The sequence below is a fragment of the Mya arenaria genome, chromosome 16 (assembly GCF_026914265.1).
Source record: "Mya arenaria isolate MELC-2E11 chromosome 16, ASM2691426v1".
Classification (NCBI taxonomy): Eukaryota; Metazoa; Mollusca; class Bivalvia; order Myida; family Myidae; genus Mya; species Mya arenaria.
This window is the reverse complement of record NC_069137.1, coordinates 26,210,225-26,354,403: the sequence shown is the minus strand read 5'-3', so window position 1 is coordinate 26,354,403 and position 144,179 is coordinate 26,210,225. Positions and strand designations below refer to the sequence as shown.

Genomic DNA, 144,179 nt, shown 5'->3' with positions numbered 1-144,179 from the left:
CGTTTGGAAGCATTCTGTGTTCCTCCTTTTTTATTATTTGAAATGAACAGGGCAATGAATGACGACGTTCAACACAGAAAAGGTACTCAACGTACATGGATGGACATGGCCGTTGTAGACTCTAAGTCATACCTTTTCTATCTGCAGTATCTTACCTATGGTGGCATGGGAATCCGCCTGAGACAGTTAAATGCATTACGAAACTTAGAGAAATGTAGTAGCTTGGAAGAATTAAGAAACCTGTACCACTATGAGACTTATTTCAACCTGGTGGGCCACTGCTGGGAGATGGAGGGAGACCCGGCAAAGGCGCTAATATTTTACACATTGTCAATTTTTGTCCATCCGAGAAACAACGCAGCCAACTGGCATTTCAGAAGACTGACAGGCAATGTTTAGGAAGTGTGATGAATTGATATTGGCACAATTATGCAAGTTATTTCATGTTTTTGACTAGTTAACTATACCGTTTTGCATATTGATGCATGTTCTATGTTTTTTAATTGTCAGTTTAATAAATATATGTGCGATAAATGAATATAAAGAGAACGGCTAGTTGTTGTAATTATAACACTGGAAACAAATAACTATGCAGTCAATGTTTAGAAATTGTGATGGTTTGATTTTGGCATACGTATGCAAGTTATTTCAAGTGGTCGACCAGTTAACTATACCCAACTGTGCTAATTGATGCATGTTCATACTTTCCGGAACATTATCATATAAAATCTATCTTATAGCGTCGTATATTATTCAATGTAATGATGGCCAATTTGACGGTCGCATATTGCTATGTGTACTGATGTTTGGTTAACTTGTTTATGTATTGACAATATCGCACGAAACTTGTAGTATTTTAAATACAAATCCGGTCTACATATTACTTAATGACTTATATGTTCACCATTCCTCGAATGACATGTGAAGGTGTTCCATTTCATGTGTAAATGAAAGATAGAAATACTCTCCAGAAAGACAAACATATTGAACAGATGATAAGTATTAAATATGGCAACGCCTGATTCAAAATCAAACATTTTAGCAGAGCTGATATTAGTACTTTTGAGTTTATATTTACAATGTTCGACTCACAGATGGGCAGGGTCCCACAAATGGGTGTGATTCCACAAGCTGCCAGGTTTTAGTATATGTTTAGCTTGATCCCCACAGACGTGCATGTTTTGAAAATAAATTCAAACAAACGGGCAGGTTTTGTTTTATTTTAGTCCAATTGCCATTAGCGAGAAGAGACTTGGTTTTCACATTATCTAAATATAGAATATTTCTATGATATTCATTGCAGCTGTTATACACAATTGTCGTACAGAGCCGTACATTTATACTGACGTCATTTCCGATTTATTCTTTTTTGGCGTCAAACCGGAAATCATAACAATCAGAAATGACGTCAGTTGATTTGACGTTCATGGGGGCATTAAACGATGACAATAAACGCCTTCATGTACTCGTGAACAGGTCTAATTGCTCATGCTTGTTAATAAGAGGATACATTCAAATACAAAATGAAGGTATAACTATTCTAATCGTTTCTACTATAATAACCTGGATATATTATAAAGGTTTTTTTATGATGAATATACAAGCGAAACAAAAGATGCGCAAAATTGAGTTTATTGTAGGGAACCTGTCTAATTTTCGTAGTGTTGCCGGTCCCACTTTGGAAATGTATCAATCATTTCAATAATAAAAATAAAATTTTCTGAATAAATATAACCCTTTAAGTAATTGCGATACTGTTCTCAACAGACACGGTTTTAAATTTTGCCACCAGAGGAGCGCTCTTAGGGGCGCATAAAAATGTGGATTGAGGGGCGCCTCGCCCCCTCCCCTGAAACCGCAGTGATCTTAAAACTGATTTATCTTTCATTGTTCTCATATTATTACAATACCAAAACCCAATCGGGCAGGACGGGCATGAACGTAAACCTCATTTGCTTTTCTTTCTGAAATAAATAAGGTCCTACCTACAGGAGAACGACAACATTAATTTTGTTAAGGTATCCGATGTCAAATTACGCTTCTCATTGTATCGAGCCATTTGTAATAAGGTTGAAGTATGATGCCTGGGGAGCCCATACAATGTTAGTAGCATTTAAAATATATTGCATACTGATAACATATACATGTATGTGAAATGTCAGGAAAAAACATTAACATTATTAACAAAGCTATTGTAGTATGAACTTTTGTTCTTAGTTTCAACTGATATCAGACGTAAACTGACCTGTTTTGCAATCTCCTAAGGCCAGAAGGTCGCGTTTCCAATAATTGTTTCGGTTTTATTTTTATATGTTATTTTGCTGCTTCACAAGGCATTCAAAATTCACATTACTGTACACGGGATACCTTAATTGACATTCTTTACAAGGGAAACCTTAATTCACATTATTGTACACGGGATACCTTAATTCACATAATTGTACACGGAATACCTTAATTCACATTATTGTACACGGGATACCTTAATTCACAATATTGTACACGGGATACCTTAATTCACATTATTGTACACGGGATACCTTAATTCACATAATTGTACACGGGATACCTTAATTCACATTATTGTACACGGGATCCCTTAATTCACATAAGTGTACACGGGATCCCTTAATTCACATTCTTGTACACGGGATACCTTAATTCACATAATTGTACACGAGATCCCTTAATTCACATTATTGTACACGGGATACCTTAATTCACATTATTGTACACGGGATACCTTAATTCACATTGTTGTGTACGGGATACCTTAATTCACATTCTTGTACACGGGATCCCTTAATTCAGATTATTGTACACGGGATACCTTAATTCACATTCTTGTACACGGGATACCTTAATTCACATTATTGTAATGGGATACCTTAATTCACAACATTGTATACGGGATACCAAAATTCACATAATTGTACACGGGATACCTTAATTCACAATATTGTATACGGGATACCTTAATTTGCATAATTGTACACGGAATACCTTACTAGCAACCGTATTGGGCAGTATCAGCCAGGGAAGTATTCGGTGTGGAATTAAGGCATTTAACAGTGTTTATTACAAATACGATTGGAATGTTCATCATGAAATCAAGAGTCAATCCCAAGTTTTCCTCTGATGAAAATTGAATCACTTTATTCAAATAAATCTTTATCATAAAAAACAAATAAATAAGAAATAAATGAATGCCTTGCAGTAATATAACCATTAAGCATTTTTTGTTTCCCGTTTCAACAAACATGCGCAGTGATAGTGTTGATAATAGAAATATATGTGATGGTTATATTAAACCAGAAACAAGCTATAGCATAGCGTGAGATAACTATAAATACCAAACACTATGACTGATACTGCCTGTGGCGGATCCGTGGTCTTGAGGTAACACACTTGACTATCAATCCAGGGGTCGCAGGTTTGATCCCCCGTCGCATCACTGAAAAAATCTAATCGTCTTCCGGGAGGGACGTAAAATGGGGGTCCCGTGTGACAGTGCTATACGCTGGTGCATGTTAAAGAACCAGGGTAGCTCTAATCAGGGTTACAATCTGTCTGTGCACTATGCTCCAAAACCTAAAATGACTAACAATCTTAACGGAGCACTCGCCAAATGGGCAAGGCCCGAGTGAGAGTATAAATAAGCTTACACACCCAATCTGTGATAGCAACGATAAACAATCAATACAAGTTTGTACCACCTTAAAATAGTATGTAATTACGACTGATTCCAGTCGTACCGTGAGACTTTTTGACTTATCATTGACAACATCGTGTGTTTTAATTATGACTGATGAAAAGTAGTTTGCTTATGAATAACAATCTATATTATGTGAAAATATGATAGAAATGCTTATTTTATAAATCGATATACTCACCAAATACGAATAAATATATATCATGTAAACGCAATTCAAATTGTTTTTGTCTTTTTCTTTCACATCGAAATTATAATCTGAAAAACTTATATTTATCATAAAAGTTAAATCATCATTCATGTATATAAAATTTAAGGTTAAAAGCGCCTGCATCTTTAGTGTAAATAAACTGTCAGTCTAATTCCCTCCTGGTACGGTAGTTGACTAATCATGTGAAGACCTTTTATGACGCCTGCGCACTAAGTGACGTAAGAAACCCGCGAGAGCTTTCACGTGCATAACAATAACGTCTGGTACATATACTAATCCTTACTGTTAACATCGACCAATACGATATGTTATTGTATACATCGATCTATACGATGTGTTATTGTATACATCGACCTATATGATGTGTTATTGTTTACATAGACCTATACGATGTGTAATTGTATACATCGACCTATACGATGTGTTATTGTATACATCGACCTAGACGATGTGTTATTGTATACATCGACCTATACGATGTGTTATTGTATACATAGACCTATATGATGTGTTATTGTTTACATAGACCTATACGATATGTTATTGTATACATCGACCTATACGATATGTTATTGTATACATCGACCTTTACGATATGTTAATGTATACATCGACCTATAGCTAGACGATGTGTTATTGCATACATCGACGTAAACGATGTGTTATTGTATACATCGACCAATGCGATGTGTTATTGCATACATCGACCTATACGATGTGTTATTGCATACATCGACGTATAGGATGTGTTATTGTTTACATAGACCTATACGACGTGTAATTGTATACATCGACCTATACGATGTGTTATTGTATACATCGACCTATATGATGTGTTATTGTTTACATCGACCTATACGATGTGTAATTGTATACATCGACCTATACGATGTGTTATTGTATACATCGACCTAGACGATGTGTTATTGTATACATCGACCTAGACGATGTGTTATTGTATACATCGACTTATACGCTAAGTTATTGCATACATCGACTTATACGATATGCTGTTGCTTACACCGAACTATACGATGTGTTATTGTATACATCGACCTAGACGATGTGTTATTGTATACATCGACCTAGACGATGTGTTATTGTATACATCGACTTATACGCTAAGTTATTGCATACATCGACTTATACGATATGTTATTGCTTACACCGAACTATACGCTGTGTTATTGTATACATTGATCTATACGATGTGTTATTGTATACATTGATCCATACGATGTGTTATTGTATACATTGATCTATACGATGTGTTATTGTATACATTGATCTATACGATGTGTTATTGTATACATTGATCTATACGATGTGTTATTGTATACATTGATCCATACGATGTGTTATTGTATACATTGATCTATACGATGTGTTATTGTATACATTGATCTATACGATGTGTTATTGTATACATTGATCTATACGATGTGTTATTGTATACATTGATCTATACGATGTGTTATTGTATACATTGATCTATACGATGTGTTATTGTATACATTGATCCATACGATGTGTTATTGTATACATTGATCTATACGATGTGTTATTGTATACATTGATCTATACGATGTGTTATTGTATACATTGATCTATACGATGTGTTATTGTATACATTGATCTATACGATGTGTTATTGTATACATTGATCTATACGATGTGTTATTGTATACATTGATCTATACGATGTGTTATTGTATACATTGATCTATACGATGTGTTATTGTATACATTGATCTATACGATGTGTTATTGTATACATTGATCTATACGATGTGTTATTGTATACATTGATCTATACGATGTGTTATTGTATACATTGATCTATACGATGTGTTATTGTATACATTGATCTATACGATGTGTTATTGTATACATTGATCTATACGATGTGTTATTGTATACATTGATCTATACGATGTGTTATTGTATACATTGATCTATACGCTGTGTTATTGTATACATTGAACTATACGATGTGTTATTGTATACATTGATCTATACGCTGTGTTATTGTATACATTGATCTATACGATGTGTTATTGTATACATTGATCTATACGATGTGTTATTGTGTCTACTCTATACAGAATTGTTCTTTAAATGCATTAATTGATTATTATGTTTAACTGTTATACACTTACATACTTTGTATCAAATTGTTTAACAATATTATCAGCTTAAAGCGAACGGGTTATAATGAAAATACTGAAAACACACGCGTATTCACAGCCTTACAACACAAGTGAGTATGCATTTGAATGTACGGCCGGTATTCCGTGTACATGTTTTCCGAATCCGTAGACCGCATCGGTTCTAGACATCTGCATTTCAAATCGGAAACCCTTGTAAATGTGTCGGCGTATAATAATTTAAACGATAATTTACGCTTCCGGACATAACATTTATAAATTATATGAAATTTCAAGTAAATGACCGATCCAATGTAAAAGTCAATATTTAGAAAAAAACGACTTCAAAGTGTCGCTGCCGAGGATTAAACCCGTGCCATTAGGAATGTATTACACTCTTAATACAACAAATAGTATATATGCAAGAAGTGATTGAGTAAACATGAGTAATTATGGCGATATCGAAAGTAAATTAATGCGAGCTAAGTTTTTCGTTTCTGTAAAAAACCTGACAGATATAGGGTCACTGTAGCGTTGGTGACACAAAAGGGGGACTTATACGGTGTATTATTGTATTGATATAACTATATGATGGACTATTGTTAAGGTCGGTGTTCCGTCTGCACGCTTTGCGCATCCGTAGTCAAAATTTGTTTCATGCACCTGTAGTCCACATATGTTTAACGCATCCGTAGTCCACATCCGTTCCACACATCCGTATTTCACATCTATTCTTCATATCTGTAGTCCACTGTTCCATGCATCTGTAGTCCATATATGAACTACGCACCTGTAGTTCACATTTGTTTCATGCATCGGTAGTCCAAATATGTTCTACGCCTCCGTAGTCCACATCCGTTGCAAGCATCCGTTCCACACATTCGTATTTCACATCTATTCTTCACATCTGTAGTCCTCATCTGTTCCATGCATCTGTAGTCCACATCTGTTCCATGCATCTGTAGTCCACACCTGTTCCATGCATCGGTAGTCCACATCTGTTCCATGCATCGGTAGTCCACATCTGTTCCATGCATCGGTAGTCCACCTCTGTTCCATGCATCCGTAGTCCTCATCTGTTCCATGCATCCGTAGTCCACATCTGTTCCATGCATCGGTAGTCCACATCTGTTCCATGCATCGGTAGTCCACATCTGTTCCATGCATCCGTAGTCCACAACTGTTCCATGCATCGGTAGTCCACATCTGTTCCATGCATCGGTAGTCCACATCTGTTCCATGCATCTGTAGTCCTCATCTGTTCCATGCATCGGTAGTCCACATCTGCTCCATGCATCGGTAGTCCTCATCTGTTCCATGCATCCGTAGTCTACATCTGTTCCATGCATCGGTAGTCCACATCTGTTCCATGCATCCGTAGTCCACATCTGTTCCATGCATCCGTAGTCCTCATCTGTTCCATGCATATGTAGTCCTCATCTGTTCCATGCATCCGTAGTCCACATCTGTTCCATGCATCCGTAGTCCTCATCTGTTCCATGCATCGGTAGTCCACATATGTTCCATGCATCCGTAGTCCTCATCTGTTCCATGCATCTGTAGTCCTCAGCTGTTCCATGCATCCGTAGTCCACATCTGTTCCATGCATCCGTAGTCCACATCTGTTCCATGCATCTGTAGTCCTCATCTGTTCCATGCATCTGTAGTCCACATCTGTTCCATGCATCTGTAGTCCACATCTGCTACATGTATCTGTAGTCAACATCTGTTCCATACATCTGTAGTCCAAATATGTTCTACGCATCCGTAGTCCACATCCGTTGCACGCATCCGTAGTCCACATCCGTTACACGCATTCGTAGTCCACATCCGTTGCACGCATCCGTAGTCCACATCCGTTCCACGCATCCGTATTTAAAATCTGCTTTTTGCATTTGTAGTCCACAAGTGGTCTATTCCACGCATCCGCCGTCCGCATCCGTTCCACGCATCCGTAGTTCCCATATTTCCTACGCAAATGAAGTCCACATCTGCTCCATACATCAGTGGTCCACATATGTTTTACGCATGATAGTCCACATCTGTTCAACGCATCCACAGGCCACATCTGTTCTACGCATCCGTAGTCCACATCTGTTCAACGCATCCTTAGTCCACATCTGTTCGAAGCATCCGTTGTCCACACATGTTCTACGCATCCGTAGTCTACTTTTGCTTTACGCATGAGCAGTCCATTTCGTTCCATACATCAATGGTCCACATATGTTTTACACATCCGTAGTCCACATCTGTTCAACGCATCCTTAGGCCATATCTTTTCTACGCATCCGTAGCACACATCTGTTTTACGCATGAGTAGTCCACATCTATTCCATACATCAGTGGTCCACATATGTTTTATGCATAAGTAGTCCATATCCGTTCCATACATCAGTAGTTCACATCTGTTCTACGCATCTGTACTTCAACTCGGAAACCTTATTCCATGTGTCCTCGATGGTTTACGACGCAGATATAGTGCACATTAATGTCGGCCTTTATGGTTATACATTTCAATTTCAGTCAAAGGAAATATATCTTTTCGCTAAGAGTTCATTCTCTTCGTTCAAGCAAATGGATTTCAGTGAAATATTGAGTACATATCACAATCACTTGCTACTGATACTTAGTTAATCGGATAAAAAGTAACCTTGATTGGTAAGATACATTGAAAACATTTTGATAAAAACCTTTTTTGTGGACCGATTCTGAAGATATTCGTTTTAAAAAATCCTCATGAAATTCATATTTTGAAAATAAAATATATTTTTAAACGCTGGGCGCAAAAAAGTAAAACATTTTTTACGGTCCTTTTTTCACCGACATATAAGCTATCAAACACCCTTTAAAGTATAACCTACATAAAATATAAATTAAATGACCGATACAATTTTTTAAACTATAAACGAAGCAAATAAAATGACTTCAGTGCGGTACGCCCGGGGATTAAACCCGTGCCCTTTCGAACCCGAAGAGAAAGCTCAACCACTTGGAAAACAGGGAGGGCTTCACTATTCTCCAATTATAACAACATGTATAGGTGCTAGACGAGGTAGAATAAAAAGGGCGACGTTAATAAGTCAACGCTATTTTTTCTATTTTTATTAGTACCAAAGCACACACAGTAATATAACAAGGTCTCGGACGTAATAAATGCTAAGTCTGTTTTGTATTAGCATAACTTTAATGATGATACTACTTGTAGTGTTACATTAAGTTGTTTGGCTTGTAAGAAACAACGGAACAGCTCTCGAAATGTATCATGTCTTAAAATCGAACACATTTGCTATAATATTATATAATACCCTTACTACATATACATTTTTGAAATAAGAAAGGATACAAATAGTATATCTCCTACCACAAAGGCGTGCTTGGATCACAGATGTTGTTTGTACTTGCACGAGGAAGTTGTTACTTAAAGCACATCAGATTCACATGTACACGTAAAAGTTCTTAGAAATACATATATGTTACTGTTTTAGGCCTGGAATAAGTGGTAACACATTGTTTATACCATTAATAGAATGAATATGTTATGTTTTTAGGTTATATTTGTTTATTATTTCCTCCTTCTTCTGTACTTATAGAACATTTATCTGAGTTCGGTGTATCTCCTGTCTCGTGTGACCACTCGTGTCGTCATAAATTCAGGTTCCAGGATAGAGTGTTTAATTTATAGTTTACTCAAATTGTCAATTGTATAGGCACTGGTCATCACTTATATATCCTCCAATAGTTCACTTTCACACTTGATTCAGTGTTAATTATAAGGCAAAATGTCACATTTAGGAAACGTTTTATTACAAACATGCACACGCGCTAATTCAATAGCTGTGTAAATAAAGTCATGTGACACTGAAGTTGAAAATCGGTATCCGGGACCCGAGAATAAGTGACCCTAGTGATGGTCATAATGTATGTTTATATGTGAAATATATCAAAAGCTTAGTATACAAGGTAATATTTCGAGGAGTCCTGTTACTTGCCTAACGTTTTCCGCCTTTCGTCTTTAGTCAAGTGAAAAGGACAAAGTCTAAATAACTTATAAAAAACGTTTTAAAAGAGAGCTTTTATGTTATCTTGTTGCTGTATCATTCTTGCCGAAGTATTTATATATTGTTAGGTTAACTGTACAATGAATTCATAAATCAATTTGTGTTTATACTTAATATACGTGTAGATTGATTTAATACATCATGATATCTACAAACTAAATTGACATGAAATGATACTTTTGTTTTAATACCATATCTTACTGAACCTAAATATATTGTCAAGGACATACGTTTATTTGTGATATTATAAACAAGTTTTGCATCAGTTATATTACGGTATTAGATGGTACAATTATAATTAGAACAGAACATGATAACTGTATATTAAAAAGTATAGGTCCTTTCAAATTGTAATAATTATTTGTTTGTAAGTTTTGAAATGTTTAAATCACGGGTCATTTTGGCATAATTTGAACAAATAATTGTATGATATAATGATCTGAATAAATAAAATCAATTTGTCTGTTTTACATTAGTATGGAAGGAAACTACACTTCATGCATGTAACGCGGGAAATGGCATTGGTTTGTCAGTTTGAGGTATTCGGCTCATCATTAGTGCTGATGTTAGGGTGCAGTTACACTATAGCGTATGGCATCAACGTATGTGAGCGTACGATAAAAATTGCTCATTCGCTCTCATACACAGATATACGTTAGGGGTATGTTAGGCATCAGTCGTTTACGTTCAAAGCACGCTGATATACGTTAGGGGTATGTTAGGCATCAGTCGTTTACGTTCCAAGCACGCTGATAGTTTACGTTCCAAGCACGCTGATATACGTTAGGGGTATGTTTGGCATCAGTCGTTTACGTTCCAAGCACGCTGATATACGTTAGGGGTATGTTAGGCATCAGTCGTTTACGTTCCAAGCACGCTGATATACGTTAGGGGTATGTTAGGCATCAGTCGTTTACGTTCCAAGCAGGCCGATATACGATAGGGGTATGTTAGGCATCAGTCGTTTACGTTCCAAGCACGCTGATATACGTTAGGGGTATGTTAGGCATCAGTCGTTTACGTTCCAAGCACGCTGACATACGTTAGGGGTATGTTAGGCATCAGTCGTTTACGTTCCAAGCACGCTGACATACGTTAGGGGTATGTTAGGCATCAGTCGTTTACGTTCCAATCACGCTGATATACGTTAGGGGTATGTTAGGCATCAGTCGTTTACGTTCCAAGCACGCTGATATACGTTAGGGGTATGTTAGGCATCAGTTGTTTACGTTCCAAGCACGCTGATATACGTTAGGGGTATGTTAGGCATCAGTCGTTTACGTTCCAAGCACGCTGACATACGTTAGGGGTATGTTAGGCATCAGTCGTATACGTTCCAAGCACGCTGATATACGTTAGGGGTATGTTAGGCATCAGTCGTTTACGTTCCAAGCACGCTGACATACGGCAGTGTGCGTTCTTATACGCAGAGGCCAAATTATTTTTTAACATTTTCAAAAATGTTTAGCGTATGCGAGCGTAAAGCATATATGTTACGCATATGCTCATCATACGCTAGACATAAACTTGATGTGCTAGAGTGACGCTGAAAGTACGTTACTCATATTTCATTAATAAGGTAGGCCTTTTTATTTATTACCAGGAAAAGCATGTGATAAAAGGATCTGACATTCGTCATAATATAATACATACATGCATTCACCTTATTAAGGACATACGTAAGTAAGCTCGCCAACACATTTCTTGATCTCGTTAAATACGTATGTGTATTAAATGACTTCTCGAGACAAATCCTCTGTATACACACTACATTTTCAACACACGTTGTAATGAAAGTTTGTTCAAATATATGTGGTCTTCATTTTCGAGTTTGTAGAATAAAATGTCAAGTATGCATGTTCATGTATTTATTATGTTCAGAATCAAATGAACCTTTTATTAATTTTCTACTACGATATTTTTAAGAAATTTACTTATTTAATTAAGTAGCAAATGCGCTGGACAAATGATGGAAACTCAATTAGCTACATCTAAATGTTCAGTCAGGTTAAACATTGTTCAATTCAGACAAAATGTCTACAGAAATATCCAACTTAATACTCACATATTTGCTCACAGTTATACCAATACAAATACCACATAAATACCCACATGAATACCCACATAAATGCCCACATGAATACCCACATAAATGCCCACATGAATATCCACATAAATACCCACATGAATACCCACATAAATGCCCACATGAATATCCACATAAATACCCACATGAATATCCACATAAAAGCCCATATGAATATCCACATAAATTCCCACATAATTTATCATGTTAACATATGTTAACAAGTAACATATTTTAATATTAATTATTTTAAATGATTGGATTCTCGTTCAAAAATTAAAGTGTTTAACAATCAGTAATCAATTACCTATCTTAATTTTAATTATCTAAAACGATTGTGTTTTAGAAAATTGAAAGTACTTTAATTTATGGGATGTATCCTGTGTGTGTATCTTCCTAGTATGTATATGCTCGCATTGATCGACAATTTTAGTAGTGCTGGTAGTTGACGTGCTAATGGTCAATGTTAGAGCTTGTGATACTGGTATTGTTGGTAAAGTTGCCGCTGGTCATGTTGGTGGCTCATGTCAGTGTTGGTGATGTTGCTCTAGGCCGTTCGCTGTTGATTTTAGTGGTTTTGGTAATATACGTGCTAATGGTCAATGTTAGAGCTTGTGATACTGGTATTGTTGGTAAAGTTGCTGCTGGTCATGTTGGTGGCTCATGTCAGTGTTGGTGATGTTGCTCTAGGCCGTTCGCTGTTGATTTTAGTGGTTTTGGTAATATACGTGCTAATGGTCAATGTTAGAGCTTGTGATACTGGTATTGTTGGTAAAGTTGCCGCTGGTCATGTTGGTGGCTCATGTCAGTGTTGGTGATGTTGTGCTTGTGGTGTTTGTTGTGTTGGTATAGTTGCAGCTTGTCGTGTTGTTGGTTCATGTAAGTGTTGATGGTTAGCGAGAAGTCATTTAGCTAAAGATACATGCCGTTAAAGTATGTTATAGGTTAAAACATATTTAGATATCGTCTATAACCTGTATTAACAAATTACAGATTTTACTTTGAATTCTTTAAAATGAGTGTTTTCTCGTTCAAAAATTAAAGCATTTAAAGGCTGTTAAACAAATACGATCAAGTGAAAAGCAAATGTTGAAAAAGAAGCACATTCATTTCTGTAAACCTAAATTATATAAATATCATATTTTATTATACCTCACGTGACCTGCCCATGTTAATTTCTCATATACCCGTAATGGCAATTTCGTACTGTCACACACTGACAGTACCGTTTTGATCGATTGACATGATACTGTCACATAGCACGCGCGTCTAAAAATAGGCATTTTTTGGTTTCCCAAGTCTGAGGTGGTAAGCGCTTTTTAAAATGTGATGTAAATCTGGTAACTTCCGGTGTTTGCATTATTTCTTAACGACATTTGCAACTAATGACAACTAATGAAAACAAACAATAATACAAAATAAATTGATTAAACGTGAATGTTGTGTAATGGTAAATCATCTGTATATATGTATATAAATGTAACTGTGTTCGGTATAATAAAATAAATATTGCATGGCTTTCAGTGTGACATTATTACATATTGTCAACATTCGGGTAAATACTGTTACCCTCGGCCCCTCCTGGGAAAACAGTATTTCCCTCATGTTGACAATATGTACTGTCACACTGGAAGCCATGCAATATTTATATAATATTTACCTTGTTTTGACGGTCATATAAGCTCTGTGTACTTAGTGCGTATTAAATTTCTATGTCACACGGCACTCTTTAAAGTTGAACTCTCACAGATTCACAATTTGTACAACTGTTTTATTCTTTGTCTTGGAAAGAGCATTTGTTTGCGTAAATATATGCAAACAATGATATAAGATTGATGATAAAATATCAGATCGTAGATTTTCATATTTCGTATCGAAAATGAATGTTTTATATACTAACGGTTAATGAAAAATGCATAAAACATCAATTTGTGAACTTAAATATAAATAATCTGCAATCGATTTTTTTTATCAGCAATATTATTTAGTTTGATTCCATGGAAATTCGCAAAAATTGGCTCGTTTCACGACAAAAAAATATAAAAAAGCTGTCAAAACGTTCAATCTGTGAGAGTGCAGCTTTAAAGTAAAAGTTATAATCCAGTTCGAGTTCAGGATATATATACCCCTAGACTATTATGGCTGTATTAACACCATTCAGCGATTAATGTCAATTCAATGTGTAAATAATTAATTTTCAAAACGATCAAAACAGAAAAATGTACAAAAAAATGAATGTTGCAACGTATGATTCTAAAAGAAAGCAATACGACGTCGAAACAGAGCTGATATAAGTCATTGTCATTATTCTTATATAATGTGAGACTCACAAAATGGCAGAGTCCGACAAACGGACTTGAATCTACTAACTGGCTGGTTTTTATTGTATTTTAATCATAATATCATGAACGAGCAAGGGTTTGATTTTCATATGATATAAATATTGTATACCTCCATAATATTCATTGCGTCTGTTCAAAACGAAGTTAGATAGTGCCGGTGGATATATTTTGATGTCATTTCCAGTTAATTCAATTTTCGGCTTCATACCGGAAATCATAACAATATAAGTTGACGTCAACGAATTTGAAGTCAATGATGCCATATTTAGAAAATGATAATGAGCGTTTTGCTTATGCTTTTCATGATTTAATTCGAAAAAAATCACTGTTCTTTGTTTCTGCTATTGTTCTTTAACTCATACGAAAATATCAATCTCTGGTATCCGGTGTACAATTACGTTTGTCAATGTATTGAGCCATTGGTGGTAAGGTTAAATTGTGAAACCAAGAGGCCCCATATACTGTTGGTATCATTTTAAAAGGAATTGCATACTGATTACATATTTGTGAAATAAATGTCCAAAAGAAAACCTTATTTACAAGGCTATTGCAGTTAGGACCTTTGTTCTTTATTTCAATTGAAATCAGACGTGAAACTCCGGCCTGTTTTTCAATCATCTCAGGTCATAACATCGCTCTTGCAAAGCTGCGTCGGTGTAACGTAGAAATTTTATCATGTGACCTCAGCGATATTTTAAATATCATATAAGAGCAAATAACTGCTTCGATATTTTAGATAAATCATGACGTGATTGTCTCCATTATACAAGTACAGCAGTGACGTCACTATTCAATGTGTACACAAAACATTATATGACAGGAATTGTCAGCAAGTAAACATGTCTGCACTATGTCTGGAAAATGAACAAATACAGTAAAACAGGTTTTGAGGGAATTTTATCATAATTAACGGTGGAATTTTGTCTTTGATATGATTATTTTATTATGTTATATTTTGTTTACATTGGTGAAGTTGTTTAATTAAATGAATAATACACGTTTAACAACCATTTTATAATTTTGTTCGGTATAATAAAATAAATATAAATATGGCAGCATTTGTGACACGGATATTGTCAACCCTCGAAACAGACACACACTATGCCATAATATATTTATATAATGTATAAAACAATCTCCGACCGATACCTTCAGTATTGATACAGTCAATATTATATTACGACTGATTCCAGTCGTACGGTAAGACTGAGGAGACCTTTAGAATGATTATTAACAAAAGAGTGCGCTTGAATAACGTCTGTTTCCTGTCGTAAGGTGAGACTGAGGAGACCTTTTGAATGATCATTAACACAAGAGTGCGCTTGAATAACGACTGATTCCAGTCGTACGGTGAGACTGAGGAGACCTTTTGAATGATCATTAACACAAGAGTGCGCTTGAATAACGACTGATTCCAGTCGTACGGTGAGACTGAGGAGACCTTTTGAATGATCATTAACACAAGAGTGCGCTTGAATAATGTCTGTTTCCTGTCGTACGGTGAGACTGAGGAGACCTTTTGAATGATCATTAACACAATAGTGCACTTGAATAACGACTGATTCCAGTCGTACGGTGAGATTGAGGAGACCTTTTGAATGATCATTAACACAAGAGTGCGCTTGAATAACGACTGATTCCAGTCGTACGGTGAGACTGAGGAGACCTTTTGAATGATCATTAACACAAGAGTGCGCTTGAATAATGTCTGTTTCCTGTCGTACGGTGAGACTGAGGAGACCTTTTGAATGATCATTAACACAAGAGTGCGCTTGAATAACGACTGATTCCAGTCGTACGGTGAGACTGAGGAGACCTTTTGAATGATCATTAACACAAGAGTGCGCTTGAATAACGTCTGTTTCCTGTCGTACGGTGAGACTGAGGAGACCTTTTGAATGATCATTAACACAACAGTGCACTTGAATAACGACTGATTCCAGTCGTACGGTGAGACTGAGGAGACCCTGTGAATGACCATAAACACAAGAGTGTGCTTGAATAGCGACTGATTCAAGTCGTACTGTGAGACTGAGGAGACCCTTTGAATGACCATAAACACAAGAGTGCGCTTGGATAACGACTGATTCCAGTCGTACGGTGAGACTGAGGAGACCCTTTGAATGATCATTAACACAAGAATGCGCTTGAATACCGACTGATTCCTGTCGTACGGTGAGACTGAGGAGACCCTTTGAATGATCATTAACACAAGAGTGCGCTTGAATACCGACTGATTCCTGTCGTACGGTGAGACTGAGGAGACCCTTTGAATGATCATTAACACAAGAGTGCGCTTGAATAACGACTGATTCCAGTCGTACGGTGAGACTGAGGAGACCCTTTGAATGATCATTAACACAAGAGTGCGCTTGAATAACGACTGATTCCAGTCGTACGGTGAGACTGAGGAGACCTTTTGAATGATCATTAACACAAGAGTGCGCTTGAATAACGACTGATTCCTGTCGTACGGTGAGACTGAGGAGACCTTTTGAATGATCATTAACACAAGAGTGCGCTTGAATAACGACTGATTCCTGTCGTAAGGTGAGACTGAGGAGACCCTTTGAATGATCATTAAACAAGAGTGCGCTTGAATAACGACTGAATCCTGTCGTACGGTGAGACTGAGGAGACCTTTTGAATGATCATAAACACAAGAGTGCGCTTGAATAAAGACTGAATCCTGTCGTACGGTGAGACTGAGGAGACCCTTTGAATGATCATTAATTCAAGAGTGCGCTTGAATAACGACTGTTTCCAGTCGTACGGTGAGACTGAGGAGACCCTTTGAATGATCATTAATTCAAGAGTGCGCTTGAATAACGACTGTTTCCAGTCGTACGGTGAGACTGAGGAGACCCTTTGAATGATCATTAATTCAAGAGTGCGCTTGAATAACAACTGTTTCCAGTCGTACGGTGAGACTGAGGAGACCTTTTGAATGAAAATTAACACAAGAGTGCGCTTGAATAACGACTGATTCCAGTTGTACGGTGACTCTGAGGAGACCCTTTGAATGATCATAAACACAAGTGTTCGCTTGAATAACGACTGATTCCAGTCGTACGGTGAGACTGAGGAGACCCTTTGAATGATCATAAACACAAGAGTGCGCTTGAATAACGACTGATTCCAGTCGTACGGTGAGACTGAGGAGACCTTTTGAATGATCATAAACACAAGTGTGCGCTTGATTAACGACTGATTCCAGTCGTACGGTGAGACTAAGGAGACCTTTTGAATGATCATTAACACAAGAGTGCGCTTGAATAACGACTGATTCCTGTCGTACGGTGAGACTGAGGAGACCCTTTGAATGATCATTAACACAAAAGTGCGCTTGAATAACGACTGATTCCTGCCGTACGTTGAGACTGAGGAGACCCTTTGAATGATCATTAACACAAGAGTGCGCTTGAATAACGACTGATTCCAGTCGTACGGTGAGACTGAGGAGACCTTTTGAATGATCATTAACACAAGAGTGCGCTTGAATAACGTCTGTTTCCTGTCGTACGGTGAGACTGAGGAGACCTTTTGAATGATCATTAACACAAGAGTGCGCTTGAATAACGTCTGTTTCCTGTCGTACGGTGAGACTGAGGAGACCTTTTGAATGATCATTAACACAAGAGTGCGCTTGAATAACGACTGATTCATGTCGTACGGTGAGACTGAGGAGACCCTTTGAATGATCATTAACACAAGAGTGCGCTTGAATAACGACTGATTCCAGTCGTACGGTGAGACTAAGGAGACCTTTTGAATGATCATAAACACAAGAGTGCGCTTGAATAACGACTGATTCCAGTCGTACGGTGAGACTGAGGAGACCTTTTGAATGATCATTAACACAAGAGTGCGCTTGAATAACGACTGATTCCTGTCGTACGGTGAGACTGAGGAGACCCTTTGAATGATCATTAACACAAGAGTGCGCTTGAATAACGATTGATTAAATGACTAGTATGCCTCCATTCTCTTTCATGGGGTGAAGCTTATTAGTTTTAAAATGCAAATTTAATACGAAAGTAAGTTTTATAACTTAACATGTCATTAAATAAACAGAAGACTGATCAAAATATTTATATATTTGATATGAGTTTAAATATTTTGCAAAAGAAACAATTGTTTTGAAACTAAGATCGGTAAAAATGGCGCCAACGGCATAATATAGAACACATGGGTTACACAAATGCTCGTATACAATTTGAGCAAATATATATGGCAACACGCTTAATGCCAAGTGTCGGGATGGTGTCCATGATATTTAAGATTGAGATTGCTAATTTAGACTGATATTTTGTCTGTGTTATACTAAGGAGTTGTTATACTATCAACTAATGAGTATGTCCAGTATCTACAATCAGGGATCAAATTCATGAACATCCCAGAGGTTAAATCTTTACTAGGTTGATGCAAAAAGTGCCTTATTATGTTTTACTTTGATAATAAAAAACATCATATGATAACAAATAAACATAATTATTTAAGCGATATTTTGGCGTTTAATAGCTACATAATTTATGGCCACGTAGGTATTTATTAAAATATTAAAAAGTTTTATGGACAATGTCTTGCCAGCTCCAAATGAATTCATTAATGCTAAACCGGTCATAGCTTACCACGCTGTGTGTGTGTGTGTGTGTGTGCGCGCGCGCGTGTGTGTGTGTGTGTGCTCGTTTGCGCGTGTGCGCGTGTGTGCGTTTGCGCGTTTGTGCGTTAATTGCGTGTGTGCGTGTGAGTGTGTGTGCGTTTGCGCTTGTGTGTGAAAGGATATTTAAAGGTCGAGACCCCCCACCCACTGAAGTTATGAAGTGAAAGTACAATAAATGTTTGGAACTATAATACTGCCGCACGTACAGTTGAAATCAGTGTAAGGTTGTGAATGTGCTCGTGAACGTGTGCGCGTGCGCGCAAGTGTGAGTGTGGTTTGCGCGTTTGCGCGTGTGCACGTGTGCTCGTTTGCGCGTGTGCGTGTGCGCGTGTGTGCGTGTGCTCAGTTGTGAGTGAATTGCGTGTGTGTGTGTTTGTGTGTGTGTGTGTGTGTGTGTGTGTGTGTGTGTGTGTGTGCGCGCGCGTTAACACTTGTGTTTGCTAGGATATATAAAGGTGAAGACCCCCACCCACTGAAGTTATGAAGTGAAAGTACAATAAATGTTTGGAACTATAATACTGCCGCACGTACAGTTGAAATCAGTGTTAGGTTTACTCGTTTCGAAGCTCTCTGTGTACCGCCAATTTTGTTATATGAAATGAGCAGGGCAATAAATGACAACTTTCTGCATAGAAGAAAGACAATTGTGTTTTGGTTGGACATGGCAGTATTAGACGCTCGACCATACCTCTTCTACCTGTAGTAATTCACGAACGGGAAACTGGACCTTCGCCTCAGACAGTTGCAGGCACATCGGAATTTAGGAAACTGTTTTACAAACGAAGACTACCGGCCAATGCATCATGCTGCTGAGACGGCTGTGAGTTGGAGGGAAGCCTGCTCAAAGCGCTAAGATTCTACAGCTTACCAGTTAGGTATACATCGAGAAATAATGTTGCCAACTTGCATATCAGGAGACTGAGCACAATGTTTAGAAATTGAAGTTACAACACGACTGTGACTGTGAAATATAGTTGTCGAGTTATATTGCTTGTTTCCGTATCAAATGTAATAATTGAAATCTTATTTTAAAATTATGAAGAACCAAAACGGTTATTGATAGTAGGGCATATTCGTTATTGATGCAGTTCATCATATGTACACCTCAGATATTTTCGACTCATAATATTTTAATATATTAATATATATAACTTATAATGAAAAAATAGTTTTGAAACTGAAATCAGTTTGTGGTATTGACATGTACATTAATATGTTATATATGACATGCGGAAAGCGTCTAGTGTTGTTTGTAATCTAATTGAACAAATAATCGCGTAAGAAAATTATTATCTTTCTTGCGATTTATTTAATACGTGAAAATTAACAATTTAGAATAATACATGGGGTCTTCCGTGAAATGGATATGTGGCTTCGGCTTGCGTGGTTAAAGAGATGAACAAATGTGTATGTCAGAATACATTTTAGGCGAAGCTTAAGAAATGCTGACAATAGTGTTGATACAATGATGTTTATCAAAGGAGACGTGCGAGGCGGTTACTTTTGAGGAACGAATAGTTTCATTCAGGCTAACAACTTTAATACGAAAACACAAAGCCTGCATTCTAAGTTTGGTACGAAGACGCTTACAACCTGGACAGATTGGGTTATTAGCAATAATTCCCCTGATCTAATATGTGATTGTTGAATTAACGTAAAATGTAAACCTTGATATTTCGTACACAAACACAAACATTTGCGATATCTTAAAGTAGTATAACTCGAGTGCCCCGTAACACTACATAATCTTACACAGACTACCCGCCTTAGCAATGGACAATGCATGTGGAGGACACAGACTGATATCCCTACTGGCTGAGTACCTAAATCGAAACAGTACCTAAATATGGAACACCCGTTATAAAAGCGTTTTTCCAATAGTGATCTGTTTATTTACGATTTTAATCAATATAGACGCTTGCCTTAAATACACGTTCCAAATAACGCGATACTCCGGTTAATATTTAAAATGCTGCTATCATTCAAAGTTGTTCATGTTCAAATGTCAATACATGGCACGTGGGAGAATGACTTTAGCTTGCCAAAATTACAGCATACTGGCACAGTCTGTATTTTTTTACTTAAATCATCTAATTTTACTGACAAAAATGGCAAAAAGACAAGCTGGGAATACAATAAATTATTAGTTTACTTAAACAAACATGTAGCAATAATTTTAAAAGGAAACACAAAAATAAATAACGAATTAAAACTGTTCCATATTTAGGTACTCCAGGGACAAAAATGGCAATCCTTGACTGTGCGGTTAATAAAGTACTTTTCATGCAGATTGGAAGTATCTTGAAAAACACCATTTATATCAACCAATGGGTCTTGAATCCTAGTATGCTGATGAAAATTTTTGTAGCTGTGGTGCAAATCTAACTCAAAATATTTGAAAAAAAGTGCCGAAAGTGTTCCGATTTAGGTACTCAGCCAGTATGCCAAATATACGTCAGACGGTACAGAAAATTATTCTTCTACCCAAAACTTGTAAAAGCGAGGACATAAGTATTACGTTTGAAATACAAGGACAATTATACGGTTCTTTAAACTATACAACAGCATTACCTCCAATTGAAAATGAACATAAAACAACTTCCAACAGCAAAGCTACTTGAAGCCGTTTATCTAAGTTACACAAGAATGCAAAATACATGCCAGAACATAATTTGAAAAAGGCTCTGCAAGAAACTCAGTTGTTACATACTTGGTGAGTATAAAGGTATCATACTAATGATATAACGTATTGATAAACGATTTATCTCAAGAACGTATTATAAAAAAGATAACTAGTAACTTTACTAAAGATAACAATATAACGAGTTCTTCTCTTTACTTTCATTACTTCTAAGAAAGACGAACTTTCTTATATTAAAAAGAGTCTTTGTATATCTTTGTCTAGTCGTTTCCTTCCCTTAATCAATACACTATTTAATTTTATTCAGGTAAAACACAACAACATTTTCAAAAATAAGTCGATATGAAACTTGCGTACACAGAAACAAAATTTTCAGATGCAAACCCTACCTTTCAACGCATCAACATTTTCAACAAGGACCAAGTGTCAATCGGATGGAACAATACCAGGGAATCAGATAACAGACTTCGACAGAAGAGAGACTAACGAGAAGCAAATTGCTTACTTCTTAATTTTGCACATCTATTAATCTAAATCTGAAGTGTTTGTCTTAATTTGTTTGATCATATCAATGATTAATATTCTTCGTTTTATCACGTTATTCCTAATTGTTGTGGTGCATGCAATTACATTGCGTACAATTAGTTAATATTCTATAAATATTTGACACAGCATAGTTTGCACCATACGATTATAAGATTATAGTTATTGGAATCACTGCAACTTGCGCACCAGCCTAGCAGCGTGAATGACTTACAGAAAAGAAACATAGTATAAGCCTCAATTCTGTGTACACTATGTTTTTGTGCATAATTTGCATGTTTTTCTGTTTCAATGCATTACGTATTTGGTCTTAGTATGCTCAATTTTGTAGAACTAAACTAATTGTAAATATTATATCGAAAAAAAATAATTGTTTAAACCAAATATTCATAAATTTAATTTCCTTCAAAAGTGTTATCTGTACATGTTGTGTTACTTAGAATGATAAACAAAAATATGTTTTCTTTAAATGCATGTTTCATTGTTGATTGTATTGTTTTCAGATAATGTGTCATACCCGTTGAATAATATGTTGATGAGTGTCTGTCAAATGGATTTCATAAATGCACACAACTTTAACCGTAATGTTGCCTTTCACCAGGAATGAATAAAACGTACAAATAATAAACGTTAAACATTTTGTCTGATTTTCTTTTTTTGCGCATCAGACTCTACGCTGCTTTTTCGATGTGTAATTTAGTTTAAAAAGGGTATTTACTTTGGATCAAAGCGTCAATTATAATTGGAGAGGCTAAGTAGACCGAGTAAATCTAAAAATGTGTTCCAACGTTTTAAATATTTCTGTAGAATTTTCATTTTGGTGGTATTAAAAATTAAAAGTTCACATTGAAGATGTAAAGCGTTTGCTTAAATTCTTCCAATAGTTGTTTTAACTTAAAGAAGTAAGGTTTATCTTCAAATAACTATTAAATTACAAATTTATTTCGATTGTATTTGATGTGCATCCTTTTCTTTTTTCAATGATTTAGAAAGTATAATGAAACGGGGTCTTTGCTTTCGCTAGGTTGCTGCTACAATAATGACGTTGTAAAAATTGGAGGTTATCTCATCGATCGTTGATCGGTTAAAGTTTGTTGTGAGTTATTCGGGCTGGTTAATGTAATTACAGTATCACTATCCCCGATCATCTTTAACCATAGGCTTAATGCGTAGCAAAAGCGAGAATATATTTATAATATATTTAAAAGTAAAATTACTTTAAAATCATGTTGGAAGGTATGATCAGATACTGTATAAAACGTCCATTTTGATACTTTTTGGTGGCCATCGAGGACGCCATGTTAAACACGATATTGACCAAACTGCTATAAAGCTAAACAAAAAAAGTTGAATGTAAACAATTGGTTTATTTCTGACAAAAAACGTAAGCCAATGCATCTTTACCACACTCAATGACTGGCAGCCGTCTTTGAAACCATTTTTAACGTGTTTTTGTCCTAAATTATTTAAGAGTGCTTTAAGGTATGTGTATTAAATGAAATAAGTAACATTAAGAATATTTCTGGCAAGGCATCAAAACAAATGTTTAGTCGTGTTCCTTTCTCATATATTCGGCCTAAAAATTTCTTTGTCAAAATGACTGCAAAAGTGCACTTTTTAATATGTTTACAGGTCTGTCGTAACATGATGTTGCTGTGACAAAATAACGTCTACATGTGTACATTTGAACGTGCTGTCCGCAATATTGACCTCTATCTTGAATATGTCTTTTCATTATAGGTTGCGTAATCAGAATTAGGCTCGAAAGAGAGAGAAGATTGTCTCTTTCGAGCCTATATTTGAAGAGATCCCCACAGAGATTTGCAGAAGTCTACCTTTAGACAAAACTAATACCATTTAAAGCTTAAATCAACATATATTTTGCCTTTCGAAATATATTCATCCCGACAGAGCACTCGACCGTTAGATTGGGCAAACAAAACTATCCCCAAAGTTATAAAAGAGCTGTGTGTAACAAATCTGTCGTACTAAAGTCGTATAAAACAGGAGATCAAAAGGCTATTGTGTGCTTTTTGAAATTAGGACAGCACAAGATTGTCAAAACTAGGGGAAGAAATTACCATTGGGTATTGTTAAAATATTTATGCTTAATTCTTAGAAATTCCCTTCTAAACAGAATTATGATCACCGGCTTCAAATTATATGCGGGCCAGTTTCCATTGTGTGTGTGAGCGTGCGTTGATTCTTTTGATATTCTCTTCTCTTTACAGCGTTATTATTTCCCGTTTCCCTTTATTCGTTGGGGTATTCAATTCGTTACATTTGACTTATTTTGTTCATAATATCGAAGGGAACTTCAGTCAGTGACGACTCCGGCACCATTGGGAATTTGGCCATTTGTTCAATTCTGATGGAAAAAAGACACATATTTCACTATAATGCGCATATACATCGTTCGAGAAAAACATATATGTTTGCTTTACAATGAAATTTTATCCTCCCGTTTTTTTCAGTACAACGTGACTGTATTCCTCTACATCTGTATAAAAAAATACCATTGATGCAAAGCATCAAAGGGCGACGTTTAATAGTTTATGCCTTTGTTATTTGTTGAAAAACAAGAAATAGTCAAGGCCAACAAGCATATTATGGTGCATTGAACCGCATCCATGAAATTCTCAAAATATTTGTAGTATTCTGCTTAACAACATAAGCAAACTCATTAAAGTTGAAGAGTTTCAAGTTGAAGATTTCATTAGGGGTGGTACATTAATGAACATGCCATAATTAGGGTGCTTGTGCACTGTACTTTTTGTCATTGCCACCTTTCTATATACAAGTTTTATTGCAATACCATAAGTAGTTTTAAAAAAATGCTCTGGTCAAGAAAAAGCGGCAAGGCCACACCAAATTGATAACTTGTTCAACGGAATTTTTCCAAAAAATAATGGGGCGAGCGAAGTAATAATAAAAATATTTGTTTTGCATTTAGCGAAAAAGAGGAGCGAGCGAAGAGCGAACAAATATATATAGTCATTTAACTCACTTTTGCTCACATTTTATTCACTTATTGACTAAACAATGATGTTGTAAACAGAACAAGGATAACATCCAGTGAAAGAATGATAACACTAGAGCTAATTCTATACCAATATTTATTTTTAGATCAAACAAATGCTATTGAGATCAAGCAAATGTATTTCTTTAAATTATTTCATAAATGAGAGATCTCAAAACCACAGTTTTCCAGTTTTTAAAAAAGTTATTTTCAAAATACCCTATGCATGGCTAAGTTAAAGCCTGGACACACGCGCCAATGGTCACAGCCACCTGCCTGCCCAATGGCATATCCAAATCTATTAACTAGGTTTTCCACTTTTCCTTAGGAAAACTTGGTTAAAAATAATTCTCTATTAAGATACATTGTCATATCTCTTGCCATGGAAATGACTAGACAAGGTTACTTGAAAAATAACTCACAAAATGATTATAGGCATTTGCAATCAAATATAAACTACAGCTATCACTCTTGCTTTGACTACACGATTGGCCTTGGTAGCCATCTAAGTTCTAAAAGAGAATTTACAAAAAACCTTCACAGTATTGTAAACCATTTCAGACGAAAATATGTCACAGAAAATTTTAGCCAACGGCAGATTGATTTCAGGCTTTCTCAGAATTTAACGCCTATCTTTTTTAAACTTGCAGATTTTCCTTAATTTTGTTAGATATCTTGTTCAAATAAAGACAAGTATTAGAAAACATAAACATATATACAACAGACACTTTTACTTCTGTTGTACTGCAAATACTGATTGTGTCAATTTTCATATATAGCAAAAAAAAAAGGATATACAAGAATATGCAATATTTTTTCATACACAAAAACCAATCAGCATAATTATTTAACACTTGAATGATTCCCATTTCCACACATTTTACATTTCCGGCACATTATTTCAGGTAACCAATAGGAAAACGTAAACGGATCGGGAACAGTTATTATACTTATTTGTCGTTCTTCCGAAATAATGTTTTAAAGATAAATTAAAGACAATCTAGTTAACCATAAATAGCATTTTAACACCCATACAATCGCCATGTATTTGTATTTTTTAATCATAATAAAATAACAATAGAACTCAACTTTCAATAAAATTAAAAACCGCTCCCACCACTAACTCATATAAATTCCCATTCCATAATAGGCGCGCACTGAAGTGCGGCGCCATCCAACAAACAATGGACAAATGAACCAGGAACGTATTTTATGCTTGTGCAAAGTTTAAACGTTAAGGTTTCCATGCTAATTCAGTATATTGATTAATTATCGTATACTATTTGCTATTATAAATTATCGTATATTCTTTGCTACGATAAATTATCGTATATTCTCTGCTAAAAGTGACAGCAACATGAAAGTGTTACAAGTTCTATCCTTTAAACTCGGGTTGTGGGAGTACTTGCCCTTGGGTATGTAACATAGAACCTATCTAATTGGTCATTGTTTGAGTAATGCTAGCGTTGGTTATCTTTAAAACCCATTACTATGAGCAAAGATGGATTAACTTCTATATAAAACGCTGTAATTTGTTGGGGACTTCTGATTGCATCATTATATATGTTGAAGACTTGTTGATGTTATTTATTTGGACTTGTATTGACAATATAGTAAAAACAAGTTCCTGACATCAACGCCTCGTGATTTGAATGACAGATTTATGACATTTATCTTAGAGGATACATTGTTTGAAAATATTTGAATTTATAGCTGCGCACACTCCTTGTTATATTTTGCTACATCATATAGATATATTTATTACTGTTTCTCAAGCCTACTTTTATAGAGAAGGGAATGTACCGAAATGTCACAAGCGTAGACGTGAATACTTCAGACATATACAATAGTATAATAAATATCATAAGAATACTGTATTCCTTTCAATTTCACCCAACCCCCCTCCCCAATTGCAAACTAAAAAAAAAATGATAGAAAACTTGATTGGAAAGTATACAAAATCACTGTCCTATAAACATTTATATACTTTCTGAAGTTTATAACAACTTTAAGCTTGCATATTTATGAAGTCTTTTCAATGTATGGTAAATGATTTCATCCATAAAGCTGAATCAGAACATGTTTGTGATATAATCATTTCGGCATGAACACTTATCGCTTGTTTGTTCAGATATAAATGATGCAAGTCATTAGTGTAACTTTACTATGTTCAATTGATCCATTAAAGGATCACACTTTATACGCACTCAATCCGATAAGCGCATTGCTTAACGCATTGTCAACACAGTTGTTTGGTGGTCACTAAGCGTGACCAGTCCGTTTCCTTAGGCTTCTTCGGTATCATTCTAATCATTAACAAACACTTATCCGTATTATCTTGCCAAAACATGCCAACAATAATGCCGTTAATTTTTTCGAGTAATTCTACGTACGTTGATAAATCAGGTCAACAGACACTAAAAAGAATCCCAACGATCATTCAACAGCATTCCATTTTCAATTTTCGAAAGAATAGAGCATTTGGAATTGTCAAATGAGGCCGTAGAAGTAAAGTAAATGAGTTCAAATCATTGTTTGCTGGCAACAGTGGCGGCTCCAGGACTTTCTAAAAGGGGGGAACAACTAATTATAAACATGTCAAACTTTTTTGGAACGCATTATTTTAATCTTGTTTTTTATAATGACATGGAATTAACATTTGTATTCACTGTAAATGATGTTTGGGAAATCAATTGAATTAAAAAGATAGCATTTACTGATCTAAGATCATTCAAAAAACAACAACGATATCTTGCCGGTTTGAGGAATCGAACCACGGTCGAGAGATTAACAGGCTAAGACGTTAACCACTCGTCCACCTGAGACACACATATAAATGCCGTAGAATAAATGCTATATAAACCTACAGTATATTGATTGCACTCAACAATACTGTAGGTACTTCGGATGTCATTGTCATTTAAGTTAACTGAAGTAAAAACAACTTGACAACAAATTCCAAAAAGGGTTTCAAATAAATTATTATGTATTATGTATTTGTAAGGCTTTAGCATAATTCAGAGAACTAGAAAATAATAAAGGCCTAAATGGAATGTTTCAAGGCGGCAACGTTGCACACACATATCTTGTTGACACACAATGACATTATTAAAAGAAATGACGAACATATAATGTGCACATGTTAACAGTTTAAAACAAATTATATTTCATTTACTGGTAAATGATATATTCTGAAAACAGTAAACTTACGTGTATAACTGCAGCTATATTTGTCTACATTTGATCAGCTGTCTATGTACAATGCGGCGCCGATTTTTCATTTTCGAATAATCATACAGATACAGCATACAAATGACAACAAGAAAAATAAAAAGGGGAAAGATAAAAAAATCAAAGGAAAGTGAAAATGTCAAGAAAGATAATATTCATGGTAATCAAGCTCATGTACCGTTCAGACAAGCCTTGTACAATATTTGCAAGTGTTTACTGTGTCTGTGCTGATGAGTAGGTGGTACATAGTGTACAATCTTATGTACCGTTTAGACAAGCCCTGTATTGGCGAGTGTTTTCTGTGTTTGTGCTGATGAGTAGGTAGTTCATAATATACAAGCTTATGTACCGTTCTGACAAGCCTTGCTCATTATTGGCGAGTGTTTGCTGTGTTTGTTTTGAAGAGTAGGACATTCAAATCATACAAGGTATGTACCATTCAGACAAACATTGTACAATATTGGCAAGTGTAGTCTGTGTTTGTGCTGATAAGTAAGTGGTACATAGTAAACAAGCTAATAAGTCGTTCAGATGTGCCTTGTACAATATTGGTGAGTGCTTTCTGTGTTGTTGCTCATGAGTATGGTACATAGCATACAAGCTCATGTACCGTTCAGACAAGCCTGGTACAATATTGGCGAGTGTTTTCTGTGTATGAGCTGATGAGAATGTTGTACAAAGTATACCAGCACATGCACCGTTCAGACAAGCCTTGTACGATATTGGTGTGTGTTTGCTGTGTTTGTGCTGATGAGTAGGTAATACATAGTTTACAAGCTCATATACCATTCAGAGAAGCCTAGCTCAATATTGGCGAGTGTTTGCTGTTTTTGTGCCGATGAGAAGGTGATACACAGCATACACGCGCACGTACCATTTAGACAAGCCTTTTACAATTTTGGCGAGTGATTTCCGTGTTTTGGTGGCATGAGTAGGTGGTACATAGTATACAAGCTCATGAACCGTTCAGACAAGCCTTTTACAATTTTGGCGAGTGATTTCTGTGTTTTTGGGTAAGAGTAGGTGGTACACAGTATACAAACTCATGTACCAGTCAGACAAGCCTTTTACAATATTGGCGAGTGATTTCTGTGTTTTTGGGCATGAGTAGGTGGTACATAGTATACAAGGTCATGTACCATTCAGACAAGCATTGTACAATATTGGCAAGTGTAGTCTGTGTTTGTGCTGATAAGTAAGTGGTACATAGTAAACAAGCTAATAAGTCGTTCAGATGTGCCTTGTACAATATTGGTGAGTGCTTTCTGTGTTGTTGCTCATGAGTATGGTACATAGCATACAAGCTCATGTACCGTTCAGACAAGCCTGGTACAATATTGGCGAGTGTTTTCTGTGTTTGAGCTGATGAGTATGATGTACAAGTATACAAGCACATGCACCGTTCAGACAAGCCTTGTACGATATTGGTGTGTGTTTGCTGTGTTTGTGCTGATGAGTAAGTGGTACATAGTATACAAGCTCATGTACCGCTTGGACAAGTCTTGTACATTATTGGCGAGTGTTTGCTGTGTTTGGGTTGATAAGTAGATTGTACATAGTATACAAAATCATGTATCTTTCAGACAAGCCTTGTACAATATTGGCGAGTGTTTGCTTTGTTTATGCTCATGGGTAAGTGCTACATAGTATACAAGCTCATGTACCTTCTCGATAATACTTGCTCAATATTGGTTTCATAGGCATTACAATTTCCAGAGACATAAGGTAATGGACTTAAAATACTGCTTATCTTACCTTACGGACTTACATGTTACTTGACCTTTAGTCTCGCTTATAGACCCTACCTATTAGGTCAATATTTGGTTCACGTTACCGTTGGTTTTCCCTAAATTCATAAATACAACGCAAAATTCAGAGAAGTAGTAGTAGTAGTAGAAGTAGTAGTAGTAGAAGTAGTAGTAGTAGTAGTAGTAGTAGTAGTAGTAGTAGTAGTAGTAGCAGTAGTAGTAGTAGTGGTAGTAGTAGTAGTAGTATTTGTAATAGTAGTAGTAGTAGTAGTAGTAGTAGTAGTAGTAGTAGTAGTAGTAGTAGTAGTAGTAGTAGTAGTAGTAAATTATGTTTTATGCATTTTCCTTAAACCGTAAGTAACGGTTTAAGCAATAAAACAATATTTTCGAACCGAAATGTGAAAATCTACGATCGGATTTTTTGTCAGCATTCTTATATCATTGGTTTGCAGATATTTACGCCAAGACAAAAAAATAAAAAAGTTGTAAAAATGGTATATCTGTGAGATTGCAGATTAAAGTGTTGTATGAACCTGGATATTATAAATAAAATTCGATAAAATGAGGTATTTTAACAATATTGAATGAATTAATGAAATATTGGTGTGTATACACTACCAACTACACGTTGACACCGCAGAAGAGATTGCATCATCGCGGAAATCGTTCATCTGTTGCTATCGCGTACGACTTCCAAAACATGCACGCGGCGGATCCCCGCGATGGGATCAGTAACTGAATATGGAACACATAGCTCTTTTTTAACAATCAGTTTATTTTTACGATTTTAATTAATAAAGACGCTTGCCTTTACATACAAACTCCAAAGAACATGCTTCTCTTATAAGCATTTCAAGTACTGCTATCAGTCAAAGCTCTTTATGTTCAAATGTCAATTCATGGCGTGCGGGTAATAACTCCAAACTAACGACAATCTCAACATACTGGTACAGCCTATATTTGTTTTACTTAAATCGTCAAATTTTACAGACAAAAATGACACAAACCAAGCTGGAAATAACATAAATAATTAATTTACTAAAACAAAACATATATCAATAATTTTAAAAGAATGCATAAAAAATAAATAACAAATAAAACTGTTCCATATTAAAGTACTCCGAAGACAAAAATGGCAGTCATTGACTGTGCGGTTAATAACGAACTTTTTATGCAGATAAGTAGTATCTTGAACAATGACATTTATATCAACCAATTGGTCTTAGTTTAATAATCGGATTTCAACAGGGGATATACTATGCCCCGTACATGATTAGACTTATAACAGACCCTTTTAAGCACCCGTTATAATATTTTTATAGATTTAAATAAATCAATTTGCATCTGTTTGATTTAGACACCGACAGCACTTCTCCTATGGATGAACAAAACCAAAACTAAGTGTTTCCTTATTTGGATTATATCTAACATACTTATACAGATTTATGACTATTATCTTAAAGAGGGAAACATATTTGATTAGATAGCTGTACACATTCCTTAGCTATTTATTGCTTCATCATATAACGATATGTATTACTGTGTTTAAACATACTTGAAAAGATAAGGGAATATATCACTAAACGTAGACGTAAATACTTTAGAAATAGACAATAGTGTAATAAAAAGTATTAAGTAAAATTTGATTCACTCATTTACATTCCTACCACTTCCAATCTCCCAAGAACTTATAATCAACTTGATAAAATATGCAAAATCACCATCCTCTATAAATTTATAAACCTTTTGAACTTTATAACCACTTCGAGATAACATGATTTAAGTTTCTCCAATTCTTTAAACGGTTTTTACCCATAAAGTTTTATCAGAACATGTTTGTGAAATAAACATTGTAGCATGAACACTTATGGCCGGTTGCCCAGATGTCTGTCATGCAAGTCAATAATGTCTCCCATATGAAGAACAAAATATTTATACTGTTTCTGGATTTAAAGCTTACTTTAAGTTGGATAACTCAAAACCAAATATTCTGTTGTATTCTGGATGTAACCACACCAAAGTAAACCTTCACCTACTGATAATTTTAACATGTAAGCAAGTTGTCCAAGCTATAGTTAGTTCAAATTATTGTTTGGTATAAACATGTAAACACCTAATTAATGCAGAAGGTAATCTACTAAATCACACACTCATAGACGGTTATTTCTAGAAAATATTATTTATTGTTGGATATGTATCCAACAATATATTTATAAAACGTTGCATAGACGTTTTGAAATAATTCGTCAATATTTGTCGTATGGTTCCATTACCCATGCCCAACCGCTCAATCAGCTCCCTGACCATCAATGGTCTGACGACATCAAGCGCGTCACGGGATGACGTCCTGGTCGTCGCGACATGCTTTTAACCAGTGTTTTCTTCTAAACGGTTTTGCAATAGCAATATTCTACGTTACACCCTCGTTCATGAGAATATTATAAACCAATCCCATTCCAATTGTCACTACGTTGCCATGCTGTGTTTTTTTAAATATTTTTGTCAACTTTATTCCTTAAATAATATCATTTGTACATTTCGTTATAAATAATGTAAACAAAAAGTAGGTCTGAAAGTGCATGTTTTTTATATGTTGTGTATTGTTTTAAGACGACGCTTACATGCAAGATTTGTAATATGCTGATGGTGGTCTATAACGTGAAACTATTTAGCGAATTTTATTGTGCATTATTTCAGAAACTGCATTTCTACCCTATCAGGTTATTTACAATCATGTTTAATACATCGAGATGACAAGGGCTCGGGCTCAGACAGTTTTTTTCATTATTTTACAGGGCTAATTGTGGCTCATCTTCGTGTAATTAGACTGTATAAGATTGTGGTGAGGCGAAATTAATAGCAGAATTCTGTACAAACTGCAAAGTAAAACTGCGCCTCAATAAACTTGAAAGCTTCCAAGAAAATGTCTGTTGACTCGAAATCTAATTCTACAGACACGTGGCGGGACACAAGAGTTATGTATATGTATATGTGTAAAGTTGCATATAGCATTTTACTACACTTTAACATTGTTTATAAAACATTTGTTTAACAAGCTATGTGCATTTACGACAACTTTTCTTTGGAAAAATCTGCGAGGGGTGTGCGTATGTATACTGCAGTATGCCTTGGCATGCAAATCAATTTTGGTTACACGTAAATGACTTAAAGCAGTATTTCTAATTGGAGTCTAAGTGGGGTGTGTATCAACTAGCGGATAAGATTACTTTAATATGTCAATATCCGAGAAACAATATGAATGAAAAGCACTTAAATGGACTATTTCAGACTAAAATAGCTACATTTTTCCTATGGAAAGACACCAAGCCCCATATATAGTCATTAAATCCTGAGTTTCACCATAGGAGTGATTTGTACCGATTTGTGTGACACAGATGAATCACACACACACACACACACACACACACACACACACACACGCACGCAAGCACGCACATACATACACGCACGCACGCACACACGCACCCCCCCCACACACACACGCACGCAAGCACACACACACATACACGCACGCACGCACACACACACACACTCACACACACACACACACACGCGCGCGCAAGCAAGCACGCACACATATACACGCACGCACGCACGCACGCACACACGCACACACCCACATCCACACTCACTCACACACTGCCTTGAGCGTGACAGAAAATTATTGATGCACCGGCTTTGGAATCAGGATAAGCAACAGCTTATCGTATAACCAAAAGCGTTTAAGTCAAAACCACCCGGTATGCATACGCATCAGTTCGAAACGATCACTAAGAACGTTTAAAATGATCCGTGACAAACATGTTTTCTCAGTAAGGTTTTGTGTGAGGAGACTAACGATTCCATATTCTTTTCATATATTTGAAATTTAGACTGTTGAAAGTTGTTTTGTATTTTATTTTAAACGACTTTTTTCATAAAAATTGTATGGGTGGGTTAACGTCCCCTTGCGTACCGAAAACGCCTTAATTCTCTACTAGAATCCTGCTTAACAGGTACGTTATAATGCAAATTTAAGTACCGCATACAGTCCATTTGAGTCCAGAGTACTCAATCAAAATGCCGCTAATTTAAAAACAGGTATTGTGGTTTTTCATAACATGTTCTTCGACATCGATACTAAATTAAGATAATCATTATAGTTTAGAATATTGGTATCTGATTGGAATTGCACAGTTTCAATCTATTTATTTTCCTGTTTTCACATAAGGAAGTCAATCCTGTAAATCTTCTTACAAAACAAACAATCGTCTGTCTCATCGTTTACCGACAACAAATCATACAAAACAAAAATGTTTTCCTTTTGATGTACTATATCTGGCTATTTCATCTAGTTTCTAAATACCTGAAGCGGTGTTTATATGGCAGGCCTATGATCGTAATTGTTCTCAGTAGGTCAATTTCCTTAAACAAATATGCAATTCCGCATATGTATATCCATTGTTTTTGTTTTTAATTTTGCACTTATCCGCCAAAATTTGAAAGGTTTTAGGTAAAAATTCATGTCAGAGTACATAGCCTACATTACATACACCATAACAGCAATGTCTTGTTCCATCAGAATGATGTTTAAAGACGTAGGCTCGAATACCAATATCCATAAACGTCCCATTACTTGATTAATGTTGTTAACAGGTTGTCGACGCTTTGCTTTCACTCGATATGGTTTCCTTGGCCCCGTATACCCCATATCGGGTCACCTACTAATTCCGTATCTTATAATATCACATAAGCGCTTATGTCTACAACTAGTGATTCAATATATGATTTCAGTAACCATAATTTTACAAGAGCCAAGTGGTATATCCTATATGGTACTCATGGTAGCTTACGTTATGTCAAACAGTCGAAGAAAAAGATTCTCGCGGATTTGAAATATATTGTTACATTTTATACATAAAAAAGTGATTAACAACTGGTTAAATGTTATTTTAACTTGTTTTACTTATTCTTATTCAAGAAAGATGTTAAGCATTTGGTTGCCACTTAGGTATTTTAAAAGTTCCTTTTTCTTAAATACTTTACTGACTTTCTTTAAAAGTTCGTAAGTTTTTATAAAATTTTGATATGTTTTTCATATTTTTAAATTTTTCAATTCTTTGTTAGTACATGTGAGACTTCACTAAAACGCAAATATGCGCTTAAACAATAAGGCTATACTGTTTTGTCATGGCCTCAATGGAATGCTGTGTGTTAGACAATGCGGTTATTTTGTATGAGTGATTATGTGATTACATGGCGTTATGGAATGTTTTAAAGTAATACAATATCAAAAAATCGTACAGCCTTTGAAAAATAAATCAGAAAACTGTAAGACATTCCTGTTTTGTAAATGAAAATAAGTGGATGGTAAAAAACATAATATCTAGTTTTGTTTTTTCAAGTGCTACTGCTGTCAAACTACACGCCCTCATTTGTTTAGTTCATCCTTTTTAAACCTTTAAAGATAAATGGCAATGTTACAAATATCATGATATTTGATACGTATTAAGTTTATTTTATTGCCCCAAATTCTAAATCAGCTAAACCAAGTTATTGTCTTTAAAAGTTTCAGAATAATATAATATATCATGTGTTTCTGGTCCTGAGGGAACAATCCGATATCGGTAACAAGGTTTGCCGAGTTACCGGCCGCGCATCGCACCCGATTTTCGGATTTAGAAGAATCAGCGTATTTCTGCTTGGTGTCATTAGCAGTATTATCAAAACATTGGTGTTTTTCAATTCCAACACAATACATAGTAGTCCTACAGTTCGTATTTTTAGCGTATTATTGAAAATGAGATCTTAGTTCATAAACTTAGTTTAACAGTTCCAAAATTCTTGAACTCCTTTTCCGATTAAAGCACTATGCAAATTTACGTCCTAATTTGGAACTACGAAATACTAATTACTATTATGAAAAGGTTTTTACCCAGAAATAGAGGTATTTGATTCAATAGTGTGTGTTGTTCATGAACAATAACGCCTTTGCCTAATTTTGAAAAAAAAAATCAGCTCTAAAATAAAAGAGTTGTTGCATGCCCCCGTAACACATATCAAGCTCTTCATTTAATTGTGTAACATGTGAATGAGTTGAAACCTCGTGACCTTGGCCACCCTTGACATATTTGAGTAAGGTTGGTGGCCACCACGCCGTACAAGAGGGTTTCCTCCGAGTACTCCATTGGCCCCAAGGGTATAGACAATACTCTCGGGAATAAAAAGTAAAAAAAATAAGACAAGTCTGTGTACGCCTTTAACATACGGCATTTTCTGAAATACTACAGCTCGACCCCTTTGTGCTAAGTTTGTGTTTTGCACTGCTATCACATTTTTTAAGGAGTGGCGAAAATGTATAACCAGATGTTATGTAAAAGTAAATGAAACTCTCAAATAACAAAGCTGAACTCTTATTTCAGAATAAGAGGATTATAATCTAAACATTCTTATATGTTAAATAGATTCAAATCTACCTATACTGATTTATTTCGTTTAAGGAAAACAGAGTTAAACAACACTGTTTTCATGAATTAATATTTGAAATAAACTACTTTACGTCACTTTTTGTAAACAATTAAGTCGAGATCTTAATCATAATTTATGGGTGTGTAGTAAATGTAAGTATGAGGCTCTTCCTCATTGTTAAAAGCACGTTGTATTGTTCCTTAATTAACCTAATCAGATTTAGAATACAATACTAAATACAAAACTAACTCGAACTACGGTGGTTTATTTTAGCTATTTACCGACATAGTTTTACTTCGTTTATAAACTCTTTTATAGTTAAAACTTTGAAGCTAACAGTTGACACTTCCCTTTTCAGATAGCGTGATTAACGTCTGTTATTTGTTCGAAGTATCATCATCCTTTAAGAAAATAAAAACTATTATTTGGAATAAAACTTACAACAAATGATAAAATCAGAATGCTTTTTTGCTGAAGATTTATTAAAGTATCCTAGCGTGTGTTTATTATAACCGCCCCAAAACACATCATAACTGGTATGTGATGCTATTACAGTGTATGTATTGTATTTTACATAATCTTATTGCATACTCAATATCAGTATTGCGAATGTATACAACCTTGTTTACGTTTTTTGCTTAAACATAGACATTGACGATAACATCTCGCATGGGAAGCAGTGAAACTATTGTTGTTATAACTAGCTACCCACACAATTTGTTGGTTTTGTTTAATTGGTTTGTATTTGAATGTATAGTTTGTATGTCATGGTGTTTACAAAAAAAACCCCATATTATTAAACTTAAATTCAAACTTGAAAACTAAATAAGTTCTATCCAATTCATTTCATCCGATATTAAGCAAAAGCATTCATATAACTGTTCATTAGACTTTATAAAGTTTCATTTGAGTTAGCATCGAACGAAAGTTTCCTACCAAAAACCTTTATTTTAGAATGTGTAGTCAGAGGACAAAGAATATCCTTTATCTTATAAAAATAGTTGCAATGAGTTTATATTAACGTTTTTTGTAATATCGCTTTATAAATGATAATTTATGATTTTGAGTCAGGAACCTTACTGTTATTATAGCAATCAGGGTCTTCATCTGTGTCGAGGACACACTGCGCCTGTTTGCACTCATGTCCTTCATAGAAAAAATGCTTTTCTGAAAACCAGACAAGGAAAACTATTTAGTTTCTTAAGATCTTCAACGAGCCATGCAGATTGACGCCTTTATATTGAACATGCCCGGGTTTATTCATTAATGCCATGCGGAAAAGACGACCATAGCTGGTTAGTATCTTAGACAAACGGAGAGTTAAGGTGGCGCATGCTAGATTACTTGTTTATGTTAAGCGGAAACATCTATAAAGTAAGTTAATTGTTTATTTTGTGTTATTTCAATGGTAGTGCTAAAATAGGAATCACAAACATTGAATATCTGTTTGCATAAATCTACTACTGTTTAGATTTTTTTTAAAAACTTCACATTAGGTGTTTGCAAACTAAACCTTGGATTTATAAATGCTTTAAGTGGAACTTAACTATGCTGGCAGTTTAATAACGCGCTTTATGGAATTGCGAAATCGCGCTAGAGCATTTTTACTACATGAACGCACAAAACATTTATTAAATAATACATTGTATGAGGCTAAAGTGATGGGAATGTTCTGGTAAGATTTTACAGAAACCATGTTTGGTTCTCGTGACTAATGGACTCGTATGTTTTAAAATAATTTGATAGGGAACCCCATAGCTTTCACAACCAATGCAGCGGTTTCGTAATGAAGTTAAATGTAATGAATATGTGTTTTAAAAAAATGGTACATTTGAGTAATAGTACATTGAGCTATTGCGTCTGAGGATATTCAAATGATAATGAAAACAGGAGCTCAATTTATAACTGTTCATAGACTCATTTCATAACGTTTTCTATTAAATAACTTTTTACTTTACAGCGGCTAAAATTGTTTGCAAAGGTTTGACGCCTACATTCGTATTTTTTCTTTTATATAGGTGGTAAAAAGTTTAATACACATATTACTACTTTAAACCAAAAGTGTCACCACATGAAAACATTACAATGGAAAAAAAGTATTACAAACGACTACCAAACAAACAGTTATTAATTCTTAATAATCCCTTTTTATTAATCAAACGTAATATTGATAATGTTCACTTCCATTTTTTATAAAATGTTTTCTGGACGCATTCGCGTGCAGGAATCGCCCGTGTGATCACCATGATGACGAAGTCGCTATATTTAGGAACTAAACACATTATTGATCGTGAGGGTAAACCATTGTCTCTAATCTATTATTCAAAGAGCGTTCTGCACTTTTTAAAAGTTTTGAATTTGTAAAATACTAAAGATCGTGTGTGCTTTTATGGATTTACGCTATCAGTTGCCTTACCGGTGTGCTATAAGCAGTTTTCATTATTCTTTACACTGACAGTGGCAAATGCGTTGATTCTCATTTTAAACGATGGTATGTAATCACGTCTGCACGGGGAACGTAAACATCTCTTGTTATAAAACGTAACTAATCATTTGATGCTATAACCTTAGAAAAGTTTTAACTTTCAAGTATGTGGATACATTGTCGATGAATCATAATATATCACTGAATTGTGTCTTATAGGGTGTTAAACATTCAAATAAATGTCTATTTTCAATTCATTTTCAGGGTCAAGGTCGATTCTTTCCAAAGGAGCTTGACTTTACCCAGCAGAGGCCACTGACAACTATTTAAGGTGAGCTAGGGGCAGCTGGTGGTTTAGAAGGGCGAATTTACGTCAACGCCAGTTTATATTACACTTGTAAAATATAAGTAAATATGGTTGTATTATACTCGAAATGAGGGACTTCATGTGATCCTTTATTACAATCTACTCAACTAATTTAATTTGTAAAGATACAATTTATTGATTGACTTAAAATCTCGCTACGACAAAGCTTTCACTCGATTTTTTCAACATTGTGAATGAAAAGGTTAATTAAAAATAAGGAAACATTCTTCCTGAAATCGAGGGATGTAGAAGAAGTAAGTAATAACAACATTGGTTAGGTTTCACGTTTTATTCGTGGCCTAAATGCGAATGAGAGGTAACAAACAGTGACCGGTGATCATTTATGCGCATGTGGTTACTGTCACGTGTTTGAATGGCCTCAATGCGCATGAGAGATAACAAACAGTGACCGGTGATCATTTATGCACATTTGGTTACTGTCACGTGTTATACGTGGCCTCAATGTGCATGAGAGATAACAAACAGTGGAGAGTGATCATTTATGCGAATGTGGTTACTGTCACGTGTTATACGTGGCCTCAATGCGCATGATAGATAACAAACAGTGGCCGGTGATCATTTATGCGCATGTGGTTACTGTCACGTGTTATACGTGGCCTCAATGCGCATGAGAGATAACAAACAGTGGAGAATGGTCATTTATGCGCATGTAGTTACTGTCACGTGTTATACGTGGCCTCAATGCGCAAGAGAGGTAACAAACAGTGGCCGGTGATCATTTATGCGCATGTGGTTACTGTCACGTGTTATACGTGGCCTCAATGCGCATGAGAGGTAACAAACAGTGACCGGTGATCATTTATGGGCATGTGGTTACTGTCACGTGTTATACGTGGCCTCAATGCGCATGAGAGATAACATCATTTATGCGCATGTGGTTACTGTCACGTGTTATACGTGGCCTCAATGCGCATGAGAGGTAACAAACAGTGACCGGTGATCATTTATGGGCATGTGGTTACTGTCACGTGTTATACGTGGCCTCAATGCGCATGAGAGATAACAAACAGTGGAGAATGGTCATTTATGCGCATGTGGTTACTGTCACGTGTTATACGTGGCCTCAATGCGCAAGAGAGGTAACAAACAGTGGCCGGTGATCATTTATGCGCATGTGGTTACTGTCACGTGATATACGTGGCCTCAATGCGCATGATAGGTAACAAACAGTGGCCGGTGATCATTTATGGGCATGTGGTTACTGTCACGTGTTATACGTGGCCTCAATGCGCAAGAGAGGTAACAAACAGTGGCCGGTGATCATTTATGCGCATGTGGTTACTGTCACGTGTTATACGTGGCCTCAATGCGCATGAGAGGTAACAAACAGTGGCCGGTGATCATTTATGGGCATGTGGTTACTGTCACGTGTTATACGTGGCCTAAATGCGCATGGGAGATAACAAACAGTGACCGGTGATCATTTATGGGCATGTGGTTACTGTCACGTGTTATACGTGGCCTCAATGCGCATGAGAGGTAACAAACAGTGACCGGTGATCATTTATGCGCATGTGGTTACTGTCACGTGTTATACGTGGCCTCAATGCGCATGAGAGATAACAAACAGTGGCCGGCGATCATTTATGCGCATGTGGTTACTGTCACGTGTTATATGTGGCCTCAATGCGCATGAGAGATAACAAACAGTGACCGGTGATCATTTATGCGCATGTGGTTACTGTCACGTGTTATACGTGGCCTCAATGCGCATGAGAGATAACAAACAGTGACCGGTGATCATTTATGCGCATGTGGTTACTGTCACGTGTTATACGTGGCCTCAATGCGCATGAGAGATAACAAACAGTGGCCGGTGATCATTTATGCGCATGTGGCTACTGTCACGTGTTATACGTGGCCTCAATGCGCATGAGCGATCACAAACTTTGGAGAGTGAACAAAAATGCGCATTTGGTTACGTTTCACGTGTAATTGGTGGCCTAAATGCGCATGAGAGGAAACATTTATAAAAAATATATTAAAATGTCTTAATTAGGTGATTTCAAATAGGCCCAGTTATTTGTCCGAGGTCAGCCTTATGAGCCTGAGACGGAATTAATAATTGTAAAACAATTTTTTTTTTTTTATTAATCCTCATATATGGCTTGGTCAATACTTTCTATATTCGCCGAAGGTTTTATAAAAAGGCTGTCTCTGTTACATTTCAGACTAAACTGCATTAACAATATAAACATGAACTAGCATTAGGTGTAATATTATATTAGTGTTCGTATCAAATGTATTTGTTTTACGTTGTAAATAAGGTAAAAAAATAGTTCAGTGTGCATGCATCGATGACATTACCATTCATTAACAATGTGCATATCAAATACTCCTAATCAACAGTGTAACATGAACTCCTTATAGCCTTGAACAAATAACGGCCTCCTCGAGTGAGATCATGGTCGCATATTTCTGTTTGTTATTGTTAAAATAACTTTCGTAAAATTATATGAATTAGCTAAAAAAACAACTTATTAACTTTCTACAAATATTTTTATGCATTGTCTTTCTCAGAAAAAAAACAAGCAACCGATTGTATAAGTGCTAGAAGCCTCAGGGAAAGCATACACTATTAAAACAACTTTTCTTCCCATGATAAATATCAGTAAGACAGCCCCCCCCCCCCTCAAAAAAAAAAGAAAGAAAAAATATAAAAGAATAAAAACAACAACAAAAAACAAACAGCAAACAAAAGAAACACCTGTTTAAGTGTATTTGGTTTAGGACATTATTGACTTCATTCTTTTTTTGGCACTTTAGACTACACATTGAATGAATGACTTTTCTTCCTCCTTCCACGTTTGTGAAACATGCACCAGACGACACTTCCTTGTACTCTGTTAAGGCAAACTTCCATTGTTTAGACAGGGACTCGATACAAGTTGAACAAAAACAACCAATATCACATCTTGATAAGACCTTAATCGAATACTGAATATAAGTTCTGACGTGAGCCTACTATTGGATAAACATTGATAAAATAATTACAATGGATATAATTAAGATATAATAACTGTTCGTTCAACCATCTGAAAATGTTCAGGTGAAAGTGTTTTATTTTCAATATAGTAACAAACATACAAAAGGCATCAGTTTGCTGGCAATATTAATAGGAGCTTACTTGTGCATACTCCAGTAAGTCTGAGCTTACTATTTAAAGTCCATTTATAGGGGCATATCTAGCCATAATTAAATGGGCTTATAACCGTAAGATCCTTATCAGGGGCGTACTCAAGTGCGACGGGCATACTCCAGTGGGTCCGGGCTTAAAACCTATTATCAGGGGCGTACTCAGGAATGACCCAGTGCGCCTGGGCTTACAATCTTAACCCTTAAAAGGGGCTTACTCAGGCATACTAAATTGCGTCCGGGCTTTTAACCTTAACTGCTTATCAGGGGTGTACTCAGGCAACCTCTAGTGCGTTCGGACTTATAACATTAACAACTAAACAGGTGCGTGCTCAGGCAGATTCTAGTTCGCCCGGGCTTATAACCTTTATCGCTAATCAGGGGCGTACTCAGGCATACCCAAGTGCGCCCGGGCTCACAACCTTAACCCCTTAACAGGGGCTTACTCAGGCATGCTTAAGTGATCCCGTGCTAACAATCTTAAGTCCATTATCAGGGGCGTACTCAAGCATACTCAAGTGCGTCCGGGCTTACAAACTTAACCCCTTAATAAAATGGGGTGTACTTAGGCATACTTTAGTGCGTCCGGGCTTTCGACCTTAACCAATTATGAGGGGCTTACTCAGGCATACTCATGCACGTTCGGGCGTACAAATATATCTCCTTAATAATCAGGGGCGTACTAAGGCATACTCAAGTGCGCCCGGGCTTACAACCTTAACCCCTTAACATGGGCTTACTTAGGCATACTCAAGTGAGTCCGGGCTTGCAATATTAACCCCTTAGCAGGGGCATATTCAAGCATACTCTAGTGCGTCCGGGCTAACATTCTTAACCCATTATCAGGAGCTTAATTAGGCATACCCATGTGCGTCCAGGCTTACAACCTTAAGTCTACAATCAGGGCTTACTCGGGCATACTCAAGTGCGTCCGGGCTTGCAATCTTAACTCGTCAACAGAGGCGTACTCAGGCATACTCTAGTGCGTCCGGGCTTGCAGCCTTAAACCCTTAAAAGGGGCGTACTCATGCATACTCTAGTAGGCCAGGGCTTATAACCTTTATCCCTAATTAGGGGCGTCCTCAGGCATACTCTAGTGCGCCAAGGCATACATCATTAACCCCTTTACTTGGGCGCACTAAGGCTTACTCAAGTGCATCCGGGCTTACAACCTTTAGTCCATTATCAGGGGCTTACTCAAGCATACTAAAGTGCGTCCGGGCTTAGGAACTTAACACCTTAATAAACAGGGGCGTATTTAGGCATACTCAAGTGCGTCCGGACTTAAGACCTAAACCCATTATCAGGGGCTTTATCAGGCATACTAAAGTGTGTTCGGGCTTACAAATCTAACCCCTAAATAAACAGATGCTTACTTAGGCATACTCAAGTGCGTCCGGGCTTACAACCTTAACCCATTATCAGTGGCTTACTCAGGCATACTCAAGTGCACACGAGCTTACAACTTTAAGTCCATTAACATGGGCATACTCCGGCATACTCAAGTGCGTCCAGACTAACAAACCTAACCCATTAATACACAGGGGCGAACTTAGGCGTCCGTGCTTACGACCTTAACCAATTATGAGGGGCTTACTCACGCATACTCATGAACGTTCGGGCGTACAAACCTATCCCCGTAATAATCAGGGGCGTTCTTAGGCATACTCAAGTGCGCCCGGGCTTACAACCTTAACCCCTTAACATGGGCTTACTGAGGCATACTCAAGTGCGTCCGGGCTTGCAATATGAACCCTTATCAGGGGAATACTCAAGCATACTCTAATGCGTCAGGGCTTACAATTTTAACCCATTATCAGGGGCTTACTCAGGCATACTCATGTACGTCCGGGCGTACAAACCTATCCCCTTAATATTCAGGGGCGTACTTAGGCATACTCAAGTGCGCCCGTGCTTACAACCTTAACCCCTTAACATGGGCTTACTGAGGCATACTCAAGTGCGTCCGGGCTTGCAATATTAACCCCTTAACTGGGGCATACTCAAGCAAACTCTAGAGCGTCAGGGCTTACAATCTTAACCAATTATCAGGGACTTACTTAGGCATACTCAAGTGCGTCCGGGTTTGCAATCCTAACCCCTTAAAAGGGGCATACTCAAGCATTCTCTAGTGCGTCCGGGCTAACAATCTTTACCCATTATCAGGGGCTTACTCAGGCATACTCAAGTGCACCCGGGCTTACAACCCTAAATTCCTTATCAGGGGCTAACTCGGGCATACTCAAGTGCGTCCGGGCTTTCAATCTTAACACCTTTACAGGTGCTCACTCAGGCATATTCTAGTGCGTCCGGGCTTACAACCTTAAACCCTTAACAGGGGCGTACTCAGGCATACTCTAGTGCGTCCGGGCTTATAACCTTAATCCCTAATTAGGAGCGTCCTCAGGCATACTCTAGTGCGCCAAGGCATACACCATTAACCCATTGCTTGGGGCGCACTCAGGCATACTATAGTGCGTCCGGGCTTCGTCCGGGATTACAAACTTAACACCTTCATAAACAGGGGCGTATGTATGCATATTCAAGTGCGTCCGGGCTTAAGACCTATTATCAGGGGCTTACCCAGGCATACTGAAGTGTGTCCGGGCTTACAAATCTAACCCCTTAATAAACAGATGCTTACTTAGGCATACTCAAGTGCGTCCGGGCTTATAACCGTAACCCATTATCAGTGGCTTACTCAGGCATTTTCAATTGCAGCCGGTCTCACAACTTTAAGTCCATTAACATGGGAGTACTATGGCATACTCAAGTGCGTCCAGGCTTACAAACTTAACACTTTAATAAACAGGGGCGTACTTAGGCATACTCAAGTGCGTCCGGGCTTATATACCTAACCCCTTAATAATCAGGGGCATACTTTTCCATACTTAAGAGCATCCGGGCTTACAACCTCAACCCATTATAAGGGACTTACTCAGGCATACGCAAGTGCGCCCGGGCTTGCAACCTTAAAATCCTTAACAGGGGCGTACTTAAGCATTCTCAAGAGCGCCCGGGCAAACAACCTTAACCCATTATCAGGGGCTTACTCAGGCACACTCAAGTGCGTCCGGGATTACAAACCTAACCCATTAATAATCAGGGACGTACTTTAGCATACTCAAGTGCACTTGGGCATACAACCTTAATCACTTAACAGGGGCGTACTCATATCATACTCTAGTACGTCCGATCTTGCAACCATCCCCCTTATCGGGGGCGTACTCATGCATGTTCCATTCCGCCCGTGCTTACAAACATAATCCCTTAACAGCGGCGTACTCATGCACACTCTAGTGCGTTCGAGATTGCAACCTTAACCCCTTTTTGGGGGCGTACTCATGCATGTTCCATCGCGCCCGTGCTTACAACCACAACCCTTTATTAGGGGCTTACTCATGCATACATTAGTGCGTCCGGGCTTGCAACCTTAACCCCTTAACAGGGGCGTACTCAGGCATACTCAAGTGCGTCCGGGCTTGCAACCTTAACCCCTTAACAGGGGCGTACTCAGGCATACTCAAGTGCGTCCGGGCTTGCAACCTTAACCCCTTAACTGAAGCGTACTCATGCATTCTCTAGTGCGGCCGGGCTTATAACCATAATCCCTTATTAGGAGCGTCCTCAGGCATACTCTAGTGCGCCAAGGCATACACCATTAACCCCTTGCTTGGGGCGCACTCAGACATACTATAGTGCGTCCGGGCTTCGTCCGGGCTAACAAGCTTAACACCTTCATTAACAGGGGCGTATTTATGCATATTCAAGTGCGTCCGGGCTTAAGACCTATTATCAGGGGCTTACCCAGGCATACTGAAGTGTGTCCGGGCTTACAAATCTAACCCCTTAATAAACAGATGCTTACTTAGGCATAATCAAGTGCGTCCGGGCTTACAACCTTAACCCATTATCAGTGGCTTACATAGGCATTTTCAATTGCAGCCGGTCTCACAACTTTAAGTCCATTAACATGGGAGTACTATGGCATACTCAAGTGCGTCCAGGCTTACAAACTTAACACTTTAATAAACAGGGGCGTACTTAGGCATACTCAAGTGCGTCCGGGCTTATATACATAACCCATTAATAATCTGGGGCATACTTTTCCATACTTAAGAGCATCCGGGCTTACAACCTCAACCCATTATAAGGGACTTACTCAGGCATACGCAAGTGCGCCCTGGCTTGCAACCTTAAGTCCCTTAACAGGGGCGTACTTAAGCATTCTCAAGAGCGCCCGGGCAAACAACCTTAACCCATTATCAGGGGCTTACTCAGGCATACTCAAGTGCGTCCGGGCTTACAAACCTAACCCCTTAATAATCAGGGACGTACTTTAGCATACTCAAGTGCACCTGGGCGTACACCCTTAATCACTTAACAGGACCGTACTCATATCATACTCTAGAACGTCCGATCTTGCAACCATCCCCCTTATCGGGGGCGTACTCATGCATGTTCCATTGCGCCCGTGCTTACAACCACAACCCTTTATTAGGGGCTTACTCATGCATACATTAGTGCGTCCGAGCTTGCAACCTTAACCCCTTAACAGGGGCGTACTCAGGCATACTCAAGTGCGTCCGGGTTTTAACCTTGACTCATTAACATGGGCGTGCTCAGGCATACTCAAGTGCGTCCGGGCTTTCAACCTTAACTCCTTAACATGGGCGTACTCATGCATACTCAAGTGCGTCCGGGCTTTCAACCTTAACTCCTTAACATGGGCGTACTCAGGCATACTCAAGTGCGTCCGGTCTTGCTACCTCATGTCCCTTATCATATGCTCAGGCATACTCCATTATCACGTGACTGATAAGGCATACTCCTATATACCCGTGTAATCTTAAGTTCCTTATCAGGGGCGTTTTTTTGCATTCTCCAGTACACCTAGGCGTTTATTACGTGTTATTTGTGGTGTTGAATAATGTGATCATTTTAGGTAAACACTTTCATTGATATAACTAATTAGCTGGGTCAGACTTGAACGAAATATTTCAATATATACCTCCGAAAAGTACCTTTACTTATTTGTTCGTTATTAAGAAACCATTTTTAAAATTCGAAATAGTAATTGAGATTATATTGAGAAAATATAAAACGTTACAAAAAACATTTCCCAAAAACGCACAATAGTTATATCTATTGTTGAGTTGAGCACTTTCGGTCTACCATATTACAAATCACAGCCTTTTAAAAGCTGAATATAGATACTCATCTGTTAGGGATTGTTTGAACTATTCATAAGATATCGCGTCATGTTTGTGTCTTTTGTCATATTATGGTCAGATTAAAAGATAGGCACACTGACTAATCGTCGTAATAATTGTAATGAATGTACACTTAGTATTTTGTGTCCAAATGTCTGGTTTATATTTGCAACTGCGAACAAATAGTCTTACGAAGAAACACAATCGTCTTTACTAATTATCTACCAATCACTGGTCTGCGCTATTTTATCTGTTTGTCTATCTTATTCAATTTTAAATATTGTCATGCCAATTATTGACGCCCGGACCAACGTAGCGATGTTATTACAGTGCACTTGGTGTAAGCACATATTTGTGGGCCAATGACAATCGATGATTAACCCTATTTACTTCTGCTTCGCTGCGCTTGATCAATTGTCTATGGATCGCTAAAAAGAACTTTAACATAAACTTATATTACGTCAGACTATACAATTACATTTGATTACAGAGACTCGTTCAAAAATGTTATTTTTATATCTTATCTAAATCTTCTTTAAAGGCACTATGATAAATGCCAATTCAGGAAACTCATAAAATGACAAGACACACGTTTAAAATATCTTCATTGGTTATTGTAAGATAAAACGCCTTGATCAATGCAAACTAAAATTTTCAGTGGGTTTATATGCTATTAAACATTCACCCTTACATACGAGGATTATTTCTTCGAATACTACTGACAAAGTAAACTAAACGACTTAACATGCTACCTTTTCTCATAAACTTTATATTTAAATGTATGTTTTGCGCTGTCCGCTAGTCAGTCTGTCAGTCAGAAAATTCGGTAAATCGGACGGTCAGTTGATCATTCAGTCAGTCAGTCAGTCAGTCGGTTCAGTCACTTAGTCAGTCAGTCGGTTCAGTCATTCAGTCAGTCGATCGGTCGGTCGGTCAGTCCGTAAGTCTGTCGGTCATTTAATTAGTCGATAAGTTGGTCAGTCGGCCGGTCGGTCGATCGTTCGGTCTGTCGTATGGTCGGTCGATCGGTAGATCGGTCAGTCCCTCAGTCATTTAGTCACTCAGTCAGCTAAATTTACTTTTCTTTAAGTTATAAGGCCTAGAGGTGATTGGGCTTTCTCAGTTACAAAAATTATGTTAAATATGATTTAGGTAAACATTTATGTGATCTTTTATGATATGAAACGCTGCGCTAGACTTGAGCGAATAATTCCCACATAGACCTTCAATAAGCAATTCCCTACACTTATTTGTTCATTAATTATGTAGCAAACTACATTTCTATATTTTTTTTAATTTAAAATATACGTGTATGATTAATATTCAATAAAGACATTTTAAAGTACATGTATTCCGAATAGCTTATGCGATACGCACAATATGGCTATCCCTTGTGTTTCGCTGTCGGCTTTCCTTTTTATATAACACAGCCTTTTAAATAATTGATATTGGTACAAATCTATTTGAATCTGTAAATAGTTCAAACAATGTCAGATTCGTGTCATTAGTAAGGTTTTGTTCAGATAGAAGGATAGACCAAATCGTCGAAACAATGGTACCCTGTGTATTAAATTACCAAATGGCTGGTCTATAGAAGCAGCTAAGAACAAAAGAAAAATAAGAACAAACGCATTCCTTCCATTCATTGTTTATAATTTAAACACCTCAGACTGTTTCAAGATCGCCTCGTTCTCGGTTACTATCACATAAGGATGTCAGTAAAACTTTATAAACCAGTGTATAATTGTATAAATTTTGTCAGCGTTATATTACTTAATTGGCAAATAAATAACATATAAGATAGTTTCGAAAGGAGAACATGTGGCATTATTTAAATCTCCACACATATAGTAAACATCCTGATTGCCTTTCTTCCTGGCTGTCCATTCGTCAGTCGTAAATGTAAACAACAGTGTCATTGATCGACAGGTGAATGTCATTCGTCGATTATGTGTGTGCTCGATTATGTTTATAACGTGTTATGGACACTTTTTAATTCAATGCAATCATTTCGTTGTTTTTGTTGGTGATATGAGGTTGTGTAATATTGTTAATTTTCAAGATAAGTGTCTTACAGACAAATCACACATCTCGTTAAAGAAACACAAATCGTGCACTCACTCATTCGTTATAGTGACTTGTGAACTCATTTTTTCTATGACCACACGTGAACTCATTTGCTCTATGACAACTCGTAAACTCATTTGTTATATGACCACTCGTGAACTCATTTGTTCTATGACAACTCATGAACTCATTTGTTATATGACCACTCGTAAACTCATTTGTTCTATGACCACTCGTGAACTCATTTGTTATATGACCACTCGTAAACTCATTTGTTCTATGGCCACTCGTGAACTCATTTCTTATATGACCACTCGTGAACTCATTTGTTCTATGACCAGTCGTGAACTCATTTGTTATATGACCTCTCGTGAACTCATTTGTTCTATGACCACTCGTGAGCTCATTTGTTATATAACAACTCGTGAACTCATTGGTTCTATGACCACTCGTGAACTCATTTGTTATATGACAATTCATGAACTCATTTGTTATATGACAACTCGTGAACTCATTTGCTCTATGACAACTCGTGAACTTATTTGTTCTATTACAACTCGTGAACTCAATTGCTCTATGACAACTCGTGAACTCATTTGTTCTATGACAACTCGTGAACTCATTTGCTCTATGACAACTCGTGAACTCATTTGCTCTATGACAACTAGTGAACTCTTTGCTCTATGACAACTCGTGAACTCATTTGTTCTATGACAACTCGTGAACTAATTTGCTCTATTACCACACGTAAACTCATTTGTTCTATGAACACTCTTGAGCTCATTTGTTCTTTGACCACTCGTGAACTCATTTGCTCTATGACCACTCGTGAACTCATTTTCTCTATGACAACTCGTGAACTCATTTGCTCTATGACAACTCGTGAACTCATTTGCTCTATGACATCTCGTGAACTCATTTGTTCAATGATAACTCGTGAACACATTTGTTCTATGACAACTCGGGTGCTCATTTTCTCTATGACAACTGGTGAACGGATTTTTTCTTTGACAACTCGTGAACTCATTTGTTATATGACCACTCGTGAACTCATTTGCACTATGACAACTCGTGAACTCATTTGCTCTATGTCAACTCGTGAACTCATTTGTTGTATGACAACTCGTGAACTCATTTGTTCTATGACAACTCGTGAATTCATTTGCTCTATGAAAACTCGTGAACTCATTTGCTCTATGCCAAGTCGTGAACTCATTTGTTCTATAACAACTAGTGAACTAATTTGCTCTATGACAACTCGTGAACTCATTTGCTCTATGTCAACTCGTGAACTCATTTGTTCTATGTCAACTCGTGAACTCATTTGTTCTATGTCAACTCGTGAACTCATTTGCTCTATGACAACTCGTGAACTCATTTGCTCTATGTCAACTCGTGAACTCATTTGTTCTATGACAACTAGTGAACTCATTTGCTCTATGACAACTAGTGAACTCATTTGTTCTATGACCACTCGTGAACTCATTTGTTCTATGACCACTCGTGAACTCATTTGTTCTATGACAACTAGTGAACTCATTTGCTCTATGACAACTAGTGAACTCATTTGCTCTATGACCACTCGTGTACTCATTTGCTCTATGACAACTCGTGAACTCATTTGCTCTATGACAACTCGTGAACTCATTTGTTCTATGACAACTCGTGAACTCATTTGCTCTATGACAACTCGTGAACTCAATTGCTCTATGACAACTCGTGAACTCATTTGTTCTATGACCACTCGTGAATTCATTTGTTCTATGACAACTAGTGAACTCATTTGCTCTATGACAACTAGTGAACTCATTTGCTCTATGACCACTCGTGTACTCATTTGCTCTATGACAACTCGTGAACTCATTTGCTCTATGACAACTAGTGAACTCATTTGTTCTATGACAACTAGTGAACTCATTTGCTCTATGACAACTCGTGAACTCATTTGCTCTATGACAACTCGTGAACTCATTTGCTCTATGACAACTAGTGAACTCTTTGCTCTATGACAACTCGTGAACTAATTTGCTCTATTACCACACGTAAATTCATTTGTTCTATGAACACTCTTGAGCTCATTTGTTCTATGACCACTCGTGAACTCATTTGGTCTATGACCACTCGTGAACTCATTTGTTCTATGACAACTCGTGAACTAATTTGCTCTATTACAACACGTAAATTCATTTGTTCTATGAACACTCTTGAGCTCATTTGTTCTATGACCACTCGTGAACTCATTTGGTCTATGACCACTCGTGAACTAATTTTCTCTATGACAACTCGTGAACTCATTTGCTCTATGACAACTCGTGAACTCATTTGCTCTATGACAACTCGTGAGCACATTTGTTCTATGACAACTCGTGAAATTATTTGTTCTATGACAACTCGTGAACTCATTTGCCGTATGACAACTCGTGAACTCATTTGTTCTATGACAACAAGTGAACTCATTTGCTCTATGACAACTCGTGAACTCATTTGTTTTATGTCAACTCGTGAACTCATTTGCTCTATGACAACTCGTGAACTCATTTGTTCTATGACAACAAATGAACTCATTTGTTATATGACCACTCGTGAACTCATTTGACCTATGACCACTCGTTAACTTATTTGATCTATGACAATTCGTGAACTCATTTGCACTATGACCACAAGTGAACTCATTTTCTCTATGACCACTCCTGAATTGTTTTGTTTTATGACCACTCGTTAACTCATTTGTTCTATGACCACTCTTGAACTCATTTGTTCTAAGACCACTCGTGAACTCATTTGTTTTTGACTACTCCTGAATTGTTTTGTTCTATGACCACTCCTGATTTTTTTTGTTTTATGACCACTCTTTAACTCATTTGTTTTATGACCACTCCTGAAGTGTTTTGTTCTATGAACATTCGTGAACGCATTTGTTCTATGACCACTCCTGATTTTTTTTTGTTTTATGACCACTCGTGAACTCTTTTTTGCTTATCACTTGTGAACTCATTTGTTCTTTCCACTCGTGTACTCAAATGTTCTACGATAAATCGTGAAATCATTTGTTGCATGACCACTCGAGCATTCATTTATTTGATGTTTTATTGCAAACATCGACCTATCCGATTTGATATTGCAAACATCGACCTATACGACGTGGTAGTGCTAACCTCGACCTTTACGATGTTCTATTGCACACAACGACCTAACCGTCGACTTATACGATGTGTTAATACATGCTTTGACACATACGATGTGTTTTTGACTACATCGACCTATACGATGTTTTTTTGCCTACATCGACCTATACGATGTGATATTGCATACATCGACCTATACGATGTGATATTGCATACATCGACCTATACGATGTGATATTGCATACATCAACATACGTGATGTGATATTGCCTATATCGACCTATTCGATGTGATATTGCAGACATCGACCTATACGATGTGATATTGCAAACATCGCTTATACGATGTGATATTGCATACATCAGCCTATACCATGTGATATTACATACATCGTTTATACGATGCCATATTGCACACATCTGTCAGGAGTCCTAATAAAATGCATACTTAAATTCAGCTATATGGAGTCGAGTGTAAGAGTTTGTCAATAACATTCAATTTTCCTTTTAAAAAAACGCGGAATAATTTGAAACTATATGTTAATATCAAATCGTTTCAACTCCATTGATAAGTTGAATGAATACTGCGATAATATTTATTTATATTACCAACATAAACACTATTCCTTTAACATTTCTCTTGGTTTGGTTCAGCTTTTACTTAGTTTCCGTACACGTCCAATACAACTTTTGGTGGAAACCATTTTTTTTCGGTTCCAATGTAACGCGGTGCACGTCCCATACCAAATCTGGAGTCTCGCAGTTTCTTGATTCCAATGTGAGGTGGTGCACGTCCCATACCACGTCTAAAGTTAAGCATTTTCTTGGTTCCAATATGACGTGGTTCACGTCAGATTCCACGTCTGGGGTCTATAATTTTCTTAGTTCCCGGGTGAAGGGGTGCCCGTCTCATAACACGTCTGGAGTCTAGCAATTTCTTAGTTCCCGCTTGAGGAGGTGCCCTTACAACACAACGTCTGGAGTCTAGCAATTTCTTAGTTCCCGCGTGATGAGGTTCCCTTTCACACAACGTCTGGAGTCTAGCATTTTCTTGGTTCCCGCTTGAGGAGGTGCCCTTCCTACACAACGTCTGGAGTCTAGCAATTTCTTAGTTCCCGCGTGATGAGGTGCCCTTCCCACACAACGTCTGGAGTCTAGCAATTTCTTAGTTCCCGCTTGAGGAGGTGCCCTTCCCACACAACGTCTGGAGTCTAGCAATTTCTTAGTTCCCGCGTGATGAGGTGCCCGTCCGTTACCACGTCTTGAGTCTATAATTTTCTTGGTTCCCGGGTGAAGGGGTGCACGTCTCGTAACACGTCTGGAGTCAAGCCTTTTACTGATTCCCGTTTTTGGCGCTGAAGGTCCCATACCACTTTTGGAGACAAGCCTTTTCTGTTTCCGGGTGAGGGGGTAAACGTTCAATAAAACGTTTGGAGTCTAGCACGTTCTCGGTGTTTTGATGAGGCGATCAAAGTCCCATTCCACGTTTGAAGCCTAGCATGTTCTCGGTGCCCGGATGAGGCGGTCAAAGTCCCATTCCACGTTGGAGCCTAGCACGTTCTCGGTGCCAGGTTGAGGTGGTCAAAGTCCCATTCCACGTTTGAAGCCTAGCACGTTCTCGGTTCCCGGATGAGGCGGTCAAAGTCCCATTCCACGTTTGAAGCCTAGCACGATCTCGGTGCCCGGATGAGGCGGTCAAAGTCCAATTCCACGTTTGCAGCCTAGCACGATCTCGGTGCCCGGATGAGTCGGTCGAAGTCCCATTCCACGTTTGAAGCCTAGCACGTTCTCGGTGCCCGGATGAGGTGGTCAAAGTCCTATTCCACGTTTGAAGCCTAGCACGTTCTCGGTGCCCGGATGAGGCGGTCAAAGTCCCATACCACGTTTGAAGCCTAGCATGTTCTCGGTGCCCGGATGAGGCGGTCAAAGTCCCATTTCACGTTTGAAGCCTAGCACGTTCTCGGTGCCCGGATGAGGCGGTCAAAGTCCCATACCACGTTTGAAGCCTAGCATGTTCTCGGTGCCCGGATGAGGCGGTCAAAGTCCCATTCCACGTTTGAAGCCTAGCATGTTCTCGGTGCCCGGATGAGGCGGTCAAAGTCCCATACCACGTTTGAAACCTAGCACGTTCTCGGTGCCCGAATGAGGCGGTCAAAGTCCCATTCCACGTTTGAAGCCTAGCATGTTCTCGGTGCCCGGATGAGGCGGTCAAAGCCCCATTCCACGTTTGAAGCCTAGCCATATGAATGCATATATGTACATTCATAAATAATGTATCCACCGCCATTCTGTTTAATTTCGACAATGAAATTTATTTTAATATATGTTTTCTGGAGAGCTGCTGATGTATACACGTAACGCTGTATTTATACGGTTAAACCTTGTTTATTTCACGTCTTTAACAGGACTTTACACCAGATTGGCACCAATTTCTTTTCTGTAACGAATCTCAGAACCATTATTTAATCAAGTGTTTTACTCTTTGATATCATAATTGTAAAAAAAAATACCAAAATGTAAAAAAAAATCGGGTCGGAGACCGGGTTCGAACCAGGGTCGCCAAAATTGCAGTCCAGCGTTGTATCCCGTGTGCTACGAAGGTTTACGTTGGAATATTTATACACCTTACTTGGAAATATCACATAACAACACCGACTAGCCAATCACGCAATAGAATGAATTCTTCTAGGTATACATACCTAATTTTTTTTAATGGAAAAATATGAAAACACTACCAAAAAAAATTAATTGTTAACTATGTGGTACTTCAGTTAGTTTCAATACATTGTACACATAGAGACTAAGTTTATGTCAGTTTTCGACAATTTTCCCTTTTTTCGGTATTTCACCATACGGTGTATAACCCCTTTAACAGTTTAAAATTATTTAAAAAATATATGTTTCTTTATCTATGTCTTTAATACTCACATTTTTTTTTCACAATAAACCATACTTTGAAAAGCCGGTTTTTGTCTGGCGTACATCTTTAGCGAGCATTAAAATGAAGCTATTTCAAACTCAAAATAAAAACACTGCAACTATAACCCCTAATTTGAAACGAATCTTGTATTTTTCTGTGTACTTTATCTTAATTGAAATATCACTGAATCGTTGTTTATTTGTTTTATTTTGCATACAAATTGATTAACATCCATTGTGATACCAAACAGACAGAAACATTATTAAGTGACATTCGGTAAAAAACGACCTTTTTCCACATGTAAGGATCGTTCTGTTTAGTCAGAGTAAGTTACCGTTTAAATGATATGGATGCAAAGATACCCTTTATATAAGGTATCATCCATAAATGTACTACTGGTATTTTCATATTTTATATTAATAATATGTATTGTGCGCCCATAATAAATACTCTTTGACCATACCGTAGTTTAAAGCCATGATTTATATAAGCTATGATATTAGCTGTGAACATTTTCATACGTGATTTCAATGGTCCACCATTTAGTCACCATCAGCAGTTGTTTCAATGTTTTTGTGATTCTGATTAATCGGTCACGACCAATAAAAAATGGATTTTAAAATATATTTTTGTTGACCCTACGCCCTGAAATGGATTGGCGTCAGATCGGAAAGATTTACATGTAATTCAGATTATTAAAACACATTTACTATTCTTACGATAATTAATAATTATTTTTACGCATTTTCTTAAAACACAAGGTGGTGTTGATGGCGTTGATGTGGTGATGTTGTAATTGTAGCTGTTTGTCGTGTTATTAGTGTTTGTGTTGGATGTAAGAGTATTTCATGTTGGATGGATAGTTTCGGTGGTATGTAAGTGTTGGTGGTTGTGATAGTATTGGTGGTAGTGGTGGTATTGGTGGTAGTGGTTGATTTTGTGATGTTGTTGTGGTAATGTACATGTTGGTACTGGTGGTGTTGGCATTCTTTCTCTTGCTCGTATGGGTGGTTTATTTCAGTATTGGTGGTGTTTTGGGTGTTAATGATGGTGGTGTTGGCATTCTTTCACTTCCTCCAATGGGTAGTTTAATTCAGTTGTGGTGGTGTTTTGGGTGTTAATGATGATGGTGTTGCTATTGTTTGATCATATTGGTAATTGATGTAAGTGGTGGTCGTCCCGTAGGTTGTGATGGTGTTGGTGATGTCGGGTGTTGGTTATTTTGGTATGATACTGTTTGTACTTCAGGTGTTGGCTGTTTATGTTGGTTATGTCGGTGATGTTGGTATAGTTGATGCTTGTCGTGTTGTTTGATCACGTTGAGTGTTACTGGTGTGATGCTTTTGTTTTTTTGGTGGTGATTCAGATTCGAATTGATGAGGTGGTGTTTAGGTGGTGTTTATGGTTGTAGTGATTATAATGGTAGTATTGTTGGTTTTTATATGTTGTTAGTGGTGTTGTAGTGTTGTAAATGGTTGTCAGGTAAGTGGTACTGGTGTTGTTAATGGTTGTGATGTCGGTGGTCGTGGTGTTGTTAATGGTTGTGATGTTGGTTGTCGTTGTGTTTTTAATGGTTCTGATGTAAGTGGTCGTGGTGTTATTAATGGTTGTGATGTCGGTGGTCGTGGTGTTGTTAATGGTTGTGATATTGGTTGTCGTTGTGTTATTAATGGTTCTGATGTAAGTGGTCGTGGTGTTGTTAATGGTTGTGATGTCGGTGGTCGTGTTGTTGTTAATGGTTGTGATGTTGGTTGTCGTGGTGTTGTTAATGATTGTGATGTAAGTAGTCGTGGTGTTGTTAATGGTTGTTATGTTGGTGGTCGTGGTGTTGTTAATGGTTGTGATGTAGGTGGTCGTGGTGTTGTTAATGGTTGTGATGTCGGTGGTCGTGGTGTTGTTAATGGTTGTGATGTCGGTGGTCGTGGTGTTGTTAAAGGTTGTGATGTTGGTGGTCGTGGTGTTGTTAATGGTTGTGATGTAAGTGGTCGTGGTGTTGTTAATGGTAGTGATGGAGGTGGTCGTGGTATTGTTAATGGTTGTGATGTCGGTGGTCGTGGTGTTGTAAATGGTTGTCAGGTAAGTGGTAGTGGTGTTGTTAATTGTTGTGATGTCGGTGGTCGTGGTGTTGTTAATGGTTGTGATGTTGGTTGTCGTTGTGTTATTAATGGTTCTGATGTAAGTGGTCGTGGTGTTGTTATTGGTTGTGATGTCGGTGGTCGTGGTGTTGTTAATGGTTGTGATGTTGGTTGTTGTTGTGTTATTAATGGTTCTGATGTAAGCGGTCGTGGTGTTGTTAATGGTTCTGATGTCGGTGGTCGTGGTGTTGTTAATGGTTGTGATGTTGGTTGTCGTTGTGTTATTAATGGTTCTGATGTAAGTGGTCGTGGTGTTATTAATGGTTGTGATGTCGGTGGTCGTGGTGTTGTTAATGGTTGTGATGTTGGTTGTCGTTATGTTATTAATGGTTCTGATGTAAGTGGTCGTGGTGTTGTTAATGGTTGTGATGTCGGTGGTCGTGGTGTTGTTAATGGTTGTGATGTTGGTTGTCGTGGTGTTGTTAATGGTTGTGATGTTGGTTGTCGTTGTGTTGTTAATGATTGTGATGTAAGTAGTCGTGGTGTTGTTAATGGTTGTTATGTTGGTGGTCGTGGTGTTGTTAATGGTTGTGATGTAGGTGGTCGTGGTGTTGTTAATGGTTGTGATGTCGGTGGTCGTGGTGTTGTTAATGGTTGTGATGTTGGTGGTCGTGGTGTTGTTAACTGTTGTGATGTTGGTTGTCGTTGTGTTGTTAATGATTGTGATGTAAGTAGTCGTGGTGTTGTTAATGGTTGTTATGTTGGTGGTCGTGGTGTTGTTAATGGTTGTGATGTAGGTGGTCGTGGTGTTGTTAATGGTTGTGATGTCGGTGGTCGTGGTGTTGTTAATGGTTGTGATGTTGGTGGTCGTGGTGTTGTTAATGGTTGTGATGTTGGTTGTCGTGGTGTTGTTAATGGTTGTGATGTTGTTGGTCGTGGTGTTGTTTATGGTTGTGATGTCGGTGGTCATGGTGTTGTTAATGGTTCTGATGTTGGTGGTCATGGTGTTGTTAATGGTTGTGATGTCGGTGGTCGTGGTGTTGTTTATGGTTGTGATGTCGGTGGTCGTGGTGTTGTTAATGGTTGTGATGTTGATGGTCGTGGTGTTGTTAATGGTTGTGATGTTGGTTGTCGTGGTGTTGTTAATGGTTGTGATGTTGGTTGTCGTGGTGTTGTTAATGGTTGTGATGTTGTTGGTCGTGGTGTTGTTAATGGTTGTGATGTAGGTGGTCGTGGTGTTGTTAATGGTTGTGATGTCGGTGGTCGTGGTGTTGTTAATGGTTGTGATGTTGGTGGTCGTGGTGTTGTTAACTGTTGTGATGTTGGTTGTCGTGGTGTTGTTAATGGTTGTGATGTTGTTGGTCGTGGTGTTGTTTATGGTTGTGATGTCGGTGGTCATGGTGTTGTTAATGGTTCTGATGTTGGTGGTCATGGTGTTGTTAATGGTTGTGATGTCGGTGGTCGTGGTGTTGTTTATGGTTGTGATGTCGGTGGTCGTGGTGTTGTTAATGGTTGTGATGTTGATGGTCGTGGTGTTGTTAATGGTTGTGATGTACGTGGTCGTGGTGTTGTTAATGGTTGTGATGTTGGTTGTCGTGGTGTTGTTAATGGTTGTGATGTTGTTGGTCGTGGTGTTGTTAATGGTTGTGATGTTGGTGGTCGTGGTCATAGTGTTGTTAATGTTTGTAATGTTGGTGGTCGTGGTGTTGTTAATGGTTGTGATAGTGTTGGTGTTGTTAATGGTTGTAAAGGTAGTGTTTATGGTTGCGGTAGTGCTGGTGGTTGTGATGGTTTTGGTGGTAGTGGTGTTGTTGGTGTTTAGTTGTTGTTGGTTGTGATAGTGATGAAGATAAGGTGGTGTTTAAGGGTTGTTGTTGGGTTGGTGGTTGTGATGGTGTTGGTGGAAGTGGTGTTGTTGGTGTTTAGTTTTTGTTGGTGGTGGTAGTGGTGGTGATAAGGTGGTGTTTTAGGGTTGTGGTGGAGATTGTGGTTGTGATGGAGTTGGTGGTAGTGGTGCTGTTGGTGTTTAGTGGTTGTTGGTGGTGATAGTGGTGGTGATAAGGTGGTGTTTATGGGTTGTGGTTGGCTGGTGGTTGTGATGGTGTTGATAGTAGTGGTGTTGTTGGTGTTTAGTTGTTTTTGGTGGTGTAAGTGGTGTTGTTAATGTTTGTGATGTTGGTGGTCGTAGTTTAAATTTCATGATTGGTTTTTGATGTTGTAATGGTGTCGGTGGATGTCGTGGTATGGGTTGTGTTTGTCATCCTGGCGGTGTATGACTGTTTTGGCGGTTGTGATGGTGTTTATGTTTGGGGTGGATTTGCTGGATTGGTCGTGTTAATGGTTGTGATGTTATTTGTCTTGTTGATGGTTTCATAGTGTGTGTAAATATTGTCATAAATCATGCTATATTGCTGCATTACCTTTTATGGTGTTATAAGCAGCCATTAAACTGAGTATTTGATCGTTTTATATTTCAGGGACAAGTTCGAGCATACCCACAGGACTTTGACTACAGTAGCATCTAACAGAAGCCACAGTGAACTTCTAAAGGTGAGCTAAGGGCAGCTGTTTGGTTTGGCATCATTCATTGTAATATCTGTGAATTAGTAGGACAAAATGACGTCAACGAAAGGAAGTATTGCCTGGCGAAAGTTTAAAATATGTACAATCCTCAGGAAACCGTGAGACTTATACTCACCCGCTAACGTCCTGATACCATGGGCATTTGCATTGTTCTTACCAATTCATAGAAATAATAGTGGCAGATGATTGTTCCAATTGTCATTCGTGGCCTAAATGACAATGCGAGATTTATCATGTGTTTCCGGTCCGCATCAAAAGATACGACCCAAGGGCACGTGCGTAAGCCGGAAACAAAGCTTGCCGAGCTACCGGCCTAGCAGATTGCCCGCGGGTTGGATTTGTCGATCTGGACTGGAAAAACTGATTTTGTTTGCATACCTTAAATGATCAATTCGTGGAAAAAATGACGTTTAAGACGAATGTTTGTACATTTCACCAAAATGCACGTGCGACGTTGTCTACTTACGTCATGAAGCGTAATGATATCAGACAACAATCAATGTCAAATTTTTGATGATTATGTTTTTACAATTTTAATTAAGTTCTTGCATACTAATATATTAAATTGCGTTTTATTGAAATGGCATAATGTTCTTCTCATAAACCATTACAATAAAAGAAATAAGAAATGGCGCGTTGTTGCTTGTGACTCATCTTAAATAGGGGTATACACCGGGATTTTCAAGCACTGGTAACATGACCGGATACACACGTCCGGTATGCAAGAATTATTATTATTGTATGCATATTTTGACAACAAAACATCACTAATTTCTTGCTGCTAAAATTTTCACCCCTGCGACGGATGTGTTTTTCTTCGAATAATACAACGAATCCAAAATGTAAATGACTTTTAGTTTTATTGCACTTCTAATACATTTACTTGATTTCATTGTTCATTTAATGTCGTCGTCGTTCAATTATTTAATAATTATCATATATATATATATCGTTTAACAACTGTTGCATTTAGTGCTTAGCTTGTATATATACCATATCGTATACAACCTGTAAATAATACTGACATCATTTGGAACACAACTGTACATAATAGTCATACACTATCGAACACAACTGTACATGTCCGATACCCTCAAACAGTACAAGATGACTGTATATATTGTTAATCATAAATAATATGCATGAATTTTTTACACACCTCTATATACGTAAAACTGATAATCATATTGATGTACAATTAATAATTAAAAAACACACAAACACATTCCGTTAATTTCTCCACATGTGTTACAGATGGACCGTGATCCTGACCATAAAGCCTGGATGTCGCTCCGTCTATCTCGTGTACTGGACGATATTGGCGTAAACCGCCGGGTGGTTAGGAAAAGGCGGGACACCTTCCTGCTGAGGGAAGCCGTAGAAACTATAACGATCAAAATATTTGGTGAAAACACAACGAGCTTCCATTTCGGCAGCCAGTCAGAGGGATCTACAACGTTAGGGATGAATTCAGATATTGATCTGCTTGGATGCATTCATGAGACCAACATCATGTCTGACTGGTTATACTGGGAGGACGGGATGCAGAACGTTCTAATGGTGAAGGAGGAGTCAACTCCGCCACAACTCTACTGGCTACAGTGGATCAGGCATGACTCTCCAGAACCTGTCAGATATAACGGACAGGAAAATTGCTTACCGCATATAGATGGACGAGTGTTTGTAAGTAATAAAGGATGGCAACATAAAAGTAAACAGTTAATTGGAAAGGACTTCCGATGTAGTGGACCTTCAATAAGTAACTCTGAAGAATGGGACTATGTTCACGCTTACAAATGTAAAGTTCTTCCTCCGGAAGTTGACCGGTGGTTTCACCGTCCCAGACGTGGACATTGGCCTACACCGGAAATGATGCAGGCTGCACGGGAATGCTCTTGTTTTCTTGTTCCTGATGGACATTTTGAGAGTCTGAATGAAAATATTGAATGGCGATTATCACCAAGCCAAATAGAACGAATTCTTGTTTTTAGTTTTACAACAGTGCAGTTAAAATGCTATGTTGTCTTGAAAATGATAAAAAAATATATAATGGAACAATATTTAAGTCATCATAGTAAGCTAACTTCGTTTCATTGCAAGACCGTTATGTTCTTTACAATCGAGAGAATATCCCGAGAGGAGTGGAGAGAAGATCGGCTCATAGGGTGCATAGGATATTGTTTGCAAACACTGGAATTTTTCTTGATGAAAGGTTATTGTCCACACTATATTATTCCTGAAGTGAACCTATTCGAAGGAAAAATCACACGCCGATACCAACTGTTATTATTGGGGAAGATAAAAGAGAATTTAAATAATAATCTAATGATACTGTACGATTTACAGTACGATAGCTTAGGACAAAGGTTTCGCAATCCTACCACCGACATGTTTGAAACACGATCAACAATATGTAGGAAGATTGATAATGTTTTAGCAGGCGACTTAATAAAACAGGTTAATATAAGGTTTTTAGATATGGCGAATAATGAGTTAAATCCTGAACAGTATCTGCGATTATTTACTGTTTTATCTATTATACCTGAGGATGATTACATCATACATATATTAACTCGTTATGAGCGACGGGTAATTTCAGTGTTAAAGCCACTCATTTACTCCTTCTTAGCATCAGTTACTTCGTCATTTTACATACAACATGAACTTCAATTCACACAAGAAATAATTCTTTTCTATGAACGTTCTCTTGACACTGACGTGACGTCCAGCAGGCTGAAACTGGCGTCCATGTTATATTGCCGGGGAGATTTTCGCAGAGCGGCAGACGTGCTGAATAACGTTGAACGTAGATATGACGATAATGTGCATGCTGTGTGTGGCTGTGGAAGGAGGTTTAGAAGTGTAGAACCCCCCGAGTTGTTAAGTGAAAAAATAATGAACGATTGGAACTATGACACAGCCATACAAAAAGTTGCCCACTGTGTAAGGTTTACACGTTTTGAAGTTTTTTGTGTACCTCAAATTTTGCTATATGAAATGAACAGGGCAGTGAATGACGACGTTCAATTTAGAGATGTAACGGAACGTCGCTGGATGGACATGGCCGTAGTAGACTCTCGACCATACCTCTTTTACCTGCAATATATCACGTACGGGAAACTGGGACTTCGCCACAGACAAGTTCAGGCACACCGTAATTTAATAAACTGTTTTAGAAACCAAGAAATGATAAATACAATGTACCACCCCGAGACTGCTGATAACTTACTTGGCCACTGCTGGGAGATGGAGGGAAACCTGCTCGAAGCGCTTAGATGCTACAGGAACTCAATAAATAATGTTCCGAGAAATAATGCTGCCAACTGGCATATCAGGAGACTAAGAGCAATGTTTTGAAATTGAATGATAGGATGGCGACTGCAACCGTTACATATTATAGACTATGTTGACGTATATCGTTTGCTTATGTAATATTCTTGTATAGTGTAATAAAGAAATGTAATGAATGAATAAACAGATCCATTTAAAACACTTTGCATGGTTTGAACAGCTTTCATCGGTATAAACATTACATGTATTTGAAATATGTGATATATTTGGTACAGAATTTAAACAAAGCTCGTCAGATCATGTGTATTACGGAAAGCTAATAGAAGTACTAGGGCGTAACTCATAAAAGTACTTAAGTCATTCCATAACCTTTTTAAGTAAATTTCCTAAAATGTTCATAGTCAAATTGAAGAACAGTATAAGTTGTTTTATCATAAACGTATGTATTTCGATAAAGTCAATGAAAATGAAGTTTTGTAGACATTATTAAGTAATTATATCATATGATAAGAGAGATACTTAACTTAGGAAAATGACTTGTGTTATGAAATGACTTCAGCTGTTTTATGCATACCGGCCCAAAGTTGCAACAGTAGTTAGGTTTGGGCGGAGAAAAGAAAAATGCCTCAAACATTGATAGTACATTTAACGAAAGGGTGATATATTATGATTCGGAAAAAAAACTAAAAAAGACAAAGAAAATACAAATGTCAAAGTAATCGAATTAATGCCAGTATGTGTTTAATAAGGGTGTAAATTGGCGTTCTATATTTAAAATATTCATATTTTGAAAATATTCTAAGTAATCTAACTTACAATTATATATATCTTTATATATATGATGCAGTTCATGTGTTTTGTGTAATAATACGTCTTGTAAAATTGTACTCCAAACCGTATCGATAATCTTATCTTGTAAACTTGCTCATGTTTTTGGACCAAACATCCCGGTAATGCATCTGAACACACTTATTTTATCCTTATTTTACTCTATCATATCAAAATGGCAGAATAAAATAAAGTTATAGCATAAAAAGGTATTTTGGTTTTTGTGGGGTTAGAATCCACGCCGATAAAGTCAAGATAAAAGAAGAACACGGCCAGCTGGTCCACACGGCAACCGGGACTTTAACAAAATCGGTGGATATGTTGAAGTGTTAAGGATACATTGATAACATCACGTAATAATGTCAATAAACCAATCACGCAAATCAACAACAGTTATTAATTTAATATCGCGTTACTTACGCTATTGGAAATTCTGGCCCCAATATCACGAAAATACTTAAGTCAAATCTCAAACTCAGTCTCAACACATTCTACCACATAGCATCAAAATTTGTTAAAAATCATATATGTTTTTTACAGTTTTATAATCACATTCTATCATAGAATATGCTTTAAAAAGCCTTTGGTCAAATTCCAAGGTAAATCTCTTCTACAGCCAAAAAAGTATATGAGTACAATTATGTATTCTTTATAAAATACTCAAGTATTTTTTTTGCTCTAGAATTAGTTTTCTTTGAAATATTGAAAAAAAATATTTTTATCAACAAATTCTTTAAGAAAATACATTTTCAAAAAGTGTAAAACTTGAAAGATTTTGAAAAAAATTATGCTTTTATATGGTGACATGCAATACTACTACTGATAGACGGTCATGTTCAGACAACAGTTCGGTAAATATTCCCTTTCGCAAATGTTAACATAATTAGTTGTCAGTTTATTGTGTAAAGTATAAGTTACATGTTCATGTTGTCGTCAAGGTGTAGCACGATCAGACCATCGTCTCTAGTAATCTCTTGGCCGCTTGGTAATGACTGTGCAACATAAGTGGCTGAAAAAAAGAATTAACATATTAATAATCAATATATTATTCTTAACAATTATGCACAAGTCAATTGTAACCACGCCCCCACCAGGTCCGGGGACAGCCGGGGAAATAGGCCGTGTTTTTACCTTTCATGTGGCCCCGCAGTGCCGGTTGAATGCGGTGGTTTTGTATTTGCGCAAAAAAGCGGGGAATTTGCCTTACTTAGGCTCCCTGGGGTGCGGGGGCATTTCGCGGGGATTTGACCATCACTTCGTTCCCGTAGGGTGGCGATTTTACCTGGGGTTGGCTGGACCGAAAGTCAAAGTCCCCGCTATTCCCCTGACCTGGAGGGGCCGTGGTTACTGACTGGTGCATTATAGTTACAGATCGTTACGCACAAATACGCACGGCCTTAAAGCGTTCTAATGTTTCTCATGTTTTGAATTTTGGCGATTGAGTAACGTTAATATAATGCATATTGAACAATCACAACAATCGAAATATGTACGAATTCAGTAATCTCACCTGTTTCTGATCCTCCGGGAATCCCTAGCAACTGGCACTGATTGTTAGCGTACATGTGGTTGCTAACGAACTCTTCGCATGCTGTTAGGGGCTCAATCACACCAGCACCAGTCATTTTACTTTTATCTACCTTTTCTTTTACTGAATAAAATAACGTCCGTGTATGAAAATGCATTGAAAACAGAAAGCAAAATTCAAGTATCAGTACAGCTACAATGCTTTATAGTAAATATCACTATGCGGTTAACAAAATACGTGCGGCGGTGATTTAAAAGCAAAGGCAAATTAATTGACGTAGATTCTTCACATAGTACAGCATATTGAAGTAAATTTTATCTTTTTTATAGATAATACATTGTGGCAAACGGTTCCTTATATTTGACTGACCGTCAGTCATACGTACAGGCGACACAAGAACAATTATTCAACTTTTAAATACAGCCGCACCCCGTTGGCTCCAACTCTTTTGGCCAGAATTGCTGATCGAACTGGATATGAAGGACCGATGTTTATATTTTGAAGGTCAGACATCCCACCTAGCCCGATTTTTCCTGAGTTAGAGCAAACGGGGTTAGACAGTTTAGCGTAGTAAGCGTATTAAGCGAACCTCTTCCTTTTGCGTTTCTCCACATCGTCTTAATCTCGTCAACACTCCTCATGTTCGTAACCAGACCAGAGCTAAAAAAATACAAAATACTATCGAGTTCTACATCATAATGTTAGGGTGACAAACAAAACGTCAATCTTAAAACAAAATTAGGACATAGAATATAAACAAGTTAATATATTGTAAAACAATATCATTTTTTTTTTTTCAAAGACTAGCATTCAATAGAATGCATATTATAAAAGCACGGGACTGATTAATTGCGATTAATCATAGTTCTGTAATGGCAAGACATAATAAATAAAAAATAGATCGATTGAAGGTTGTTGTATATGTATCCTTATGTATTAAACCAATAAGGGTCACGACTGTTGATAAAAAAAATCAATACACTATTACATGAACTTTTATACCACACAGATTTAACACGCACACGCAGTTTGATTGCTCGTGTAGATGACGTCATCGTTCGATGCCTGACATGTGTAAAGTTTTCAAAAATATCAGTCATTCGTCAGACCTGAGGGAAAGCGGTCATACTTTTACACAGTGCAAATCTGATATTTGTGAGAAAAATGGATGTATAATTATCGTGTATCCGTGTTAACATTTTGTAATATACTGATATTATGATTTACATATAATCAGTGAAAGTTAACATAAAGTACCGCATGGAAATAGGGCTGAATTTCCATATCTACTTTCTCAGATTTTGTTCAATTAATACAATAGTTGCTGTTATTCCAGTACATTTAACATGTGATTTTTACAGACAATGGAAAGAAACCTATTTCTCATATATAAAAGCTTACATCGACAAACACTTAGAAAAAGGAAGTGAAAACAAATCATGCTGAAGGTGTCTTGATAAAAATAGACACAACTGTGTTCAACGGTGTGTTCAATTTTTACGAGATTCTTTTAGCATATTTCACAATGATCGTAGCTAAATTTACAATAGCCACAATTATCGAGAGCGATCAGGGATATTTTTTATTATTTTGACATTTCTTCTGTATCCCTGTCTCGAGTCTGGCACAATAAATAATAAACGTCAAAGGACCAGGTGGACTAAACTTTACACGTTACATAAAATATGTGAACCAGGACTTAACAATTAAATAAAAATGATACAGTTGCAGCCAATGAAAGATAGAAGGCACTAGATTCTTTGCGGTAAGATTCTTTCAAAAGTTTGAAATTCATGCCTGTATTGTTTACCGTTTAATAAATCATATGACAAAATAATAAATTATTGTATAAACATGTTTATTGTATCGTATAGTTATTTAATTACTGTAATAATGCATGTTTGATAAAAAAATGTGAACAAAAGGGCTGTGTCTTACGCATTAAGCTTTTTACAAACGCCTTCCCAGGCTGTTTTTTTTAGCTTGCCACCTTGTGTGGCCCCTCGAAATGTTCCGAACAGTACATCGGACTCGACTGATATCAGCTCGAGGCAGTAACTTTTCTCTGCTTCTGTCCAGTTGGGAGCTCTTTTGCTTCCATTGTCCATTTCTATCGTCTGTTGTCAGATTTTCCCGAACTTTATACTTTCTTACCTTTTTTACCGAAGAGCTCTCTTTAAACCGAAATGACCGAAAAGATAATCGCGTTATTTTTACTCAGTTGAGTAGCTTATTGAGCACGTTCAAGAAATGGGATTTAGCTAACCTACTCAGCTGAGAGCGTTATTTTTACTGAGCATGTTATTGAGTTAACGTACTTAAGAATTTTCGAGAAATTGGGGCCGGGTCTTCAAAGACGTTATCTGAACAAATATCAACATTTGCTGAAGGGTTCAAACTTGTTATGTTTGCTTTTACACTCCTTATAGATTGTAACACTTTCGTAATTAAAAAAGCGCATTTTAAAAACCATGAGCGAATTACTTTAAATCGGAAGAAATGTTGTTGTTTTTATCTGTGATTATTAATCGATACAGTAAGCATTGTTCATAATGTTTGCATTTTAATAAAGTAAATTAATGAACTAAGAACACGAATATGTATAACCAAGATTACATTTAATATTTTATGTGTGTTTGAATGCTGGCTGTTTTCCTTAAAATTAAAAGTGTTGATCTCATTCCTTTCTTCATATTTTTGTTGTGTTGCTATGACACATGTGTGACAATTACGTGGAATATGAATATTGAGCACAAATAACGTTTTGCAAACTAGAAAATGTATTCAATACATGTTAAGATGTCCCGTAAAGAATGCGTTGAATGCAACAAACAAGTGATTGAATGTGCGTATTTTAATCCATCGTAAAAACGGACGGTAAGATTTCAGTACATTTTAAGGTGTCATACCAAGAAATCAATTAACTTATCAAAAAAGACGAAATGTTTATAATCTTAATGCGCGTTTTTGGTTTATCATAAAAAAGACGGTTAGTTTCACTACATTTCAATGTGTCCAACCAACTCGGTTAACTTATCCAACAAGACGAAGAAACTCCGGTTAGCGCAGTGGTTAACGCACTCGCTTCTCAGCAAGGTTCGATTCCAGGTCTGGGCGCATGTGAGTTTGGTTAGTGGTCACCAAGCCGGACAAGTGGGTTTTTTTCCGGTGACTCCGGTTTCCCCCACAACACTCTCGCGCAACATCGTACCAACGGGAGTGACTTAATTAGTATAAGCTATCATAGCTTCCATCACAATCGTTGTAAAATATATAATGTTTAAAGTAAGACGAAGAAATTATCAACTAGATGCGCGTATTTTGATGTATCCTAAACACAGTCGGTTCGACTGCATTACATTTTAAGATGTCCCACCAAGAACTCAATTATGTTATCAAACAAGGCGACCAAAGTATCAACTACATGCGTGTATTTTGATGTATCGTAAAACAGATGGTTAAATTTCATTACATTTTAAGCTGTCCCACCAAGAAATAAATAAAGTTGTCAGACAAGCCGAAAACAATATATGCGCGTATTTTGATGTATCATAAAAAACAGACGATACGATTTCATTACATTTAAGGTTGCCCACCAAGCACTCATTTACATTATCAAACAAGGCGAACAAAATATTTACTACTTGCGCGTATTTCGATGCATCGTAATAAACAGGCAGTTAGGTTTCATTTAAATTTAAGGTTGCCCACCAAGAACTCAATTAATGTATCAAACAATACGAATAGGTCATCAACCACATGAACGTAGTTTTCAGAGGTCAGACCTTGGACCATGATTACAAAGAGACACCAGACTTAAACTTTGAAAGCACTGTTACCAAATAACAAATAATCTGTATTCAATTCTTTGAACAGAAATATTTACATACTTTTAAAAACTTTTAAACGGTAGTAGAATTCAGCAAATTTAATGCCAATATCAATACTCTGCTAGAAGAAAAAGTTGAATTCAGACTTTGGACTGTTTGTAATCATTGCCCTTGACCTTGTTTTTTTCTCAATTCAATCAGACAGCTCATTATTGAACCATTACATCTGGGTCACGTGGTCACAGGCATGAGGAAACATCTCCGTATACTGGATCACGTGGTCACAGGCATGAGGAAACATCTCCGTATACAGGGTCACGTGGTAACTGACATGAGGAAACATCTCCGTATACAGGGTCACGTGGTAACTGACATGAGGAAACATCTCCGTATACTGGATCACGTGGTCACAGGCATGAGGAAACATCTCCGTATACTGGATCACGTGGTCACAGGCATGAGGAAACATCTCCGTATACAGGGTCACGTGGTCACAGGCATGAGGAAACATCTCCGTATACTGGGTCACGTGGTCACAGGCATGAGGAAACATCTCCGTATACTGGGTCACGTGGTCACAGGCATGAGGAAACATCTCCGTATACTGGATCACGTGATTACTGACATGAGGAAACATCTCCGTATACTGGGTCACGTGGTCACAGGCATGAGGAAACATCTCCGTATACAGGGTCACGTGGTCACAGACATGAGGAAACATCTCCGTATACTGGGTCACGTGGTCACAGGCATGAGGAAACATCTCCGTATACTGGGTCACGTGGTCACAGGCATGAGGAAACATCTCCGTATACTGGGTCACGTGGTCACAGGCATGAGGAAACATCTCCGTATACTGGGTCACGTGGTTACTGACATGAGGAAACATCTCCGTATACAGGATCACGTGGTCACAGGCATGAGGAAACATCTCCGTATACTGGGTCACGTGGTTACTGACATGAGGAAACATCTCCGTATACTGGGTCACGTGGTAACTGACATGAGGAAACATCTCCGTATACTGGGTCACGTGGTCACAGGCATGAGGAAACATCTCCGTATACTGGGTCACGTGGTCACAGGCATGAGGAAACATCTCCGTATACTGGGTCACTTGGTCACAGGCATGAGGAAACATCTCCGTATACAGGGTCACGTGATTACTGACATGAGGAAACATCTCCGTATACTGGGTCACGTGGTCACAGGCATGAGGAAACATCTCCGTATACTGGGTCACGTGGTCACAGACATGAGGAAACATCTCCGTATACTGGGTCACGTGGTCACAGGCATGAGGAAACATCTCCGTATACTGGGTCACGTGGTTACTGACATGAGGAAACATCTCCGTATACAGGGTCACGTGGTCACAGGCATGAGGAAACATCTCCGTATACTGGGTCACGTGGTTACTGACATGAGGAAACATCTCCGTATACTGGGTCACGTGGTAACTGACATGAGGAAACATCTCCGTATACTGGGTCACGTGATTACTGACATGAGGAAACATCTCCGTATACTGGGTCACGTGATTACTGACATGAGAAAACATCTCCGTAGACTGTATCACATGATCACTGACATGAGGAAACATCTCCGTATAATGGGTCACGTGATAACTGACATGAGGAAACGTCTCCGTATACTTGGTCATGTGGTTACAGGAATGAGGAACCATCTCACTTGGTCACGTGATCACTGACACAGAAAATATTCCCCGTAAACTAGGTCATCTGCTAACTGACCTGAGGAAACATCCCCGTATTTTAAGGTCACGTGATAACTGCTATGAGAAAATATCCCCGTATACTGGGTCACGTGATAACCACCATGAGGAAGTATATCTGTATACTGGGTCAAATGATAACCAACGAAGTTCCCGTCAAGGCTATGACAAGAAATTGCCACTCATTGTATATTTTCGATGGAAATTATTGATTGCATGCCTTAGATCACTAAAGCAGAATTCGATAGAAGGCAATTAGACATTCTTGAGTCGATTATTTACAGAAAACAGAAATCGCATTGCAGTGCAAACAGATATTAAGTGATCTAAGTGTTAATGGTCTTCAGTACACACGTATGTCCAGCCATTTTTCTCAGTGACAATGAACAGTATGGTACACATATTGATAACCTTATGGTAGAACACGACGAAGCGTGTTTTAGTGTATGTCCGAAAATTGGTGTACAAATAAAAAAGATTTGCCATACAAAGACATTCTTGTTCACCGGAGTGATGTTACTATGCGTACCACATTAGATTAATCCTATCAAACCTCCGATGAATGAGAGTGTTTAAGGAATAAGCACAACAACTACACTACATTGTTGCAATTACAATTTTACATTGCCTTCACTACACACCAATACATGGGTAATGGTTTATAGGTGTGTGCCTTCATCTAGTATTTCAAGCTTAAACAAGAGATGTTTGTCAAACATTATGACCCCCTGAGCAATATGTTGTCAGGGTTATTTGGACAACTGAAAGAAATATGCATGGACAAATTGGATGCCTCTGAGGCAGTTTTAAGATCGTGCCCATTCCAAGTGTGAGAATAGTGGGGAAAGTTTTCAATCATGTACAGAAGATAATTGCAGAAAAAAGAATCTTAAGAGAAGGGAATAAGTAAATATGGCAAATTTTTAATGATAAATATGAGTTATGACCATGACCTTTGACTCTTTTACCTCAAACTCCATAGGAGTAATCAACTGGTCACCCAAAACCTAAATGACACGTTTGAGGGCCATGGGTCCGGGCATTGTCGAGTTATCACTCGGATAACCTTTTATCATACAAGGTCACTGTGACCTTGACCTTTGACCTTAAAAATCAATAGGGATCTACTGGTCAGGCCCAACCTTCAAGTCAAGTTTGCGGGCCATGGGTGCAGTCATTATCGCGTTATTACTCCGTCAACCTTTATATATTTAAGGTCACTGTGACCTTGACCTGATGACCCCAAAAGTTAATACGGTCAATCAACTGGTCAGGCCCAACCTTAAAGTCACGTTTGAGGGCCATGGGTGCAGGCATTGTCGAGTTATCACTCGGTCCTTTTATCATTCAAGGTCACTGTGACCTTTAACTTTGGCCCGATGACCCACAAAATCAATAGGGGTCATCTGCTGGTCAGGCCCAAACCCAAAGTCAAGTCTGAGGGCCATTGATATTAAAGGTCATTGCGACCTTGACTTTTGACCCAATGACCCCTAAAATCAATAGGGGTCATCTACTGGTCAGGTCCAGCCTCTATGTCAAGTTAGATGACCATAGGTCTAGGCACTGCTGAGTTATCACTTGGTCAAGCTTTAAAATTATTTTCCCATTTAAGGTCACCCTGACCTTTGACCCCTATAATCAATAGGGGTCATATACTGTCCAGGCCCAGCCTTCATGTCAAGTTTGATGACCATAAGTCAAGGAAAGTTATCAATCGGACAAGCTTTGGTCTACCAACTGACCGACCTACCGACTGACATGGCAAAAGCAATATTCTCCTCTTCTTTGAAGGGGGCATAGAAATTACTTTCAGAAGTTTATGTAACGTTCGTTGTGTTTTTTGTAGTGGAACAAGGTCCCTTTCTTTACGTTTTCTTCCTTTACTTGTGCTACGCTTGTACAAAGTTTCATTTAATTATCAAGTTACGGCCATGTTTCAACATTTTCCTGACACTGACGCCATAGGCACCCAAGGCTATAAAACACCTTAATGTTTATTCTGCGAAACCAGTCAAGCAAAAACAGAGATAATGTTACTGTTAGCGAAATCGTTTATTGATAAATACATACATACATAGATTTATACATTATCATTAAAAAGTTCAGAGCCATTCCAATTCAACAACCAAACCCAGGATGGCACTTTAAAATTGGACATTGGAAGCCAAAATATAAGGATTTGCTTAAAGGAAAAAGACATGAAGACTTTAAGATACACTGATGAGATGAAGAGCTTACTCATGACAACTTGAAGATCCATGAGTCCAATGGTCATCAGGTCACCCGCTGTATATATGGCACTTTACCTATTAACTCGTTGGCGTATACATTATGTTATGATTTCAAAAAGTGTGGGAAAGGATAATCAAAAGACAAGTCAGGTACCATATAGTCATAACGCATACAAACATTGTAATACGTATAGCAGAAAGTGATGACTTTAGGTCCTAGTGTGTGTACGTTAGCTCTTAGGAATGTTTTTATTCTCCATGCACGGGTTGGGTTCTATGTTAAAATGGAATTGCCTTTAGCATATACACATATTGCAGATCTACTCATGCATGACAAATATTAATGATATTATTTATATATATATACAAATGCAAAATCAATGATTAAGATATACAAGACATGGAGCATATATTCATATTAATCAATGACACATAAATTCAATCTAAGTGTAACAATTACGTAAAATACAAATGCACTGTGATGGTGATGCCAACTTGTGGGTCCATAGGGTAGAGGGTGTGCCGCAATACTAGAACAGTTCAAATGAGCTTGATACAATAAATGGCTGCAACAATCTAAAATTACACCACAATGCATCATTACTGACTGTAATTAACCAAAGTGATATTTGGGGAGGTCTCTCAAACCCCAACCCTCCACAGAACCACCCACATGCTGCATTTAAATATGTTTTACATATTTTGGAAGACAGGTGCATATGATTGGCCCACCAAGGCCATCTCTAATCCTTCAAATTGTAGATCCACTCATAAAATATGTTGATGTCATATTGATAATGTAATATGCAGATGGCAGATAATCTATATCCAAAGGCACAGTGAAAAAGCACATGAAGACAGTCATTTTTATCATAATAGCCCGGCTACACATGTGCGTATTGCCACTGGTGAGATGTACACAAAGTTCCATGAGGATATCAGAAATAGTGCCAAGATTTAACTTTCATAAATATCTATATTTAAGATATAGATAGATACAAAAGCAATGCTATGACAGTATCTTGATGAGTTTCCTGATATTATATAATACAACCAGCAGAGTATATCATCATGTTTCATATATGAAATGCTGAGATTTATAAATATTACAATTCTGTTTTCTCCTTCTTTTTCTTATCTTTAGTAGTTCTATTATCAGTTATTTCCTTTTCTTTCTTGTCTTTTGATTTTTCTTTCTTTGCTTTATTTTTCTGGTTTTCTTTCTTGTCATTTTCACTTTCCTTTGATTTTTTATCTTTCCCCTTTTTATTTTTCTTGCTGTCCTTTTTATGCTCATCTTCTGCTGTAGCTGCAGGATCACCACTGTATGCCTAGATTGAAAAACAAAATAAAAACAAATACACACATGTATTACCATATTCCATTAAATGGTTGATATCAGGGCTTCCGTTAAAGGAAGTTTGTTAGTATATTACTCCCTAGAATTTGGTTAAAACTTCCAAAATTGATTCCTTTGAAGTACAAAATCTTCCATTATTTTAAAGATAACTTTAAAGTAGAAAGCTTGGAAGTTTAAAATATCAAAACCTGGTGTCAATATTACTTTTAAGGTCACAATTTCAATGAACCTTAAAGTAAAATTTAAGTTATAGTCATATATGAGATTTTTTAAATACTAGTTGAAAAATAGTGGAGAGATTTAAACTTCCAAATTTCAGTGAAAAACTTTCAATATTGATGTACAGGAAGTTCATACTTCAAGTTTCAAATTCTTAATGGAAGCCCTGGATATAAATCAACAGTTTTCATTGGTCGAGAGGCAGTCAGGTGACAAACCATAGGATGTGAAACTTACTGGCAAATTATGATAACTTGGTAAAGAAAATCATATGTGTGCCAGTGTGTGACATAATTTCACAGTGTGACCAAACAAGGGTCTGGAAAAAGTATTCAATATTAGAGACATCATTCAGTTTGAATTACATTCAAAAGCAAAATGAATGAAATGATCAAGATTGTTTTCAGTTTAAAAACATCCCTAAAATCTGAAATGTGTAAAACTTTAAAATGGATCTTGTAAAAATATTTTTTATTAAAACCTCTCGAGTCATTTTCAAAGGCTTTAAAGTAATCATATCATTAATTTATGTAATGTAAACCATATTTATACCTAGAAATTGTATAAAAAAAATCATTTTATTAAATTAAGATTTCTACACAGATACACCATCAAACAATAAAACAATGTGGGTATTTCATTCATCTCTGCACTCACCTTCCCGGGGTAAGATTTCCCTTCAATCGTCACCTCCTCGCATCGATCCTGGTTAACAAGGAAATCTTTTATTTCCCATGCCATTGCTCCATTATTGAGCATGAATATCACTCTATTTTCGCTGACCACATATCTGTAAAGAAAAATGCATTAACTTGACTACATAATCTATTATGATTTCAAGAACAATTCTTCTATTTAATATTTAAGCCCTGGGTGTTTTTCAGCATTTTTATAGCCAGTAGTGAACACATTTCTAAATGCCAAATATTCTTGGGGGTTCCTAATTTTGAGTAATAAATCAAAATGGCAATTAGAATTAGAAATCGAAGCAAGAAAACAAAGTCTACGATAACAATTGAAGGTCTTGAAGTTATAGGACCCCCCCCCCCCCCATCCCCATCCCCCAAAAAGTGGGTAAAAAGAGTATTTGAGTATGGTATATAGTCATCAAAATTAGACTATTTTGGATGAAAAAGCCCAAATTTCTTATACTTTTGCTTGGCATCTTATTTTTGAACAAGCCCTGCTGTATAAAATTCAGAATTTGAGCAAGCCGGCAAGACATTTACTACTAGTGCAGAGCTTGCAGACTTGTGTTAATTTTGACCACTGGGTATTATGAACATTTTAAGATTTGATTAAATTTTCTTAATTCGGTGGAAAATGAAATGAAAGTCCTGCTTCTAAAGTCACTCTATACAACAAAACTGAAGTGAAAGAAAAGAATTGAGGGTATTTTGACCACTGAGGATATTGGACATTAATAATATTTGATTAACTTTTCCTAATTTGGTGGAAAACAAAATAAATTTCCTGCTTCTAAAAGTACTCTATACAACAACACTGAAATGAAAGAAAAGTGGTTTATGGTTTGACTGCCATACATAAATTTCCTTAAACCTATTTCCTCATCATTAGAATAAAATATTCTGAAGTGACAGGCCTTTTTTCTAAAGTAACAATTGGTCTAACTAATTGACCCATTCCTATTTTAAGCAAAATTAATGATTTTTCCAAATCTGGATAAAACAAGAGCTGTCACAGTATGTGACGAATGCCCCCGAATGTGACATTGACCTACGAACAAGGTCAGTACATGAAAAGTTTATCTTGCCTTTACGTGTCAAATACATATGGCAAGTTATTTTAAATTGCCTCTGAACATAAAAAATACCACCCATACTTCACAACCTACACTGTTATGTCCTTATATTCAGAATTCCCTTGTAAATAAACACTTAGTGTATCTTTCACCTTAGAGGTAGGGACATGGGTCTTGCACACGACACGTTGTCTTCGTATGTGGAACACATGTAGCAAGTGATTTTAAAATCTGTCCATACAAGGGAAAGTAACAGCCCTGACACGACAACCTATACTCTATGTCCTTATATGCAGCACTCCATTGTGAATTAACACTAAGTGTGACCTTGACCTTTGAGGTAGGGACACGGGTCTTGCACGCGACACGTCGTCTTGGTATGTGGAACACATGTGTCAAGTTTTTTTAAAATCTGTCCATACAAGGGAAAGTTACAGCCCGGACACAACAACCTATACTCTATGTCCTTATATGCAGCACTCCATTGTGAATAAACACTATGTGTGACCTTGACCTTTGAGGCAGGGACACGGGTCTTGCACACGACACGTCGTCTTGGTATGTGGAACACATGTGGCAAGTTATTTTAAAATCTGTCCATACAAGAGAAAGTTACAGCCCGGACACGACAACCTATACTCTATGTCCTTATATGCAGCACTCCATTGTGAATAAACACTAAGTGTGACCTTGACCTTTGAGGTAGGGACACGGGTCTTGCACGCGACACGTCGTCTTGGTATGTAGAACACATGTGGCAAGTTATTTTAAAATCTGTCCATACCAGAGAAAGTTACAGCCCGGACACAACAACCTATACTCTATGTCGTTATATGCAGCATTCCATTGTAAATAAATTCTTACGTGTGACCTTGACCTTTGAGGTAGGGACACGGGTCTTGCAGGCGACACGTCGTCTTGGTATGTGGAACACATGTGGCAAGTTATTTTAAAATCTGTCTATACAAGGGAAAGTTACAGCCCGGACACGACAACCTATACTCTATGTCGTTATATGCAGCACTCCATTGTAAATAAGCTCTAAGTGTGACCTTGACCTTTGAGGTAGGGACACGGGTTTTGCACGCGACACGTTGTCTTGGTATGTGGTACACATGTGGCAAGTTATTTTAAAATCTGTCCATACAAGAGAAAGTTACAGCCCGGACACGACAACCTATACTCTATGTCCTTATATGCAGCACTCCATTGTGAATAAACACTAAGTGTGACCTTGACCTTTGAGGTAGGGACACGAGTCTTGCACGCCACACGTCGTCTTGGTATGTGGTACACATGTGGCAAGTTATTTTTAAATCTGTCCAGACAAGGGAAAGTTACAGAGCTGAACGGACGGACGGTGCGATTTTAATATGCCCACCTTCGGGGGCATAAAAATATGAAAGCCTATTTACCTGAGATCATTCAACATCCTAGTGAATGTTGTGATGAAGTTTTGGGGATTATTGAATTCAGTTATCATCACAATCAGAATACTAACTGTCATGATTTATTGCAAATTATATTTATACTCACACGGATTGATATTTCAAGTCTTAGGGGAAAAGAAACAAATATTTGAATAATTTCCACATTTGCATGAGACAGAAATGCTTGTTTTTAAACTGCTAAATTTCCCAATTTTTTCTCAAAATGGCATGTTTCTTAAAACAAATATTCCCAAAATACATCATATCATGTCTGTCTTTTTCCCAAAATGTGCAGAGAAAGGCCTTCAACTTGGGGGAAAACAATATCAAGAGAAAATTGATTTTCTTTCGTCAATAGAAACTAGAACAATAGTCTTATTTTGGCAAATATCACAGAAGTGAAATATCTGTGTAGGCAGTTACCATTTCTCACCTCTGAGTTTCAATGTTGGCATTAAATAAACTGCCTTGCCATATCTGTGTGATCTTTTCAGTCTCCTGTTGCGTTGGATTGCCTTCAAAAAAATAAAAAAGGGTATAATTAAAGGAACTCGCTGACATTTTCAAAGGGTAAAAATGTAACGTTTTAATTTAGGTTTTGCTATAAAAGGGGGAGGGGAGGGGGAGGGGTCCATAGGTATTCTTATTTCCTCCTCCACAAACCAAACTTCAGTCCAAAGGGAATGATTCATATAATCTTGCAATATATTTTTGTTGTGTAATATTAAGAACTTACAATGGTTAACATTTACCATAACAAAACAATAAGGCAAAAAAATTGTTTGTGTAGGGTAACATCTACCCCCCCCCCCCCCTATATCAAATATCCTTTACGTCAAAGCCATTTCCTTGCAAACAATGATATTTCTTGCTAAGAACACTCATATTATACTTGCTGCTGTAAAAAGATCTCCTTTTTTTTTTAATTAACTTGTAACTAAGGGTTGGCAAATATAATATCAGATAGGGTCAGCTTACTCTAAACAAACATTATTTTAGGCCTTACAGTAAAAATATGAATCTTAAAGGCACTTGCTCATGTATTTGTAAAATGCTCTTTTTTGTATCATGAAATCAGTATGGCAAAACATTTAAGGAGTGTTTAAACCAATTTTTTTGATACCAAAAGCATTTGAAGTGTACAATATTCATTAGCGTTAAAAGCCCTATTACGCTTATAATCGCTTAATTACAGCTTCATTGTTGCGTAATTGGTTGATAGACATTATCACATGATGTTATCAATGTATTGTTAAGACGTCAAAATATCTATTCCTTTTGCAAAAGTGACCTTGTGGTTTAGGCAAAACCATTGTTACTTCCAATTTTTTATTGACTTAACAGGCTCATAACCTTACTTAAAACAAAAATACTTTTTAACACCATAACTGCAGTTTTTGTGCAATTTCAATATCTTTTAGTAAAATAATGATAGATTTTTTTTTTAATTCCGGGGGATTTTTACCTCCCACCGGGAGACCGGGGGATGGATCGTAATTCCGGGGGATTTTTCCCCCCACCGGGGGATATGGAATGTATGGAATAAGCATTTTCAGAGGTGTAACCCAGCAAACAATGACCACATGATCAAGTACCTTTAATGTAAGTTAATACTGTACCTGAAACTGTTGCAAACATCATGAGTGTTCTGCCTTTTTTCGTATTTTTCAGTATGTTTTCAGGATCTTTAGTGTCAAGATTTGACATGTCTATTTTAGGGGGCTCGCGTTTCCACTCTGGTAATTCATCTTCTGGTAATTCATCTTCATCAGAATCCTGGAACAGAAAAATATCATTTTGTGTTGGGTCCGTAGATGGCATCAGAAGCGACTAATTACAGGACTTTTTTTGCCAATCTCATGGGTCAGAAGTATCTGACACATTTCTAATGCCAAAAATGTATATTTTTTCCTAATTTCAAGAAAAAAAAAATCCCACATGAGATAAAATCGCTGACACGAAAAGCCTGGCTTCAAGTTGATACTGTGCCCCTTAGCCGGGGTTTTAGTGCGAGAAGTTCCGGAACAATTCATTCTGAACAATTTGTTCATTTACAATTATAAATACATTTATCAGGTCTTTAGGGTGACATTCATGGTACTATACATCAATTTCATTCAGAAACGTTGCCCAAAATGATAATTTTGTTAAGTATCTCATTGCCAATTATTACTTCAATTTTTGCAAGTACCTTGTCTGATATTGACAATAAAGAACTGAATTTTCTTCCAAAACCTGTACATTCAATATTACAAAATTGCCCAATTTATCTTAGGTGTTTTTCTCGAAAAGAACAGAAAAAGCCCTGCATTACAATTAATTATAATTTCTTTTTTTTTTTAAGGGGGGGGGGGGTGGGTGGGGTGAATGGCATCAGACAAGGATGTAAACATAATCGAAATATAATGTAGTGTAATATATATGTAGCCATAGGTAAGTAACTTTTTATTAGTTGTCTCTTATAATTAACTTTAATTTAACCAAAAGAAAGGTACAAAAATAAGTTTATAAATCGAATTTAAAATGAATCTTATTTTTTTAATTAAGCCAATGCAATTTTTATAACATGCTGTGATCAATCCCAATGTGAGTTTAGAATTTTACGGTGATTCACTTTAAAGCTGTGCACCAGATGATCAACTTGCAAGAAAAAAGAAAATTGTCAAAAACTGACATAAACTTGGTATTAATGTGTACAATGCATTGAAACTTACTAACCGAAGTACCACATGGTTTACAATTTATTTAAGTTTAGCAGTTAGTTCGTATTTTTCCATTAAAAATGATTACTGGGTATGTCTACCAAATAGAATTCATTCCTTATGTATGATTGGCTAGTCGATGTTATAATCGCATGATATTACCAAGTTAGGTATATAGCTTAAATGTACCACTCGTTTGGAGTAAGTCTTCGTAGCACAGTGGATACAACACTGGACTGCCATTTTGGCAACACCGGTTCGAACCCGGTCCCCCACCCCATTTTTTTTTTGTACATTTTGGTACTTTTTTTACAATTATGATATCAAATCGTAACACATTCTATTAAATAATTGTCCTGAGATTTGTCACAGAAAAAAACTTTTTCTGGTGCCAATCTGGTGTACAGTCCTTTTAAAGTGTGAATTTTAAACAGCTTACTCAGCAGGTTTGTATAGATATTTTGTGAAAAATTATAAATTTGCTTATTTGCTTATATTCAACACTTATATTTCTACTTGCTGGATCAGATCACATTGATATTTCTACTTGCTAAATCGATCACACTGATATTTCTTCTCGCTAGATCGGATCACACTGATATTTCTACTCGCTAGATCAGATAACACTGATATTTCTACTCGCTAGATCGGATCACACTAATATTTCTACTTGCTAGATCGGATCATACTGATATTTCTACTTGCTGGATCGGATCACATTGAATTTCGACTTGCTAGATCGGATCACACTGATATTTCTACTTGCTAGATCGGATCACACTGATATTTCTACTTGCTAAATCGAATGACACTGATATTTCTACTTGCTAGATCGGATCACACTGATATTTTTACTTGCTAGATCGGATCATACTGATATTTCTACTTGCTGGATTAGATCACAATGAATTTCTACTAATGCTAGATTGGATCACACTGATATTTCTACTTGCTAAACTGAATCACACTGATATTTCTACTTGCTAAATCGGAGCACACTGATATTTCTACTTGCTAGATCGGATCACACTGATATTTCTACTTGCTAAATCGGAACACACTGATATTTCTACTTGCTAGATCGGATCACACTTATATTTCTACTTGCTAAATTGAATGACACTGATATTTCTACTTGCTTATTTGGATCACACTGATATTTCTACTGGCTAGATCAGATTATGCTGATAATTTTTACTTGGGCTTAAAAAAAAAATACATTTGGTTCGGGTTACCCGACCCTACCTACGGAATAGGCGCCGACCCTACCGTTTTTAAAAAAAAATGAAACACTAAAAAAATAAAAATAAAAAATATTTTTTTTTTTGCTTTTCAATATTAAGTTTAAAATCTTAATTGCTTATATAGAAGATAACTTTAACACCATTCTCCACTGATGAAAATGACATTCTTATATAAAGCCTAATAAAAAAAAAAAAGCCTAACTACCCTACCTATTTTTGAAAAGGATGTAACCCTAACCAAACAATTATTTTTTTTCGGCTAGAACAAACAATTAGAATAAAAACAAGGTGGTCTGAACCCAACTTAATTGACTTGCACAGATGACTGACCCTTAAATATAAATCATGTGTTTCCAGCATGGGAATAAAAAATCTCTATCTAACTCTAGTAAAAGAAAGGCGGGGCTTTTTAAGCGACATACCCGGTAGACTGCCCTTTGTTTCTTTTAAAATGGTGAAAAAATAGTAAATACAAATATAACTATCAATTTTGCTGCTTGAAGTGTATTGAAGCTGTACTTTTTCTGAAACTGTATTATATACTAAGAAAAATGCAAGTTGTTTGGAGACAATTGGTTTAAAAAAAGTTATTTACATGACATGCTATATGCACCAGTCAATTGTAACCACGCCCCCCCACCCCAGGTCGAGGGAATAGCGGGAACTTTGACTTTCGGTCAAGGCCGATGAACAGAAGGTAAAATCCCTGCAAAATGTTATTTTGGGCGTGAAAACAAAGCCACCACATTCACCCAGCACTATGGGGCCAAAGGGAAGGTAAAACCAGAACCTATTTTCCCGGCTATCCCTGGTATATCCCAAGACCTGGTGGAGGGGACATGGTTACAATTGACGAGGGTCTTAATATGTCAATCTTTAATTAGAATAAAAGCTTGACAGTTAGGGTTTTGTGATAGATGATCATGTTTTAATAAATTTTGATTTTAGAAAAAAATGGTTTGATTTTTTTAAGGAGGGTGTGTGGCCGTAGTGTGGGTCATGTAAATGCAACTGCTGCCTGTGTGTACAAGAATTTGGACCAACATGACATGGACCTTTTTTAATACCATAGAAGTATTTGCCGAAATAATGATAACACCACACCGTTGTCAGGAACGAGTTTCTTTTAAATATGACTGTCTCCCTCTTGTTAACCGTCTCCATGGCCTAGTGGTTAAGTGTCCGCCTACGGAGCGGGAGGTCGTGGGTTCGATCCCGGGCTGTGTCATACAAAAGACGTTAAAAATTGGTACAAGTAGCTCCCTTGCCTGGCGCTCTGCATTTAAAGGGTAGTGCTTGGAAAAGTGGTGTACTCAGTACTGGTTTAACCCAGGAAAGTTGTACCCCGTGTATCGGTGCTTTACACCGCGCACATAAAAGGACCAAGAGGTCACTCCGAAAAAGAGCTAGGGGGGTGTGGCACCCGGACTTCCTTGTATCCCACCACTGTCTCTTCAGCTAGCTACAATAATGAGCGATCAGGGATACTCTTTTTATTATTTAGACATTTCTTATATGTATCCCTGTAACGCTACAACTCTCTACCATTTAACAACGGGCGAAATGATATACTGTAATAATATGCATTGATGTTGAATAATAATGACAAAGTTGTTCAATTTTTATCCAACAGTGATCTGAACTTGATTAAATTGGTCATTAGAGTTGTTATTTTCACATTACTATATTATGGGTCACGAATACCGTTATACATGTACACAACCAGTCAAATTTGTCCCACATTTACCGATATCGGGATACTTGATAAACAATCGACACTTGAACGTGTTTTATGATAACTTAACATGTTTTTTGGGCATACTGACATAACTTAATATGTGTTTAATAGTAGGCAATAATATTTTCGTAGAAATTTGAATTTATAACGGAGATAATTTAAAATTGTGGCCGCGAGGATTCTCTGCGCAAGGACCGCTTGCTACTTTTTGCTGGGATGGTGGACGTCACGAGTCTGCCATATTAAACAAATCGTTAAAAGACTCATTGACGGCCATTTAGGTGGACTATCTCTTCAGCGTGCTGTCCCTTCAGCAAAAACAAAGGACCCCGTTGGAAATAAGTGCTTGCACTTTCACGGGTTATCCTTGACCGCAAGAAATACATTACATTACACATTACACGTCCCTGTACAACTTAACAACTTAAGTTGGTCTTAATATTCCTTGTCGCGAAAATGTATGACAGATTACCTCCCACTCGTCATACAGTCTCTCCATGTCAGCGTCAGTGAAATCTCGAATATCTTTCTTCTTTTTAATTTCATCCTTTTTAGGACTGTCCTTTTTCGCATCATTTATTTGGAATACACAAATTAAAACACACAACAGTGTCAAAGTGAAAGTAGGACACGCCATTTCCGGATTGCGTGAAAAATAATAATTAATTTTGTACGAAAATTTTACATCAGTTACTTTCCATCTTACCTTTAAATGTTGTCTTAGATGTTATGATAACGGAAAAAATATCTCTTTTGAAAGTATATTTTGGTTTCAAAGATATATTTTTTCTTTCAGTTTATGTATTTTATTTTTTTTCGGGAAATATATCCGTCCAATATAATTGATTCTAATTCTTGAGTTAACATGTAAACATGGCGAAAGAAAATATTTGACAGATACAGGTCGATTTCAAAACACCATTTATAGTGTCTCAATTGAGGGTTATTTGTTGTGAGTATGAAACCAATGCATGTTTCTTTTTAAATATCATCATACGCCGAAGTCATTGTTGTGTTATTATTTGTGAAGCATGTTAACTATGCGCGTAATTGTTTTGTTTCGTTTCTGTCTTTTCAAGTTAATGAAGCATTGAAGTTAATTTTACAACAGTTTATTTGTTCAGCTATTTTTTCTTCCATGACCTAAACATTTCATTGACATCGGATATTTAATTCTGTAAAAATTTTCTCCATCGGTATTTCTTTGAAGTGTTTCTCGTGTTGCAAGGTGTAAATATATAGAGTATTTTACTTTCAGCCTAAGAACATGAAGAATACGATTACATAAAACACAAAAATTATGTGTAAAAAATATGCTGATAAAAGAGTTGCCCATTTTGTAATAATAAAATAAAGTGGACAAACTGGTTAGGTGACTAAACTTGGAAAAAATGCTTTGTTTGCATATAAACAGCCTTCAAAATACAGGGATGTGATTTGTCCGCGGATCTAATGGCTCCATGGACCCCCCCCCCCCCAAAAAAAAAATAAAATAAAATAAAAATAAACATTTTTTTTATTTTTTTTAGCTGATTTAAAACGTTACCAGAGTGCTTTTGGTTGTAAGAGTTGATATTCCAGTTTGCTTCAAATTTAAAGTCAGAAGAACCCCTAAAAAGAGCTTCTAAAAGGCAATTTTTCTTCTACGACAGTGAGCTTTTGAACTCACAAGTGCCCCAAGAACCTATGACCGAAATGGTTTCAGCCTTCCAGCTGCCAGGTCAATCACATCCCTGAAATATTAATAAGTGGGTTGCAAACGAATATTCGAACGAACAATTCACTATTGGTATTTCAAATAGGTATTAAATGTAATTTGTTGAATAAATAAAAAATTAAACCTTTTTCCTTCAACTGTGTTGTTGTGTTTAGAATTTGTTTGTCTTCTTTTTATGATTGACCCCTAATGCGAGAGGCGTGAATGTGATCGAAATATACGCATCATGACTTTTTTATATTAATTAGGGACATATCATCGGGTACAATGCAGGAGATGGATGGCCGATAATACATCACTTTTAATTACGTGGTTAAAATAATAAACGCAACAATCAGGTTGTTGTCTCATCTGTTTTTCTCTGTAAGCGCAAGGGGGTTTCCCAGTTTAAGTCATATCTGTTTATAAATGAGAACAGATAAATATACCGACGCTATTTTTAAACTTTCTTAGTATAACTCAGACTTAAAGGCCTAGTTTAAGGAATGTTTGGCATGATTATCCCCTGCTGTGCATCTCCTGCTAATTGCACTGGTGTCACAGCTGGGGCCAATAACCTGTGTATTCGTTTATTGGCTCAGGGCCATTTAGAGTCAATTTCTATAATAAAACTTCCAAAACTGCACAACAGGATACTCAGATCAGAGATCTGAGAAGAGGGATCAAGGAAAGTAGATTAAGATCAATAAACAGAGGTTGTGTACTGTACACATTTTTTTTTTTTTTGGGGGGGGGGGTCACTTATAGAAGGCTAAAAATACTAGGCCTTTAAACAAAACATCAGTCTAAAGTAGCATCTTAAATATAGAGAGTGCATCTTGGACTACATCTGGGGTCTTGGCTATTTAAATTAGTTACAGGTCTACAAATAATTAACATGTTTTCAGGTGTAACTTAAAAGGCAGTCATGCCGGTGTCAGCTAAGAAGGATGGGGCCAAGAAAGGTCTGTATATAGCGAAGAGTATGAGTGAGTTGAACAAGATGGCTGAACTACCCGCGAAACTGAAGACCAATAATGCGAAAATGTAAGTTACATATATACGTTGTATAACCTTGTACTTTTAGTATTGTAAAAAGTATTGTGTCGAGGATTAGGTAGAAATGTTATTATTAGACTAACAAAAGAAATGATTTGGTTAGGGTTACATCCTTTTCAAAAGCAGGTAGAATAGGTAGGCTTTTTATTTATTTTTAATTTTTTTAATAGCCTTTATATTATTGTCATTATTGGAGGATGCTTTTTAAGTAATCTTCTGGATAAAACTTTAACGGTTATAAAATACTTTAACTATATAGCTAGGTTCAGGTAAACCTGAACCAAATGTAATTTTTAGCTCTAGCCTGTGGTTTTTATGATATCAAAGTAGTGTGAATGTCTTCCTTCTATATATTAAATAATTAAATATTAATCCTGTGATAACGCCAGAAGTATGGCACTAGGTTTATGGAGCTTTATGTACCAATGGTTTCAGCGTGCTAGTTTAAAAAGCTCTTATGAACATGTACCAGTGGTTTGGGGTTGCTAGGTTTATGTAGCTTTATGTACCAGTGGTTTTGGTGTTCTAGGTTTATAAAGCTCTAAACAATGACCAGTTGTTGTGGCATGCTAGGTTTATAAAGCTCTAAACATGTTCAAGTGGTTGCAGCGTGCTTAAGATTTATAAAGCTCTAAACATTTACCAGTGGTTTCGGCCTGCTAGGTTTATAAAGCTCTAAACATGTTCAAGTGGTTGCGGAATGCTAGGTTTATAAAGCTCTAACCATGTACAAGTGGTTACGGCATGCTAGGTTTCTTAAGCTCCAAACATGTACCAGTGGTTTGGGGGTGCTAGATTTATGTAGCTTTATGTACCGGTGCAGTAGTGCAGTGGTTTCGGCGTGCTAGGTTTATAAAGCTTTAAACATGTACAAGTGGTAACAGCGTGCTAGGTTTTTTAAGCTCTATACATTTACATGTGGTTACGGCGTGCTAGGTTTATAAAGCTCAATACATTTACATGTGGTTACGGCATGCTAGGTTTATAAAGCTTAATACATTTACATGTGGTTACGGCGTGCTAGGTTTATAAAGCTCAATACATTTACATGTGGTTTCCTCCCAATCAGGAACATTGTTTAAAGACATTGTTTCTTTGGTAACCAAACAGCTAGGCGGGCTATTGAATTGTTAGCAATACTCCAAGATTTGTTCATTTAAAAATAAACTTTATGAAAAGAATGTACGTAACAAAATGAAATTCTGTATGATATTATAATTCATAGCTTGGTGAAGACTGCGGACAAAATGTTGAAGGAGGCGGAACACAGTGAACTCATGCAGGACGAAGAAAGGGCTTACGTCCTCTTCATGAAGTACTTCAATGTTGTTACCTACCTCAAAAAGACGTCTGATTACAGGAAAGAAAAGGTAAAATACATACTTAACGGTGCCATCTTACTCCCATATAAGATTTACCAGAATTAATGCAATTGTTTTAAAGGACGCAGGCAATTTTTAAGACGATAATTGGGGGTAAAAAAGTGCGTCCTATGCATGATATAATACGGTACAGAAGGATTAAATCTTGACGAAAACAGTGGTTCTTATGAAGGATGGTGTGTTTAATTTAAAAGAAAGGTGCAGAAAACATGGTATTTCTACCTTATGAGAGGATAGTAGATAACAGTAAATCTTTTAGCACTCACCAATCATTTAAATATTTTTGTGTTCTCAGCTATTAAATACATGGTTACAATCTTGTTATAAGTAATAAATATTTTCCATAAATGCATTATGGTTAAAGATTTATCACTCAAAATTAATGTTTGTTATACATGTGTACGTAATATGTGTATTGATTTTGAATAAGAGTGTCACTTTAATGATGGGTTAAGCTAGGAAACTGTTATATACAAAAAGAAAAGTTTAATACATACATTTGACCATTTACATGAAATGCTTAAAGAGATTGACATGAAACTTGGTATGTTTGACTACAGAAAAGAAATGGTATAATAAATACTTAAATATGGTTATAACTTGGAAAATGTTATGTAAAATAGAAGGTAATTACATAAATTTGGCCATAGCATGAAATGCTTTAAGAGATTGACACGAAACTTGGTACCTTTGACTACATACTTTATGATGGCTTTCACTTAAAAACAAAAAGAAAAGGTTTATACATAAATTTGGCCATAAGCATGAAATGTTAAGAAGGTGACATGAAACTTTGTATATTTATTCATAACAACAATTAACATATAGAGGCCATCTTAACAAGAAAATATCATAAGATTGAGGAATTTGTCTAAATTCTAAGGTGGGATTCAGATGTCCACTTCATGTATTGAGTTGCAAATACAATTAACATACCCGGTAATGCAGTGTTTCTTGCCAACCTATTGCTTTCGTTTCAAATGATAATGCACTTGAAACAAGCATAAAGGATTTGAAGAAAACAAGGGTACATCACGCTAAAATTGTTCATGAGATTGGTGCAAGATTGTATAATTATATTGAGCATGAGGGATGATAAAAAAAACTTTCTTAATTATGCACAGATTTATGTACCATTTCTAAGCATTTATTTAACAAGTTGGTTTGTATTCCATTTTGTAATTTTTGTAACTAATAAAGCTACTCTACCTTAACAATCAAAATGAGAGTTTTTTTGAAAAAGCTTATGTTAGTTTGGATGTCATGTTTCTTGACTCAGCAAAAGAATCATCCTTTTAATTAAGTCATAATTATTTAATGAAATCATCCGTCTTTAAATTCAAATCATCCTTCTTTAAAATTATTAAAGTCATCCTTCTAATATTACGGTAGATTAAGTCATCCTTCTTTTAAATAAAGTCATCCTTCTTATGAGATTAAATCATTCTTCTTTTGAATTATATCATACTATTTTATCATTAAATCATCTTTCTATAGGGAAAATCTAACAAAACACCTAATTATACAAATATTTAAAAGTCAATATTTCGGCTGCTCTCATTAGAATAAATATTTCCGCTCTTTTTTCAGACGTACTACGACAACCTGCTTGGATCCAAAAACCTTCTCTCAGCCATTGACAATGCCGAACAACTATCTGGGAGCTTAAAAGAAAGGTACATTGTATTAAAAAACAAGATAGTTTGGTTTTTCTTATATCGGCCATTGGAAAAGCACAACAACTCTCTGGGTTACAAACCACCAAATAAATTTCCTATTTATTCTGTAGTGAATTGACCGATGTGCTCCAAATAACACTGATTTCTAGTGTTACACAACTTCCAATGCAATAAACGTTTGTGTGATGAAACTTAACACAAACACAACATTAGAAAAATGTTTTATTTTCTTCATAAAAAAAATGGTTTAACGTAACCACTATGAATTCAATGAAGTAATGTTGTGTAGGAAGACAAAACAATATGTGAAAATGTAAATAATAAAAAAATATATATCAAGTAGATCGAGCATGTTCAGCATGATTTTTTGTAAATCACAAACCAGTCAGCTTAAAAACCTTTAAACATTGAAAGAAGCCAATGGAAGGACCAAGCTATGTATCACATCCATGCATCAATAAAATGAACGTAACCCTGAGTGGCCACTTCCATATTCAGGTTTAATTAGCCCGCTCAATGCTGAAATGAAAGGTAATTATACCCCCACCAATGAAGTTTGAGGGGGTATATAGGAGTGAGCTTGTCTGTCGGTCTGTCTGTCTGTCGGTCAGTCGGTTTTCATGGTTTCCGGACGATAACTCATGAAAGGCTAGACAGATTTGAAAAAAATTTGGTACACAGGTGTAACATCAGAAGATACAGGTCAAGTTCGATATTGGGGCTGGTGGGGTCAAGGTCACTGTTACTAAAAATAGAAAAACGGTTTCCGGATGATAACTCATGAAAGGCTTGACAGATTTGAATTTTTTTTGGTAAACAGGTGTAACATCAGAAGATACAGGTCAAGTTCGATATTGGGGCTGGTGGGGCCAAGGTCAAGGTCACTGTTACTAAAAATAGAAAAACGGTTTCCGGACGATAACTCATGAAAGGCTTGACAGATTTGAAAAATTTTTGGTACACAGGTGTAACATCAGAAGATACAGGTCAAGTTCGATATTGGGGCTGTTGGGGCCAAGGTCAAGGTCACTGTTACTAAAAAAAGAAAAACGGTTTCCGGACGATAACTCATGAAAGGCTAAACCGATTTGAACAATTTTTGGTACACAGGTGTAACATCAGAAGATACAGATCAAGTTCGATATATGGGCTGGTGGGGTCAAGGTCACTGTTACTAAAAATAGAAAAACGGTTTCCGGACGATAACTCATGAAAGGCTTGACAGATTTGAACATTTTTTGTTACACACGTGTAACATCAGAAGATACAGGTCAAGTTCGATAGATCCTTCAAAAACTAAATGAGCAAATATTTACCTTAAAAGTATTTGACACATGGAAAGATGAACAAACAAAACAAATCCACCATGCTTCATTAGAACCAAATGCCAGTGGAATACGAGCAGAACTTAAGTATGGCATATTTGCCACAGTAGTGCTTACTACAAATATTGACCTGTCAGATGGACTTGTTAATTCGGCTACAGGAACAGTCCCGGGATTTATTCCCAGGTGGATAAGGATGCATTCAAGCCCAAATATGTTCTTGTAAAATTTGATGATGATCGTGTTGGAAGAAAAGCTCGTGAAAGCTCTACATGTCTTATTCCAGAAGAGATCAGCAAGAGCATCAGCTAGTTTTTCTTGTCAGCGGTGTAACTTCTAAATTACTCAACAGATTTAAATAAAACAATACATGCATGATAAAAGAAGATGCAGTGTGCAGAAACCTTGGAGTTATGGCCTCTTTTCAAAGGAATGGTTTGCCATTCCTGTGTCCAGGCGGCATTTGGGGGTATTCGTCACTTCTTTTCCTACTTTTCTCTACTTTTTTGTAAGGCTTCTTCTTTACTCTACTTTTTTTGTTAGGCTCCTACTTTTCCCTACTTTTTTTGAAAAAGCCCTACTCTCCCTACTTATTGTTCTGTCTCTATGACAGCTCTTGTTCTTAAAGCTTAGTAAAACTTTTAGCCTTAAAACATCAATTTTCGAATGTAAACATGAAAACTGTGATCTGCTCTGTTGTCAGCAGTATCTGGAGGCTTAAAGACAGGTTGAATAAAATGCAGATGTTTTATTTTGATAACGTGAAATTTTAAAGCCTTAAATTATGGGATGTAAGTCTGTCCTCATAGTCAATATTCTGTCAGTAGGTCATAACAGGGTGTTGCTCTATTTATGACACCTTTGTTAATTGGTAGACCAAGTTTTATATGCACAATAATTTGAATCTACTTTGGCTTAGGACAAGAAATAACCAAAAGCAACAACTACTTTAAACATCATTGGTTGTTTCCCCTTGCTCTTGAAGATGACTTTTGTTGTATTGAGGTCAAGGTCAATTGTCAAGGTCATAATCAACGAAGTAAACAAAGCAAAAAAATATGTATATTTTTTGTCCACATTATAACTTGACATTATGATTTAACTTTTCACCATAAAACTTTATTCTTAGGTGGCACTTGACCAGTAAATGATTCGTGTAAAGTTCTGGGTCAGTAGGTCAATGGTGACAGACATTGTCAATGCATTTCTTTTTAAAACTCTTAGATGACTCTTATGACCTTAATGCTGTCTAAATAATTTTGATTAAAAAACAGCTTTCAGAGACTCAATTGTTTACGTACATCTTCTGTAATGACAAAAATTATTGTTTCTATTTATAGATTTGACCTCATTGAGGCGGAGTCAGTTGCAGAAAAGCTTTCCTCATTGGATAAATCACAGGACGACAGTGGAAAGACAAAAATCCCTGGCGGAAAAGGAAATGATGTAAAAATAGATGAACCACAAGAAACTGCCAAGACAAAACCAGGTACATAATTCTTGTATATTTCTGACATCGTTTTTCAAGTTAAAAAAGATGAAAAGCAGAGTTAATGCGATGGTCTTTGTGTCAGTATTTTCTAACTGTGATCATAGCTAAAAATATTTCAACATATTCACTTGATATTATAAATTTTGTTGCATGAGATAATAGACACATTTGCTGCTAGGCCGATCATTTTTCAGTTATAAATAAGTAATAGATTGTTAAGGGCTATGAATAACTGTGAGGATTATGAAATTGACAAGAAATGTGAAAAATGTGTTAAATTGAAGTACTATTGCTTTCAACCACAAGATATACTATGTTTATTACATTTGTTAAAGATGCACTCTTACTCCCAAATAAAATTTAACACACTCAATAATACTGTTTTAATATTCCAAAAAAGATTGCTAATTGCTGAAAACAATGGTTCTGATGAAGGATACCATGTTTAATTTAAACAAAATGAGCATAAAACACAGTATTTCTACCTAATGAGACTATAGTTGATGCAGAAACGTGAATGCAAAAAAGTTGTAAAACTTATCAAAGGAAATTGTACTTGATCAACGGAAAAAAATAAGTATCAGCCTGCAACGCTTCTGTCAGCCGCTGAGCACTAAGCAAAAATGTTTTTCTTAATTCTTGTTTGAGTGTTACATTGGTTAATATAGTTGAATTAGAAATGCTCTAAATGGAACATCTGAAGCATGACTAAGGATACAGATTTACTTATTATATTTATAGAAGCCCAAGGGGTTCAAAAGATTTTCAAATTAACCATACTTATTGGTATTTCTAGAGCAAACTCCTCCTTCCACTCAATCCAAACCCGGTATTTAATACTTATTTAATTTTGAAGGTATTTTCATATCTTTGGAGCCAACTCCACAAGCTTCTCATTCCAAACCAGATATTGAATACTAATTTAGTTTTAAAGTTGTTTTTGTATTTCTAGAGACAATTCCACCCGTTGCTCAATCCAAACCCAGTAGCTTATACTAATTTTAGTTTTAAAGATGTTTTCATATTTCTAGACCCAACTCCACCCGCTCCTCAATCCGAACCCTGTATTCAAAACTTATTAAGTTTTTTATAGTTGTTTTTTAAATTTCTAGAGTCAACATCGCTGCTCCTCAATCTGAACTGGGTATTTAATACTAATGTAATTTTAAAGTTCTTTTTCGTATTTCTAGACCCAACTCCACCTGCTCCTCAATCTGAACCCGGTATTTAATACTAATTTAGTGTTTGAGAGTTGTTTTCATATTTCTAGAGTCAACTTCCCCGCTCCTCAATCTGAACTGGGTATTTAATACTAATATAATTTTAAAGTTGTTTTCATATTTCTAGAGCCAACTCCACCTGCTCCTCAATCCGAACCGGGTAAAGTCACATGTGCCCAGCTGTACACGATGTTACAGGACCGGGACACACAGATGATACTGATGGATGTCAGACCTATGGAAGACTTCCAGGACTCCAGAATTAACCACAAGGCCATCATTAATGTTCCTGCAGGAGCTATAAAGCCAGGGTAAGTTTATTTTTGCATCAAAAAATAGTTTGTAGCACGCTTTTTTTCCAAACAATTGTATCATTGAATTCTATTTTGTGCCCGCATCGTTCTGTAAATCTTTAATTCTTGTATGTCAACAAATTCAAATGTTAATGAAAAAAATGTAAGACATGGGCCCCCCCCCCCCCCCCCGCCACCACATGATTTTTTTTTTTTATTTCCACTCAAAAGATTGACTAGTGAATTAAACAAGTTTCTCTCTCAGTGTTAAACTGGGTAAACAAGATTGGAACACTAGCAAACATTGATCTCTGTTACACTTCACTAAACACGATGGGAAAAATTGTTAAGTTGTTGAATGCAAATAAAATTTTAAATAATGTATTTTATCTTATGATAATATTTATTTAATGCGATGTGCTGCAAAGCTATCATTGAATTCCGATTCTCATTTTCTGCCAGCTTTCTATGTCAACTTTCAGACTGAATTTGCACCTAATTAATTTAAAATCTGCATTTTAGTGTTGGCAACCATCCTACAAAATTAACGTTTGGATGAACAATCCTGGGTTTTACACAAGTGCTTGGCATCAAGTTTTTTTTGAAAAAGCAGTGTATTATAAAATACAGAACTTTGGCAAGCTTGGAATGCATTGTACCTGTGCAGTGCTTGAGGGCTTGTGTTTTTTTCAGCTACTGCACATTGGTTTGGTTGCTCTTGTGTTCAGGAAAAGATCACTCTATGTTTAATCCAGATAATAACAAAATGTTCTTATTATGATGGTTAATCTAAAGTTTATAATTCATTTCTGTTACAGAACAACAGTGACCGTCATAGAAAAAGCGTTACCGATGGATTCAATGTCGCTATGGAAACAAAGAGGCAACATTGACCACATCATTTTACTGGACAGGAACTCTCGTACTGACAATGTGAAGATTGGATCTACATTACAGACTCTAAAAGACGCTATTTTCAAGGTAGGTTATTAGCTTAATAGTTATGGAAAGGTGCTGCACCCTGTCCTTTTTTTGGTAGCAACCTTCTGCCCTCATGGAGACCAGCATAAGCATCCTTCTGCCTCAATAATATAAAGTGCTTAAAACATGGTTATATTACATGGCTATAGATTAATACAAACATTTCATTAAGAAGTTGTCACTTAATATAACTTCAATTAAACACAATTTTTAACATTTTCTGTCATATTCATAATGTTCAAAATCAAATTAAAGCCTGATACTATGTGCCCTTTTCTCCATTAGCACCCTGCTCCTATTCACATTATCTATTATGGGATATAAGTACCTTGTTACTATATCTATTATGGAATAGGAGTATATCTTGTTACAATATATAGTATGGAATATGAATAAATTGTTACAATATCTACATTTATTATGGAATATAAAAAGCCTGTTACAATTTATATTATGGAATATAAATAGCTTGCTACTAAATATATTATGGAATATGAATAGCTTTTAACAATATCTATAATGGAATATGAATATCTTGTAACAATATCTATAATGGAATATAAATAGCCTGTTACAACATATATATTATGGCATATGAATAGCTTGCTATTAAATCTATTATGGAATATGAATAAATTGTTACAATATCTATTGTGGAATATGAATAGCTTGTTACAATACCTATTGTGGAATATGAATAGCTTGTTACAATACCTATTGTGGAATATGAATAGCTTGTTACAATACCTATTGTGGAATATGAATAGCTTGTTACAATACCTATTGTGGAATATGAATAGCTTGCTACAATATCTATTACGGAATATGAATAGCTTAGCACAATATCTATTAAGAAATATTAATAGCATGTATACATATCTTTTAATGGAATATCATTAGCTTGTTACAATATATATTGTCACCGGTTTGCCAGACTTGTTCATAAAAAGATCTGAAGAATTTAGAATAAATGCTCGCATACATGTATCAATCCACTTGTCTTTATATATAACAAAGGGAATACATCAAACAGTTATCACAGTTATAACCTTAATTTCAGTATGATAGTACAGTTATCATCGAAAGCAAGCCACTGGTCTTGGATGATTGATATGAAGACTGGATGCTAGTGTAGCCAACCACTCGTAGTAATGCTTAACTTAGTTTAAACTCTCAGATTATTTTTACAATTATAATCTATATTTCAGTATGATAGTACTGTTATCATCAAAAGTGAGCCACTGATTTTGGATGGTGGATATGAAGACTGGATGCTGGCGTATCCAACCACATGTCTTAACCCGTCCTTTGAAAAGCTTACAAAACCAGTTGTCCAGAGTACACAGGGTTCATTGTGTAAGTGCACAACTTTTAATTCAGGGATGTGGTTTGTCTGCGGATTCACGGAATTCCATGGATCTTATAGCCACAGAGACCCCCCCCCAAAAAAACAAACAAACAAACTTATTTTACCTGAAAAAAATCATTTGGTTGCTTTCAGTTGTTCAAGTTAATATTCCAGTTTGCTTCAAATTTAAAGTCAGGAGTGCCCTCAAAAGAGCTTCTGTCTGTTCCATTTTACTCTGGTCCTAATCACAGGTAATCGCCTCAACCTGTCTGTCTACTGGTCTTTCTGGCCAACTGTTCCTTTTAACTCTGGTCCTAATCACAGGTAATTGCCTCAGCCGTCATCTACTGGTCTTTCTGGCCAACCGTTCCATTTTACTCTGGTCCTAATCACAGGTAATCGCCTCAACCTGTCTGTCTACTGGTCTTTCTGGCCAACCGTTCCATTTTACTCTGGTCCTAATCACAGGTAATCGCCTCAGCCATCATCTACGGGTCTTTCTGGCCAACCGTTCCATTTTACTCTGGTCCTAATCACAGGTAATCGCCTCAGCCTGTCTGTCTACTGGTCTTTCTGGCCAACCGTTCCTTTTTACTCTTGTCCATATCTTTTTCATTCATTGTCAGATTTTAAATTTTTATTCTTACTTGAGCATAATTGTCATATCAGTTGAACATGAAAGGTGAAACAAATCACAACAAAAAATGTGATGAAAAATTTCTGGATTAATTTTGAATTCAGATTTGCAAGCATTCCAATTTCAGATTGCTTTAAAGTTCTAAGTTTTGTTTTTTAATACACATTTGCATTATTATATATAGAACGATTTAAATAACTGTAGTTAAATAACTGCACATCAAGATAAAAGTATATTTTTTTTATTACAAAAAATGTATCAGTATTTTGGTGTTGTTATCATATATATATATAAACACATGTTGTAAAACACAAGTATGTGGCCATGCCTATGCTTCTAGCTTCATTAAATGTTTTGTTTGATGCAACCTGGTATGAAAATTGTTTTTTTGACAGTTGACATTTGACATTTTAAGATTACATGATAAAAATTTCCTTTCTTTTAATATACTTTCAGTGGACTTTGATTATCCTGACTTTGATGAAGAATTCCTCAAGCCAAAGCAGCCTGAGCAGAAACCACAAGACACAGTTTCATTAAGTGAGAGATTTTCTGGATTTCAAAATGGCGAGGTTGGGATGAAATCAACATCCCTACCAACCATTGATAGAGCAACAAAGCCTGTTGTGGATAGATCTACCAAGGCGAATCTAACAAAAATCATGGTAACAAACGATGGTAGTAAATCTGACTCAACAACTTCTCTATATCCAGATGTCAGGGCAGTGTCAGGCCCAGGCTCAACTGTCAATCAAAACAGAGGTTTTACTAATACTGATACCAGGTCCTCAAGTGCTAATTTTAGTAACACTGACAGCAGGTCTGCAGTGCGAAAAATGACTGGACAGAGTGATAGAATTAGTGAATCACAGTCAAGCACAAGTTTGAACAAAGTTGCGGATGAGTTATCCAATGAATTGACAGAATTGGACAGGCAGAAAAAACAGAGGGAAGAAGAGTTAGCAGAGCTAAAAAGAGAAAGTGAAAAAGTGAGAGAGGAATCCAGGTAAGTCACTGGTTAGTTAGAAAACACAAATTTAGTGAAGTTGCTATTGAAAATGTAAACCAACTTTCTGTCACACTTAAGTCAGTCATGTTGTTCATGCTGTTATTGATGCATAGCTTTTTTTATAATAACTAGTCCATGTTTAACACTTCAGTTTGATATGTATCTATATCAGATAGTTTACATTATTATTGATGTTGATGGCCACGTTTGAAATAATGATCTATTTCCAGTAGTTTACATATCTATGTTTTAGGCTACTTGAAAGAATGTTCTATAACCAATAGTTTAGAAATCCATGTTGAGGGTCTGGCTTTTAGGGCCAGGCTTTAAAGAATGATCTATATCCAATCATGCATATCCATGTTTAGGGCCAGCTTGAAAGAATGATCTATATCCAATAGCTTACAGATCTCCATTTTTAGGACAAGGTTGAAAGAATGATCTATATTTTAACATAACCATGTTTATGGCCAGGCTTGAAAGTATGATCTACACAATGTATATTATCAAATAGTTTACATACATCCATGTTCACACCCAGCTTTAGAGAATGATCTATAGCCAATAGTTCACATATCCATGTTTAGGGCTAGGCTTGAAAGAATGATCTATTTCCATTAGTTTACATATCTTAGTTGAGGGCCAGCTTGAAAGAATGATCTATAAACAATAACTTACATATCCATGATAAGGGCCAGCTTTAAAGAATGATCTATATCCAATAGTTTACATATCCATGTTCACACCCAGCTTGAAAGAATGATCTAGTATATACAATAGCTTGCATATCCATGTTTAGGGCCAGTTTGAAAGAATGATCTTTATCCAATAGTTTAAATATCCATGTTTAGGGCCAGCTTGAAAAAATGATCTACATCCAAAAGTTTACATATCCATGTTTAGGGCCAGCTTAAAAGAATGATTTATATCCAATAGTTAACATTATGATTATCTCTGTTTAGGGCCAGCTTGAATGAATGATCTTTATCCAATAGTTAACATATCCATGTTTAGGGCCTGCTTGATGATCTATATTCAATAGTTTACATATCCCTGTTCAGGATCAGGCTGTTGTTGTTGTTGAGTTTATAAAGGTCTGCCCGCGCCCTATAGTGGCTGCATTATGGCTTGACCCCGTCACATCCCCAAGTGTGACTTAAACAGAATTTTGAATCCAAAGGGGGAGTTTTACCCCCATCGGTTGATGGGATATTCGCCAAAGGAGTAATTTTGTACCCAAAATGCCGCGAAACCTGCGATGAATGACATCTAGAGTGGCCCCACAGCTCTGAATATTGGATATGGTTTCATTTTCAGGGTAAGGCTTAAAAGAATGATAAATATATATCCAATATTTTACATAACCATGTTTAGGGCCAGGCTTAAAAGAATAATCTATATCCAATAGTTTACATATCAATGTTCAGGGCCAGACTTGAAAGAATGCGTCAAGAAGAACAGCGGCTGTCAGAGTTGGAAGAAATGAGAAAGAAACAGCAGACAGATGTGGCTGACTTATTCAGGTGTGTAAAATGTCGGACAAGATCTGCTTTTCAAAGAATATAAGTTGAGTTATTGTAAAAGCCTTTGACATAGTATTTGTATCATTATCAGCATTTTGTGTGTTGTTGTCATGTCAAATCCTTAAACCTTGGCCGTGAGTCAAAATGGATTCCAAATGTTCATGTGAAGCTTAGTATACACATGCGAAAAACGAAAAATGTGGCACGGCAGATAAATATGGCTTGGATGTTTGGTTTAATGCCTTTTGTCCAACATATAAATATGAAATCTGCTTTGTTAACTCTCATGTGGCATTGCTGCTATAAAAATTACATTTAATAATCATTGCATGTTCCATATTGTCTGATGTGACAATTTATTATTGCTCTTTTCCAAAAATAAAACTTGGCGCGAGCTGACTGATCAAAGCAAACATCAACTTGAGGCATAATAATTTGACTGTTTCTCTAGTGCAAAATTGTAATGTTATCATGCTCTTTTAGAATGATTGGCAAGCATGTTTTGCAAAAGTGTTTGCAAACAGTAGTAATATATATGTGTTCAATTATTTTGAAATGGATTTAGAGAGACTTTTATCACAGTGTCCAGGTAAACAATTTTAAGGAGTTTGACAATGTTTTGATTTTTGCTGATATTGTACTTTAACTTTACAGAATGAAGCATGAGAAAAAACATTGAATGTATGAAAAACGATATCAGGCCACCGCAAGGGTTTAATCAAATATGTCTGATATTATATACTGGTATATGGTATATAAAGTTTTATTATAATTATAAGGCCATTTTCAGAATGAAGCGTGAGTTACAGCAGCGAATGGAAGAAGAACGAAGCCAGGCCGCGACCGAAGTTCAATATAAACAGCGTGAACAAATGGCTAGGTATGAAAGTATTGTCATTGACATTCATACAGATTGAAGACAAATAAAGTAACGACTTAAATACTGTATTAAGATTGCACCCAGGTTTAGAATGAGATCAATAATTTTGATTTAAGACTTTAAAGCTGCACTCTCACAGATTGAACGTTTGGACAACTTTATATTTTATTGTCTTGGAACTAGCATTTTTGTTGCAAAAATGCATGTAAACCAGTCATATTAGACTGCTGACAAAATATTGGATCGCAGAGTTTTATATTTAAGTTTAAAAAACGATGTTTTATGCATTTTTCTTGGTTTGCACATATTTATGCAAAAATTTGCTCTTTCCTAGACAGAAAATAAAAAAGTTGTAAAAATGGTAAATCTATGAGAGTGCAGCTTCAAGAATATGCTGGATACCCTCAGGCTTATGGGTGACATTGTTGTATTTCTTTTTGACCAGGCAAGACGATCTAGCTCACATCGCTGAAGAGGAGAAAGAGAAGAAGCGGCGACAATTTGAAGTTGAAAGACTCAGAGCGGAACGAAAGAAACGGGAGGAAGATACGGAGACAGTGAAATGGGAGGAGGAGACGAGGAGAATTGTGGAACGGGAGAGGATGGAAAGGGAAAAACGGGAAATTGAGGTAACAGAATGGGGAGGTTGAGGTAAAATAATGGAATAAATGTAGGTGAAAATGAGAAGATTGGGTCAAATTGGAGTTTTGAGGTTTAAAAAAGGAATGTTGGAAGAAGGGAATTAAGGTCAATATTTATATTTGAAGAGATAGCTGCAGGGGTAAAAGAAAGGGATTAGAAAAGTGAAGATACATGTAAATGATTGAAGATTAATTGAAGATTAAAACAGGAATTGAATTAGGTGAAAAACAATTAAGAAAAGAATAAAGAAATTTATTTAATGATGTGAAAGTAGGACATTTACAAGGTTTTAAAGGGGAAATGAGTCATTTTGTTTTTTTTTGGGGGGGGGATAAACAGAGAAATTGAGGAAAAAATGAGATGCAGGGTTTAACGTTTTCTAGGAGGCACAAAAAAGAGCAAAAGAAGAAGAAGAAAAGAAGCTGAGGGAGATTGCAGCTGCTGAGGACAGAGCTAGACAATTACGGATTGAAGAAGAGAAAAAGGTGACTAAGGCTTATATATTCCGATATGTTACTATAAATGACTTATTTCATTTTATTTTAATCAGTTGTGGTAAGTGGATTATCAATAGCTCTCATCAGCAGAAACTGTATTTTTTACACATAAGATGCCATAATTACGATCAATGCTTCTGAAATTGGTCTTAATGATCTGTCAAATTGGTCATTTTAGGCCTAAAACTAGATTGTTAGGTCAACCTTTAGAAAAAAAAAATCTTTACATGATATAGGCTGCTAATGTCAGATGATCTTTGTGTAATTTTATCTGAAATGATTGGCTGAGAGACACAATGACCAAGTTTGAGTATTGGTTATCTCGGGTCAAAAACTAGATCACGTCTTAGGAATACCTTGTTCATGCAAAAGAGGCTGCTTTTTCATCTAAACACCATGAATTCTAGGTCAGAATGACTGTTTTGATAAATTATATTGAATATGGTTCATCTTGATCAATAAGTAGGTCATAAGATGTTAAAAAAACTTTTTTTTATGTAATATGAGCTGCATTTTACCCTGACACCCTCATAAGACTTTTGGAGAATCCTGTTACAATATATAGGCACAGTCATAAGTCTTATTTACCAAAATGGCCGAGTATTTGGATGAGCAAAATTTATGATGGTCCTCTTGTTTCTAATAATGAAGGAGCCAACCGAGATGTCATATAGTAGAAAAAAGTTTTTGTCATTGTTTGGTAACATTATTCTTCACTCAACATTTACAAAGTGATTTTTATATTAAGATACATTTTTGGCATTGTAAAACAATAGATGACAGTTTCGATCAGGGATAATTGATCCATAATTTCTTAAACAATAGGCCATTTTTTCAGAACATTGTTAAAAAAAAGCTTTGTTAACACCATTGCTGTTTACTTTCCAATCCTTATTTATCTGGAAGTTTTATCTATACGATTGTGATCTGCTGCAGATTGTTCTATTTGCGACGGATATGAAACAACTGTTTCAGCTGTACTGGCTTATTTTAACTTTAAATGAGCACATAATTAAACACTTCACATTTAAAAGCTAACAACTTTGTTTCTTAATTTTGAAAAAAAGTTTCTACCTAAGAGTGGGATGATTTAAAACGAATAATTACATCAGGGTTTCCGCCAGGAATTTCATAAGGCATTGTCGGAAGGGGAGGGTTTGGGAGGGGTGTCCCCTCCCCACGTCGATTTTTTTTTAATTTTCGTATCCAAAATGGTGCAATTTCCTGCATTTTAAACAAGTTTACAGTTATGTTCCCATGATTTAGAATTACCAACTAAAGTCCGATTAACATTAAAAATATTTGTGAAAAAGTTTAATGGTTTCTCTTCATTAATTATTGATATTTCTCAAGTTTTCCGACAATACAATATCGACGATATCGATCGACTCATGTTTCGTTTAGTGCGGGTATTATTTATATTGACACCGTTGACGTCACAGCAAAACGTGTAAAGCACGCTGCATGCTGGAACACAAAAGAGCCCGGAGCAAAGCGACTGCTCGTGGGTGTATTCGTATTTAAAGCTGCTACAGCTAATATTTTTAAAGCCGGGTCGGCTAAATAATAACTTAAAGGGAATGTAATATGCATTTTCAGATTTATTTATCTTTTTTTTGTAAATAAATTAAAAGAACAATAAAATAATCCAAGTTTAATAATAAGCAACACAAAATATAACGTTACACTTTTAAACTAAAGACGGGAACGCGACTCAATTACATACGACGACATAGCATAACCCTTGTTTATAATAACACAGATATCTTCACACGGTTCTCAATAATAATTTAATAATTGGTTAACAAACGGACTCGGGATTAAGAAACAATATAAAACGACACATGATTTATGTAACCGAACTCAATTAAGACATATTGTTTACTTTGCGTTCATAGATGATTATAGTGATGAAGGTCGCAATTACGGCAGTGGCGTTTTTCACACATTCCCATTTTGATAAAGAATAGGAGGAGTTTGGTTAATTGCACTGTTGAACCTTACCGACACGCCTTCATGCTGTCGTCGATCCTGAATGGCTGATACAAATGCCGTATTAGTCCCGACACGCCTTCTGGCTGTCAGTCAGCCGTTGCAATCGTAACACAATTGTGTATTGTCAGAACTGATGATTGTTTTGATAAGGGTTGTCGCTAAGCGGATTAAAGCATGTCGGCATAATTAACGCATGTCGGTAATTAGCCTTGCCAGCGGAAGGCACGTCGGGCCCGACAAGCCATAAAGGGCTGGCGGAAACCCTGTAAATTATATATGTAAATTTCCTCATCACCTCTATCTGATTCTGTCCTTAAAGGGACTGTACACCAGATTGGCACCAAAAAAAGTTTTTTTTCTGTAACGAATCTAAGGACAATTATCCAAAAGAATGTGTTACGCTTTGATATTGTAACCTGTCTAGCCAATCACACATAAGAAATGATTTCTACCTGGTAGACATACCCAGTAATCTTTTTTTTGATAGAAAAATATAAAATAACTGCTTAGTCTTGCATAAATTGTAAACTTTGTGGTACTTCAGTTGATACATTGCAAGTTTCAATGCATTGTATACATCGATGCCATGTTTATGTCAGTTTTCAACAATTTTCTCTTTTTTTTGCTACTTTATCATATGGAGTACAGCCCCTTTAACATACATTTTTGGCACTGTAAAACAATAAATGGCAGTTTCGACCAGGGATAGTTAATCCATAATTTCTTTAAACAATAGGCCATTTTTTCAGAACATTGTTAAAGTTAACAACTTTGTTAACACCATAGTTGTTTACTTTCCAATCCTTATTTATCTGGAAGTTTTATCGATACGCTTGTGATCTGCTGCAGATTGTTCTATTTGCTACAGATATGAAACTACATGTTTCAGCTGTACTGGCTTATATTAACTTTAAATGAGCACATACTTAAAGATGCACTCTTACTCCCAAATAAGATATACCACAATTAATGATATTGTTTTATATTACAAAAAGGATTAATAAATGTCGAAAACAATGGTTCTTATGAAGGATACCAAGTTTAATTTGAAAGAAATGAGCATAAAACACAGTATTTCTACCTTATGGGACGAAAGTAGATCACAGTCAATCTTTTAACATTCACCAATTATTTAATATATTTGCGCTTTCTGTTATAAAATACACGGTTACAATCTTGTTAACAGAAAGTAATATTTGCCATAAATGCATTATTTAGTAACTAGTTGAAGGTTTATCATTCAAAATTGATGATTGTTATACATGTGTATGTATTGATTTTGAATAAGAGTGTCACTTTAAACTCTTCACATTAAAAGTTAACAACGTTGTTCTAAATTTAAAAAAAGGTGCTAAATAATAGTGGAATGATTTCAAACGAATAATTTCATATGTAAATTTTCTCATCACCTGGATCTGATTCTGTCCTTAAAATATGGAGATTAAGTGTGAATGAAGTGTAAAATCTAAGTCAATAATGAATACATTGATGCCTTAAAGACAATCCACAAATCAACCAAACTGATACAATCCATTCCAATGCCCTGATTTCAACCTCGCAGTCATAATCAAACAATTGTTAAGGAGAACATAAAGGAGAATTGTTAAGGGATGATAAATGCCCAAGTGCATAAAGCAAGAAATGTTTGTACATGATGTTCCTTGTAACGATACTACATGTAATTAAACTATGAAACATTTGTATCACTAGTGTTATTTTAATACTATTTCAACCCGCTTACTAAGAGTCAAACCTTTCACTCAAAATGTATACAATTTTTTCAACGAATGTGTCGTGTGATAAAAAAATCTAACATTAGTGGCCATTTAACAATAAAACATAACAGTCGTTACTGATATTTTTAAACTGCCCTTTAATTTTCCTTAAGTTTTTTTTTTTTAAATTTAGTATAACATTGCAACTCCAGTAATATATTACATATATGTAGCAAATTAATGATTCTATTTGCAGACTATGGATACTAAAGAAAAACACACCATTGAGGAAAGACTAAGGCGAGAGAGAGAACTCCAAGCCCAACTGGAAAAAGAGCGTCAAGCTGCGTTAGAGGAAAGACGACGGCTTCAGGCTGAACATGATAGATTAGAAGCTGAAAGAAAAGAAAAAAAGAGGTATTAACAGCCTTATAAATTCATCAAATTTTCCGAAATAATCCGTAAAAAAAATCTGAAAAAACCTGTGACTTAAACCAAATCAATCAGTGACATATAAAACTAATCTGTGTCATAAATTTAAGGCAGGAAAAAGAAAAACAGGACCGAGAAAGACTTGCTCAAGAAGAGGCAGACAGAAAATTAGCAGACGAGGCAAGACGTGCTGCTGATGAAAAGCTGAGGTTAATGAATGGTAAGTTATGAATGATAAAATTGCACAATTTGTATAGGGTTTTCATACTTTCTTAGGCAAAAAGCCGGTAGTACAGGTAAGCTTTATTGCGGTTGACACACTGAGGTCAATCTAAATATTAATTTTTGGCAAGACGTGCCGCTGATGAAAAGCTGAGGTTAATGAATGGTAAGTTATGTTGGAAAAATTGCAAAATCTTAACGGGGTAAATTTTTATGGTGTAGGTTTTTCATACTTCTTAGGCAAAAGCCGGTAGTAGAGGCTAGTTATTGGTGACGACAAGCTGAGGTCAATCTAAATATTAATTATTGGTTGTTAAGAATAAGGTTTTTTATTTGAGGTTTATGATTGGTGAGTTTTATTGGTTCTTTGATATGGAAAGTTTTTATTGGTTGTTAATGATGGAACTACATAAACTGATATTATTTCGGTACTACATGTATTGTAAATTATCTTTAATATGGCAAACAGAAAGAGCACATTGCTGATGAAAGTTGAGGTTGATGAATGGTCAAAAGTTAATAATTGTGCCTAAGGCAGGATCATAATTATTTAAAACAGAATCTTAGCTTGTCGGGTAGGGAGTAAGAAAAAGTAAAAAGGTTTGGTTATTGTTGTTGTGCAAAAACTAAATTCAAAAACTATTCAAACAAAACATGGTTTACATGTTTACAACAGCAATTTTATATGCAAAGACACAGTAAGGCCAATAATTTTGACTTCAATAATCATTGCATAATGCCCCTTTTGTCGAAAAAAAAACCCAACCTCCACAACAACAACAAATATTGGCGTTTGTTCCACAGCAGTCTTGTTCAATGTTATAGTAATTTTGCTGGGAATTTAGGATGCAAATAATATGTTCTTTATTGTGAAGCTATGGGGTTTATTTTTATACATATGTGGATGTTAGACTGACTTTAATAAATCAGTTTCTTTATAAGAGTTATTGTGAAGTAAAAGGTGTTTTAATATACATATATGGATGTAAGCCTGACTTAATATACAAGTCTTTCTTAGTCTTACCACTTAACCTTTAGAATGAGACTGATCTGGTGGTGAAGGTTCGATCCCCACCAGTGGTATACTCTCATAGCCAATCAAAAAGGACACCAGTACTGGTTCCTACCCAGAAAACAGAATCGAGAGTGATTCAATAATTATATTTAAAAACTATTTCAGAAGCGAAAGCCACTCCAAAGTCCGTACCCTCTCCAAACCTTAAAGTTGGCTGGGAAAAAAAGCTTGACTATCGGACTAACAGATATTTCTACATTAATCATACTGATGGAACGACTCAGTGGGATCCACCAAACACACCAGGTAGGCCAATGAAAGATTGTAAAAAATATATGACACAATCACTTACATTCAGACTATTATTAATATTACTTCATCGACCATGTTGTATAATTATGTGTCTTCTTCTTACCCAAGGAGGTCATGGGGATCTTGGCCTCTCAACAAAGGACTGCTGTATTAGTTTCCCATGAAGAAAACAGACTCTAGATTGAATAATATCGAGTAACATTTGTCTTCAAAATTAAGCTAAAATAAATTACTAGTAGTATATATATACCGTAAAGACAGAGATAAAATAAACTGGTTAAGAAATTCTTTTTTTTCTGTAAAATTATTGCACAAATCATGGATGGCAGACATGTGGTGTCCTACAAAATAGTCTGCTTGCAGTTTCTGATTGTTACCAAACTGGTAACATAGTGTTTGGACAAAATACATTTATTTTTGACAAGCTCAAAACCAGTCAGATAACTGAAGTCACTCAAGTTACACTGAAAATCTTTTATCTATATATGAAGAATATGCTCACCAAACTTAATATTGTTTATTTATTCAACATATCTCTCCCAAGAGCTGGGAATATGCTGTGAAACTGCCGAGCCCCATGGTTTTGGTGATTGTGTTGGGTCGGTCGTAGGGTGTGTGTGACTTTAGTTTCAACAGTCATCACAATTCATTGCTTGGAACCAATATGTACAGCCTAATGTCTAAAGCGACACTGAGCCCAGATGGGAAAACCAGCTGTCTGTGCGATGGTCAAACGAAATGCAATGCTTCGTAGACCATGCACTGCTACTCTGTCGCTAGCTATTCACACAGATCACAATGCTCCGTTTGGTTAAAACAGCCCGTACAACAATAATACTGTAGCAATAGCTATTTGTGTCTTTTCGCTCGCGCAGGACTACAACAATTACTGCCTCCTTAAGAGTAAATTCTTGGAGTACCAAGCAAATACCAGGAACAATCATACTTTCGTTTTTATCCCTGACTGTGTAGCATCGCGAATATGTCATAGCTTATCCTGTTCCATTCCTAGATTACCATTTCCAACATGATGTGAACCGAACGTTCCCATTACCAATAAAACACTTTTTGTTCGCACTGTAAGGCCTGCTTGTCTGATGCTATCAAAGTTTCTGAGCATGGATGTATGGTCGTCCAATGTTTGTGGATTCCCAAGTAAATCATCCACATAGCATTGATCTTGAACGCAGCCCTCCAGAACTTTCACATCATGCGAATAAATGTAACACCTGAGTTTATCATACCAAATGGCATTTTGTGATACTGACTGGGTAGTGAATGCCGAAACATGGCTAGACTTCTTTTCAACACCTTTCTGCCTATAATCTTCGGCGGTGAGATCTATTTTTGTGAAGAACCTGCCACGCTTTTACTTGACTAAACTGGAGTTTCCTAAAATGAATGCAAAACCTGTTCGTTGAATCTCCCTTTTTCACCAACACACAGGTGGGTTGTTTTCAGACTGTGCTGGTTCTATCACTCCATATTTCAACAAATGCAGAACCTCATTTTCAACGTAATTTAGCTTTGCAAGCGGGATGGGGTATTGCTTCATACGAATCGGTTTGTAAGTGTTAGCGCAATCTTATGCTCTACCAGGTTCGTTTGTCCAGGCTTTACTGTGAAAATATCCTTGTGTTTTGTTAAGCAAATTCTTGAAGTCACAAAAAGTAGAAATTCCGTGTTTTCTGCACCGTTCTTTCAAATTAATCTCTGTATTCTTTATAAGCACCATTATTTGCGATATTTATTCATCTTTTTGGTATATTTGAACTGTGCTGTTCGGTCTCTTTTTCAACCATGCGTGTTGTAACCAGCTGTTCAGACTTCTCTTCATACTTTGAAAGCTGGCTAATGTGAAACAGCTGTGTTCTGGCCCCTACTTTATTCTGTAGTCTACCTTATTGACAACATGTTGAACTAGATGCAGTCCCTTCTACTGTAATAACAGTTTATTGTGGGCAGTGGGCAGCAACATCAGCACCTTTGTACCAGACCGCAACGCTTTGAAGCTTGTCTCATCCACAGTTTTTGGGTCTCTAGATATCCTCATCCCTCAACTTCATGAGCTGTAGCTCCTGTTCCTGTTTAGTAGTTTGGCATTCTTACTACAGAAGCTCATAAAATGGCTTTTCCTCATCTAGCCGTTGTGCTTCAGATTCTCTCTCTCTCTCTCCCTCCCTCCCTCTCTCTCTCTCTCCCTCTCTCCCCCTCTCTCTCTCTCTCTCTCTCTCTCTCTCTCTCACTCTCTATCTCTCTTTCTCTCTCTCTCTCCAACGCTGCATCAGCTTCTGTTGCTCCTTGAAATCGGGTCTCGCTTCTCCACATAAGTACGAAGCTCAGCGTCCTTCAGGCCCATTATACGCTTCCCAATGGCTATCCACTGTCAATGGCACCACCAAAAGACCAAAATATTTGAAACCTCTCGAGGGTTGTTCCACAGAACGAGCATTCTCGTTCTGGGATTTACCTCTTCTAAATACAATTTTGGCAAAAAAACAACTCGGGAACTAGTTGAATAACAAAACAAAACGTGGACTTTGAAGCATCTATTGTACAACAATGCAGAAAATATATCTTATTACTGGAAATTCAGCCACATTGGAACTACTTTCGACCTCATCACATTACTACTCTCTCTTCTGATTGGTCAGCTGAATTGAACTATTTTCTCTCTCTCGTATGAATTAAGGTGTTAACTTACCTACTTTAGTGACGTATCATCCTATTATGGATCATTCTACGACATATACTCCTCTATGCAGTCACATTTCAAAAGATAAACGTTATATCAAAACATTGAATATAGTTTATAGTACAGAACTAGCACATGGCATTCATTTGGTCACGGCGATTTGAGCAATATTGCAGCCAAGATATTTCTAAGGTTGGAAGGCCAATTTACTAAAATCATTTATTGGCGAGGTTATAAAAATTTACCGAAAATATTTGAAATTTGTTCGATATCACTTGTCTAATAGCCATTTTTTGTAATATTACGGCGACGATTTATTGCACCCGACGGTATTTCCATATTGACATATTGCGCGCGTGTATAGTGTATTATCATCACATTCACGCCTCCGACATTACGGGCAAATTATTGTAAACAGGAGACATACAAACTTTATACACAACAGCACAGTTGTAGGAAAAAGGTTTATTATTTATTTAATTAACCAAAAAAACATCAACTATTCGAATGTATATTTCGACATTCTAATACCAAACAATAGTTAGATCATATATTCGAACATTCATTTGCATTCCTAAAATAAATGTTTCATATTTCAAAATGGCACTTACATTCTAAAACTTGAGTATGAATGAGCTTCTCAAATAAAGACATCAGAAACATGTAAATGCTGTCCTTAGCATGTACTGTTAGCATACTCTATCTTCAGATGAAAGCTTACCCAAAAAGTTGATAACATACAAAAACAGGATTATGCAAAACATGAACAAATGAGTTGTTTTATATCAATTCAGCATTTCAAAAAAGAACACAATCAAGAAAAGTTAGTGCAAAAATGCTGCACCAATGTGAGGCCCTTGTTACATACAAATGTGAGAAATAGTTAGCCTGTACAGATTACACTTTCATTTTCAGGACCTCAAAAAGGAACTTACACAACAAAACTTAAGGATGACAATACTACTCCAAAGAGGGGACTCAGTAGGTCAAACTCGTCACCAAATATTGCAAAGATGTTTGAAGATGAAGGAAAAAGTCTGCCGGAGAAGAAAATAGTGCCCTCAGTAAACAGGGGAATTAAGCCGGTAGAAAAGCGGTGAGTCAAGATAGGCAATATTATTATAATTATATGATCTTACATATATCGTGACCAGTGAAGGAATTTATTTGTTGCTCAAATAATTGAGCTAATCGATATATATAGCTCAATACTCAATGACTTGTTCGACTCCGGGCCATGACATTCACCCGCTCTATACTGGAATCTGTACCTTAAATTCCACACCAGACCATATTTGTTTGTAAAATCATTGCCAGTCTCTACAGTCAATCAAGTCTCTCAATTTTTATGTCCCTCTGATGCACTGGAGGTTACCAATGGTATCATATTGGTCCCCAAATGTTACTGGTGTTTCCTAGGATCGAACCAAGGACCCCTTGCACTTCAATTGCTCTTCTGGGGCCGTATTCAATAAGCATTTAAGTAACAATTTTAAAAAAAGTGAAGAATTGCCTTTCTTTCTAATTTGAATTTGAAGAAAACGAATACATCTGTTGAAAAGTAGCGGGTTTATAAAATAATCGTTGTCCAATGAAATTCTCACTTAGTTGAAATTATTCACGAAGATGCTTATTGAATACGGCCCCTGACTGAGCACACCTGCCCGAGTAGCTCACATACTCCATGACGTGTTAGACTCAGTACCATGACATGATAATTTGCAATGGTAATATACTTTCAAAGCAAACAGTTTCATGTGTATATGATATATATATATATAAATATATATATATAGAGAGAGAGAGAGAGAGAGAGAGAGAGAGAGAGAGAGAGAGAGAGAGAGAGATTTGACTGATATGGTTGATTATTGAGAAAAAAACTCCGATCGTTTCAATGTAAACAACTTATTTAAATCAATACTATTTAAAGAAAATGACTTGATCAAAAACTTAATGAACTATAATTGCATTTAAACTAGACAACTTACAGTTACTGTTGTTACATACACTAAGCATCAAATTTGCATCGCCCAAGGTAATTTATGGTAACTGGTTTACCTAGTACAGTTTCCCTAAAACTGTAATCGAGTGTGTATTATAGTTCATTGAGTGAAACAAAATTATTCCTTGTTAGATACTAAGACCCACAAGTTTATGAAAACATTATGTTAATATTTGATTGTGACAATTTCATTTGGAATACAATTTGGGAAATTTGCTGTGGTTTGAATGTGTAGGCCATGAAATTTTGAAGTGATTTAGAAAAGTATTCAGGAAAATAAGAACTAATTTGGAATTAAATTTGAAAAATTGCAATTCAATGCATTAATTACAAAAGAGGTTTTCAAAAGAAATAGATAAAATACTCAAACAGGCTTGAGAAGGGTACAGACCCAAGTAATTCTTAAGATTGAAAGAAATTACTTGAAAAAAGGAAACAATAGTATATCATACAAGAATAGATGCTTCCAAGAAAATAAATATACTCGAGAAAACTTAGGATATGGATCACGTGTAAAAGGAAAGCACTTATAATGTGTAATTAGAAATTTTGTTTAGATTTCAAATATGAAATAAATTATTAAAACTTTACCTTACGTAATCTTTTATGTTCTGAAGTGTTTAAATAAACAAACTGGAACAAAAACTTATCATTTAATCATATTTAAAATAGTTTTTATGAATGATTTAGAACAGTTCTACTTGATTGCAACAAACAAATACGAAATGTGCTATCTTGGACTGGTTCACAATTTGCACTGTAATGTGATTCTATTATCCCAGGATTTTACCTGCTCCCATGCCTGCAAAGAGAAGGGACCTGAATCCAGTCTATGGGAGCATGGTAAGTTTGATTGAAATATTTAGTTTCAAAGATATTCACAAATAATTTTGCAAATTAACTAAGAGAAATTATACAGTGATAATAATAAAATAGTAGTAATAATAAATATAAGTAGTGTGTTTAATGTTCTGTATGGGAGTATTGAAATATTCATTTTTTCATTTTTGAAGAAATTTTACCCACATGTAACTTAATTAATATTAGTAATCGGAGAGATTTTTTACACATGATACTAATGCCCGTTGACCCCATATCTGACCTGAACCCCATTTCATATAAGTATTGTAATGCAATTATAATGCAGCTTGTATTACCAATTTTCTTTCTATTTTAGGGCCGTGCCTTAACAGGATTGCGTAACCTTGGAAACACATGTTATATGAACAGCACAATTCAGTGTCTTAACAACACATCACCCCTGGTTACCTACCTTCTGACTGACACATACCTGTATGACATCAACAGGTAGGTAAATGCAAACTCCATGCGGCAGTTACTTCTTTGGTAGACCTGAAATCACTGCCCACTCCTCACACAGCAGTTACTTCCCTTTGTAGTGCAGCAATCACTTCCCAAACTCCATGCAGCAGTGACCTCCCTTTGTAGCAATAACTGACCAAACGACATGCAGCAGTATCTTCCTTTTTAGTGAAGCAATCACTGCTCAAACTCCATGCAACAGTATCTTCCTTTTTAGTGAAGCAATCACTGCTCAAACTCCATGCAACAGTAGCTTCCTTTTTAGTGCAGCAATCACTGACCAAAGTCCATGCAGCAGTTACTTCCCTTTGTAATACAAGTGCAGTAGTCCGTGCCCAAACTCCATGCAGAAGCTACTTCACTCGCCGTAAATTAATCTTACACCATACAATTGTTATTTCCCTCGCAGTACAGTTATCTCTGTCAAACTTCAAGCAGCAGTTACATTCCTTCGCTGTTCTGAAATTGGTGTTGTTGTCCAAAGTTTTGAATTAAATGTCAACATTCCTGTTTGTATTTAGAAATCTAAAACTCTAATTTGCCAAAATATCCTGATTGCTTAGATTGAAAACTGATTTTGTCGCATTGTAACATAGCTAGTTATTCATATTAATGTATTTGATAATGCTATACTTTTGCAAGGTCTGCCATTTTGTGATTGACCACTCTTTGTATACTAATACAGGCATATGAATGAAGGGGAACTGGTCGACGACTTTGCGTACATTGTGAAGGCCCTTTGGTCAGAGCAATACAGATGTATAACGCCCCGAGATTTTAAGGTATGTCATGCATAATTTAAAATAGATGTAGGTCAAGAAATTGAACTTGTTAAAGTTAACGACTTTGCTTACACTGTATAGATTACCTGATTAGGACTGTATTGATGCATACTGTTATTATGTACGGCCAGGGGATATACATTTGTAAATTTAATGGAATTATAATGTGCAAATATGCCGGATACGAGCATTCTTTTATTCTTTATGTAATGACTTACCAAAAATGTAATGTTTATATATATATGTAAGCCACGTTCTGTTTTAGCGGGTAGCAGGCCACCACCAGCCGATGTTTGCTGGCTATGAACAACAAGACTCACAGGAGTTCCTAACTTTCCTTATGGATGGATTGCATGAAGGATTGAATAAGGTACATGATGTTATGTGACTTGCGCAGCTTAACATGTAACAAACACCAAGGGATCTGCGTCACTCTTTCATCGAACATCAAGTATTTTGAATGAATGATTACACTTGGTAAGCACATTTTACAAGGTCAGAGGATGTCAAGGTCACAATTGATCTTAAGGTCAAAAGAAAAACTCAAGGACATACTATCATTTAAACAGACAAATTCGCAGAATTTAATACTTGGGTCTTTACTTTAAGAGCAATCATAATGAGTAGCCTCATCAACAGTATCAATCGAACAGGGACTGCTGATTCAGATCAAAGGTCAAGATCATGGTGACCTTCAATAATAAATGATTGGTTGTGCAAACAGACCCATACTGCTGTTTTCACGTCTGGAATATATTTACTTCCAACGCATCTATTTTCCAAAATTAAACAGCCCCTGGGTTTGCTTGTGAATAAATTGCCAAACAAATATGAGAAATAAGCCATAATTGTAGATTTAATATATTTGTGCCAAAGCCTTTTTGGTGGCTCAAAGTTGAATTCTTTAAAGGTTTACTGGCTAAATTTATAAGTGAAAGACATTTTGAAATCTACTTAAATTTAGCAGAGTCATTTCATGCAAGAGGTGGCCATTTAAAGAGGCGGGTTATTAATATGATTAATACGTATACATTGAATAATCTAAAAGTTAACATATCACCTTAACAGTTCTTTTTTCTGTCTTGCATACAAGTTTGTTATTTGAGTAAAAAGTGGCGGTAAACTATGCTCGTTTCTTTAAGGGGGTTTCGTGTATGAGTGTGCATGTGTGAGTGCGGTCCTGAGTGCGTCTGTCTGATCTGACTGATTGGTCCAGGCTGTATCCTGACCATGCATTATAGGATTTTCAAAATCTTGCCATGGAGGTTGACCATGAAAATGCATTGTCGCGCATACGACTCAGGTCTGTGATCCTGGTCTGTACATTAATGGTCAAGGTTAAAGGTTGAAATTATTCTTGTCAAAGTTGTATATCGACCATGCATTATAGGATTTTCAAAAACACTTGTTGTGAATGCAACCATGATGAGGTGGTCTGTAGGCCACTAGACCCAGAGCAGTACCTCAATGGTCAAAGTTACACTTAGAGGGCAAAGGTTGACGTTAAAGGTCAAGGTGAGATGTAAAAGTTTGAAATGATCCTTCGAGGTATTATTCAACTCCATGTTGTTTCGTATTGCGAATCCAAAGGAAAGCATTATGTTTGTGTCAAAATCTGAACAAATCAGGAAAGTAGTTTTATAAATGTCAAAAGTATACGGTACATAAAGTCATGAAGGTATTTTAAACATTTCAGGTGAAATCACGCCCAAAAATACCTGAACAGAACAATGACAACTTGCCAGATATGAAGGCTGCTGAGCTTGCTTGGCGGGACCACAAACTGCATAATGAGTCCATTATTGTGGAGTTGTTCCAGGTATGATTGATGTCTACCATTATTTTTAGGTATTAACACATCAATGAATAAAGTACTTGAACAGAACAATGACAATTTGCCAGATATGAAAGCTGCTGAGTTTGCTTGGCGGGACCACAAACTGCATAATGAGTTCACTATTGTGGAATTGTTCCAGGTTGATTGATGCCATAACCTTTATTTCAAGGTATTATCATCAAGCCATACTAGATGGTGCTACTGTTTGCTAGATATAATGGCGGCATTTAATTTTGGCCCGACATCAAGCTACATAATGGGCCCATTATTGTGTTATTGTTTCATGTAATATATGTGATAGTTATTAGAAGAATGAATACATATAAGAGGGATAGTTTCTCAATGGGGAGGGGAAGATTGTAAGTGTTTTATTTTAATAAATCTGGTTGAGGCAGAATGTTTGTCAATATAAATAATGGATGAGATTCTACGAATTAGTTTCCTTCTAATTTATAGTGTTAAACTATTTCGTACAGAACGTAGGAAGTACTAACTTGTTTTAAACTCCTTGAAAACCTTTTGAATGAGCTACGGCCGAAGACTCCTTAAAAAGTACTTTAACTTCGAAAAAAAATGCTTTTTACAGGGCCAGTTGAATTGATCGCTGACGTGCATCAGATGTAAAAATCATTGAGTCACATTCTCAGTGTTCATGTAGGTTCTAACTTAGCCATTGTCATGTGTTTACAGGGCCAGTTGAAATCATCACTGATGTGTCTAGGATGTAAAAATCAGAGTGTCACATTCCAAGCGTTTATGTATCTCTCCCTGCCTCTGCCCAGTTCTACAAGATGTACATTGGCTGTAAGTCTTCTCATTTAAATTTTGTGCTTTATGATTACAGCAAACAGGGGCTAAGAGCGTTGGGGTTAAGATGACAGAGTACTGGTTATGTTGATGAACAAACTTGAGAATTAATAACAGTTAACAGTTGTCTTCACAATAGAGCTAACATGAAGAAAACCCTTCAGATAAAAAGGAGAGCTATTGTCAGCTTCAGAGCTATTGTCAGCTTTTTGTTTTGTTAATTTTTATGTATGAACTTGTTTTACTCATTTAAGTTCAATGGATCATATCTATGTCGTAAAGGTCAAAAAAACTTAAAACGGGTAAAACATGTATATCAGATCATACTTGACTTGATCGAAAAAAATAAAATGATGTATTATTCTGATAGACCCGCCATGTATTTTAACCCTTAAATCAATATTCACAGGACTGTTTGCGACAGTTTTCTGCGGAGGAAAAGCTTACTGATAGACCCTGCCCAAAGTGTAAATCCAGTCGTAGTTCCATGAAGAAAATAGAAATATGGAAGCTACCGCACATTCTACTAATTGCGTTTAACAGGTATGACCGCTTATTTTAATTTAGCTGTCAAGATAGCGAACTGATTAGCTCAGCAAGATGTCCCAGGCTTGGCATAGGGGGATAATGATTGTAGTCATCAAGCAGGACAGGTGAGTTTCCTCCATGCACTCTGGGTTCAGGACGAAGTGAACCATTTCACAAGTGAACCAGTTCCTAAGTGTACCATTTCAGGACCAAATGAACCACATATGCATAACATAGTGGCTATTGTGTTATTGTATACTGCCTGAAAGGTGATAATAACTAGTAATTATCGCCATTTGACTGCAAGACTTCACACATTTGGTATACTGTAAAAGATGTTTATTTAGCTGTTGGAAATTGAAAAGGCATAAAACCTTAGACTTTTAAGCTTCATGACAATATATATAGCCCGGAATTAACTTAACTGGGTTTTCCCACGCCGGTACAAATAAAAGGTGAATATCGAGCTATTGAAATTCATGTAACAGTCCAATGACTCTATTGTCTCCGAAGTAACGTGTGTATATAACAACGGTTTAATTTTGTTTGTACCGGAGGATTAGGCCGGGAAAACCCGAATAACTATAATTCCGGGCTTAAACTATTAAAATAGTAGCTATTTTCACTTTATGATTGTAACATAAATACAAGAGATGCATAAATATTATGATATTTATTACAAATCAATAAATTAACAACACATGTTACAGTACAAATAATTGATGTTAATAATAAAGTACATGATACAAAGCACATGGTTATAACAAAAGCACTTATATAAATAAGTTAAAGGCAATACATTAACATGATACATGGTATGAACACCCAGACTTATTTGTTTTTGGGACATGATTGAGGTGTAAATAATAAACATAGAGAATCTTCGAACATATATGAAATAAAATTCAACAAAGTGAGATGTATTGATAATATATTCATTATAATATATTTTTGCAAAAACCTACAGAAACACGCTCAGTAGCAAAAAGTTTAAACATAAACCCAGTTTAGTGGCACTGGGCAAACGCCAAAGACATAGAACACAAAATCACAGACAAGAAACATAGAAGAACAGCACAAAACTCCACAAACAGCACAGTGCATACAAACTATATAAAAAAACTGAAAACTCTTTTTTAAAGAAATTTGACCTCTCGAACATAAACTCAATGAAGGTCATCTACTGACCATAATGAGAAATCTACTCAGCTTTAGTGATCTACAACTAGTCATTCACAAGTTCAATGATAAACCTTTTCCCTGTTATTCAGATTCGTGTATGATGGACCTTGGCGAACCAAGATCAGCACGCATGTGGACTTTCCGACAAAAGATGTCAGTCTATCACCTTTTGTAAGAGGGCCTCACCCGAAGTCATATAAATTGTATGCTGTATCCGTAAGTATTTTTCTTTTTTGGCTCGACTATTTGAAGAATAAGGTGGCTTTTCTACTCGACTTGGCATTGACGTTTTACTGCCATATAAGTCCGGCACGTAGGATATATGCTGTCTTTGGCCTCTGTTTTAGTAAATGTTTAAGTTACTTCCATTGAACACTTGTGAAATAAAAACTCACTGAGGGTATTTTTTATAATCTCGTTTTCGGTTCTTGTAATCGCTTTTGCATTTCGATCATCATCTGTCATCATTCATGCCTCGTTTTTTAACCCTTTCAAGCCCGATATTTAAGACCAATAATTCTGTAAATTAATGCCAACGTTCATAATTACATTAGTAGATGTTTTCATGCATTTGAATGCGGGCTTTTTGTTCCTCAACAAGATTCGGTTAGGCTTGGAATGTATCCTCTTAAAGGGACTGTACACCAGATTGGCACCAAAAAAGTTTTTTTTCTGTAAGGCATTTCAGGACAATTATCTAATAAAATGTGTTACGCTTTGATATCATAATTGAAAAAAAGTGTACTAAAATGTAAAAAAAAATGTGTCGGAGAACGGGTTCGAACTCGTGTCGCCAAAATTGCAGTCCAGCGTTGTATCCACTGAGCCACGACGGCTTACTTTAATTGGGTGACCTATTTAAGCTGTACACCTACCTCAGTAATATCACGTAATAACACAAACTAGCCAATAACGCATAAGGAATTAATTATACCTGGTAGACATACCCAGTGATCTTTTTTAATGGAAAAATACGAAATAACTGCTTAACTTAAATAAATTGTAAACTATGTGGTACTTCAGTTAGTAGTTTGCATTGCATTGTACACATCGATGCCAAGTTTATGTCAGTTTTCGACAATTTTCTAAAAAAAATTTTTGCTGTTTTATCGTACGGAGTACAGCCCCTTTAACTGGCGTTATCATTATAATATGCTTGTCCCTGTAGTGACCAATGCTTTTTACAAACTCTTATGTTCTCTTCCAAATATTTTAAATTCAGAAACAAGAGCTTATTTCTTGAAAACTCTTTTTTATAAAACACAGATGATTTGATGGCGAATACATTTTTTTAAACATTTTAACATTAAAAAGGGGAATGTTGACACAAAAGAAATATGTTCATATTAGTATTAGATCTTATCATTCATCAAATAAATGACTTTTTTTTATAGAAATTGGTTTCGAAATATTACGAGTGATAGGAAGTGTATTTATAGGACTTTTTCTCGCAGCATTGAGTGTGGTTTTTTCTCTGATTTTCACTGTTTTTTACCATATTATCTTCTGAAAAATTCAGTTTATACAATATTGATTTTACTTTTCAGAATCACTTTGGAACCTTAGATGGTGGTCATTGTAAGTGTACATTTTTTGATTTTCTTCTCATTGTTTTAAAGAAGATTAGAAAATGTAGTTTTATAGCCTCGGTGTCGCTGTTGGTTTTGGGTGATGTCAAACAGTTGCTTTATTTTCAGTCATGTTAAAGATATTTTAATGAAACTTGCTTCAAATGTTACCAGAGACATAACGCAAATGTAAAGAAAGGTGTTTTCTTTAGTTATTGACAAAATATTTCCTTTGATCAACTGAATATTCAAGTCTTAGCTGTGCTGCTCTCCTCTTACAAATTAGTGTATACATACCTGAGTTTATACTTCAATCCAAAATTTCAAGCAAACTAAAAGCTTATAAAAAATACAAATTAGGTATCTTCTCCTCATCTTAAGTTTACATTTCAGACACAGCATGCTGCCGAAATCCCTGTACGAACAAGTGGTACAAATTTGATGACCACGAGGTTTATGATATCTCGGAATCCAGCGTCAAGGTAAGTTTGACAACATCAAGGTTGATGATATCTTGAATATAAGTTTCACTGTAAGTTTGATGTTATTAAGGTTACCGTGGAATCCAGTGTCAGGTAAGTTTGATGACCAGGAGGTTAATGTATCTCGGAATCAAGTCTCAAGATATGTTTAATGACAATGAGTGGTACGATGTCTCTGAATGCGAAGTCAAACTAAGTTAGACGACCATGAGTGGAACAATGTCTCTGAATCATGAATGCAAAGTCAAAGTAAGTAAGATTACCATAAGTGGTACGGTGTCTCTGAATGCGAAGTCAGAGTAAGTTACACGACCATGAGTGGTAGGGTGTCTCTGAATCCGGAGTCAAGGTAAGCTAGACGACCATGAGTGGAACGGTGTCTCTGAATGCTAAGTCAAAGTAAGTAAGATGACCATGAGTGGTACGATTTCTCTGAATGCGAAGTCAAAGTAAGTAAGATGAACATTAGTGGTACGGTGTCTCTGAATCCGGAGTCAAGGTAAGTTTGATGACAATGATTTGTACGACGTCTCTGTATCCGGAGTTAAGGTAAGTGTTATGACTATGAGGTGTACGATGTCTCTGAATCCGGAGTCAAGGTAAGTTTGATGGCAATGAGGTGTACGATGTCTCTGAATCCGGAGTCAAGGTAAGTGTTATGACCATGAGGTGTACGATGTCTCTGAATCCGGAGTCAAGGTAAGTTTGATGGCAATGAGGTGTACGAGGTCTCTGAATCCGGAGTCAAGGTAAGTGTTATGACTATGAGGTGTACGATGTCTCTGAATCCGGAGTCAAGGTAAGTGTTATGACCATGAGGTGTATGATGTCTCTGAATCCGGAGTCAAGGTAAGTGTTATGGCAATGAGGTGTATGATGTCTCTGAATCCGGAGTCAAGGTAAGTGTTATGGCAATGAGGTGTACGACGTCTCTGTATCAGGAGTCAAGGTAAGTGTTATGACCATGAGGTGTACGATGTCTCTGAATCCGGAGTCAAGGTAAGTGTTATGACTATGAGGTGTACGATGTCTCTGAATCCGGAGTCAAGGTAAGTGTTATGACCATGAGGTGTATGATGTCTCTGAATCCGGAGTCAAGGTAAGTGTTATGGCAATGAGGTGTACGACGTCTCTGTATCAGGAGTCAAGGTAAGTGTTATGACCATGAGGTGTACGATGTCTCGAAATCTAGTGTCAATGTATTTTTATGATGACAAGGATAGTGATCTAGCCAGAAGGTTAATTTGATGACCATGACGTTCATGATATCTCGGAATCCAGCGTAAAGATATGTGATATATGTTAGATTTTTACCCTTTTGTGAGAGCTATGAGAAGTTTTATGATAATGAGGTTCATGACATTCTGCGACTCATTGGTAGAGTAATTGTTTCGAAATGAGCACAAGTCGGTCAGCGTGACCCTCTGATCTTGCAATTGCCATATATTATCAATTGCTGGGTTTTGTATAGTTTACTGTAACAGTATTAACATGTGATGTAAGTAACATTACTCTGACTCTCGTTGAGTTATGCCCCTATAAGTCTGATGATGGTATCAACTTCAGTGCTCTTTTTGTCTTGTTGAACTTAAATGATCTCAAAACTTGCCTCTTGCAACCAATTTGCAGTTGATATTTCCTGCTTTATTTAAGGGGTGTAATATTCTTGGCAATTAGTATTTAGATTGTAAAACCTATTTTGTAAAACCTATTTTTGTTTTATTTTCAGACCTCAGCCGCTTACGTCCTGTACTATACATCGATTGAGATGAAACCACCAGAGTATAAGCGCAGATTTGAATGATCTTGACAATAATGAAGTACACATATGGGAGTACGAGTTCAAACTATTGTCCCTGTACTGATCTTTTGAAGTGAACCCACCGAAAATCAAGCGCAGATATGAATGATAATTGTAATATGTTCAGAAAGGAACTGCTCTACTTTGTAATTTATTGATATGATCTAGCTAAAGAACTTCAGCGAACACGTTTAACTTATATATTACCTTTTTGTGTTCGCTGAAGAGAATGCCGTATCCAAACCCTACCAGAATTCGTGACATTTTTATGTCACGCTGTTATTTCACTTGTATGCATTGTACAGACAAAATAGCTGTATTCTTAGGTAAATGAAGTAAAATGTAGTTCACAAACTCATTTTCAAAACCAAAAAACGCTTTAAAGATAGTTGATTTAGCATTTTAATAAATCCTTTTACAAGCATTCCTTATCTAGGTCATAGTTGTGTTCAAATTTAATCACGTGACACCAAGATTTTCAGAAAATACCCATGTGACCTAGTGTTTATTTTGCTGTTATTTTTTCTATTTCGAATAATTAATAAATAACTAATAACAAATTTGGAATAAATAAATAGTTTTTACTTTTCAAAAGGTATTTACAGCCTTACTGCAATTGGATTCAACTAAATGAACAATGTGAATCCGATGCTATAAATAGAATCCATCGACGTCATCATGGTCATGTGATTGCATTGCATCATCACACTCAATTGATTCTGGTTGACTTTACTATGGGGGTTACGCCATAACTTTAATGTGTTGTAAACATCAAAAAAAAATATATCAACATTAAAGTTATGGAAGCCAGAACTAGATATGATCAATTGCTGTTTTACAAATAAACCAGACGAAGAAGTTATGCTATTAAATTTTCTGAGTTTTGCGTTAGTGTTATAGGTTATTAACTTTATGTTGTTAAAGGCCATTGAATTTCAATTTACTGAAGTTCCAATTGTTAGAGGATATTGAATTTACTAAACTTTCTGTTGTTAGAGGTTATTGAAGTTACGTAACTTTCCCTTTTTTAATATGTTTATAATAAATATAAACTTAAAATCAAGCGTCCTTTGAATTTAATACTATAACATACCTAATTTATTAACAAAAATATTTTTATGATGAAATCACATCTTTTCTAGGCATATTTTTGTCATCATTCACAATTTGTGTTATTTTAAACGCATTATCTTAAGTTGTACATATTGTTAAAATCTGCTTCTATGTAATACATCCGCATTTAAATGGTAGCTTTTACAGTAATATTTAAATTGTATGATCCCTTTTAATCACATAAGCTCGGTTTAGATAAGTTAAACATTCGGCTAAGCATTCGGCTGTAACAGATACATTTTTGCCGGTTGCTATGCTGTTCCTTACCCAGTCCATGTTTTTACTTCGTATTACAAGATCTAATAGTAATATTATAAAGATTATTTGGGACTAAGCTCCAGATAATTAGCGTCGAACTATCCGTTAGCTCCGGATACAATGAACTCCTTTGGACCTTTCAGATGTGTTCGTTATATCCGGAGGTTACTATTGTAATGGCAATGTGATTCACATTATGCGGCGGCATCCATTTAAAACCAAGTTAAAAACTTGTTTCCAGTAATTAATATTTTCCACAAATGCATTATTAGTAAGTAGTTAAAGGTTAATCACGAGTAAAAAATGTTTGTTATACATGTGTTTGTATTGATTTTGAGTATGAGTGTCACTTTTATTCGATATCTAATTTAGTACAATATGTACCTGTTGATTTAATGTGCAATCTGTTTACTTTTTGTTATTTATACATTGTATTGTATTCTAAAATTGTTTATTCAGAGAACTGAAGTACACGTATGCTGTCTGTAACATGTAGTTTCTCTCCCCTCATTACAACTAGAAAATGTTGGGGTTGTTTTAAGCTCCAAAACTCCTTACTGTCCGGAATAACTCTCTTACCAATTGTATTTGCAACTGTCAATAAAGTGCAAAACATGGTTGAGAAGTCCAAAATCAAAATATTTCAGGTTTAATTTAGTTTTCAGGATTGATCTGTTTTAAGAATGAAACATTCTTATCAATATGATTTGGTAAAATAAAGAATAGAGCAAGTTTTACGAAGATTTTAAAAGATGTTGGCTCAAAAAGCATTTTCATTGCTTCGCAAAAAGTCTGGCGTTGTTTTTTTATGTTTCTCATAACTCATGACACCTACATATGTTACAAATGCTATATATACTTATTTAAAAATATATTTTGAAAAACGTTTTATGTTTTAGTCCAGCTCGTGTAGTATGGAAGGCTTGTTACTATCTTCTTCTTTTTTAAAAAAAAACATTGAGAAACCTTAAAACATACCCTTTATTTTGGTATCTGTTGTCTGTAAATAATACAAGAAATAAAATGATATCAATAAACTTTATTTGTTTCGACATTATAAAATTAACTGTTTCATGTTTTATTGACCTGACTTTAACATTTATTGACAATAACATCACATGTTAAATGACATAAAAAGAGCATGGAAAACATGTGTTGGTAAAACATGAAATACGGGTACAGAGTGATGGACTCCGTTGCACATTTGTATATAGTGTAGCATTTAGATTTGAACTAGTAACCTAGTTTTTGACCCCAGTTTACCTCGGTTCAAACTTTTAAAATATTTCATCAAGGCAAACAATCTTAAAGTGACCTTTTGTTTGACCCCATGGGACCCAGATTCAAACAAAGACAATATTTCAATAACAAATTATTCTGATTAAGTTTCATGAGGATTGTAAAGGATGTAATACATCTGTTTTTTATCAAAGCTTTTTCAAACACACTCTGACTACAGTTTAAACAAAGTCGAACCAATCAATACCAGTATTTGGGTCTGGACATTATATTTGATTGATTTGACCTAGTGACATAGTTTTTTCCCTCATGTGACCCAGTTACGATTGTAAGTACGTGTGTCAGATCGCGAGTATAAGTGTTAAGTTGGTCCTCACACACGCATGTATTCAAAATAGTTATTTTTATAGGAATCATTTATTTGATTATCAACAACAGTTTGGCAGACAGCAATTATCAAAATTTTCGGATATGTTTAAACCTCCTAAGGTGGCGAGAGGATGCTTGCCTTTGAGGTTGCACCATAACAGCGACGAATCAAAGATCGTGGCAACAACAACATTGGCAATACGACTTGAATTTGAGGAAAGAATCAACAAGTGGTGAAACATTTATTTTTGCTGTTAAAGCATTTCGTTATTTAATCATTAAAAGACAATGAGTTCGTTACAGGTTGTGATAAATTGTACAGTTATAAAAGTTTCATATTGTGCTGGCTATATTAAAATGATTGTTTTGAAGATCTTTCGTTGTGTAAAAAAATCAATGCGTTTATCACAGATACCACCCGACATGAAGTGTCCCATAAAAAAACATTCCAGTATGATCAAGTTTTAAGTAAAGGTTTGAACCTTAACCTTAACCAATTCGATTTACACATCAAACGATCTTTAATTGCTTTAGATGGTACCTACAACAAATACAATATTATAAAACCTATAAATGTCAATGCTTTACCCTTTGCTTTTCATGTGAGTATTGTCTCTAGAAACTTGTGTACCAAGTTGCACGTGTATATTAGTTTCGGCCAATGCTTAATAAATAAAAAGGTAATTATTGATAAACGTTAAACGTGTTTATTTGATTAAACGCCTATTTTTATACATTATATTGTTCAATGGCGTTGTACAATACATGTATACTCTATATATCCAACATAATATTTGAACATATTTTGATATAAGACAATATAAAGCAGTTAAACAATAAGATATTAAAACTTGCAACATTCATTAGATTAAAGTTGACTAAAGTAGTAATATATGTACATCAAGTAAAATCATAATTGGTCAAAGCAACCGATAATTTTTTTTATAAAAACACTCTAAGACGCTAAAAAATCATATATAATATCAGACATTTCTTATCCGAGTCTGTTTTAAAACAAGTCATAAAACTGTGTAAAAGAATGAGTTTTGAGGGTTTTTTTTAACACATCTATAGACACTGACTGCTTAATATACAAAGGCAGATTATTCCATAGTTTTGGTCCGATTGTGCAAAAACTTTTATCGTTAAACCTTGTTTTCTTGTTAAATGGTACATCATACTTGATACCAGGGTCACTAGCTGATCTTAATCCTTGTCTACGACTTACACTCTCAGACAATAACTCAGTCAAATAAGCAGAAGCCCTTCCAGTGCCACATTTGAACATAACTGTCAATATCTTGAAATTGATTCTAGCCTTTATTGGCAGCCAGTGCAGATCATAGAGAGCTTGCTTGGCCCCGTCATAATTGTCTCGGTTAAGAACTAATTTTGCGCACATATTTTGGATGCAAGAATGATGTCGCCTGTATGCTGACTGATGTTTTGGTAAAAGGTTGTGTTTGTCTGCGTGTGCGTTGAGTCTTAGCAGAACTGCCTTTTCTACAAGTTTTGATAGAAATGATAGATTACTCAGTAGTCTGTAGTTAGCAAGTTCTAGATCAAGTCCAGTTTTCTTAAGAAGAGGTCCCACGATAGCCTGTTTATGTTTGACCGGAAATACCCCATGTTTAAGAGATACATTCACTTATATTGTAATAGTTGGCAATAGGTTACTAAGGTATTGCTTCTAGAAGCAGCTTCAATAAAGTCATGGCCATGAACCATGAACCCAATCTAATTGTACTGCCTGGTCATTTACGAATCGAACGTTTTTTACTTCTTGTTTATCTGATGTCATCATATCCATAAACAAAGCAGGGTCGTCAGTGTACGTCGTTTGCGTAAGATTGGAGCGTTGTCCAAATTTCCTCCAGAATGAGTTTAACATCAGTTTCCCTAGGGACCTCAAACCTGGATTTTGTTTTATTTTGTCATAATCGAGACAGATGCCTTCTTTGTCAAGATATTGCTGAATGTACGTCTGTTTCGATTCCTCATTCCACCAATTTATTGACGATGGAGAAAACGAATATGATGCAACGGATATGGCAGAAAAACGTATGCAACCATATAAAAAATCAACTTCTTTAATAGATACCAAACGTTGTTGGAAACATACTGGTTTCCACTGATGACAAATGTTACCCATCCTGAGATTGTCTAAGAAATTAACGAGTTCCGCAGTAAGGGAGTCAGTTTGACATCCGCAGTAAAACGCGTATTGAAAAAAAAGAAGATTGCCTTTGAAGACCTTTTTGACTTGGGGGATAGTGAAGAAAGCGAAGAAGATGAAAGCGAAGAAGAAGACATGGATAGTCAGGACGTAGAATAAAAACGCTCAACACTGAGTTCTCCATTCATTTTTTGGTTGAACACGGAACTGATAAGACATGGCTCCGTGGGAGGATTATCTAAAAACAATTTATGACGATCCTAAGCATCCCGGTAGTTTTGCAGGGCCACAGAAACTGTATAAAATAGTAAGAGAAGAAGGAAAATATAATATAGGAATCCACAGAATGTGAAAGTTCTTGCATAATCAAGAATCCTACAGTCTACACAAACCAGTTAGAAGACGTTTTCAGCGAAATCATGTTGTGAGTGCAGGAAAAGATGATTGATGGATGGGAGGTATAATTGATATGGTGAAATTTGTGGACTTGAACTAGGGCTTCAAGTATATCTTGCTTGTCATAGACACGTTTTCCAAGTACGTATGGTTACGACCCTTAAAAGCAAAAACGGGAGAGGAGGTGACCAAAGCTTTTAAAGACATCTTCACGACATCCAAAAGATCTCCTGCTAAGCTTATAACTGACAAAGGTATGTTTCATAAACATCGTTCATTTTACAAAATTTGTATCAACTTCCTTTTGCGCTTATTTATCTCGAACATTTTGTTACACATTACTTATAAATAATATAACATTACTTATAGTATCTCAATTAGAGTGTATTGTAAAGGGGAATTCAAAGTAGTCAGGGACGCTCGTATAGACGAGTGTTTTCCTTCTTTGTCTATATAATGCCGCCATCTTGAATGAGTCGTTTTTTGAACGCGCTCTAACGTGACGGTGATTAGTCCGAAAGGTATACATAGCAGACGACGCAATCGATAACCTGTATCTAATCGTGAAATTGTCTTGTTTTCCGGGTAATTCGCGCGCTTATAGGGTGAATTAAAGACCGAGATACGTCTGTCTACGATAGGATGGCCGCCTTAATTTGATTGAATAATGCTGTGAGTCGTGGGAATGAGTCACAATGTACACGTTATACCAAGCTACATGATCATTGGGACAGGTCAGGACACGTATTTGGAAAACCAGCGATATATTTAGTAACAGCTGGGAAAACCCACATTATATATATATATATATATATATATATATATATATATATATATATATATATATATATATATATATATATATATATATATATATATTTATATATATGTATATATAGTAACCACGCTAGACAAGTACAGACTTGTTCATAAATCGTAACGAGTGAATTGCTCATTAACAATCACTTCTACCAGAGCCTTCAAAGGGTACAGGGGATAAACCAGACACAAAACGAATCATCCGATAACTCGGGCAAGCAGACGATAAAATTAACCCTCATCTAGATGTTTAACCATCTGCAGTAAGTTGCGTAGTTTTTCTTTCCCGTATGTTTATACGATCTTGTTTTTCCAAAATACTAGTAATTATTTCTAGTATATGTATAGCCCATCACATTCTACGGTATTTAAATCCATTTTGTTGAGTTATATAGTGATGTTATAACACGGTTATAATAGACTCTTTCAATTGTGATTATGGTGCCTTTTTACCCGAGACAATCGCTGGGGTACTTTTCAGATACTTAATAACAGGTACCGACAACCTCTAGCAGACGACGTAATCATTCTATCTGTTGAGTTATCGAGCAGACGTTACTTACGATTGTTATAAACTTGTATAATTTCAGTTAATATAGCAGACGAAAATAGTGTTAGGTGTCCTTTTCCATTATAGAGTTATTTATATATTGTTATTTTATATAAATATGTGTTTCTATGTACTGTATATTTGATAAGCCACTTAAACGAGTAAACCATTACATACTACGTGTATTATGTTAATGACCTAAGTCGTCATTACCAAACTATACCAGGTGATAAGAGTTATAACCTACTGGATTGGTTTACTCCGCAACATTCGCGGTTTAAACATGGTTTACTAAATCTATATGAAAATACACTACAAAAATGATTTTGCGAAATGGTTTTAATGTCAACAGCGGCACGCGTCGTTGTATATGTTCAAGCAGCCCGCGAAGCATGTAAAGACATTTTACATCTGTTATCCAATCAGAATGCGTGGTTAAGCATTATATTGACTTACTACTAGGGTATTGTATCATTTCAATCCAGACTGCGGAGCGTATACATCGTTACACATTTCTATCAGTGAAGCAGACGACAAAAAGTAGGTGGTAAATATCTTATGAATTGTATTTAGAATTAATGGAGCGTGTACCAAGCGGTCTATTAAAGTGTTCGTCAGTAAAATGTTTTCCATTATATTTTATACTGGGTCTGATGATGTATGAAAACAACACATGTCAGTGACACACGCCGCAGTATTATTTACGGCTCCGGAATGTTGATTAATTTCTGAAAAAGATTAAAAGAACTGAAAGAAGAAAAGAGCAAATCTCAAGTCTTTTTTTACTCCTTTATTTACATATTTACAATGGTATTCACACAAGAACTACGCAATTGATGAATGCTACATTCATTCAATGTCACTAGCTTTGATATAACTATTGAATTTTTTTAGGGTAAAATTTCCATTTTACAAAGTATTGTTTATGTTGTCCTCTCCCTTTTGTCTTCAAGATTTTAACGATTTTAAAACTCTGGTCTGGGTCATAGTTCACTTTTTGCAATTCGCTTTGATAAAATGTTCCTTTGATTTCCTCGTCCTGTAAGTCGACCAGTCTATTGATAGGAATCGTTCCTCTGTGGTAACGTTTATGTACTTTAAACACTTCACCGGAGTACGTTTCGTCGTACGCTCGAGTAAACACCGTTCTCAGATGACTGATTTGTACAAACGCGCCAACTTTAAACTTGAACGGTCTGAGTTTTGTATTTATTTGTTTGTGTTTTGGATTTTGCGCAAAATAGGTGGATAGTCGCACTTCCTCCTGGTTGCCGTCTTTAACATCAGCGGGTGTCATACCGATGGTTCTATGATAGGTATTGTTGTAGTTCTCCGCGATGTCTTGAAGCACTGGTAGGAACGAACTCGTCTCCTTATACGAAAAGTAACGCATGAGTCTGGTTTTTATGGTCAAAATGGCTCTCTCTGACGTGGAAGCTTTGGTTTCGTTTTGGGTAGGAAAGTAATGAATTTCGTCTTTCTTCATCAAATCTTGGACCTTTTTGGCTTTAAATTCTTGGCCTGAAAGATACAATCAGCGAATGTAGTATTTGAAAATGTATAATAGTATTATGATCACGATTCCGACAAGATTCTTAATAACTATGAAATTAAAATTAACTTGAAAGCTTATATACCTTTGTCTGTGATAAGCTTGGCTGGGGATCGTTTCGATGCTGTAAATATTTGTCTGAATGCATTAGCCACCTCGTCACCGGTTTTGTGCTTGAGCGGCTGTAGCCAAACGTACTTGGAGAACGTATCTATCACCAGTAGAATATACTTGAAACCCTCGTTCGAGTCAGCGTATTTAACCATATCTATCAAGTCCGCCATCCGTAGGTCGTCTTTCCCGGCACTAACTACATGGTTTCTCTGAAATCGCCTTCTCACAGGTTTATGCAGACTGTACGATTCTTGATCGTGCAAGAATTTTCGTATCCTGTGCATACCAACATGAAATTTGCCTTCATCTTTTACCACTTTATATAGTTTTTGTGGTCCGGCAAATCCGCCGGGATGTTTTGCATCGTAATAAATTGTTTTTAAATAATCCTCCAACGGAGCCATGTTCACTGCTCTATGTCCACATCATAAATGATCGTTCAGAGTCAAACAGTGCTAATTTATGTATTTTCAGAGTCACTCTCTTCCTCGCTATCTGAATCTTCGCCTTCTTCGTCGCTCATATCCATATCGAATAGGTCTTGGAACGAGTTCTTGTGCTTGCGTAACACTCGCTTTACCGCGACTGTGCTATTCATTCCCTTCGATATTAATGCGTCTATACGAGCCATGATTTTCTTGTGCAGCCCATTATTTCTGAGAGGCAACATGAAAGTGTCTATCAACGTAGTATACTTGTCGAAAAATGCCTTCTCGTTGTAGGGCTGCATTCGCTCCTCAGTCTGTTTGTGGGCATCATCACTTTGATCCCTATCCTCTATCAATCTGTTATATATATCTATATTTGTCGTCATTGGCCTCTTTAGCTATTTTCCACAGTTGTATGAAAGACTCATTGTCTTCCATTGAGTCATCTTCATCGTCACTGATTTCATCATGATTACGTTTCTTTTGTTCCCTACGTTCGGGACACCAGTCACTCTTAACGTGTCTCTGTACGTCGTGACCAGACTCAAATAACTGTCCACAATCGTCACAAGCCGGACCTTTATCCATGTTTTCTTCCACGATGTGCACTGTTTGAATTCCAACTGAAGAATGACGATTTGGTGGGATTTGCTCCTTATTTATAGTTTCTGGAGAAGTCACGTGATGTACAGGTTCTGAGACATGTTCTTTGTCAACATATTGTTCAGACGTAACACACATAAGCCTCTGATTATCCGGTGTAAATGGCTTCAAATCCACCATCAAATATCCGTAGGGACGCTTTGTCGCTTTTGCAAACATGTTCAACAGCTAGTCACATTGTCCCGGGTACATCTGTCTTGCCAACGTCATGACGGATTGTTTATTGACTGGGTTGTTGAATATTATCAGATAGTGACAGTTTCTTCTCTGTGTAGGATCCTTGTTTCCGAATAAATTCTGATTAATGGAAATCACGGATAGAAACCTATGGTGAGATCCTTCCGTAAACAAGTCTGTGATGCGTTTATCCTTGCCGGATTCTGAGTAAAGATCATCCAATATAAGCAAATTGTTAATACCGGGATCGAAGAACTCGTCGTCTTCCAAGTCGTTGGGAATACCCCTGATAAATTCCACACGAGGCAGTACAGATGCATAAACTTCGTTATATAACGGTTGCCACCGTTTGTACAACCACAAAATCCTGTCAATACCGGGTTGTATTTTTGAAGCGTGATTTTGCAACATGTCCTTTACCATCGTCGTTTTTCCACACGATGTTGGCCCAGATATCATCATGGTGAATGGGTGTTGAAACACAACTTTCTTGTTTTCTCCTTTTGGCGGCATATGTATCTATACTGTGCGGCGGCGGCGGCGGTGGCGGTGGCGGCGGCGGCGGTGGCGGCGGCGGCGGCGGCGGCGGCGGCGGTGGTGGCGGCAGCGGATACGCTTCAGTGCTCTGCGGATACGCTTGATTGGTTTTACCGTGCTTGTTTCTGTAATGTCTTAGCATGACGTCTTTTCTCGAAAACAATTGTTTGCACTCAGAACATTTATCCATGTTAAGTCCCTGACGGTCAACTAGCAAATGGCACTTTCGTGACATATCCTCGTATTTATAGCCGAACCCAGATCAAACCAACCAATCAAATTCGGGGATTTTCGACCAATAAAATTGTATTTTTAACACCGAATTCACCAATCAAACAGCTGATTCTGACAAATCAAAATGCGTTTAAATGAACCAATCATATTTAGTTAAACAGGGCATATGACCGATAATCTGTTATAAAAGCTGACACCGTCATAACATCTTTCTTTTTTCAGTTAGAGAACGGCCGATAGCGGACATTAAAGTGCATTAGAAAATATATTGGAGCCACTTAACTGTTAAAAAAAGGTATGTATTTTCGCCTGGTTTTTGTTGTCTCGCCTGGCTTTTTGTAGGCTCGCCTGTGTTTCTTCCTTGACTCTCTCCCGGTCGGTGCATCTCAGGTGGATATAATGACACTGTTCATCGTGTAAGCCTCATGAGTTATTCTATTTATAAGACCTTGGAATTTTAATTGTGACCATTGTAGCTTTTAAATAACTTAAATATATATTTCTTTCTTTCTATTCTAGGGCTGGCTAAAAAGATGCCCCAGTACGTTTGTGAGCAGTGTGGGGCAAGTTTCCCAAAACTGAGCCAGCTACTTCAACACAGACGAACGGCGAATCACTGGAAGCACAAGTGCGAATCGTGTAAAAAGTCTTTCTCGAGAAAACAAAATTTAGATCGACATTTGCTAAAACACAACAACGACAACAACCAGCATTGCCCCGAGTGTCTGAAAGTATTCACCAGAGAAGATGCATTGAACGAACACATGCACCGAGAACACGATTGGCCTAGGACTAAACGTGCATCAGATGACCAAGAGGAAGGTGGGGCAGCTAAATGACAGAAACTTTTGGAAAATCCATCGTCGTTTTACAACATTGAGAAAGTTGGAGAAAGATAGATTGAGAAATTCAGAAGTACAGCCACCTACTTCAAAGTTGATATTAAAGACTTGGAGGTTGATGGGCTACCTAATATTTTGAAAACGTTAAAAACTGTGTTTCAATCTATTCTTGACACCATTGCCAAGGACATAGCAGGTACAGACCTGGTGCGAGTTTCTCTTGACAATCCGGAATTAGACTTCCCGATTACGTTAGAATTCATGCCGCGCTACCAACTGACTGCAGACAGAATTTTAGCAGAAATCGAACGTGTTCTTCAATCGTACCAACAATTTGTCGTGGACGAATCGTTCCGCATTGACATTGTGCATGTTCAGAATCCCTATGGAAAGGGGCATAAGCAAAAGGCGTATGTAGATCTACCAAAGTCATTGCAAAGTAAAAGGTGTATCATTCAGATTAACAATAAGGATGACCTTTGTTGTGCCAGGGCTATTATAACTGCGATTGCCCGCCACGAAAATCATCCACAGTGGAACAGCATAAGACAGGGATGTGCAATACAGAGACAGCTTGCCGAAGAATTACACAAAAAGGCGGGTGTCCCGCTACAAAGATGCGGTATTGAAGAGGTGAAAAAATTTCAAGCTGTACTGCCAAACTATCAGATTCATGTGCTGTCAAAAGAACACTTTAACGGCATTATATATGACGGGATAGAAGGCGGTGTACCCATAAACCTCTACCACCACGACGAACATTTTGATGTAATCACTAAGATGACGGGCTTTCTTAACCGAATTTACTTTTGTCTTCGGTGTAAGAAAGGGTACGATCATAAAGAGAAACATTCTTGTAACAACCCGTGTGTCTACTGCCACAAGACACATTCGGATGAAGAGGAAAAGTGGACATTTTGTTCCAGATGTAAGAGGAATTTCAAGAGTGACATGTGTTATCAAATGCACTTGAAGACTAGTGATGCGGGGAAAAGTATATGTACTACCTATTTCAAATGCCAAAAATGTGACCAAACCATCAACTTGAATAGACATAAGAGGTCGCATGTCTGCCATGAATTTTTTTGCAAAACATGCAAGGATTTTGTCACAGAAGACCACTTATGTTATATGCAACCGGTAAAAGAAGATACTTCGTCATGCAAACTGGCCAAAAAGAAGGACAATCTTACTTCATACATATTTTTCGATTTCGAGTGTACGCAGGACGAACAATTACAATGCGAAGGTGGTTTTACTAAAGATAAGAATGGAAAATGTGGGAACTGTAAAAAGTCGTGGTGTGGTTCATTTGAACATAGACCGAATCTTTGTATCGCGCATAAAGTATGTGAAAAATGTCTGCAAAATCCAGTTACATCACAGTCAACTTGCAAGGCATGTGGAAAAAATGAACGTGTATTTCAAGGAATCGGGACTACGGATAACTTTTGCAAGTGGCTGTTCTTAGAGGAAAATGCTGGTGCTACCGTCATATGTCATAACTTTAAAGGGTATGATAGCTACCCTATACTCCAGTACCTCCATAACAACGCTGTTTTGCCGAAGGTAATAATAACAGGGTCCAAGTACATGTCGATCAAGGTACCTTGCTGTAACATTCGAATGATAGATTCCCTCAACTTCATTCCTATGGCACTAGCAGCTATGCCTGGGTCATTTGGTGAAACAGAATTGGCTAAAGGGTACTTTCCTCATCTCTTTAATCGAAAAGAAAACCAACAAGTTGTATTACCTTGTCTACCAGACCTCAAGTATTACTCACCTGACAGCATGAAGCCAGAGGCTAGACAAGCTTTCATGAAGCGGTATACAGAAAACAAAACCACCGTGTTTGACTTTCAGAAGGAAATCTTACATTACTGCCGGTCCGATGTGGACATTTTAAGAAAGTGTTGCCTGAAGTTCAGGTCTATGTTTATGGACTTAACCAAAAAGGGAGACAATAAAGGAATAGATCCATTTGGGAAGTGTATTACGATTGCATCCGCATGCAACCTTGTGTTTAGGACAAACTTTCTTACTAAGGAGAGTATAGCCATCATTCCATCACACGGGTATCGACCGGAAGAAAAACAGTCTGTACTGGCTTATCAATTGTTAGCGTATCTATCGCATGTCAAAGGCATTAACATTCAGCATGGAAGAAACTATGGGGAAAAAGAAATAGGCCCATACAAGGTAGACGGCTATTTCGAAGAAAATGGCGATAAAATAGTCCTCGAGTTTCATGGATGCTTCTGGCACGGTTGTCCAAAATGTTTTTCCAAGACAACCATTAACCCAGTAAGTAACACAAGCATGGGTGAATTGTACAGCAAAACCATGGAAAAGAGAACATTTATTGAGGCGCAAGGTTTTCACTACGAATGTAAATGGGAATGTGATTTCAAAAAAGAAATGGATACAAACGATGAAATGAAATACTATATTCAAAATTTGAAATTGGTTAGCCCTTTAGAATCACGAGACGCTTTCTTTGGTGGACGAACGGAAGCGTTTAAATTGTATGAAGAGGCCACCGCAGACAAACAAATAAAATACTACGATGTCACATCGCTCTACCCTTGGGTTAACAAAACGGGCAAAATACCTCTTGGACATCCACAAATTATAACGGAAAACTTTCACAATATTTTCGCATATAAAGGTCTTATCAAATGCAAGGTTCTGCCACCTAAAAATCTCCATGTACCCGTCTTACCCATGAAGTGCAATGGAAAGCTGATGTTCAGTTTATGTCGTCTGTGCACTGAGACCTATCAGCAACATCAATGTCTGCATAGTGACACTGAGCGAGCATTCGTTGGTACATGGGTAACCGACGAGGTAAAAGAAGCCGTTGCACAAGGGTATATTGTAAAGAATACATATGAAGTTTGGCACTTTGACGAAATCTCACAGTACAATCCGGATACAAAACAAGGTGGCCTTTTCACCGAATATGTCAATACCTTTCTCAAAATAAAACAAGAGGCTAGTGGATGGCCGTCCTGGTGTGTCGATGAGGCATCAAAACATGCATATATTCAGCAATATTATGAGAAAGAGGGCATTTTACTGGATTATGATAAGATCAAGAAGAATCCGGGTTTGCGATCACTGGCCAAGTTGATGTTAAATTCATTTTGGGGAAAGTTTGGGCAACTTACCAATCTCACGCAATCAACCTACATCTCAGACCCTGTCGAGTTTTTTGATATGATGACTAGTGACCAACAAACTGTGAAAAATATACATTTTGTCAATGATGAATCTGTCAAACTGGAATGGGTCTACAACGATGACTTTGTAGAACCGTCCGCAAGAACCAATGTCATTATTGCGACCTACACCACTGCACAAGCCCGCCTGAAACTTTACAGTTATTTAAAGCCCTTAGAAAACCGTGTCAATTACTGCCACACTGATTCATTGGTGTTCACAGCACGTCCGGGGGAATGGGAACCTCCTCTCGGTGATTATTTGGGAGATTTAACCGACGAAGTCCCTAGAAATATCATCACGTCGTTCGTTAGCGGAGGGCCCAAAAATTACGCCTATGCACTTAAGTATCCAACAAAATCTGGTCACACATCTATTTGCAAAGTGCGGGGCATCACGCTGAACTTCAAAAACTCCCTAGATATCAACTTTCAAACGGTCAAAGACATGGTTACTGGAAAGGGCAAAGACTGTGTGACGGTGATAGACGAAAACAAAATTGTAAGAAACCCATCGACAGGACATATTATTACCAAACGAGAAAATAAAGACTATAAGATCGTTTTTGATAAACGTGTTATTGGAAATGCATATACTACATTCCCATACGGATATTAAAGGTCCTTGTTGTATATGTAGATCAAGCACATGTATTATTAATTGCATATAGTGTTTATCTTTAATATGTATTGTTGTTATTGCATTTAATAGTAGAAAAGCTTGTTTTATATTGTTGTATATCTTATTGCCTATATGTAAATAAAAGTATTATCACGATTGTAGTTTTGTTATACCATCAACTGTTTACAACCACATGCAATAGAGCGTGTTAACCTCAGTTGACCTCGCAATAATAAACACCATACTATGAATGACTTTTAGTTATCACGCCTTTGAGCGATGAAGTGTTAACTTTAAATACTATAATTTACCCAGGCAGCTAATTACGCTTATATAAACTAAAACAGGTACATTGTATCTTACTCCTGCTTTGACAGCAATATGTGATTTAATAAAGAGGATTGCACAACACTATAAAATAGATAAACACGTCTGAACATGTCGTCTGCTAAGGCTTACAGCAAACACTGGTTAAACTATTTAACAAATATCTTGGCAAAAATATAGAGTTAAACCTCGCATCAATAACCTACAATTCGTCTGCTCGATAACTCAACAGTAGTAATGATTATCGTCTGCTAGAGATTGTCGGTACCTGTTATTAAGTATCTGAAAAGTACCCCAGCGATTGTCTCGGGTAAAAAGACACCATAATCACAATTGAAAGAGTCTATTATAACCGTGTTATAACATCAATATATAACTCAACAAAGTGGATTTAAATACCGTAGAATGTGATGGGCTGGCTATACATATACTAGAAATAATTACTAGTATTTTGGAAAAACAAGATCGTATAAACATACGGGAAAGAAAAACTACGCAACTTACTGCAGATGGTTAAACATCTAGATGAGGGTTAATTTTATCGTCTGCTTGCCCGAGTTATCGGATGATTCGTTTTGTTTCTGGTTTATCCCCTGTACCCTTTGAAGGCTCTGGTAGAAGTGATTTTTAATGAGCATCTCACTCGTTACGATTTATGAACAAGTCTGTACTTGTCTAGCGTGGTTACTATATATATTTATATATATATATATATATATATATATATAATGTGGGTTTTCCCAGCTGTTACTAAATATATCGCTGGTTTTCCAAATACGTGTCCTGACCTGCCCCTATGATCATGTAGCTTGTTATAACGTGTACATTGTGACTCATTCCAACGACTCACGGCATTATTCAATCAAATCAAGGCGGCCATCCTATCGTAGACAGACGTATCTCGGTCTTTAATTCACCCTATAAACGCGCGAATTACCCGGAAAACAAGACAATTTCACGATTAGATACAGGTTATCGATTGCGTCGTCTGCTATGTATACCTTTACCTGTCGGACTAATCACCGTCACGTTAGAGCGCGTTCAAAAAACGACTCATTCAAGATGGCGGCATTATATAGACAAAGAAGGAAAAAACTCGTCTATACGAGCATCCCTGACTACTATTCAACTTTAATTCACTTGCCATTCTAAATTGAAAATAATTTTCAATTACAGGTCAGGAATTTCGAGCTTACAAAGTCCAGTCGCTGATGCGTGAATATGATGTCAGATTTTTTTCCGACCCAAAACAAAACAAAGCCTCAACCTCGGAGAGAGCCATTCTAACCATCAAGCGTAGATTGTACCGATATTTCACCCACAACGACAGTTACTCTTATCTGCCTGTCTCACAAGATATAGCCTACAGCTACAATCATACGTATCGCAGAACCATTGGAATGCCACCCTCCGATGTCACAGACACTAACCAGGAGGAAGTGCGACTAGCTACCTTCCCAAAATCGAAAATATGCAAAACCAGACACAAAACTGTCATCTGAGAAATGTCTTTACACGAGCCTATGATGAGACTTACACGGGCGAGATCTTCCAGATTCACAAAAGATATCATAGAAGAACTTTACCTATCTACAGACTACGAGACTTACAAGATGAGGAAATAAAAGGAACATTTTATGAATCTGAACTGCAGAAAAAAAACAACGTTTGATCCAGATCAGACTTTCAAAATTGATAAAATCGAAAAGACAAAAGGAAAAGGAAAATATAAACAGTATTTTGTTAAATGGAAATATTATCCGAAACAATTCAATAGTTTGAACAACGCTAGTGACTTTGAGTAAATGAACCTATAATAGTTTGCTTGCTTCTTATGTATATGACTTATGTAAATATATATAAAAAAGCTATTCTGTGTTTGTTTGCATTTTTACAAATATTTATATACCCTAAATTATACACAGACGTGTGCCACTGTGGTAAAATAATAAAACCAGACGTTTATCAAACTTAACGCTCATTGACAATGCATTAAGAGCGATCCAAATACTATGTAGTACGATGATGATATCAGTAACTTAACCCCTTAGACCTTATATTAAAACTGCCGTCTGCTAAAAAAAATATAGGACCCTTACCTGATTTGACTCCTTTCTTTTTCCGCTTAATGTCTTCTTTAAAAACTGCGATTAAACGTAGTGTACTTGTCAGCGGACTGCGTTAAAATGATAAATGTTTCAGGTTGTTTATCGATAAGATGGTAAATCACGCAATCTGATTGGATGAGTTGTAAAACATGTCTATACTTGCTTTGATGATCACATAAAATACACTCTGGCGCGTGCCACTAATATCGCTTAAACTATTTCGCGCCAATCATTTCAGTAGTATATTTTCATAGTAGTTTTAAATAGTCAAGTTTAAATTGCGATAGCTGCGGAGTTAGCCGACTTGCTAGATTTGAACTAAATATTATACCGTCTCACTGCTCACATTTGTTGTGATTGAGTCATTGACGGTTTAAAGGTAAGACTGTCTCCTTTTTCTTATGATAATTGGTTTATAAACAAAGTAAAAAAAAAAACAGAATGTGTGGCTTCATTTAGATGGGTTATGGTGATCAATGGTCAAGCTACGCCGTTTAAAGAAATATTAACGGTGTAGATTATTGAAATAGTCGTGGTATCTTGGCAAACATTATAAATAACAGTATATACGGTTAAATTAAGCAGTGACACTGAAAAGGGAATGTTGTCAAGAGGTCGTCCTCTTGAATAACTAATGATTAGTAAAGTAAGCCACGGCCGTGGCAAAGTGATTAGTGCTTTGGTTTGTAACCGGGCAATACGGGTTCGATCCCCGGTCGTGGCTGGTCATACCCTTTCATGCCGATTTACACATACATGTGTAACAACCCAACTATTGAACAAACGCTTTTAAAATAATTCATTGGTTAAACCTGGTATTGGTTACGATTGCATAACGACCAGAAATACGTCAGCTGGTTTAACCCCGTATTGAGTGTTCAAATACTACCAATGCCGTGCGTAGTAACTCACAACTATTTCACAGCGCTTTAAAATAATACCATACCGTTACGCTCGAGCGAACCCGAAAATTTCCTCATTTTCCAAAATGGCCGATTTATATAAAATAAGAAGGGGTCACCCGAGTGCGTTGTGACCTATCCTCATGCCCCTGACTACTTGCATGTAGGCTTCACAGTTATGCTAATCAGAAGTAAACACACAAAGACACAAGTTTGTAGCAATTAATAAAACGTTAATACACATCACGTGGTATGAACATATATTAACGAACTAAACATAATTTAACGAGAGTTAACATACCTCACAAGTTTAGCTTATAAAACTTTAACATAATACCACCAAGACACTTTAATAAAGGGAAATAAAAACTTTAAAAAAATGCAACCATAGATAAAGGATTTTTTACCTTTCCTGACCGTTCTGTCTAGGCGTAACATAATTAATATTGTGGTTTCGATTATTCAACCGACCATTTGGTTTAAATGAATCCGTTCAAATCTGTAAAAACGTAACATGGACGGAAACAAAAAAAAATGTACTAATAAAACATTTAAAATAGTACAATGTTGGCTTGACTTCACACCTAGCCATATTGTGTAACCATGTAACGAGAACCCACGACGTTTAATTTGTTTGGCCGAAACAAAATACTCTTGATTATTATTATTATCTATGTAAGCTATCAATGATCATTTTTGAAAATAAAACATACGGCTATATTCAAAGTCAATCTTCTTTCAAATAATGATGTCCTGTGCTCTTCTTTTGTTTGAAAACATGACCACTTATTGCTCATTTCCTTTATTCAGTCCAGCATACGAGAGTAAACCCCCAATTAAATACATACCAACTCCTCTTGCCGTAATGTAGTGAAAGACTCCAAAACTATAACGTGTAACGTGTCAATACCAGTAGAATCTGGTGACCCTTTAATGAATCAATGGAAACGTAAAATATCTTCGGCTTGAACACTAAAAAATAAGGATTTTGCAGTCCAGACGGCAACCTATTTATGGCTTTAACCTACCTCTTTTAAAATCGGAGTTGCGAACTTCAAACGACATTTTAATTATCATTAATTACCAGTCTTTAATACAATAGTCATTCTTTAAAACGAAGACTTTTTTCAAACGCCTATAAGATAACAGCAAAAAGGTGAAATATTGCTGAGATGTACTCACCTTTATTGAGAGTTGTACTAAAGGAATGTGGTTTACATTGTCAACGACTGCCTACATCATCTTCCAACAGTAAGTATTGTTTTGATAATCCGGACATGGGCTGGATTAAATTACAAAACAAGATCGAGACATGTCGGGTCAAGGGGCATTTGTCTCTCTCCCCTTTAAAAGTGTGGGCACTAGATTAACGGGGTTGGTTCCAAAATAGGCCCGGGTCAGTTTGGGTTATTTCATCATCTTAGTTGGTTGCATGAGCAATGTAATCCGGAATAAAAAATGGTGACTATCCTCTGCGTATAAGAGGTGTATTTCAGTATTCGGGGTGTTCGCTGTGAACTGTTAAGGGGACTGTCCGCGTTGCTTTCTATGATGTAGTTGCTCATTTATTAGAATAGAACTTGGTCAAGATACTCTATTCCGTTTTTCATCTCACAACCATTCATCCCTTCGATCACCAACTTTTTGGTTTGAATTTTCAGGAAAATACTAGTATAATTCTTAAATGGTTCGTCCTCCTCATGCGCTATTTTTGAATGCTTTAATTGTGGACTTAAACGTATTGCAACCAATGTGCTACATATTCGAAACATGGTATATATTCTTGAATATTTTGTGATGGGTCCATCGAATTCACACACGTGCCAAACATACAAAGACCAGTTTATACAATTCTGTTCACTCATTCGGGCAGATAAACCATTACAAATAAAACTGAAACAATTTGTGTCTCATGCAACATGATTCAGGTAGAATCTGAGTTCCACGTTTTTCTCGTATGCCAAAAAGAAACGGAACAAAAATGTAAGTTATTTAAGCCATACTTCTGCCATTGGCCAACATTGAATAAATTCGAACACCTTCTTAATTGCAACATAAAAACAGATACTTCATCAAATTGCAAATTATACTTTTTTGCTTACCAGAGAAGATATGTTGACATGAATTCATTGATATAATCACATTATTCGTACTGACCAATGCACAAAACAATTTTTATACCCTTACACATTTTTATATATCTACTTACAAACTTATATACTTTCTATAATCGAATGTTATAACATTACCATTAGCTCCAGAAAATGTGTTTTTGTACTTTTTTCTCATTGGATTGATTTATTTGTTTTTGCTATGAACATCGTATAAGTTGTATGCATTAAACCTATCGTATTCCTACCATTTTGAACGCGACCGTTTTGTTATTATTATCGTCGAACAAAACATTTCCGAATGAGACCGCTGTGTAATCAATATTTTCATACAAAACCATTTTGAATGAGACCGCT

General features: G+C 36.5%; 5 protein-coding genes across 8 annotated transcripts; 2 read left to right on the top strand and 3 right to left on the bottom strand.

Moving 5' to 3' along the window:
• The first annotated feature begins 38,112 nt into the window (after nt 1-38,112).
• Nucleotides 38,113-65,522, top strand: LOC128222636 (uncharacterized). 3 transcript variants are annotated; one of them, XM_052931731.1, is made up of 4 exons: nt 38,113-38,164; nt 39,559-39,625; nt 60,694-60,766; nt 62,054-65,522. In XM_052931731.1, the coding sequence occupies exon 4, from the start codon at nt 62,054-62,056 to the stop codon at nt 64,154-64,156; it is 2,103 nt and encodes a 700-aa protein (XP_052787691.1). In that variant the 5' UTR covers nt 38,113-38,164; nt 39,559-39,625; nt 60,694-60,766; the 3' UTR covers nt 64,157-65,522. The 3 variants fall into 3 exon arrangements, with proteins under 3 accessions (XP_052787691.1, XP_052787689.1, XP_052787690.1); XM_052931729.1 differs by having other exon boundaries at nt 38,146-38,243; XM_052931730.1 differs by lacking the exon at nt 38,113-38,164 and adding an exon at nt 39,300-39,360.
• Nucleotides 57,504-59,885, bottom strand: LOC128221528 (probable serine/threonine-protein kinase nek3). Its single transcript, XM_052930133.1, has one exon. It carries the CDS (start codon nt 59,883-59,885, stop codon nt 57,504-57,506), a length of 2,382 nt encoding a protein of 793 aa, XP_052786093.1.
• A 310-nt stretch (nt 65,523-65,832) lies between the features above and the next one.
• Nucleotides 65,833-68,563, bottom strand: LOC128221527 (uncharacterized). Its single transcript, XM_052930132.1, has 4 exons — nt 68,385-68,563; nt 67,036-67,106; nt 66,429-66,569; nt 65,833-65,927 (listed from the first exon to the last, which is right to left on the bottom strand). The coding sequence occupies exons 1-4, from the start codon at nt 68,552-68,554 to the stop codon at nt 65,833-65,835; spliced, it is 477 nt and encodes a 158-aa protein (XP_052786092.1). The 5' UTR covers nt 68,555-68,563.
• A 5,484-nt stretch (nt 68,564-74,047) lies between these two features.
• On the bottom strand, nt 74,048-85,343 carry LOC128221950 (LRP chaperone MESD-like). 2 transcript variants are annotated; one of them, XM_052930667.1, is made up of 6 exons: nt 85,173-85,343; nt 80,636-80,792; nt 79,450-79,531; nt 76,482-76,614; nt 75,475-75,576; nt 74,048-75,426 (listed from the first exon to the last, which is right to left on the bottom strand). In XM_052930667.1, exons 1-6 carry the CDS (start codon nt 85,335-85,337, stop codon nt 75,352-75,354), a joined length of 714 nt encoding a protein of 237 aa, XP_052786627.1. In that variant the 5' UTR covers nt 85,338-85,343; the 3' UTR covers nt 74,048-75,351. The 2 variants fall into 2 exon arrangements, with proteins under 2 accessions (XP_052786627.1, XP_052786626.1); XM_052930666.1 differs by having other exon boundaries at nt 74,048-75,576.
• A 211-nt stretch (nt 85,344-85,554) lies between these two features.
• LOC128221949 (ubiquitin carboxyl-terminal hydrolase 8-like) lies at nt 85,555-124,077 on the top strand. Its single transcript, XM_052930665.1, has 28 exons — nt 85,555-85,652; nt 87,305-87,443; nt 88,681-88,825; nt 90,428-90,513; nt 93,182-93,330; nt 94,681-94,864; nt 95,665-95,827; nt 97,036-97,183; nt 98,269-98,818; nt 100,249-100,344; nt 101,135-101,224; nt 101,670-101,853; nt 102,250-102,351; nt 106,330-106,490; nt 106,616-106,725; nt 107,908-108,048; nt 111,665-111,845; nt 113,534-113,594; nt 113,929-114,059; nt 114,760-114,856; nt 115,122-115,226; nt 116,553-116,675; nt 117,384-117,497; nt 117,910-118,043; nt 119,300-119,426; nt 120,758-120,788; nt 121,172-121,260; nt 122,990-124,077. The coding sequence occupies exons 2-28, from the start codon at nt 87,325-87,327 to the stop codon at nt 123,062-123,064; spliced, it is 3,696 nt and encodes a 1,231-aa protein (XP_052786625.1). The 5' UTR covers nt 85,555-85,652; nt 87,305-87,324; the 3' UTR covers nt 123,065-124,077.
• The last annotated feature ends 20,102 nt before the right edge of the window (nt 124,078-144,179 follow it).

What these genes read in the sequence shown, in the direction of transcription:
- LOC128221528 (XM_052930133.1), bottom strand. Translation starts at nt 59,885, where the DNA reads ATGACCACGACCACCAACATCACAACCATTAACAACACCACGACCAAC.
- LOC128222636 (XM_052931731.1), top strand. Translation starts at nt 62,054, where the DNA reads ATGGACCGTGATCCTGACCATAAAGCCTGGATGTCGCTCCGTCTATCT.
- LOC128221527 (XM_052930132.1), bottom strand. Translation starts at nt 68,554, where the DNA reads ATGGACAATGGAAGCAAAAGAGCTCCCAACTGGACAGAAGCAGAGAAA. An exon ending in GTTTGTAAAAAGCTTAATGC is followed by an intron (nt 67,107 to 68,384) that starts GTAAGACACAGC and finishes GTATTTTTTTAG; the next exon opens with CTCTGGTCTGGTTACGAACA. An exon ending in TCCCGGAGGATCAGAAACAG is followed by an intron (nt 65,928 to 66,428) that starts GTGAGATTACTG and finishes TCTTTTTTTCAG; the next exon opens with CCACTTATGTTGCACAGTCA.
- LOC128221950 (XM_052930666.1), bottom strand. Translation starts at nt 85,337, where the DNA reads ATGGCGTGTCCTACTTTCACTTTGACACTGTTGTGTGTTTTAATTTGT. An exon ending in GACTGTATGACGAGTGGGAG is followed by an intron (nt 80,793 to 85,172) that starts GTAATCTGTCAT and finishes TTTCTGTTCCAG; the next exon opens with GATTCTGATGAAGATGAATT. An exon ending in GATGTTTGCAACAGTTTCAG is followed by an intron (nt 79,532 to 80,635) that starts GTACAGTATTAA and finishes ATTTTTTTGAAG; the next exon opens with GCAATCCAACGCAACAGGAG.
- LOC128221949 (XM_052930665.1), top strand. Translation starts at nt 87,325, where the DNA reads ATGCCGGTGTCAGCTAAGAAGGATGGGGCCAAGAAAGGTCTGTATATA. An exon ending in GAGTACACAGGGTTCATTGT is followed by an intron (nt 97,184 to 98,268) that starts GTAAGTGCACAA and finishes ATATACTTTCAG; the next exon opens with TGGACTTTGATTATCCTGAC. An exon ending in AACCTTAGATGGTGGTCATT is followed by an intron (nt 120,789 to 121,171) that starts GTAAGTGTACAT and finishes TTTACATTTCAG; the next exon opens with ACACAGCATGCTGCCGAAAT.